The 143,621-nt window shown below is 39.2% G+C and overlaps 8 protein-coding genes and 2 long non-coding RNA genes across 19 annotated transcripts; 5 read left to right on the top strand and 5 right to left on the bottom strand.

The window, feature by feature from the left end:
• Positions 1-447: 447 nt before the first annotated feature.
• LOC122995817 (protein POF1B-like) lies at positions 448-28,958 on the bottom strand. Its single transcript, XM_044371187.1, has 12 exons — positions 28,931-28,958; positions 17,103-17,394; positions 13,244-13,277; positions 12,791-12,871; positions 11,562-11,654; positions 9,482-9,595; positions 8,243-8,395; positions 7,501-7,620; positions 6,314-6,454; positions 5,118-5,188; positions 4,288-4,402; positions 448-2,049 (listed from the first exon to the last, which is right to left on the bottom strand). Exons 1-12 carry the CDS (start codon positions 28,956-28,958, stop codon positions 2,029-2,031), a joined length of 1,263 nt encoding a protein of 420 aa, XP_044227122.1. The 3' UTR covers positions 448-2,028.
• A 2,199-nt stretch (positions 28,959-31,157) lies between these two features.
• LOC122995284 (putative monooxygenase p33MONOX) lies at positions 31,158-48,914 on the top strand. Of its 3 annotated transcripts, none has more exons than XM_044370379.1 (9): positions 31,158-31,256; positions 42,727-42,856; positions 42,989-43,054; positions 44,880-45,055; positions 45,167-45,281; positions 45,451-45,578; positions 46,259-46,362; positions 46,512-46,711; positions 48,395-48,914. In XM_044370379.1, exons 3-9 carry the CDS (start codon positions 43,030-43,032, stop codon positions 48,607-48,609), a joined length of 963 nt encoding a protein of 320 aa, XP_044226314.1. In that variant the 5' UTR covers positions 31,158-31,256; positions 42,727-42,856; positions 42,989-43,029; the 3' UTR covers positions 48,610-48,914. The 3 variants fall into 3 exon arrangements, with proteins under 3 accessions (XP_044226314.1, XP_044226315.1, XP_044226313.1); XM_044370380.1 differs by lacking the exon at positions 31,158-31,256 and adding an exon at positions 40,406-40,556 and having other exon boundaries at positions 48,398-48,914; XM_044370378.1 differs by lacking the exon at positions 31,158-31,256 and adding an exon at positions 40,407-40,556.
• A 5,602-nt stretch (positions 48,915-54,516) lies between these two features.
• On the bottom strand, positions 54,517-65,354 carry LOC122995283 (rho GTPase-activating protein 22-like). The gene is made up of 9 exons (XM_044370377.1): positions 64,960-65,354; positions 63,593-63,706; positions 62,958-63,165; positions 62,699-62,831; positions 60,908-60,981; positions 60,562-60,683; positions 59,358-59,592; positions 56,645-57,655; positions 54,517-55,684 (listed from the first exon to the last, which is right to left on the bottom strand). The coding sequence occupies exons 1-9, from the start codon at positions 65,009-65,011 to the stop codon at positions 55,420-55,422; spliced, it is 2,214 nt and encodes a 737-aa protein (XP_044226312.1). The 5' UTR covers positions 65,012-65,354; the 3' UTR covers positions 54,517-55,419.
• Positions 65,355-68,005: 2,651 nt separating this feature from the next.
• On the bottom strand, positions 68,006-74,274 carry LOC122995929. Of its 4 annotated transcripts, XR_006406890.1 has the most exons (5): positions 73,587-74,274; positions 72,896-72,990; positions 72,370-72,740; positions 70,410-70,483; positions 68,006-68,262 (listed from the first exon to the last, which is right to left on the bottom strand). It is a non-coding gene; the product is annotated as an uncharacterized LOC122995929 (long non-coding RNA). The 4 variants fall into 4 exon arrangements; XR_006406891.1 differs by lacking the exon at positions 72,896-72,990; XR_006406888.1 differs by lacking the exon at positions 72,896-72,990 and having other exon boundaries at positions 72,370-72,645.
• On the top strand, positions 72,702-88,840 carry LOC122995927 (dual specificity protein kinase CLK4-like). Of its 4 annotated transcripts, none has more exons than XM_044371337.1 (14): positions 72,702-72,872; positions 79,821-79,863; positions 80,901-81,010; positions 82,104-82,198; positions 82,897-83,071; positions 84,251-84,317; positions 84,587-84,700; positions 84,908-85,074; positions 85,877-85,971; positions 86,151-86,280; positions 86,383-86,465; positions 86,696-86,775; positions 88,072-88,162; positions 88,250-88,840. In XM_044371337.1, the coding sequence occupies exons 1-14, from the start codon at positions 72,716-72,718 to the stop codon at positions 88,382-88,384; spliced, it is 1,542 nt and encodes a 513-aa protein (XP_044227272.1). In that variant the 5' UTR covers positions 72,702-72,715; the 3' UTR covers positions 88,385-88,840. The 4 variants fall into 4 exon arrangements, 3 of the variants coding, with proteins under 3 accessions (XP_044227272.1, XP_044227271.1, XP_044227273.1); XM_044371336.1 differs by having other exon boundaries at positions 88,247-88,840; XR_006406887.1 differs by lacking the exon at positions 88,250-88,840 and having other exon boundaries at positions 86,151-86,270; positions 88,072-88,159.
• Positions 88,841-93,489: 4,649 nt separating this feature from the next.
• On the bottom strand, positions 93,490-97,346 carry LOC122995928 (glucose-dependent insulinotropic receptor). Its single transcript, XM_044371339.1, has 3 exons — positions 96,654-97,346; positions 95,481-96,025; positions 93,490-94,240 (listed from the first exon to the last, which is right to left on the bottom strand). The coding sequence occupies exons 1-3, from the start codon at positions 96,725-96,727 to the stop codon at positions 93,543-93,545; spliced, it is 1,317 nt and encodes a 438-aa protein (XP_044227274.1). The 5' UTR covers positions 96,728-97,346; the 3' UTR covers positions 93,490-93,542.
• A 1,930-nt stretch (positions 97,347-99,276) lies between these two features.
• On the top strand, positions 99,277-104,843 carry LOC122995489. The gene is made up of 3 exons (XR_006406797.1): positions 99,277-100,221; positions 101,045-101,161; positions 102,274-104,843. It is a non-coding gene; the product is annotated as an uncharacterized LOC122995489 (long non-coding RNA).
• An 865-nt stretch (positions 104,844-105,708) lies between these two features.
• slc25a14 (solute carrier family 25 member 14) lies at positions 105,709-127,214 on the top strand. 2 transcript variants are annotated; one of them, XM_044370035.1, is made up of 9 exons: positions 105,709-105,881; positions 106,512-106,613; positions 107,864-108,002; positions 110,668-110,762; positions 118,993-119,078; positions 120,345-120,440; positions 121,603-121,727; positions 121,956-122,169; positions 122,943-127,214. In XM_044370035.1, exons 2-9 carry the CDS (start codon positions 106,550-106,552, stop codon positions 122,982-122,984), a joined length of 861 nt encoding a protein of 286 aa, XP_044225970.1. In that variant the 5' UTR covers positions 105,709-105,881; positions 106,512-106,549; the 3' UTR covers positions 122,985-127,214. The 2 variants fall into 2 exon arrangements, with proteins under 2 accessions (XP_044225970.1, XP_044225969.1); XM_044370034.1 differs by lacking the exon at positions 105,709-105,881 and having other exon boundaries at positions 105,903-106,613.
• LOC122995065 lies at positions 124,700-131,737 on the bottom strand. Its single transcript, XM_044370033.1, has 2 exons — positions 130,920-131,737; positions 124,700-130,814 (listed from the first exon to the last, which is right to left on the bottom strand). The coding sequence occupies exons 1-2, from the start codon at positions 131,581-131,583 to the stop codon at positions 129,943-129,945; spliced, it is 1,536 nt and encodes a 511-aa protein (XP_044225968.1). The 5' UTR covers positions 131,584-131,737; the 3' UTR covers positions 124,700-129,942.
• Positions 131,738-134,890: 3,153 nt separating this feature from the next.
• Positions 134,891-139,053, top strand: btg4 (B-cell translocation gene 4). The gene is made up of 4 exons (XM_044370036.1): positions 134,891-135,448; positions 136,602-136,739; positions 138,041-138,323; positions 138,447-139,053. Exons 1-4 carry the CDS (start codon positions 135,276-135,278, stop codon positions 138,660-138,662), a joined length of 810 nt encoding a protein of 269 aa, XP_044225971.1. The 5' UTR covers positions 134,891-135,275; the 3' UTR covers positions 138,663-139,053.
• The last annotated feature ends 4,568 nt before the right edge of the window (positions 139,054-143,621 follow it).

Raw genomic sequence — 143,621 nt, 5'->3', positions numbered from 1 at the left:
ACACAGTTGACAGATATTACCATTTAACAGAAGTAAAGCAAACAACCCGATCAGAACATTTTTTCAAATGTTCGTTAAAACTGTATTGCAGAGGTTCTGCTCTACAGTTATACTGAAGAAAACATTAAGTGTGCCCATCTTACAAATATATATATATATATGTACACAAATATTTACATGCAGAGTAGCAATCATGGTAACACATCTCCTTCCTTATCCCCTGGGCTAGCATGGTTGTGGTGGCTTTGTGGAGAACCTCATGCTACATGCTAGGTGGTATCGGCCTTGTCAAAACTTGCATTAGTGACAACTGGAAGATGAGACGGCACTTTTTTGGTAACTTTGGCTGCACTTGGTTCCATATTAGTGCGTCATTTTCCCCCTCAGTGATCCCATAGTGGTGAAATTCGTGATGTACAAAACGTGAGCCCTCAGCAGCATGATGTGATGTTGTCAATGAGCTGATATTTACAGTAGAAAATCCACAAACTTAATTTAACATTTTAAACTTATGTTTAAAGTCACAACTGACTAACGTTTGTAGGTAGGGCTGGGTATTGAACCTCGTTACTCTTTTGGTACTGGCAAAATTTGTCCGTGACACCAAGAATCATAAACAGTCATGTACAGATAATGACAGAATTTCAGATTTATAATCTTATATATCTCATATTTTTGATATTTATTGATTTAAATCATCATTTTGCCAATTTTAAAATGTATTTTAGTTACAGAACCTATTTTGTTAAGAGAAAAAACTTTTTTCAAAGTAAGTTTTTCAAAGTAACATTTACAATGTTTATATTTCTTTTAACTTTTTTTTTTAATTCAACATTTATTGATACCTAGCACACCTACAGCGTCTAGCCGGTACGACGTCACACTGTGGTGAATTTCGTTTTCTTCACATAAACCGAAACTCAATTTCACTTTCACAGACGCATTTTGAGGATTCCCCCTTTTTTGATTTGAGGGAAGACAGCATCCCTGTGGAACCAAATGCAGACTTATTGCAACGTCTGCCAAGTAGGGATGGAACAAATAATCGATACAGCAATATAGAGCAATATAAACGCCTGTGATACTGAGCCAGACGTGTGTCCAGAATGTTTAACAGTTCTGTTTTGGCGTTGTGCCTCTTCTTTTATCTCGTCCATAAATTTCTATGAAACTGAAAGCTCTTTATCATGCAGGCAATAAATACACACATTCTGCCACTTTAGGGATTTTTTTTCCCACGTCTTCAGGCACATATGTTGTAATGTATCACAGATGATTGTCTTGCAGTATATAACAGAATCATTTTTGATTCCATCGTGAGCAATGTATCGCAGTTCCCAATCCTACTGCTGAGTATTAATACTCTATTTACTTTGTCAAAAAAAAATATGGAAATATGGAAATATTGTATGCTGTTTTGGTGACTTGGTGGAGACTTAAAACATCTTTTATAAACATTTATTTTATTATTTCTCACATGACATTTAATTCCAACTTCTGCTTGAGCAGTATGGAAAGCAACCAGTTAACGGCTAGTTTAGGACACATTACAATTAACCAAGTAAAATACTATCTGTCATGTTTGATGGCAACTGTAGGTTAATCAACCCGAATATAATAATGAGGGTGAGAAAGGAGAGGAAGTGTCTGTTCATGCCAAAATTGTTATCTCAGCTCTGATTTTTACCACAAATTGTCCGCCGTTCAGTTAAAGTCTCGCCCGGTTCAGTTGTCATGATTGCTTCATTACCGCCACCTGAATCCATCACGCAACCACCTGGCTGTAGCATCATCTGAAAATATTTGGTCTTTGATTATTGGATTTGTACCCTGTGACCAATGATTTGACCCAATTATCCCAAATTTAGGAGGGGAGAGGGGGGATTTCAACCACCACCGACCCTGGGAGCCCTGAGGATGAGGGAGGGGAGGGGAGGGGGGGGGGACAAGCATGCAGGGTGGGATAGCGGGTGACGTCTGGGTCTTCTTGTCGTTCAATCATTCCTGTCGGAGAGAAGCAGTGTGTCTTTAAGGGGTTGTAATGATTTCCTGTTTCGAAATAAACAAAACACAGGTACAGTTGTTACGTCCTTGTTCAAATAATGAGCCAATAAGCTGCAGTGAAAAAAAAAAAAAACGTGTCTGTCTGGACATTCTGCAAAATTAAAAATGGCAGGCGGACAAATGTTCAAATTTGGGACAATAAGTGTGTCGCTTAATTAGTGAAAATTATGTTCAGTCTCGGCCATTATTCCATGTTGACTGTTAATAAAGTGCTGTGATAACAAAAGGGGAATGTTAAGTTTCTGACAAAGCTACTTCCTGGTTCAAATTTCAGCTACTGTACTTATTTTTAAAAAAGGTGACTTTTGTGACTCCTAGTGGTGTTATTTTAAAAAAAAAGACCCTACATGCAGTGTTGCAAACAAAAATTCAATTAAATAATAGTTTGAAAGATGCTATAATCATGCTAAAAGAATCTACACATGCATGACTTTAGATTAGATTTGTTTGAAGTCTGACTATTTGCCCCATCAAAACCATTGTAAAGAAGTGTCTGGTAATGGTGTTACCTTGCTGTGTCTCTTAAATGAAACTGAAATATTACAACTGATAGGAATGACCACAAGTACAAAAATAAAAAAAAAACTCTAAAAATCCTAATGAGGAGCATAAATCTTCAATTTCTGTTGAACAGCCCTTGTGCTGCATTTATGACGTGTAGGAAATAAGAAAATTCTGACTCAGAAATTCCTGTTTCTCGCCTCAGAGACTTCCGAAAGTAAGATGTCAGAGTACACAAGATTAGGATACAAACAAGATACTAGTGCTACAGTACAGTTTTATCATTGCTTTTACACTCAACCTTATATTTGCAACTATCAAATCTTCACAGTATCTCGCTGTGTTATTTGCTTTTAAAGTATTTCATACATAAATAGAAAGTCTTCCACCATCAAATCCTACTTGAAGTGGATTTTCACTTTCAATTCTCATTTGTCAATGATGCAACAAACATAAAATCATCCTGTCTCGACTGTATGTTGCAATAGAGAGATGTGCATCATCCCCAATATTATACAGTTACTTATGAATAATGTGACACAAAATATGAATTTAAAGGTATTGAATTGCAAGTTTCCATCCTAGAAACGTACAGCAGTGTGTGCAACTTTTTAACCACAAGGAGGCGCCAGTTCATCTGATTACAAATCTTACTCACTAGTTACAACTAGAGCTGTGTAGACACGTAACTAAGGATGTTACTAGTACTAATCCCACTGTATTACTGGATTGTCAGCTTTTACCACCATGTAAAACTGTTTGAATGGCACAAAATCCATTCAGAAGTTCAGTGTTACAGCAGCAACAAAACCATTAGTCTGTCACTCAGGACGACATCAATACGCAGTAAAATGCGCCAAAATTTAATGTCACATTCATCTCATAATGTTGCACAAGTGCATCTTAATACGTACAGTTCAAGTGATTTACTTTTAGTTGGTTTTTTTGTTTGTTTGTTTGTTTTAAGCCATTTGAGTAAGAATGAAAGCAGAATGCACAGTTAAAGTATAAAAAACTGAAATCATTTAGTTTAATTTGATTATTGTTTATCATCTTCATGCAAAGAAATGTAGGAATATTAAAATCTTTGCAGCAGTAAGAGTGTGTGTGTGCCTGTGTGTGTGTGTATATAAATCAAATTTACACCTCAGACTGTACATGCCAGTGCTCTTGTCCAAAAAATTTACTATTGCTACTGTTTTTTGTTTTTTTGTCTTTTTCTTCAATAAAATTTCATCCTCCTTATCTGAAGTTTGTCAGAAACGCTGTTGGGAATGAGGTTTAATCAAAAATAAGTAAATAAATCATAGTATTCCGTTGTATGATGTGCTAGAAACCCCTCACTCTCACTCTGACCTCTTCATTACTTTATTATGTCGGTGTGGAATGTAGTGCGACTCGGTGAAGCTCGTCTGTTGTACCAGCTGGCTGAGAGAGAATTTAGCACAGAGCCTCTATCGCCAGCAGGTTTATCCGAATTAGTCTGTCTGTCACTGCACAAACACTAACAGCAGCAGTGCTGAATGTCTGCTGTGTCATTACAACAAACTTTAGTGATGGTGGGTCACATGACACCTGACACCAAAATCACTCAAGTGTCCCCAGTAAAGCGTTCACTCTGGTGAACTAACATATTACCACACGCGATGTTGAGCTGTACTCTGGTTATCTCCTATTCGGTCTTCTCCTTCAAAATAACCTCTGCTCCTCCTCCCTGCTGACCTGTTTGATCATCTCTCCGGTTCTCTCGATGACGATGGTCTTGGCTTCTTTCACGGGTGAGGTCACCTGGTAGTCGTCGCTCAGCAGACCGAGGATGGGGTACTGGTTCCTGTACCTACAAACACACACAGAGTCACAGTCGCTATGGTTTACTTGACATCAGGTGTATCATACATGATTATATTCTCCGCAGTAACTATGTTTACATTGTTTCATTCACTTTGTTATACAAGCAAAGGTGAAGACTTGTTTCATTATTAAATATGAGACTATTGCCATACATTTGCTGTATTAATTTTCTGTTACTCACTGATAGAGGCTTGGAAACAACAAACAACAAACAAAAGTTATGTCTCAGTGTTTCTCATCAAATTACATTGTGTGTATCCTACACTAAATTTCAACCATCAGTTAAGTATTTCATACTGGTTAAGCCTAAATGTATAGTAAGGTAGGGCTGCAACTGACCATTAATTCCATTATTATTATTGATCTGCTGATTATTTTTTGTCAATTAAAAATTTGGTCCATAAAATATCAGAAAATATTGAAAAATAGCAAACGTAACATTTTCAAATTGCTTCTGTCATCTGACAAATTAAATCAACCATCATGTAAGACAAGAACAAGCAGGAAATTCTCACATTTGAGAAGTTTGAACCTACAAGTGTTCGGAATTTTTGCTTGAAAAATTTACATCAAAATAAGATGCCGATTAATTTTCTGTCCATCAACTAATTGACCAAACATGTCAGCTCTGTAGAGATTGTTAAAAATAAAACTGTTGTTTCAAGTATCCGTGTAATTTTAAATTGTTTGCAGTGTTGTACCTCTTGGTGATGATGGTCTTGGTGACGCTCTTGGAGCTGTCGTTCCTCTCTTGCATCAGCTTTTTGATCTCCTAGGGGTCACAAGAGGTCAAAGGTCAGCGGAGTCGGCAGGATCAGAAAGTAGCAGAAACAGCAGGTACAGAACATCTCTAGTGTGAATAGTGTTTCATAAAAATGGCTATTATGGCATCTTTTGTCTGGTCAGATTCTTATTTACTCACTTTTTCATCGGGCGGTTCCAGATTTAAATCATCATTTTACTATTTTTTGACTATATTTTAGTTTGACAACATTTCACATTTGAGAACTTTGACTTCTTTTGTGGAAATAAAGGCCTCTGTAGCTGATTTTTGAACATTTTTGTAGCTGTGCCCTTTTTTAAAATCACTTTAGCCTGCAAATTATTATTTTCATTATCGATTAATCGACAATTTTCTCAATTAATTGTTTTGTCTATAAAATGTCAGAAAATTATAATTTCCCAGAGTCAAAGTTAACATCCTCATATATGTTGTTTTATCAGACCAACAGTCCAAAATCATCACATTTGAGAAGCAGAAACTAGATAATATTTGTCATTTTTGCTCAGAAAATGATTATAACGATTATTAGATTATCAATATAGTTGCCAATTAATTTTCTTTTGCTTCAACCAAAACGTGCTGCTGCAATGTGAGTGTGAGAAATTCTAACACAGGTATGCCATGCCGGCAACATGTTGTGACAAATACATTCCTAAGGTTACCAACTGACAGCTTGCTGCAGCTGATGTTGTTCAAAAACAAACAAAAAAATGTCAGAATGCTGTTTGACCTGAAAGGAGAAAACTAATGAAATAAAGACACAAGCCCAGAGGGTGAATGTGTGCATTTCTATATAAACAGTAATATAAACCACCTGGCTTGGTTTTCATGATTTATACACTTGACTTGCCGTAGTTGTGTGCGCAGCTTTCCTGGGTAATGAGGGATTATTACTAACGTTTCAGGTCTGCTCACCTGCAGTTACCTCCACATAAGAAAGACTGAAATCTGTCCAATTTGGCAGGTTTGGAAGATTTACGGAAATACTCAACAGGTTTTCACCACAGGAGGTGATGATATCAGCCAGGCAAGTCCTTACTAGACTAAACAGACGTCTCCGGTTGACTAATTAACATGAGAAACACTTTTCCAAATTAGTGTTTTGTCACAGACCTCCTCCTGTCGGGTGATGGTGGTCTGCCGCTGATCCAACATGGCGAGCAGCTCTGAGATCTTCAGCTGGAGACTCTTCTCCGAGGAGGAGGATGATGACCTCTCGGTGGTGATCTCAGTGTGGATCTTTGTAATCTGGGACTGGAGGGAGGACGGTGAGCGACGAGGGACGAAATAGCAAAAAGAGAGATTAAGTATGTATGTAAATGAAGGTATGATACATTAAATTAGTTCCACTTTATATCATGTTTCAGAAATCAGATGTTCAGTCAAGTGAATTTTGGATATATAGACCAAAAGTATGTTTCAGAGGTCTTTACAATCTGTGCAACATACTCCCTCCTTGGATAGGGAAAAACTAATTTCGAACTTTGAGAACACACACATCGCACAACTGTTCTCCAGTGCACAATACTTGTACTGAACCATTTCGTTATCTTGCTTTCATCAGAGTGTATTTTGTACCACCTTGATGAAGGCAGGATAACGAAAGGCAGGTTGGTACCACCTTTATCCGGCTCTGATGAAGGAAAGATAGCTAAAAAATCTTTGTTGAGGGAAGTAAGGCGTACTGGAGTTGTGCAACATGTTTGATGGAAAAACTTTTCTATACTTTTCTTGCTGTAATCACTTGTACTGTTCATACTGACCGTTAGAAGAACCCTTCTTTATGCACTTTCAGTGTAAGTGATGGTGGACAAAATCCTCAGTCCTTGTTTTGTGCAAAAATGTATTTAAAAGTTTATCTGAAGATAATATGAGGCTTCAGCTGTCTGAGTTAGTCAAACTCGTCGATATCAAAGTCGATATCTTCCATAGTTACAGTCTTTTAGTGCAAAATTCCCTCCTTGTGTTTTCCCTGGTGAGCAGCAGTGGAAGGATCGTAACAAAAAGATAAAGAATTTGTTCTAAAAAAGCTTTACCTTTGGATGATATCAACTTGATTTGACTGATTTGTATGGCTGAAACTTCATTTTAGCTTCAGAATTTTCAGATTTTTGCACAAACTGAGGGCTGTGGATTTTGTCCCCCATCACTTACATTAAAAGTGCATTAAGAACTAACGGTCAGACTGATCGCAGCGAAACCTGGTTCAATGACAATACGGGCACCTGACTATTGTTTTGAGACAGACTTGAAAAATTGAGAGTCTGTCCTTTTAACATCCTTTTTTTTTTTGTTCTCACCCGCAGCCTTTCTATCTCCCGGTCTTTTTCTTGTCTCATGGTGCTGAGCTGATCGTTGTACTGACGTGACAACTCCTCTGTTTTGATATGCAGAGCGGAGCTGCTGGCTTGGCCTGACTGCTGTGGGACAGAGAAGACAAAGAAGGGAAAAAAAGGAAGAGAAAGATTTAAAACAGTTGATCATCATCACATTACCTGCCTCTTAATTTTTTTATTTACATCTTCTTGTCAAGACTAAAATGTCTTTTTAATTGACTGGATCAGCGAACAATCCAAACTTTGTGTCAGGAGGCAGAAATACAAAAGTAGTTTTGGTGATAGTCCAAATCACTGTGGATGACAAGCTATTAATGCATCAATCTTTTTGAAATGTTTGGCTAAGTCTGCACATGGCAGAACAGTTGTTTTTTTTTCATATTATTGCAGGTTTGATCATCTTATTTAGCAGTCATGTGTGCTTTGATGGTAATCTTGACACGGATTGATTTATTTCACAAAGAAGAAGAAGAAAGAAGAAGAAGAAGAAGAGTTGGCATGTAAACTGAAATGTAACCACAATCACTGATCAAAGAGCTGAACAGTTTTAGCTGCCTGCACCTGAATGATTAGTATATTTGTTGATCATCTGAGTGTATGTATGTGTTGGCTCACTGTTCTGACTCCTTTCATACAATTGCATAATCGAGTGTCCGCCAGCTGGTCTCAATATTAGACTCAAACACATCAACGGGTGGTGCGCTACCTTCTGTCGCAGCATCTCGTTCTCTTTCTGCAGCACTCTGATCTGGCCCTCCAGCTCTTTGATCTTGAACTCGAGGCCCGAGTCGGTGCTTCGGCTGCTCAACAGCTGGCTCTCCAGGGAACGCTGGGCGGCGGTGGTTTCCTTCAGAGACAGCTGGACAGAGAAGACGCGTACGCACAGCAAGTCAGAAACACACACACACACACACACACCTAAACAAAGCAGCAGAGGGATTCACTGCTCTCTTCACTTAACCACTAATTTCACTAAGCTGAAAAAGCTAAATGAAGCCACTTACAAATCCCTAACTTTGAGATAAACTTATGTGTAAAGATCTGGTTTTGCTGGGAGGAGTTTAAAAAGGGCCCATTATTGATAGTTGACAATATAACCATTTTGTGTTAAAGATGTCTGAGTAAAATATTAATAAAGATGACAATAACGATGAGTAACAGTAAATTTTTCAAACAGTTATTCACTTTTAAATTGTTTTAAATAACATCAATTATGCATAAAAATAGTTAAACATGAATAAAAATGCTGCCAATACAACATTTATTGCTGTTGTTTAATGCTCTGAAATTTAGGATGTTGGATAACTACCAACATGATTGCCAATACTGATACATGATAAACAGATATTAGACAATAATATCAGCCCATTGATGTATCAGTTGGACTCCAGTGTTGATCAGAGAGAAATAAACACAAACACAATATGCACAAATATATATATGCTCCTGTAAAACATATATTTGAGTAGGTAAGTGTTTCTCACAAATACAAAAATGTCGACCAAGACAGAATATCGATGAAAAACAAGCAAAACTTTGGTCCTTGTGAGAAAAAAGGTACTAAAATACACATAATCTATGTGTAATAAACTATTATCTTCATTAATACTAGCTGGCAATTTGGTATTTTACTTATAACAGTCAATTACTTTTATGTCGCACCCTAAAGTGCTGCCAGTTTTCATCCGAAATATAGTGTCACACTTAACACAAGCACACATCTTACAACATTAAAGATTGACTTTGAATTATGTAACTGTTAGTTCAGAAACATTAAAGCCTAACTTGACTGTCATTACAGTAAATTGTTACTTAATCTTCATTAAATTTGTTATACTTAACCCCTAATACATTTAAACACACAACTACATACAGAAACACATTTATCCCTGCATTCGCTTGTTTTAAACACACCCACACCCACACACACACACGAGTATTGTACCTGGAGCTGTCTGTTGTTTTCTCTGACAGCCTCGAGGAGGCAGTCGTACTGCTGAGCCTGGTCCGCCTTAAAACTCAGATCTCTCTCCAAAGACTCCTTCTCGCTCTCCAGACGCTGTGACGGACACAGACGTGTTCACAGAGTCATATTTCAATAATAACAGTTGAAATATTCGGTTCATGTATGTTAAGTGCATATTTCCTGTCTATCCCTGTCAGATATTTCCTCTTCCTTCCCTCTCCATTGTTGTTCTTTGTGGATTTTGTCTCACATATCGGTGAAGTGGTGTGGGAATTTGTTCTTGCGTTTATGTTATTTTTATGATTCTGTCTTTATCTCTTTTTTATGTCTGATTTAGAAAAATAACCATTGTAAAATAAAATAACAATTTGTCCCATTTTGTTTGTCTCAAATGTTAATTGTTTCTGTTGAGGAATGAAGGAACACAATAAAACGGACTCCACCACAAGGCATTAACACTGGCAATAATAAGCTGTTATTATCTAGCCTGAAGCCTGTACGTGTCTGCTGTCATTTAAAGCGTTTAATTAGGACACATTAGAACTGTGAAAATCCTTTATGTGTTGTGCGCGCTGTGGGGACATTCTGTTCTCACCTGATACAATCTGGAGCTGCATGTACACGTTTTATGACCCACTGGTTGTTATGTTGTTGAATTTGGTCATTTTTGTTCAGATACAGCGAAATACAAAACAAATATATATATATATATATATATAGCAGGAGCTGCTTTCAAAATGCTTCAAGAATATCACATCTACAATTTTCTAACTCTATGTTCAAAATAGGAACTTGAAGTGAGTCTTTTTCAGTTCTGTAGGAATTTTTATAGTGATCGACTACTCAACTTATTGTTGCAACTCTAAAGATTAGAATGTAAAATACTTAAAATTAGTGCCAGCCACAACATTAAAATGCAGCGTACGTGTTCATGCATTGGTAATAATAATCCAATAATAACATAATTACAGTCTGAAAAAGGCCATTCTGCATACCAAGTATTATTTCTTGTGATACTTGATATACAATATGTCACTACACTACACTAATCCAATAATAGCATAATTACAGTAGAATTTTCCATCTCTATACTCAACATAGGAACTTGAAGTGAGTCTTTTACAGTTCTGTAGGAATTTCACTATAACTATAACAAATCAATCTTCAAGCTCTACAGATTAGAATGTAAAATACTTAAAATTAGTGCCAGCCACAACATTAAAATGCAGCGTATGTGTTCATGCATTGGTAATAATAATCCAATAATAACATAATTACAGTCTGAAAAAGGCCATTCTGCATACCAAGTATTATTTGTTGTGATACTTGAAATACAATATGTCACTACACTACACTAATCCAATAATAGCATAATTACAGTAGAATTTTCCATCTCTATATTCAACATAGGAACTTGAAGTGAGTCTTTTACAGTTCTGTAGGAATTTTTATAGTGATCGACTACTCAACTTATCGTTGCAGCTCTAAAGATTAGTATGTAAAATACTTAAAATTAGTGCCAGCCACAACATTAAAATGCAGCTTACATGTTCATGCATTGGTAATAATAATCCAATAATTACATAATTACGGTCTGCAAAAGGCCATTCTGCATACCAAGTATTATTTCTTGTAATACTTTAAATACACTATGATGAAAAATACTTATGCACTTTTTCTTAAGTACAATTTTGACTGCTTGGTTCTTACTTGTAACAGTATTTTTACATTCTGGTATTACTATTTATACTTTAAAAAAGGATCTGAATACTTCTTTCACTGCTGCTACATACACAAATCATACTATATAAATATAATATAATAAAGAGGCAGAATAATGAAGAAATGTCACTAACCAACTGTGCTTTTTTGGTTGATTGGCTGCTTGAAGCTGCTAACCTGTTTGCTCATTAGTACAAATATTTATTTTCTACCGTCACCATGGAGTCAAACTGGAGGTTCAGCTTTGTAAACTGACCTGTAAAGATGCCAATTCACCTTTCAATATTCGGATATTTAAGCTCTGTGTGTCACAGGGTGAGATGTTTTACACTCTTACCCGCAGGTCCTCAGACATGTGGAGGAGCTCCTCTCTCAGACTGCTGAAGGTAGACAGCAGCAGACGCATGCTTTTATCTGCAGTGAGACGAGTCTGACAGAAGAAAGAAAGAGGAATTAACACCAGAAAAGCACGTACAGTGACATGAAAAAAAATAGCTTGAACACACACAGTAGAGCACTCTTCAGACAAAGACATGCAGATAAAAATAGAGAATTACTTCCACTATGAGTCACCAGAGTTGGACATTTTTCAATCCTGCACGTACAGGCTTTAAACAAAGATGTTTTTTTTTACATTATGTAGAAAGTATTTAATAAGGTGTTTTTTTTTTTCTTTGATGCAAAATTTTGTCAGTCCTTTAACGTCAAATATCCTGCTGTGTTCACGTCATGTGGGAAGGTAGCTATGGGATACGTTCCCATGGTTACAGCCTGCAAACATCCTTATCAGTCAACTCAAGATAACAAAAGCTTAATTGCAAAAAATTGAAAAATTTCCTGTATATCACTTTCTTCTTCACATACTGTGGTATAGTTCTTATCACCACTATGTTTGCTCTTCAAACACGTTAAATTTTTGAGAACAATTTTTTAAAGCCATCAGAAAAATGCCAGCTTCTTTGTTGTAACTGCCAGAACAGTAAATGATCAAAAGGATAAATGTGCTGTACAGAGTGCCTTTTATCACCAAAACTGTATTTTTGAAGACAGTGTTATGTTCTGATTTCTAGTCAGATATCTAGATATCTCTCACATACTGATTTAAAAATACCTAAACTTTAAAAACAAAGCAATTAAATAATAGATAAACACACACATTGAGGGAACAGTGTAAAACAATTTGTAAAATGAAAACAACAGACATAAAATAGAACTGAATACAGCTTAACAAGAAGAGTCTTACAAACAAACAGAAAAGAAGAAACTCCTGTGTGTTGCTTGTATTGCTGTAAGTGAAGACACTGAATCTTCTTGTTTGCAAAATATTTCTTCTTCTCTTTACTTATTGGGTTTTATAGATAACCTCTTCATGATGTCAGTGTAACATAAGAAAACGAAGCTCAAGGTTTGAAAATACAAATGTACAGAGAGCAGCACACATGATGTTAGAAATTATTATGAGAATAACTGTATCAATTCAGTATTCAGATAAGTGTTTTAAACTTGCACAAAATGTAATCTACAGTAATAAAGTTTTATTTGATTGATGATTAAAAACACTCTCACCTGCAGCAGGTAGCGGATTTGTTGTTTGGTCAGTTCAGTGGTTCCTTTGGGGATCAAAGCCTCCACTTCCTCTCTCTCCACCTAAACACACACAAATGAATAATATCATACCTTCTCTCTCTTTGGATGATTTTCCATAATTAACTTTCTCTCGTTCTTGTGAGAAAGTATTCAGCCCCTAAAAACTCATAGAAAAATACTGTTCGTCTGTAAAAAATCAAACAATGTGAGAAAATATTCCAGATGTTCAATGTTTATAATGCAGCAAAGTGAAGGTTTTATATTTTTCATCCTGTTTAACATCACCTCTGATTGTTTTTATATTTCATCTCATATTCTTCATAAAATATATTTTAAAACTGATTTAACTTTAAGCTTTTGTTGTGTCTGTTTTCCACTGAGCTCGGTTCAGATTTATTCACCAGATGTGTGTGATGAAGGTTTGTTTCTCACCTTGTAGTCATTGCTGGGATCCAGCTGGTGTTTCCTGTAACACACAAAGAGGAGGAAAGACAAACAATGAGGAAAGCAGCATGATTGGAGAAAACCGAAGAAAAGAAAGTGACCGAGTGTGTGTGTGTGTTTGTTTGCAGGGTAAACACAGTGAGCGGTGAATGGGTGAATATGTGAGCATAGAAACACTGTGGGGCACTTTGGACAGGAAGAACTGGATCGCTCCTGATGGCACCTTGCATGGCAGCCTCTGCCATCAGTGTATGAGTGTGTGTGTCTGTGTGTGTGTGTGTGTGTGTGTGTGTGAGAGAGAGAGAGAGAATGGGTGAATGTCGGCATGTATTGTAAAGCGCTTTGAGTGGTCGATAAGACTAGAAAGGCGCTATATAAGTGCAGTCCATTTACCATATAGAGTGACTCACAGGTCATAAAGTCAACATGGTCAGACACTGAGACAGTGTGTGTGTGTGTGTGTGTGTGTGTCTGTCTGCATGTGTTGAGTGATTGAGATCACCGCATGACTCAACTGGGTGGTAACAAGAACAAAAAACACCTTGCTTTCATAAACTGTAACTCTGAGTTGTATCTCATTGGCTGACTCAGATCACCTGACCTGCGGTTCCGATCACCCCCCCACTGATTTCCTGTAACTACTGCACCTTCTGCAGGGTTTTCAGGTGATGTAATGAGTATCAGCAACAGTAATTGTTAACAGCCAACTGCCAAAACTGAACATACAACTTCAGATTTATCATCTTTGATTGCCTGAACTGCACTAAAGTCACGGTTTGTCTCGGTCTTCTTATTTGGAATTGCTTTTCTTTTTTTGCCAGGTTGCCATGTGTGCAAGAAATTAACGTTCCACTGTATGATTCACCACTAGACCTCCATAACGGCACCTGCTGTTATGTCTGCAGAGGAAGTGTGAGCAATGAGTAAATTGAAGGTATTATGAGGGATAACCAAGCGAAACTCACTTGGTGCATGCTCTTGTTGGAGCATGCAGTTAATGATACTAACCAAAGCTGCCAAACCCAGCGTCTATCTCCATGACGATATCCCACGACTGTTGTCTAGGACTCTACTAACCTATATAATGAGTAATTAAAGAGGTTATAAGTCTATAATTAAACCAGACTGTGAATGATGTCATCGTATAAGAGTCTGTTCTTCAGTGTTATGAGATCTGTCTGTAGGTACGAGAACATTTTGCAGCACTGAAGAAAATTCAGTTTCTAGGAGGATTAGTGCCTCATGTGTCTGAGTCAGTCTGGCTTTAGTTAAGTACTCAAAGTTAAGATATATTGTATATTTATATGCAAAGAAAATACATTTGCATGCATGAGGTTAAATTAGATACAAATCATTAACATAATGTTGGTTCAATACCAACCAGTACATACATATACTGTGTTGTAATTGCATGCAAGAAATGTTTTTAAAGTGAGTTTGTGATTATATATGATGATATATGATTATTACAGCCCGATTGATACCTGATTTTTGAAGCTGATACCAATATTGACGTCAATATTGACAAAGTGCTGGGGGCACCATGGTGACCTAATGGTTAGGGAGCATAGCACATAACCGCACCGTCCATGGCTCAACCTGCTTTGCATGTCATACCCCTCTCCCTTCCCCCCTTGTTTCCTGTCTCTACACTGTCTGTCAAATAAAGGCAAAAAGCCTGGAAAAAAAAAAATCTTTAAAAAAAAAAAAAGTTATTACATGCTCTCTGATGGAAAAACTGTAATTTTCAGTTTCTAAATGACCCAAAATATATTTTTGACATGTCTGTACTGACGTTTTGCTTCTTATCGGCTGATTTTAGCAATTTACATTAACATTATCACAAACATATCCATATTGGCATGTATATCAGGCGATAAGAAACAAATTGTCAGTACAGAAATGCCAAAAATATACTGTGTTTCATTTCATATTTAACATTTTTTAAATTTAATATTTAACAATCACATGTCAATGTTTATTTGCTGTCTGCCCACATACCTTGATATGAACATAAACAGAATATATTGTGACAATATTTTGCAAATGACTGTCGTTGCTTTAAGACAGTAGCTTCTCACATGATCATTGTGAAAAACATGGATATGGATATCAGACAGGTACAAGCAGTCATTGTTCCTCTTAATTAGAACAATTAATTAGATTTAGAAAATTATCCGCAAGTAAGAGCAAGAAAAAGAACAGTATCAGAATGACCAAGAACCCCATCTTTCTTTGTTTTTTTTTTTGACTTAGTTAAAAAAAAAAACAAAAAAAAAAACTCTATGCCTCCTCCTCCAGACTCCGACTTCTGAAAAGTGTCAAGTGAGCAAAAAAAATAATCACAGTAATTACTCTTCCTCTAAAACTCTTTCTGGCACAACAGATGCTTTAACACCTGCTTTTTATCAAGTACACAAACAGCTGCAGGACTTCTCAGCTATCTGGTGAAATCCTCTGGCGAAATCATGGTTGCACCCAACCTGACCTTAATGTTGTCAAGCGTGGACAACAAAGAATTCACTTAATACGGAAGCTTAACTCTTTTAATGTCTGCAACACTATTTTATTGACTTAAACGTTCTCATTTATTTGCTGGTTTATTGTTTTGTCTGAGAAGGTCAAGAACAACCTAAATGATATTGTTAATGTCAGCTCCAAGATTACTGGAGTCCAGCAAAGAGTCTTGTGCTCCCTCTGAGAGAAACATGTGGCCCAGGAAGCAAAAGGAATAATCAGCCAATCAGACGATGTTCTGTCCAGAGAATTCACTGTAATGCCTTCAGCCTGCCGTTATAATGCACCCCTCAGGAAAACAAGCCACTAATCTAAGTCCTTCATTCCTTCTGCTATCAGGCTGCTAAATGCCGACAGTAGTCATTTTGAATGAATGCCACATTCTCTTAAACTTGTGTGAGCCTTAACAGGTGTTTTTCATTTTTGTTAGCTTCTCATCTGGCTCCTTGCGTTAGCCTGCATTTACAGGATGACCAGAGTGTGTTGCTGAATGTTTCATTCCTTTAAACTTATGTGAATTATTTCTGTTTTGTTTTTGCTTTTCGTCTGCAGCCTGCATGTAAGGGGGGGCGACCCACAGGTGCCAGAATGTGTTTGCTGCTGCTGTTACTTGTGCCAATGTGCTGATGTGTTGTCTCTGACATGCTGCTGCTTGCTGGTGAGTTTTTTCGTGTGTGGACTGGGTAAACTGTAGAACTGAATTGCCCTTTGGTATAAATAAAGTAATCTGTCATCATGTCTGTTTGTCTGAGAGGAAAAGCAAACACATTAAACCGTAACTTCCTCTCTGATGCTGTATTACAGTGGTTGGCAACCTTTTTGGCCGGTGTCCTCTTAAACACTTTGTCATAAGTTGAATGTGTCTATCAGTTGTGATTTTCTTCTCTAAATCTCTTAGATCGTTTCATCTAAATATGTGTTGGAGGGTTGAGGAGGTAAAATATCCAGTATTTTACAAGAAAAAAGGAAAGACTAGAGAAATGTCAGAATAAAACAACATGAATTTGAATAGCAGAACATTATTTTTCTTCTTTCCCGTCTGATTTATCTCCTTGTGACACCTTAGATTTATAGACTTTGATATCACCCCTGTGATTCTGTGAACTTCACTTTACACAGTCACAATCAGTGGCAAAATGGTGCATTCACGGACAGGCCTACAGACTGGAAAAATGACTTCCATCAGCAGAAGTTAGCTTGTAAATACTGTTTCACATCCAACTATCAGGTGTCCTTTGTTTTCAGATTTGCAGCCGACCCCTCCGAAGAGATTCATCCTGCATGACATCACTAAAAAATGACCTGTAATTATGCTACATCCTACACTTACTGTCCACGGATCTTGGACACGTGCTCGGAGATGCAGGAGTGGATGTCGCAGTTCTTCCTGTAGACCTCGGCCAGCAGCTCGCCAAAGTACCGCGTGTCCAACTTTGTCAGCTGGGGAGCTTCCCTCTGCTCGGTCTTCACCTCCGTCCTGGAGATCCTCTCAATCACCGGTGGCGGGTTCTGCTGAACGACGTTGATGATCTCCACCTCCTCCACTTCCACCACCTCCTCCTCCTCTTCCTCCTCCTCCTCCTCCTCTTCCTCCTGGAGGAAGGAAAGCAGATTTTTAACAACTGTATGTTAATATGTTGTGTCTGAGTGCCGTTTTAATCATGAGAGGAGTTTGTACTCTTTGTACTATTTCCTGCCTTTTCTACAGTACGTGAGCAAAGATGTTTCAGTCAACACGTCCATTACTAACCTGTTGAAAAAGTTTAAAAAGTTCCATTTGTTTTTCAAAGTTTGAGGTCGAGATCACCCTGTCAGGTGTTCCCAGCAAATGTAAGTTGAGAAAGACTGAAAAGTTGAGAGAAAAGCATAAAAAATGCTTTATATGGACATATTAACGGATTAGATCAAACTGACTTTTATGGAGCACAAAGGAGTCAAAACTTAACCCTGTAATTTACTGTTTGCTGCGCCAAACCAGATCTTTTTTTTTTTTTAAAACAGTATTGTTGTTAATGATTTAGCTCACAGATGAACAGATGATCAAGAACATATAATATAATATGTCAATCAGGTGTCAGTGTGATGATGTGATTATTCATTATTAGTGCGTTTCTTTGCTGATTACTGCGAGAAATGAGATTACGTGCATAAAGTAATTCCCTCTTCAGCGTCCTGCCAAACAGCTGCCAACATGCATCATTCTTAGGCAGAACACCTGAGCGGCGCCTTCACTCAGTGGCCTCTTTGATGTTTTAACCATTTAAAATAATTACATAGTTGGCTGCCAAAGTAATACATATAGATCCCTGATGTCATATTTCATAATTACTAGAAAAATGTCCTTCAAACTCTCAATTATTCTAATAATGATCCCTCACAGTCACCTGGGGCCAAAGCCGTGACATGTTTAGTCTGGTTGAGCCTTAAAGGACCACATGTACATATTTTCTGATTTTCTTTCCACGTTGCATTTCCTGTCTGACAATCTTACAACAATAATGAAACCGCTGTGTTTGGGTTATCCGTCACAGATAACATCATGCGGGCTTTCACTGTTGGCACAGTTACAACATTATTATGTGCTAATTCAGTTGTAAGTGTAGATTGATTTAAGCACCTCTGCACTGCAACACAGCAAAGATGTATATTTGTTTTTGTATCATTGAAATTAATGAGATGTTATACAGCCAAAAAAACACAAAAAACATATAAAATCACTGCAATGGTACACAAACTCTAAGACATGTGAATACACCAACATAAGGGAGACATAAAATGTATAGCCTAATAGATTATAAGATAATGAGAGTATGGGGCTCTATTCTTTGTTGGATGTGGGGTAAGAGCATGTTAAATGGTACAAAAATGCTGAATCAGAGCAGACAAGTGTGTACATTGAAGGAAAGTGAAGGGAAAGGATGATTTCGTTCCTGCTTTATGTTAGAAATTTGAGGGCCAGTTAAGTTCTTCCACACACCAATCTGGAAAATTCTTCATTTTACAGGTCCCTTAATTTCATACTAATATCCTGGAGTAATTTGCAAGTATTTATATAATAATAATAATAATAATAACTAATATATTAGTCTAATAGTATGGGGTTTGACACTTAAAACTACACTCTTAAAACTAAGTATTTCCTGTCAGAAAAAAATTGTTGACGAACATGTTAAGATTTTTGGCAAATCAACAACTATGAACCCAAATATAATGAGTGGGCACTTACTAACTAAACCAAATGAACCATTTTTCTGTTTTGTCTTATAATTTGTACTAAATTGTAAATTGTGAAATGTGCTAAAAATTACCTGTTAAATACCCGCAAATTACTAAAAAAAAAATCCCAGGAAATTTGTATAAAATTAAAGGACCTGGAAAGTAAAACCTTTCTTTATGGACCTGGCTTTGTGCAAGGGGAGGGGGGGGGGGGGGTTGTCCTGTTGCAGAGGGTTTTCCCCAAACTGTTGCCACAAAACTGGAACATTATTGTTTAAAACACGATTGCAGTTTGTAGCATTAAGATGTTCGGGGCCTTGACCAAAGCAAGAAATACAGAATCTGAGGTCCCAGGATCTCCAGCTGCCCTCCTGCAAAGTCCACGCTGCACTTACACACTCCACCTCCACGTGATAGGAGCCAAACACACCCATCACCTCCTCTTATCTACATGTAGCAACAGAGTCGAGTCAAAGTGTTGTTGCATAACCTGTTATCTAACGACGTGCTGAGCTGAGCTGCAGCCTGTGTGTACTCTTCACACACAGAGAGAGAGAGCACCTTCACTCTCTACAAATACCTGTCACATTCTTTGTTTGCTGACATGACAACACTGATATTATTGATAATGTTTGTCTTGTTACTGTTTCAACCTCTTTTTTCTTCTATATTTACATGCTGTGATTCATTTTGTGACAAAGCTGGTTGTTAAGGAGGCACTTTACAAATCGTTTCTTCTCGGTCACACCCACCAGACCTCGACTGCCGTCCTGTAGCAACAAGACCATCTCGTCTCTCATCTTAAGCTTTTCAACAGAGGGAGAGAGTGCTATTATACTGATGCAAATTACTGAATGAAGTTTGGCGCTTCTTTTTTTTTTTTTGTGTGAAAGACAGGTTGGTTTGGTTTTTCAACAGGCATGTCAATCAGTTCAGGACACTCGACCTGATTTAACCCTCGAATCTCAAGGACTCAAATCTATCCAAGGGTGCAGCTGTAGCTTTATCTAACAACTGCACGAAAGCCCCGAGCCTGTACAGGCTCCTTGTCCCTACCTGTCCCACCAAATGCAGTACATCATTAGCGCTGGTGGGCAAAGTTTTGAGTATAATAATGGCTTACCAATGAGTGGTTGTGAGTCCATAATCGGATACATTAAGATTTCTGTCACATGAGAAAAAAGCAGGTGCATTTATTTTTTTACAGCATGAAAAACTTCTTCTTCTACATTCATTTCATTATAATGTTGAACAGACGTTACTGCAATAGGACGGCCTGCACAGATGTTGAACTCATGAAAGCACAGAGCTGAGAAGAGTCATTAATAAAAACTACTTTTTTGCACTGCAAAAATCTCTTTTCCCTTCAGATAAAGTTTTGACTTTGCACTTAAAATAAAAGAGCATTTATACTAAAAGACATTAGTTATAGACTGGATTAGAAAGAAAACCATAGATCTTCCTGAATGAAACAAGTTATCTGTGTAAAACTGGACACGTGAGATGTTTGTCTGTCTTGCGATTTCATTTGGTTTTTATCCAAAGAGACATCGGATATTTAAGGAAGATATGCCTTTCTCTCAAGCTGTGGCTGTGCAGAGCGGTCCAGCCAGATTCCACAGGGGCTCGAGGGAACATAAGGAACCAGAATTTCCCAGCAGGTGAAGTTTAGACTGTTGTGCCATCGGAAGGGCCACCATAAACCTGCATGGATCCCCGCTGCGCTTCAATATCATGTTCAGTTTCTGTTGACACCGGAGGTGTCGATTCCAATGTGTGGTCTCCACTCAGGGTGTAAACACTGGTGGTATTGTACGGGCTTGTATTACTGCATAGTGAGATGTTTTTATGATCTTTTGTACAGTATATCACCATTAACAGACACTTTCAATGAACGACTTAGCAAAAATGCTAAATATTTAGTCCTTGCAGCCTCTTAAATGTGAGGACTTGCTGCTTTTCTCTCTTGTGTATCATCGTAAACTAAATATCTTTCAGTTTTGGAGTGTTGGTCAGAAAAAAGTTAAAATATTCCCAGACATTTTATACTGTTTTTCACCACATAGCGTTGTTCTTTTAAAATAGTAAAGTGAGTATTATTTGGTTTTAGACTATTGCTGAGACAATATAAGACATCTGAAGACATCACTTTGGGCACTTTTCACTATTTTAAGCCATTTTTAGAAGAAGCAAATTACTTGAGAAAGTAATCAACAGATTAATTGAAATCGAGCTGCAGACCTCCCAATGATCAACAGTAAATAAAAGTATGTATTTATACAGTGAAATCACACACCTGTGGAGTTATCTTAAGCCCAGTGAGATATAGATCTGTTGTGATAAATAAAGTGACTCGTACTGTAACTCTGGTATCTGACAGCGTGAGGTTGTTTGGTTTGGTTTATGATCCCGCAGAGGTCAAAGGTCACAGCAAAGACCGGCACTTTTAGGTCTATAATTTTTGTTCTTAAACATGAAATGCAAACAACAGGGGAGCGCAGAGTGCAACGGCGAGCGTACGTATGTGATGCCTGTGATCACACGGAGGTGGGTGTGTCTCCACGCTGCAGGGCTGTGGCTGCGAGGATAATATGCTCGTCATTCCTTCAGAGAAAGAGAGAGTCGAGATGACAGACAGGACCTGAACCAGTCCGGACGCAAAACAGGTTGAGGACAATGAGCTCGTTATCACCAGACGTACCAGTTCGTACTGTGGATACCAGTTCTGACAATGAGATGGTGCTTATTATAGCAATGCTGACATTTATGACAAGTTCACATTATTAAAAATATAGGAAATATGAGTTGATGCCCCGGAGGTTTCGCAAGAACATCCTTTCAAAACAGACATTGCAGTGTATGTAATTATATAACACAATATAGTACATTAAATATCAAGGTAGTTCAAAAGTTCTGTTAATTCAATATTGCTCCAACATTGAGATATTTAAGATAGAAATACCTTGGTAGCAAAACTGTATAGCATAATCTATATCCTCGTGGATTAAGTCAAGTCAGGACAGTTTTAATAAGCCAAAAATACAAAAATCACTTTTTTTTTTCAATCTGTACAACATACTACACCCTCTATCCCTAGACTCTAGATTTTGATAAGGACAAAAACAGAACGCCCAACCCCTCCTCATAAATATAACTTTATGACCAGGAAACAGGAACACAATATTTCAAAAAGGTTTAATCGTTTTTTATCCTACTTATTATGTTTTTTTAATATAAACCGGCCTTGAATATCCACAACAAATTTCCTAACAATGGAGCCAATAGCTATCTTGTGTGACAGTTTGACCTGATGTTGGCGCTACAAGACAGACAAAGTGAAAGAGTTCATCCTCTGGAGAGCAGGAATGTGATTTGAAACCTTTCCTGTTAATCTGCTGGTTACATCTTGATATTAATTGTGTGCAAGTGGAAATTTGGGCTGAAATGTCAGGATGTAACCAAACAAAAAGAATAGTTTGAAATACTTTTACATGGATTAAAGTGTAGGTCAAATGATAAGTTTGACCTGATGGTGGTGCTAGAGGAAAAATCAAAAGGTCACCAAAATAATTTGCAGTAATCCTCAGTGGACTTTGAATTTCATGACAATCTGACCGGTTACAGTGTCCAGATATGTTGCAAACTGTTGTATGAGCAAAAACAATAACAGACTGACCTACATCACAGACATCCTCTGCTGCTTGTGTGGCAGAAATAAAGAGCTATATTCCATATTTCATAAGGAAACCTCAGAAGAGAAATCATAGAAATGTAGGAACACATTTTAAGCTCCCTGGTTTGAAAAACTGACTTGAAGGACACAGCTGTAAGGATGAAACTGTGCTTGTTTTGTTAGGCTTGGAGGTGGTGCTGGTGGTGTTCATTTTCATTTTCGGGGATCACAAAGACGCCTCCGGTCGACTCTGACGCGAGTTTAATAAGCAGGTAACCTGCAGATGCTAAATTCCAGGGATCCTCTGCAGCACCGAGCTCATACTGCTGTGTAGAATGTAGAGGATAACAACGACCGTATGATGATAGGTTAGTGGGTTAGAGTCGCAGCACAGGAGTGTGTGTGTGTGTGTGTGTGTGTGTGTGTGTTTGTCTTTGTAAGACAGACTGACCTAGAAAAGACTGAGAGCGCAGAGAGAACAGAGCAGCACTGGGTCAAAGTCTAAATTGAGTTCTAAAAACATTATTTTCCACTAAATGAGCGTCTATCTTAAAACAACAAAGATTCATTCTGGTTGCATCACTAGAAAAATAAAACTGTATATTAGAAGATAATAAAAAAACAAGTTGATTTGAGGTGGAACAAGTTGAAATAATCTTATATATATATATATGAAGAAAATAAAACTTGAGCTGAATCAATTCGTTGATTATTTAATTAATCATCAATGCAAAACTGACCAACAATACTTCTGATAGCTGACTAATCATTTAAATAACTTATGAAGCTTCTTAAATGTGAGAATTTGCTGCTTTGCTCTTGCTTTTATATAATTAAGAGTTAAATAATAAAACAATTTTAAGTTATTAACATGGGCTCCGGGCCCTTGTAAAGGATAATGAAGATTATCATCAGCTGCACCCTAAATTAGACGTTTTTACAATATATGGATTTGTTCACGTACAAATTGTTTATTTTATGCCACAATTTCCAGACTTTTGCACATAAATAAGTCCATAACTTGGTCTCTTGTCACTTGTCAGGTTTACTGGTGTAATCTGACATTAACGGATGGAAGAACTACAGCGAAACAACAAGATCTGAGTTTCATCTTCTTCTCCCTGCCTGGAGGTCAAACCTCTGTTAAACGTGATGAGACATCAGGTGTTGTTTCAGGTATATACGATCTTGTCAAATGAGCTCAAAAAGCAGCATTTTCCTGTTTCCGGCATCTCCGGGATAAAACAGCTGACTGATCTGGTTTTATTTTACTACCACAGGCTGTGAAAGGAGGATCCCAGAAGACCAGTAACCCGATATTCAAACTCAATACTTCACCACCTCACCGTGTCAGGCCCACTCACAGTGTGTGTGTGTGTGTGAATGGTGATGTAGGTCAGTGTGTGAGCCAGGCTCTCAGGACTTTGTGTAATACAAGAGGTTGCTTTTGGAGGGAGAGGAGTCACTTTACCACACAGGCTCTTTGTGTGAGTCTTTGTGCTCTCACTGCAAAACATCTCATTCTTATGAAGTCATTTTTGTGTGTGTTGCAGTCTGTCAGCGCAACACTGAACACACTGTATCTCGACATGTTTTCAAAAGTATATTTTCCAAAATTAAGTTTAATTTCATGAAACTAACATGCTGAAATCTTTCTTATTTAAAGCAAACAGACATTCATTTCTTAAATGTGAGTATTTTCTGGTTTCTTTAGTCCTCTGTGAGAGTAAACTGAATATCTTTGGGTTGAGGACTGTCGGTCGAGACAAACAACTATAACTAACTTTGTACAGAGCCAGAAATGTCCTTCATCCTTCATTCGACTGCAACCCGGAATTCAAACCAGCAACCTTTGGATCCCAAAACGCGCAGCTCAAAACCTTTTCACACCGTTCAGATCTAATGTGCGACGTCATCCTGAGCATCAATCCGCTCTCTCGCTGTTCACAGGACGACATGAAAGATGAACATCAGCTAATCAAAACCAACAGCTGTCACTGTTACAGCAGAAATCAATTCCCCAGATGAGCCTCTTCTTCATGATGTCACTATTCTTGTGTCGTTCCTGAGGTCAGCTTCTCAGCTAAACTTTCCAGGAAGTCACATCTAAAACTTGGCGTCACTTGGCAAACATCAGCTTCAAGCCTTCGCCAGTTATGTGAAAAAGTGCAGCAATGAGGAAAAGATTTGATTTTCTCCTCGATGCGGTGACGCGACATGTGATCTTGAGGCTCACCTCTGGCTGTAGCACGCAGGATGTGTTTGTAAAGACATTTTTTATTTAGAAGTTACGTAACAAAAGGAAGCTGTGACCGTCTGGCGATGTTTTCTCTCTCTGTATTGAGCAGAACCTGCTGATGAAATACCAAGCAAGCCCTTTCCAACAATCATTATAGGGACTGGATGTGATCCAGGAGTCACCATGGCAACAAAATCGAGCACTGACAAAACGTCAGTTTGGAGGGGAGGATCTGAGTGTGAGAGAACAGTGTCAGATGTGAGGCAGCAGGTTGAGGTGTTCACAAGCACAAATCATGTAAAACCTTATCTACACAGAATTTAATTCTCAATTAGTCATAATTAGCAAGCTGTCTACCTGTTGCCATGCAACGGTCATAACCGTTTTAGATTCTGCTCAATTAAGCACCAGCTAGTTCAAATACAGAAAATATGAATAACGTTATTTTGTTTTGTTTTATTTGTATTTTAACTGAAGTGATTTTGGCTGCAGCTCAGCAGTCAACCAACTCTACAACATCCTCCTTTCTCTTCTTGCGCTTTATTGTCTAAAGGAGCATTAAACTGAATTCACAAAATCCAGAAAAAATAAGGTTTGCTTAGTTACAAGTTTAAAGTGTGCAACAGTAAGTAGCAGTAGTAGAAGTGATCAGTAAGGAATGACATGCTGTACACTTCTTCTCATCTGACTCTCAGCAAGAAAGCAGAATGTCAAAGTAAATGTTACTTGAGATGAATAACTCAGTTTTATACATTCATGACACGCTTGAAGCTTTCACACACGTTGGTCACAACACTCTCTAACTTTTTTTTTTTTTTTATAGCCTTGTTCAAAACCTCTGATTTGCCATCCACATCACTGATCTGCTCAGTGGTTAAATAGGTCTGGTGTTGTGCTCGTTGACGACTGTTTCCTCAGTTAGAATAACAACTGATAGGCAGGATTATGAATGTGGACGTCAGCTTACTGTGCTGGAAACTGACAGAAAAACTGCCAGAAAAATGGCAACAAACGCGGATGAGATTAACGCTGCTGAGATGACAAATGACAATTCTGTCTGATTATCAGGCTAAACTTTCACAATCACCAAGCAAACTTAAATTAATAATCCATCAGCTGGAGACAAATTAAATGATTCCCTCCAGACATGTTTAAGACATAAAGAAAACACTTAGAATTTTCTTTTTTGTCTGAAAAAAATTCAATGCAAAAATTCAATTCCATTGAAAAATGCAGAATCTATAAATCTGCAAACATGGTTCATTTCCTGCTGGGTGTGAGCACGGAGAAACTTTCCCCAATCAGCAGATTGTTTGATGTGAAAACAACCTTCTGGTGTCAAACTCTGCACGTACATCGATCTGCACAGTGAAGCTCAAACATCCAAGCCACTTAAAAACAAGTAAAATACATTTTTGCAGCGGAGGGAGGCATTCCTCCTCAAAATCAAATCTCATCTCTGAATAGCAACGTGGGATTTATCACAAAAACTGACAGAATTTTGAATGAAACCATCATGTTACCACGGAAATCAACTCCACACAGATTGCATCATGAGGCCTTAACTTGAGAAATGTGAGTGTTTATCAGCAACAGGCTGCGGAGCAGATGGAGTACAGATGTGATAAGATAAAAACATAAAGATGTCGTGTCTTTATGAATAGCTTTATGAATCTAATTTCAAACAAGTCAGTGAGCTCAACAGTATGTGTGTCCTCATAAGAATCTTAAACAAATATCTTTACGGTTATCTGGCTGCTCGTGAGGAGCAGACAGGAGCAGTATTATCTTACTCATAATACTGTAACAAGAGAAGACAGATAAACATTTCTAAAAGGCCACAAACCAGCGCTGACGAGGTGCAAGCTGACAGTGTGAAAACACGGTTGCAGACCTGTCTGCCGGCTGCAAAACTCTGAATTTTGCTGACACCGTAAAAAAAAAGGAGGATCGAGAGGCTTTAAACTGTTGGTGTTGACAGTGAATTCTTACAGCTACCGAGTCATTTCATGACAGTGAGACATAAAAATGTTATTTATGCCCCTTTAATTAAAACTCAGTAATCATATTTGAACTGATTTTTCCAGTTTGGCTGACAAACTACTGAGGAAACGTCCTCGATAGTAAACTGTAAAAACATGACGTCTTGTTTATGGCGTTCTTGCTTCGCCACGATGTGACGCACTCCTTCGCTACCCTGTAATCTATCTGAATACTTCACACACACACACAGAGAGAGGCCTCTTAGAAAACAGCTGAGCAGAGACAAAAAAAAAAAAACAATTATCTCACTGTGGTTTTGTAATTAAAAGACCGCAGACCTCATCCGAACATGTCCGTCAACGACGTAATCACACTTGAACCTCGACCTGCTCAAGAAAAATCTAACACCTTTCACTCAGCTCGTCTAAGCTCTTCTCTCACCGGAGTATTTTTCTAAGAGCGGTATGGCTTTGACCTTTGACCTCCTCGAAGTTTATTGTTTACACCATGTCAGACATCTAGAGGGTTTTTTTTCCCCCGCTGCCTTCACAAAAGAAAGAAGCATCCGCTAAACGCTGTGTGAAATGTGTCTGAACCACAGATCGACATCCCGCCGCCTCAACGAACTTCCTCGGGTGAACGCTGCCGTCACTGAACCGTAACCGCCGACTGAACACACACACACAAAAAAAAAGCTTATAAATGTCAGAGAATGTCCTGTAATCCAAAGTAAATCTTCAAATTGCTTGTTTTGTCCAACCAACAGTCCACAACCCGAAGATATTCAGTTTTTTCTATCACACAAGACAAATGAAAGCAGCAAATTCTACTATAACTGACTTTGTACAGAGCCAGAAATGTCCTTCATCCTTCATTCGACCCGGAATTCAAACCAGCAACCTTTGGATCCCAAAACGCGTAGCTCAAAACCTTTTCGTCATCCTGAGCATCAAGCCGCTCTCTCGCTGTTCACAGGACGACATGAAAGATGAACATCAGCTAATCAAAACCAACAGCTGTCACTGTTACAGCAGAAATGATTCTGGGAGAGAAATCAATTCCCCAGATGAGCCTCTTCTTTGTGATTTCACTATTCTTGTGTCGTTCCTGAGGTCAGCTTCTCAGCTAAACTTTCCAGGAAGTCACATCTAAAACTCGGCGTCACTTGGCAAACATCAGCTTCAAGCCTTCAACAGACACGAATTATGTGAAAAAGTGCAGCAATGAGGAAAAGATTTGATTTTCTCCTCGATGCGGTGACGCGACATGTGATCTTGAGGCTCACCTCCGGCTGTAAGCACGCAGGACGTGTTTGTAAAGACATTTTTTATTTAGAAGTTACGTAACAAAAGGAAATTCACAAGACAAATGAAAGCAGCGAATTCTCACACCTGAGAGGCCAGAATTACACGTTTTTGCTTTAAAAATCGTTCATAACGGCTGTTGAACTTTACAATAGATCAGCTGCTGATCAAACAGCACTTAAGTCTGGTGTTTTCTACTGTAAAGAGTGGCCAGCTCGAATGTTGCATCTACGTGTATCTGTGGTTAAAAACGTTGAGAAAACGGACAAACAAATCACTTTTTTCTGTCTTTTACGATGTGAAAATCCACATTTTATTGCACCAGAATGAATAATCAAACCCCTCTCTGTCAGGTGATTAATATCCCAACATACACAGTCATAGCTGCAGCCTGCGCCAACCTGTAAACATCACTTTACAGCTGCAGACGGATCTGTACGGACCAATCACAGGCTGACTGACTTGCTGTGATGGCGTGTCACGGTTCATTTTGTGGTGAGGTTTTCGCTGTAGTCGACATTTTTAAAACTCGTCCTCCGACTTTTTCGTCTTTGATCTGTGGCATCCATCCCAGAGTTTCAGCAGAGAATCAGCTGAGAACAAATAATAACGCAGATCTGCTTTTTTTTTATTTCCAGGTTTGATAGAATATTTGTCTTTTTCTGTTGTCTTCAGAAACAGAGGTTCAGCTTGAGAGGTTGCAGCTAGTCAGAGCTGGTTTTGGCTTTGTTAGTTCACCACACCTTCCACTCTCACACTGATCACCGTCATTGTTAATAAGTCATGCAGTGTTGTTTTTAGCAACATATTTTTCTGTCATGGTTGTCAAAAGTCTGTAAGACTGTAAACACACACACAAAAAAAAACCTGATGGTATTCTGACGTTGTTGTGAACATTCTTTAAAGGCTGAATTGAAAAAACACAGTAGAAGAAGAAGACTGACATGGTCATTTTGGATTGTTTTATTGTGCTCGGGTAATAAAGCAACAAAAACATGAAGAATATACCTCACCCCGTCATACAGTCATGAGGAAACCATGTCATTCTTTGGCTGCCACAAGGTGTGTTGCATAACTTGAATTCCTTTGATTTAAATAAAGAAATGCTAAATCGCCATTTTGTCTTTATAATTCATATAATGACTCCCATGTTTAACCTCACGACTTTGTAAAGAGCTTGAGTAGACGACCACATGAATATGGATGAGTATTATTTATATTTTGTGTGTGTGTGTGTGTGTGTGTGTGTGTGTGTAGTTAGAGTTTTTTGCTCCCTCAGGCTGAGTGAATGTCAGTCGTTGAACAGCAGAGGTCAAAAAGTAGAGCCTCCTTGACACTTAACAGTACTTGAGCCCCACACACACACACACACACACACACACACACACACATATATATTTCAGCACTTCAAGCCCGCCGGCTCCACCAGTGGGTCTGTTTTTATTACAATCCCATTTTACAAGACGAGAAACTTGTAGAGTCTAGTCAAGAAGCTAAAATTTGTAAGCAAAGAAAACTGAGCTACAGCAGCACTGACCCTCAAAATCACTTCTGTTGCCTTAAGAAATACATAAATGACAAAAATTATGCAGAAAAACAAAGATTAGGACCAGGCTACTGCAGGAAAACACCCCTCCTCCATTCCTGTATGAAAACATGGAGGGGTGTGGTCGTCTCCTCTACAGCGAGTTTTATCTGACTTTGTTCTCACCGAACAATAAAATCATCAAACGATTTCTTCTGCCTTGTTGAGAGACGCTGATGAGCAGATTACAGACTGAGGCCTGACAACCCAAATCACTTGGAGTTGTACCTGAGAACAAGACTGAACACATACCACGAGAGCTGGAGGGAAAGCACATTAGTTACGGCGATGACTTCAGCGCACACTCTGCAGATGATGCAAGTGAGAAAGACTTGAAACTTCACAATTCACAATTACAAGTCTTTGCTCCTCATACTTTTTAAATGTTTGGATTCTCAAAAGAAGAAGGAAGAAGAAACATAACTGCAGCTTTATGACACTGGAAAGCGGCTCGCTGTATTTGCAGCCGACAATCAAATATGCAAAGCTGCGAGAAAGTGCAAACATTGTAAATTTCATTCTGCTATGCAAAATCCCTCTCAGCCAGTCCTGACCAACTTTGCATTTTGACATCCTTCCCTCCGGTCACAGATACTGGCTTCCAGAAATTAGAAGCAACTGGTTCAAATGTTCATTTATTTCATGTATCCAAATATAGCATAAACCGCCTCTCTCTCATACATGCTGGTTGCAGTTTGAACAGTTTCTTGATGGACTTTGACAAGTCCTTCCTGCAAAAACACTTTCCTCTTGTAGGACCACAAAGTGAACTGAACTGAACTATTCAACCAGTCAAGAGTCAAAAAGCTCAGATAATTAAAACAAATGTAATAAATGACACTTTTTTTAAAGTCCAAAACTGGTGACATAAATTTTAAGTCAATTATAAAGAATCAAATATTTGCTGGTTCCATCATCTCAAATGTGATCATCTGCAGCTTCTTTTCTTTGTTTTATAAGTGTTTAAAACTTAAATCGCTTTGGGGTTTTGGACCGTTGATCGGACAAAACAAGAAATCTGAAGTCGTCAACTTGAGCGACAAAAAACAGTGAAACTAGAACAGATAAATTGATAATGAAAATAATCATCAGTTGCAGCCCTAAAGTGACAATTATGCTGACAAATTATAAACTCAGGTGAATGGAGATTGCATAATTTGGGAAAACATCTACGCTATTTAAAGCATTTTCTCACCAAACACTGATGCTTTTAATGATGGGCTGCAACAGAAGAGTAAAACTTGTCATTGTGATTACTGAGTGTTAGTGGTGTAACAGAACGTAGTTGATCAGTGACCCGTACGGATCGCCTCCCCCCATGGTTTGGCAGACATGTGAACTGCGGATTAACTGCAAAAGTTAATGTCTCATCGGAGACAAAATAAATAAACTGCTGTAAAGTACAAGTCATGGACAGACAGCACGGCGCTAACAGGGATTTTGAAGAGCGACGACCAAACCATCGTCTAACGGGTCATCTGCAGGTATGTTTACATGCTGTTTAATGTGCTGCAGCTGAGCAGCTAACTAGCTGCTAACTGACGTTAGCGGAGCACTTTTCCCCTGTGAATGTTTGTTCGGTGGCTCGTTCAACAAGCTGCAGGACAAGACGTGTGTTCATGTTTGTAGGTTCCCATCAAGTCATGATGATGTGAACACAGGCTGTTGTTTCATTCACTACCATGTTTAAAGGAGGAAGGTATCAAGCCTCATATTGCACTTCAGTTTAAACAACTGAGTGTTGAATATTTTATATATTTTAAGATTTTATTTAAACGTTGGACATCTTGAATGTTGTTTATATTTAAGACCATGGGCAAAAGTTCCTCGTTTCAAGTGTTTTACAGAGTAATTGGAAAGCAAAGTTATATTTGTCTCCCTTTTTTTTTTTTTTTTTGCTGATCCGAAAAATGATCCGATCCATGACTCAAAACCGTGATATGATCCAAAACATTGAGTGTTGCATCCCTACTGAGTATGTGTAAACGCAGCAAGGACTATCTGAGGTCACGCCAAGACAAACAGCATCAAAACACCGACACAGCCGCCATAAATCAGAGAACCTCCCTATTTGGACAACAGCTATATACATGACACTGCAGGTTCAACTCAAAGGAATGCACCCACCCAGAGCTAAGAGCTCTGGGAAGCATCCAGCCACACCTCAATTTAACACCCACCCTAAACAGGTTGTCAGTATTGCGACAGTCGAACGTCCTGTGATTATGACCAAAGTGCTGTAACATAGTGAATGTGAAAGCAGGGTGTAGCCGCACACACAGAGAGCATGCATGTGGACGAGTTAGTCGCCCCTGGCTGAACTGAGAGGGTTTTTTTTTAAAAAAAGATGCTCATTATGCTACTGTACTTTCACACAGTGCCATGTTCCCATGTTGAGGCTTCAAGCTAATGGGTGTGTCGGCACAAAACCAATAGATGGACTCCACACTGCCTCTGCATTTTACCTTTTCTTTGTTTCTCAGTTCGCTCCATGTTCGATTACAAGACTATACTTCAAATGGTGAATCCTTTGGAGAGTTGGCAAAAAACCACACTGCAGCAACAACCAACACTCATCCAATCATCATCTTAAATGTCAAAAATGTGAAGTAAATGCACAGAGCAGACAGGTAAAGATAGCTCAGCTTGTACAGGAGTCCCAGTAGGCATGATGTTGTTGATTTGAAGGTCAAAAAGACGCGTTCTAAATGTTAGAAAAATGTTTAAATTTACTAGAGGCAGAAACCTACTTCTATAAGCATTTGCAGCTCAAAGGACGTCTAGACTTTTAGATCGAACCTGGACCACATTTGGTTGAAAAATGAGACGTCTACGTTACAAATAACCAGAGCTGGGTATTGAAAATCAGTATGTTTTTGGTATAAAGCTGGAGAAAAACATTTGAGTATTGAAGGTTAGTATTGCATTTCTGGCCACATTCATACTCATCTTTACTTAGAATCTGATCAGTCAGTTCCTCATTTCAGTCAAAATTTAGCCAATTTTGGATGTTTTTGTTAACATGACCTTCAACTTATGTATTGTGCCAAAAGATTTCAATGGTCCCTGCACGTTGTCATTGCTTCATCAGCATATGAATCAGGTTAGATTGTGAAATATAGTCAATTAAATGCAAATAAAACAACAGTGACGTTTAAAATACTTTTCGACCAGGTGTAGCCCAGTTTTAACCGTCCGAATGCTAAAGTAGTTTTCTACCAGTGCAAACATGTTGATGTTGACACAACTTTTTGTACCAATGTTGAAATCCTGTGGAAAGATGAGAGTCGAGGTCATAGCTGCTACCTGCCTGGTAGTCAGCTGTTTTGTTTTTTTTTTTAGAATCGATTTTTGCTTTTTTATGCTTAAAATCTCAACTTAATTTGCTTTTATTTTTCAGTTTGTGTATCGTTTCATTTGTGTTTTATTACAACAAAACACAAAGTAAAGTAGGTGACAAAATACTGAACTGAACTAAGGCGAGACTTAAAAAAAAAAGCTTTTGCTTCAGTGGGTTTCTACTTAGCGAAGGACACATACTTGTGTGGCTGCCAGACTTCTCTGGTTCACTGAGGGTTTCATGTTGAGGTAAATTAGTGGATTTGTGTGTTTGTGTGAGTGTGTGTTTGTGTGTGTGAGTGTCCTTGCCTCCTCCTCAACACTTGGCTCGGGGCTCTTGATGGGACTGGATGACTGGCTGAACACTGATGAGGACTGTCCACTGACGCTCTGAAATATCAGACAAAAACAGACAGAAAGAAGAAGAGGAGACCGTCAGACATGAACATAAAGTAATGAGTCCTCAGAGTACTACATACACACACACACACACACACACACACACACACACAGACACAGTGTACGGCATCATCTTTATCCTTTAGTAAACATTCTCATTAGAAAAATCAATCAGGTGTATCTTCACTCAGCCTTGATTCAGCAACAACTAAAGCTTTTAGTCTTTATTGTCTGGTAGAGTTAACAGATTGGAACTGTATGTGCTGACCCATTAAGCACTGGATGAAGACAAACTATTACAAATAAAGCTGATTTCAGTGTGATTCATCCTGCAGTGTGTCACGTAGGATGGACTTCTGATTCAGCTCGGTGGAAGCACCGTGAATACAGAGTCCGTTGATAAGTGCATTAGTGTATGCAAGATAAGAATGCTAATGATCCCAAGTCAGTCATGACACAATGTTGTCAAAATATGAACTCAAACTGACTGTCTGACAAACAAGTCACACAGACTCGACTCTGAATTGTGACCATAATTCAAGACTCGGCTTCTTGTGAGACTTGAACAACAAAAGTATCAAGTTTCGATCTGATTAAATCTCAGAATAACAAGAAATAAATAAGATGGCGTCAGGCAGGCCTTAAAGAGAGACTGGAATCTTAATTTGAAATCTGCTTATGAAGATTTGTGAATGACTGACTGGAGACTTGACTTGGACTTGTCCCAAAAGACTTAATAATGGCTTTGATTGCTGCAGACTCTACTTTAGATCACATTATGTACCTTTAAGCATCGTGCGGCAGCACAAAAAGACCTTGAACAACGTTACTGACTTCCAACGTTTAGATCTTTTTTTTTTACAATTCATCTCCCAGGTTCCCATTACATCATCACAACGATGTAACATTTACCTTACGAGGAAGATGGATTAACGAGATTACTGGATTGTGAGATCACGCAAGAATCCATCTTGTCAGGCTTAAAGTTATGCGCTTGTGGCCAAACCAAAAGTGGTTCGGACCATTCAGCGTCCTATGGGGAACTGCTACGGCAGCTATGGCCGCGGTTTAGGTGTGACAACAGCGAGACGTTAGCCTGTGATAGACGGTGATAGACAGATGGTTCATCCAATCACCTGCCAAGTAGTTTTTGAAAGTGTTTGTTCTTTTCCAAACAGCTTCCAAGGACGACTTCTCAGATGGTTCTGTGCATAAAAACCATCTGGCATGTCAGGTTAGCTTTACATCACCTGGCAAACCCCAACTTTAACTTGCACTAAGCTGGTATCAAGTCTTCACCACTAAAGAAAATTCTGGCATCATTGTTTAACTCTGACACTGATGAAACTTGTGCTGAGATCTAAACACGATGGAGGAGAATTTGATTTTGTTCGTGAACCTTAAAGCATTGAAAACATTAGAAAAACTTAATAGGAACCTGTCTTTCCAGAAACAGCGTCTCACTTCATTACTATAAAAAAAAAAACTTCACTGTCTACACTTGTCATTGGAAACAAAACAGCGAATAACTGTTTGTATGGCTAGATGCAACTTGTGCAAAGACAGTATGTTTTTGTGTGATCCGGGCGAATTGATCTTTTGTAAAAAAAAAGGAAGCTACACGTAGCATTTAGCCTCAAGCAAAGTACTGATTCCCGAAAGTATGAAAAGGATGTTGCTACTTGTCCTTCTGCCCTGATGTCACTCTGGAGGCATTAACAAAATCGAAAACTGAATCTGAACCAGTAACAGTCAAAATAAATTCAGATGAGGTAAATGTATCTATAGTCAACTTGCCAAGTAAAATGTCTCCAGATTTTGTACCATGAAGCAGTTCAGCAGAGAGAAACAGTCTTCTCAATGATGGGAATAATCAAAAGTACTTCTATCAATTTTCTTGTACTACCTATAAAAGCAGTACTTGATAATAATAAATAAATAAAGTGTCAGAAGGTTCCAACAGTCCAAGGTGGCGTCTTCAAGCTGTACGTTTTATTTGACCACCAAATAAAACCCAATGATATTTCATTTACAATTATATAAAACTAAACAACAAATCCTAAATATTTTAGGAGCTAGGATTAGCAAATGTTGGGAATTTTTGCTTAATTTTGTGTCACCCAATCATTAATTTCAGCACTTCAAATTACACCAACATCTCAAAAACTATTGGATGATTAATAGACATTTAAATGTGGCGTGTAGACATATGAGAGTAACACTGGTTGCCCTTAATCTACCGAGATATACAGACCTCAATAACAGATTGTACACTTGGTAAAGCATAGATAATGTAGATTATATCAATCTAATTTATCAGAGGTGATCCAGGTGAGCCAGGTGGAGGAATGTGTTAGTCTTCAAATGTAAGGGTGTGTCACCTCAGCAGAGTCAGACCAGGTGTGGCACCACCTCTCTATCAAACATGTCACGCACACTGAGCTCTGAGTGCAGCTACTCAAACAGCAGAAAGAACTTGAATTAGTAATTATCAGGATGACAAGAAGCCAAAAGGAAGGTCCAGAGGAAGCCCAGACAATATTCGGCCGCACAAAATGTATTAAATAAACTTAGGAGTTGAGGAAAGACGTATAAAGAACATATATTTTAATCAAAGCAAATTAAAGGAAGCAGAAGAGGAAGATGTGGGAGAGCAGATATTATTCAAAAAAGGTCTTGGGTTCATAGGGAGGGAAGGGCAAGGCATTCAGGAAGTGATCATTTATGCAAGCGGGGAAGCGTTTTCTGCTGAGATATGAGCAGGTGCAGGAGAAGACTGCTGCCTCCTTAAAGTAATCTATGAGGAAGAGGAGTTAGACAAACCAGAGCTGAGGCCAAGTACGCTAAAAGGTGACAAACTCTGAGGCCTGCAGCACAGTTTGTACTGAGGAGCAGAACCGTGCAGATACAAAACCACCTTGAGACTGATTGTAACGCTGGAACTATTGGTCGATTAATCAATTAGTCAATCGGAAAAGGGCAGGATTGACAACCCTAGAGAAGTCATTCAGTCGTTTTGTGTTAACACAAACAACACAACAACACAGTCATGACTTAAATCAGGAAGTAGCTGATCAATGAATACGCAAACAAGCCACAGAATCTGACCAGGCATTTGATTCCAACACGACAAGTAAATTTCAGTCAATACCCAAGAAGTGTTGAGGTACGATACCCAGCCATAACTATGGATACCACTTGTGTTTTCCTCTTTGGAAAGACTGCTTTTAGGGCCTTTTTAGCCTTCAACAAAGACTGAATTCAAAGTGGGAAAGTTGCTATCATGTGAGTCTAAACAACTAGGCTACCAGGAAGACCCTTGATTCTGTTTTTCTATATCTTTAAAAGTGTAATCAGCAAATAACAGGTCCGATTTTAAAGATGCGTTACACCCAGTTTCTCAAAAAAACTACTATTAACTACTAAAAACTATATCAGGGGATTGTTCCTAATATTAAGTGTAATATGTCCTCTTGCATGATTTTTAAATGAACTTTTTTCCTTGATCTAGTTAAAAGGTTTGTTCTTCATAGTTAGTGTAACATCACTACAACATATTCATCTGTTTATTTCTGATCATAGACTGTGAAAATTCAAACCACAGTGTCAGAAATAATAAGTTGATGCCATATGGGCGACATATTTACACTGTTAATATTCTCCTGGTGGCTGCAAAGGGCCTCATACAGTTTACACCCTGCAGTAAGTGACACTTGTTGTGATGGACAAACTAATGAATTACATCCTTTAACCCCCCCAAATGTGATCTGTAACTGAAAAGAAAAGTGTGCACTGAGAACTGAAGCTACTGATGGATGGTGACATTTTAATAGAGTCCAAAAACTCCCAGGAAGAAAGTGAAATCTGGACTCATTCTTATATTTATTCATGTGCTCTTATCTCTGACAAATACCAGAGAAGAAGACTACAGAGCAGCACAGAGGTGACGTTTCAAACTCCCACTAAACTCTGTCCACTGCTTAGAGTCTAAGCAGCTCAGCTTTAGATGCTTATGAGTCCATGTTGATGCAGTTTACAAGTGTCTGAACACTGACAAAGGACTTCAAATACTAAACAACCAACATCTTCAGTACAAGCTCTCTTCTCATCAATTTAAATGTTCATGAATAACAACATAAAACTGTAAAGAACTATACTACTGTTATATTTACAGCTCCTCCTCCCTCTGTCACAAGTCAAATATTTGACTTACACCTGCAGAAGTCTGTGTTTGTTTATTGTAGAGCTGCAACAATTAGTCGATTAATCAGTTATTAAATTAATCACCAATGAATAATCAATTAATCGCTTCTCAAACGTGAATTGTATCTGAATATCTTTAGGTTGTGGACAAAACAGAACATTTGAAGACGTCACCTTGGGCTTCGACATTTTTCACCATTCTCTGACATTTTATGGACCGAACAACTAATCGATTAACCGATAATGAAAACAACCGCTAGTCGCAGCCCTCGTTTATTTCACATACTTCGTTTTTACTACGTTTTTATGCTTTAACTTAACACAAGAAGGAAACATTGAGAGGGATACACTGAGAGAATATGTATCAGTTATGGTAGTAATAAAGGTGGTTTACAGGTGGTTGGTTACTGGTGTGCACAGAGCAATATTAATATTAATAAACCAACTGGAATGTAGTTTGATGGGTTACGCATTCCTTATGCTCCTAGTGTTATTTAAATATCACTGATTGTCTCCAAAGTTTAAACTTTTGCACTGTCCAAATAATATGAGGTCTGACATAGCAAGTTATAATGTCGATAGAGTATTCAGAGGTTTGCTTTTTCATAATAATAACACTCATTTTAAGCAGAAAACAGGCTGAAACATGGTGCTCACCTCCACCGCGCTCTGCTGCTGGTAGAGCATGTCGGACTCCTGGCTGCTGACGCTCAGGTGTTGCAGACCCTGCACGTAAACCGGGGAAACCATCTGCTGCATCATCGGCTGTTGTATGTAAGGCTGCTGCATCAGGACGTAGGACTGCTGCTGCATCGGCACCAGGTATCGCACCGTCTCGTAGGAGCCGTTCATCCCGTACGGCAGCGTTGACACCGGGCTGGCCGAGATCACCGTGTTGCTCACCGGCTCCGGAGAGGCGACTTTCACCGTCCGGTAGCTCGTCGTGGTTTTCTGCCTTGTGTGGAGAGACATTTTGATAGTTCGGTGTTGGCGGATCAGCTCAGACCCCCCTCCAACAAAAAAAGTTTCTGAAAGCGGAGAAGTCGCTGCGGAACAAAAACGCGCAGATTCTCAGGTTGTAAAGAGATTGTGAAGCGGTGACGGAACCGAGAGCTGAACCGCCCAGTTTAACTTCCTCCTCTGTTGGCCAGACTACCAGAGAGGAAAGTCCGGTTGGTGGAGTGCTACCAAGGAAGGGAAAACCAAGCCGGTGAGGGAGGTGCTCGATCTGCTCTGTATGCAAATACTGTGCATCAGGAGGTGGGAGGGCTCAGAGAAAAAGCTGGAGCAGTTTACACCGAGTGCCTCTGTCAGTGTGTGTCTGACATTTACCTGTAAATATTCAGGTGTCTTTTAATAAAACTGTGTGTGGATTTCCATTGTCAGGATTTGCTGTAAGAGTATTAAAGGACGAGTTCACAGTTTTTCAAGTCTGTCTTAAAACAATAGTCCTGTTCATACTGACCATTAGAAGATCCCTTCATTATGTACTTACAATGTAAGTGATGGGGGGAGTCTAAATCCACAGTCCTCCTTCTGTGCAGAAATGTATTTAAAAGTTTATCTGAAGCTAATATGAAGCTTCAGCCGTCCAAATGAGTCAAATCAAGTAGATATCTTTCAACAGAATACAGTGGAAGAAGGAAGCGCTGCATGGTTCTGATGGCTCACAGGACAAATAATAAGATCTAGAAAGTCTTGCTTGATATTTGTCCTCAAGTGTTGCAGACCATGGGAAAAAAACTAGGCCTAAATGGATATATATATACTGTGAGAGACTTTTTTTTCATGGTTGTCTGCACCACTAAATGACAAATATCAAGCAAGACTTCCTGATTTTTTTAAAAAGATATCTTTCAATGTTACAGTGTTTTTAGTGCCAAAGTTCCTCTTTTTGTTACTATACTTCCACTGCGGCCCAACAAGGAAATACAAAGAGGGAATTATATGCTAAAAAGACTGTAAATGTGTCAGATATCCACTTGATATGACTAACTCAGACTGTTGAAGCCTCATATAAGCTTCAGATAAACTTTTAAGTGACTGTGTGGACACACTGTGGATTTTGGCCTCCATCACTTACATTGAAAGTGCATTTGAAGGGGATCTTTGAACAGCCAGTATGAACAGGAGGAATGATTACAGCGAGGAAAACCTCTTTCACTGTTCATATGGACACTTGACTGTTGTTTTAAGACAGGCTTGAAAAATTGTGAACTTGTCCTTTAAGAATACCTGCGTGGAAAATACAGTAGGTCAATTAAAGGCAAAGAAGAATCTGAGTCAGCCACTGGGCGGAGACAAACAGCTACCAATAATATGGATACACATCACCTGTTGTTGTTTGGAGCGCAGTATTAAAGAATAGGATATAGTCTAATGGTCTGTCAGGTAACCATATAAACACTGAAACAGGTTTTACTCATCTTAAAACATATCTGGAGGGGATGTTTAAGTTCATTCTACATATTCTTATTCATATATTTGACTGCAGTGTTGCAATGTGACACATTCTGTTTACATATTTCTTTATCCTAGTAGATCTTTACTTATGATATGTGCATTTTTTGTTTTTATTTCATACTTGCTTTAGCATGTAAACGTTTCTTTCCCATGCCAATAAAACCCTTTGCATTGAATGAAATTGCAGCGTGGAAACTCTCGCGATATGCAGCGAGATCAGGCCACGCAACGCACCATTCCATCGAGGAAGGAAGACCGTATTATTTATCGGATACAATAATGGCTGCTACCCAACAACTCGGTTGTTTTCTGCGCTGTCCCCTCGACATTGGAAGGTCACGGATGTTTCTATCGTCGCTTTGAAGCCGTCATTCCCGCCGGTGAGAGAAAATAAATCAGACTAACGGTGTTAGTCGCCAGCTGTTTGGCATCTTATTGTCCTTCAGGCGCCACAGGTTCCGCTATCTCTCTCTCGGGCGGACCGTACCGGCTGCCACCAAACTGCGCTTAAAAAACGGTATAATTTAACGACGTAACGCTTCTCTGTTGACATTTATAAATGTTAAAACGCGACTTCTGCCATTTTGAAAATGTGTAGCAGCCATTCTTCAATTCGGGATGAGTTAAATACACCAAGCAGCATCTGTTTCAGTAAAATAATACCTTTTTAAAAACTGTCTCCTCTGTGATTCATCTACCGCCGAAACGCTCAGCTGCTGAATTTTAGGAAATCATTTTGCTAGGTGAATCAAATATTTGCTGTATTTAATGAGATCGTATGAATCACAAAGGCCAGGATTAATATTTTCCAGCATTGTACCTGCTTTTTACAGATGGCAAAATGCCAGATGTGTGAATGGGCTATTGTGTGTAATTATATGGCCCATACGAGGCCGTGGCCTCCATCGTGGATGATGCTGTCAGTTCACATTCGTCGTCTGCCGTAATTTTGTTTTACTTCGTGACATGATTACACTAAACGATGTTAATTAAACCTACTAACTAGGTAAACTATATGGTAATATTAATGTCGCAGCTTGTTTAGGTCACCGTAGTCCAAAAAACACCTGTCATCTGTTTCAAAATACAAACCTCATCTCTTCATGCATCCGGTCACATACAGACAGACGGGTGACAAATTTAAAAAAAAAAAGCAACATAAACTGTCTTAGTAAAATGTTTCAATGCACCTTGGCATTGATTCAACAAGTTGATTCATCACTCAGAACAACTTTGTATAGATTTGCAGTGACCCTTCCCTCTAAAGGGACAAGTGGACCCAAACCATGTCAGCAAAATCCCCCCCACAGCATAACAGAGCCACCAGACCCCCTCACTGCAGGGGTCAAGCATTCAGACCTGTATGGTTCTCTTGGTGAACACCAATATGGTGAAGTATGACTCATCTGACTATATCACTTTTCTCCATATGTCTGCAGACCAGTGCCTGTGGTTTTTGAACCGCTGAACTCTCAAATGTGCATTCATCCTTGTGATGAGGGGTGTGTGTGCACCGCCGGCCTACTATAATATCTCTCTATGTAATTGTTGGCAGACTGTTCTTGCTGACACAGTCTGATCCCGTCCTGCGTTGACATTCTCAGTCACCTGAGGAAGAGTTGCTCCTGTGTTATTTCCTTACATATCGAGCATCACGGCTGTCGACCATCATTTCCAGATGTCACTTTAGTCACCGCTCCTCTTGAAACACCAGCTAGTTGATCAGTCTTTGTGACTGAAGCTCCTGCCATCCGTTGCACCAACAATGAACCCTCTTTCAAAGTCACTTAAATCTGATTGGATGTTAATTGCTTAATTGTACCATACAGTGCACCTGTGTTTCTCTACTCATGTATTCAGGTTTTTCCTTTAATTTGTCACCTGTCTATATGTTACTATTCAGCCACACTGATGCGTATCTCATAAATCTGGGTGTCTGTACAATTCCTATATTTCTGTATGTTGAAAGAAGCTGTGAAACTGTGCTTGCTCCATCTTTCCCACCAGACCAAATGTAAGCTTTTATTCAGAGGTAAGCCTCTGCTCTGTCAGCGACACAGCGCCCCTGCTGTTGCGGTTATGTAATCCAGTTTGTCTGCCGTCATCCTCTGGAATAATCCTGCAGTCATCTGCCGGTCATAACAGAGGGTGATGTGTCTTTATCGCCCGTCTCCGTTAGATGTTTTTTATCTCTTTATTGTTAATAATGTCCCCTTCTCACCGTGTTTGAATGCTTTCTTTTCAGCATTTTCATTTGTAGAAATTACCTAAAAGGAGACCTGTAGTTACACGTCTTAAACCCTGCCAGTCCAACATTACGAATGCATACAAGACTGTTTAAACTAACATTTACTTTCATTACAGATGAAATTTAACTACTCTGTGTTTCACAGGTTGTCTACTGTTATATAATTTTGCTAAAAGACAGGAAGTCAAAAGAGAAAGTGAAAGCGTCTGCTCTCTGAAGTCAGTATAACAAAGAACCTGCCTCCAAATTAAAAGGATGAGATTGTCTTACTGCTGTTCTTTTGACTTCTGCTGTCTCCTTAGTTGCTTCCCTGGCCTGGCTGCTTACCCACAATGCATTGCCAGAGGGTTTTGTGTATCATAGACAGACCGATGTAACCATCACCACCGCCGCTTCACCAACCAGTCCGCTCCACAGCAACACAGCAGAAAGGTATGAGGCCTGTTCACTACTTTAACACGGCTGTTGTAACGGGAGGGACGGAGATAAGAAAGAAAGGAGCAGGATGAGGAAACGTGTTTCCTCTGTATGTATATCTAATGATGATCTTTGTTTTTTTTCCAGGTCCTATCCCGGTTGATCTTGTTCTTTATCTTACTGACATCATGTCTGGCCCAGGTGACTTACCAGGTGAGTATTTTCTTGCACGAGTCCACAAACTGTGTCGCACTTTTGGTCTGTGGCTGTTTTTATTGTTTTGGCTACGCCTACTTACTGTTATAGTGCACAGTTATAATTTATTTACAACAACGTAGGGCTGCAACTAATGATTATTTTCATTATTGGTAAATCTGTTATTTTCTTGATTAATCGATTACTTGTTTGGTCCATAAAATGTCAAAAAATGGTGAAAAATGTCGATCACTGTTTCCCAAAACCCAAAATGACGTCCTCAAATGTCTTTTTTTGTCCTGATTAAACAGTCTGTAACTCAAAGAAATTCAGTTTACTGTCATAGAAGACTAAAGAAAGCAGAAAATATTCACATTTGAGAAGCTGGAATCAGAGAATTTTGACTTTTTTTCTTTAAAAAAGTGACTCAAAACAATGATTCAATTATAAAAAATAGTTGGAGATTAATTCAATAGTTGGACACTAATTGATTAATTGACTAATCGTTGCAGCTCTACAGCAGTGTGCTTCAACTGTGTGACGATAGGTTCTTTTACTTTTATAATATGACGACGCCTGCAGACACAAAGCCACGTTCATAAAGAAATGGTTTGGTGTGGAGGAACTGGACTGGCCTGCACAGAACTCTGACCTCAACACCAACCCGTCACCTTCGGGATGAATTATTCCCGTGATTGTGGAATAAGATCTTTAACAGTCACGTGTGAGTGTGATGTTCACGTGTCCACATACTTTTGGCCAAGTAGTGTGTGATCCGATGGCTGAATATTCAAAATGACGCCTAATCTCTCCGTTCTTCCACTTTCTGAGAAATTGATTATTTTTTTTTTACCTTGCTCCCATATCTTTGCACTAAAAGCAGATTTACAGTATGATTTATGTGGCTCAAGCATTCTGTTTTCAACTATGGTTGTAAAACCCTGACAGACTGTGAAAACCTCAGTCGCTTCACACTTCAAACAGGACGACACAGATTGTTTTGTCTCTGATGTCAGACGCATCTGTGTGGATCAGAATCTCACACAGTGAGTCACACAGAAGCTGATAATGAATATCTCTGAACAAGAACAAAGAGATCAGTCCCATGTTTAGAGGAATACAGCATGAAATCTGAGCTCCCGGCATTTTTCCTCAGTTGTAGTTGTTTATGTTTACATCCCTGTTTTTAGTCATATCCTGGTATTTGATGAAGTTTGCATGAAACGAAACAACCTGGTCGTTCATATCTCTGTACAAGATTTTGACATCATCCATGTTTCTGAAACGAGGATGTGATGTTAACATTCACAAACACAGAAACAAGATACTTAAAAAAAACTAGCGTGCATGTCAGCATACTCCATGACTAATTAGACATCATGGAGGTGAAGGTCATGTTGGGAAAATTACAGGTAAAGCAGTTAATGACTGTCGATTGCAATTTGTAAATGGTAACCCGTTACAGCATATTCATTCCTTTAAGACACATATTTAAAGTGAAGAGCTGGCAATATTTCAGATTTTTCTTACTGTCTACAGCTCCCGTTGATAGTTTTTGTACAATGATGGAGCTCTATGGCACAGAGGAGTAAAATATATTAGGCCTTGAATACACAGAATACTTGTTAGTAGGATTCTTTTTTAATTGTTTGGTCTTTTCATGGAGTTTCTTGCACAAATATTTACTGGAAAAAGGCTCATCAAAAAGTCATCATTCTGCTCCGTCTCCTTCATTGAAAACTACATAATATATTAACGTGAGGACAGCTGAGAGTAAAACGCTGCCAGGAACAGGAAGCGAAGAGAAAGCTGTTGTTTAGTCAGTTGTCGATTGTGTCCGCAGCCTTAGAAGCTTCCGGGATGGGCGGGATGAGGCTTCCCATCGGGATGACCCGACGGGCGCTCAGCTACGACGACAACCTGGAAGCCCCCATGTCCACGCCCCCCCATGACATCAACATCAACAACCTGTGGAGACGACCAGTCGTACCGGAGAGGAAGTTCTCACACCTGGCCGAGGTGAGAAACGACCTCCGCGACACATCCACAGTGCCTGCTTTGTCATCAGGAGGAGGAGTGTAATGCGGTGTGTAGATTATATTAATGACGATGATGTTTCTTCCCCACCAGGAGGATGAGAGCGGTGCAGTGAGTCAGTCTACAGTGCCAGACAACGCCCCCTCCAGGTCACCAGGTGTAGTGAAAGCCAAGGCCTCATCCATCATCATGAACTCGCTCATCACCAGTAAGATGCATCCCACGATAACAATCCCGATAGGAGATGTGAATTGATATATTTGATTTATTCTCACACTAGCATATGGGAAGATACAGCACTCTGGAGTTGTGTAATGTCACAGTAGTCACTTAAAACATTTGATTTAAAGCTTTCGTCTCTGTCTTGCGTTTTTCAGAACAGACTCACGATAGTATGTACAAGTTTGAGCAGAAGGCGGGGTTAACCGACGCCAGCTACACGCCCCACAAAGGCCTGACCGCTGAGGACACACGACACCTTCACCGCATGCCCGAATCCTTCCAGGTAAGCTACACACACCGGTCGACGAAACATGACCCAGGAACATTAATGAACAGATTAATGTGTTTGGATAATTATCAGACACCAGAACACTGCACAGCGAGTTATAATACTAAGAGACAGGATTTTCCAATCTGGAAATATTTCTCATGACAACAATCATTTGTCGTTGCAGCTCTATGAACATGGCCTTAGTCTTGAAAATGTCAGCCCCATATTTGAGAAGAGCAATGCCCATTATGGCCACTAGGTGTCATGGTCAGGAGCGAGATTAGTAAAAACCACACGTTATCCTCTGGATTAGGCCTGCGAGTAATGATTATTTTCTCAATTAATCATTTAGTCTGTGCATGTTAAAAAATTTGTGAAACAGTCACGATCAAAAGCCCGGAGTTATGTCTTCAATTTGCTTGTTTTGTCTGACTGACGATCCAAAATGTTAAGATATAGAAATTCACTGTCATATATGATGAAGAAAAAGAGCAAATCCTCTCATATGAATCTAGGAAAATAGCTGGAAAATATTCATCATTGTAGCTTTAAAATAAAAAATTTGCAGGTTTAGGTCCATAAAAGTAAAAACTGCCTCCACAAACATCTTTGATTTTTGATTGTTTTTTTTTTTTTGAGGAAACACTGTGTCCACTGAAACACATGAGCCTTTTTTTGTTGTTGTTGTTTAGAAAATGCAGATCCAGAGCATGGAGGCCAAAGAAGAGCGGCAGAATTCCTCCGCCCAGTCTACCCCATCCAACACACCACACAGCTCCCCGAAACAAAAGCGCAGGTACACACCAACACACACACACACACACACACACACACACACACACACACATCTCCACTGTGTTTTAAACATCCCGTGCTTCAAATTCAAAGTCTACCCTGCTAAGAAAATCTATCATTTGTTCCACTTTACACTCTATTTTTGTGTAGGAGCTGGTTCAACAGTACGGGGTCAGAGGTCAGCATGAGCTCCTCCAACAGCAGCGTGGACATGGGAGCAGCAGACATGGCGGCAGCAGCAGGAGGAGGAGGAGTCGTCGGAGGTGTGGTCGAACGGTGGGGCGTGTTTGGGCCGCGCCCGTTCGTCCAGAAATCGGCCTCAGACCTGGGATCCGACAACACAACCGGAGGTAAACGGCATCGCCTCACTATAAAAGTGAAAATATATATCGCGTGTGAACAAAGCAGCTGAAAGGCGCTGCTCTTCTCGCGCGTTAAGATTCACGCTGGTGTTAAGATATTTAAAGATTTGGGTCATCGGTCGTCGACAGGATTCTCGTGGTAAATACAGCGAACACAAACAGGGGTGAACTACCTTCTGTTTGTACAAGCATAAACAGAAACTCGATGGAACTTGATGTGGAGGTTTTTTGAATGACCTTCAGACTGTCAGTAAACACCGGCCGACGCAGCTGGAACCTCTGTCTGTTATTGGCTTCTGAAAACAGTGAAGCCCAGTTTTTTTTTTTTTTTGGCGTCCTGGTGATATAAAACTTTGAAAGACCGGTTTAAATCCAGATCACTGGCAGCTGCTGAGCAACAACGTTGAGATTTTCATGTGGAATAATTCAGTCTGTTTGGAAACTATTAAAATCTTTTTGCCAGGATGACTTTAGGTAGGTAAAACGTTTGAGTGGAGTTAAGTGAAGTAATAACTTTTCACAGATGTTTTACTGTTGTTTCACTCAGGCGTTTATCTTTCAACCCAGAAAAAAAAGGCTTTTAGTCGTTTTCAACAAACCAAAGAACCGCTTCTCATGTGCAATGTGGTAAAATCACAGCAGGTTGTAAGACTGTCTTATGGACGTTTACATGTATGAAATTAATGGTATTTCAATGACACTTAAAATAGAAGCTGCTGCAGGATTGATTTGTCGTTATGACTCATGTATTTTATTATCCTCTATGTCACAAAACGCTGGAGAAGACACACAAGCTTGGATTCACTTCACCACAGATAATTAGAGGCACAAATACAGCAAATACCCTCTCTTGGGTTAATATGACAGTCCTTACTGATGGGTCACACTGCATGTTAAATTGTCAGGACATTAAACTTAGAACTTAATGTTCTCCTGATTAAACCCGACCAAACCACCAAACCATACATTTCCTGATCCTGTAAACCGATTCTTAGGATTTGGAATTTAGTTTCAATATCAAAATATACTTTATTTGTCCCCACGGACTCTGCGCTGCAGGTCCACAATGAATTAACAAATAAAAAGCACAGAGCAACAACACAAGCATTAAGACCACATAAAAACCACCACGCATAGTAAAGATAAACGTTAAACCAGCAGCATAAAAAGCAGGAAACATAAAGCCAATGGCAGTAAACATAGAACCTGCAGCACAAGTCGTACTCCACATCATTTGTGTAAATCTACATCTGGACCGTTATCATGTTACGTCTGTTTTATTCATATACTGTAGCTCAAGATCACAAGTTTGTCTCTGAGGGCTTTACAAAGTGTAAAATCTAATCTCCTTAGATCTTTGGTTTGGATAAGGAAGGGAGGATCGTTCTTCCAGGAAGAACAGACAGACTAGACAGAAGTAGTCGTAGCAAAATAACAATATGGAGAAACAGCTGGAGCCCAAGTTAAAATGTTAAATAGATACAAAGGAAAGTGTGTTAAGTATAATATTTACTTAAATAAAACAGATCAACAGTGGAGGTAAAACATAATAGCTGCAGTCAGAAATCTGATATGAATAAACAACTTGCAAGCTGGTTTTGTAATTTTCACTTTTTCTTTTTTTTTCTGGTCAAAACATGAGAATTTATTTCCCTTTTTCTCTTTTCCCAGCAGGCTTTGCGCTGCAGGCGTACCGCGGCGCCCAGAAGCCATCCCCTATAGAGGTAATGAAGTCACAGGCCACGCGGCTGACCGACAACCCCGCCGCTCAGAAGGTGTCCCCGCCCAAAATGGAGATTCCCACAGTGGACGGTCGGAGGCAGGGAGCGCGACCACACAAGCTCAAACCCAGAGACATGAACATCCTGACGCCCTCCGGCTTCTAGGAGGTCACACGACATCATCGACGTCAAAGCTGCCGACGCTGAAGGTCACATGAAATGAAAACCTCGGTTGTTACCGTCTGTTCCTGTAACTGGGATGAGAATTCAATCCAGTCGTGCGATTCAGATTTATCACAACTTGGGTCTTATTTTCATAGTTTTGTCCATCATTCATGTCAGTAATAATAACACTGCGCTCAAGTTAATTACTGACTGATCGGGGATAACGGCAACATTCCTAAAAAAGAAGTTTGGGAAAGGTTGTAAACAATCTCCACAGGTTAAACAAACTTACCTGCAAGAGAAAATGAAGGAAAACAGTGAAATTATTACCCAAACTGACTGTAAACATTCATGACGGTTTAACGTTGATGGATTATAGGAACTGGAAACTAGAATCAAAGATGGCGCCTATTCACTTGAATGAAAATTGCTCGCCTGCTGCATGAGCCAAAAAAAACGTTTCTAGCTTGCGTGTTGCGCTGCTGACAGAGTATCCGCTGTAGTGTTTTTCACCACGTCCACCACGTGTTCCCACTCGGCCCATAGACTTTACATTGGGATGACATCACAAACTTTAAAATCGATTTTCTAGGCTCTAGGAAAGTTTTATAAATTTTATAAGACAGAGCAATAATTGAGTTTGTTTGCAGTTGGAGGTGTTCCTGTCGACAGTTTAATAATGGAGGTCTATGGGGGGAAAAATGCTGGGGGGGGGGGGGGGGGTGAGCTCAGGTGAGCTAACTTTCAGTTTTTACCACCGAACAAAGAGTTTTAGCTAATCTGGCTGAACTGTAGCCTGTATGTTGTTTCTTACCCCGTCAAACTTTGTGGATTAATGTTACCGTATTCTCAAATTACTTTCATGTCCAAAGCCGCAAAAATAAAACCCAAGTTGTAATATACTTTAAGCTAACTGTCGCTAGCAGCAGCGACATGCGTCATAGCTTTGAGTTTGGATGTCGGTTAGCTACAACATCACTCATTGCTGACAAAGGTTCTCACCTTAACACACCGTCACATGCGGACATGTGTCACATCGAGAGAAGCAGAAATTACAATCTCAAAGTCATTTCGTGGGACCTTCAGCAGCAGCTCCAACATTCAGATAACCACCATCACCACGGAAACAATCTCCAATAAGAAAAATTTCCCATCTGAAGCATTTACTGTGTTGCTTGGCTGTAAAATCAAATTCTTGACATTTCTCTTATCCTGTACACTACTAGCACCGCACACGGGCTCAGGCCGACACATTCAGCATGAATTAACCCCTGAGTCTAGATAACATGGAGGGCTACTGACATTGATTGATTTTAAGAACATTGTACTGCCTGAGGTGAAGTTGATGGTGATCCTGGTTGACAAAGAATCCCCATGTGAATGCACTTTATCCCCACCGTTCCCACCCCAGACACTAGCTTCCCGTTATCCAACCCTTCCCGTGTTTAACAGCCCCTCTCCGGATGCAAAAGATACGAGAAAACTTTCCTCCGCTTCAGTCTCGATCATCTCTTTACATTCCCGTCTGTCTCTAAAGAATATTTCATTCGTCTTCTTTAAAAGGGACATTTCAATAAGCAGGGTGAGAAGAAAGAGTCTTAACAATTCATCAAGTGATGTTTAATATGAATCAACGCGACAGAACAAAACTTAAAATTGTAAAAAAGAAAAAATTGTCTCAGGAAATGTTGTCAGTCTCCTGCTCACTGAAATGCTCCATGTATTTGTTTTATGTTAGATGTCTTATTTAGATGTTTTAATGTATAGATGAAGGTTTTTTTTATCTGCTACTGTAACAACAGATTTTGTTCCTTTTGGGGGGGGGTGGGCGGTAGAAATGCAGGCCTGGTGTGTGTGAGTGTGTATGTGTGTGTGTGTGTGTGTGTGTGTGTGTGTGTGTTTGAGTGTGTGTGAAGAAATGTTAAAATCAGAACCACATGTGACCAAGACTCACACATTGACACGTTGCAGCATGTCAGGGGGTTTTCTGAGCACTGGTTTCTATCAAAATAGAAAAATATGAAGAACGGAAAAGATGAAGAAGAGGGAGAATTTAGTCTGTTATTGTGTTTTTTTTTGTGTTTTTTTTTTTTTAAATCAGCAGTCAAATATGAAGAATTCCTGTTTTTCTTTAGTTTTGGTGCTTAACAACATCCTACAGAAACCTTGTGTCACTGATAAAAGGCGAATTAGCTTTTCACAGATACACTTTTGCATTTTGACAATAAATAGAGATGAACTTTCAGTCGTCACAATGCAAAGAAACATTCTGCACCCCTAAAGAAAAGACGTCACCTTACAGTAACCCAGGAAATAACAGGAAATACAGGGTTTCATTTAAACTGCAGCGAGTTTTCTGTATTGTGACAGTGGTGTCAGACGTTTCTACAGCGTACACATGGTTTCTGTAAGGTGTGTGAAGCTCTATGACCTGTCTGATTATCGTTATTATTATTATTATTATTGCACTTTTATTATTAAATGGAAACAGTCTTCGTCAGTAAAAAGATATAACATGTACTCAGTGGAAAGGTTTGTCTATATATGGAGTGAAAGTCATTTGCCATCTGTAACTCTGCTGTGGTGTTAATCAGGTGCTCAGTTCCTCTTCATTCCTTTTCAGCAGCTGTAAATATTAAACGATGACTGTTTCTGTTTTATAGTTTGTGTTCACAAGTGCTCTGTGTTCAAATTTGTCACGCTGTTCCCTAAATCTCCCCCCTGACTGAATCTACTCTGTATGTTGATGTGACTCTGTAGTACAGACTGACTGAATTATGTTTCTCATTTGTCTGTTCAATGTTTTTTTTGTCCAGTTGATGATTTAGAGATGTTTAGCTTGATTTATATGGTCTCTGGTTTATTTTTCTTTGCCAAAAACAGTTTGAGAATAAATGTTATATTCTCATCACAAAACAAGAATCAGTATTTCATTATTTCTAGTGTGACAAAAGTGTTTTTTTACAACATATTTTGAATGGCATTGGGAGTTTATTGCCACACAAATCTGTTGATCTGTAGTAATTAATGTCAACCTCTAGAGAGCCTCAGTTCTCCATCTAATAACGTCTTTTTCTTGCAATCATGGTAAAAGGCAGTTTAGGAATAAAAAACAAAATTAAGTTCATCTTAAAGGAGTAAATGTTTTTGGTTGTGTGTAAATAAACTCATTATTTTTCACAATTAACAATATATAATGTCTTTAAGGGATCTGATTGGCTGATATTGGCTTGTCAGTCCTCTGACATCAGCCAGAGAGGAGCATCATGTCAGTCCAATCTTCCAAATCTTAACAGAATTTGGAGGACAAACAAAATTGGAAAATCAGTCCAGCAGACCTTGAAGGACAGCTTCACAATTTTTCCAAGTCTATCCTAAAACAATTATCAGTCCTACTCCTCATACTGGCCTTTAAGAGGTCCCTTCATTAATACACTTCCAGTGGAAGGGGACAAAATCAACAACCCTGCTTCTGTGCTAAAATCTATTTAAAGGTTTGAGGCTTCAGCCATCCAAAGTTAATAATTTTAGTGCCAAATTCTTCCACTGCAGCTGAACGGAGGCACAACCACACTTCCCTGCTGACCTGGATCCCTCACAGTTCACATGTAGAGCAATCCAGTCTACGGAAGGCGCCATATCCACCCCTCTCCACCTCACACTGACTCATCTGGAAAACACAGGAACACCAATGCCAGGATCCTGTTGATCAATTTCAGCTTAGCATTTAACACAATCTTGCCACAACAGCTGGTGGAGAAGCTGAGGCTGGATGCTGGATGTGGACACTGGCAACTGGATCCTGGATTTCCTGACGCAGAGACAACAGACAGTACATCTGAATCCGCCATGGTGGTGGCACAGGATCACCTCAAGGCTGCGTACTGAGCCGCTTATTGTTCACGCTGCTGACACATGATTGTTTTGCAGAATTTAACAACAACTACGTTATAAAGTTTGCTGATTATACCGCAGTCGTAGACTTCATCAGCAATGGAGATGAGTCAGCTTACGGAGGTCAGGTGGAGCAGCTGACAGCTTGGTGCAAAACTCATAATCTTGCCCTCAACACTGACAAAACCGAAGAGATGATCATTGACTTCAGGAAGGGAAACCCCAACCACCATCCTCCACTGACTATCAGTGGTTCTGTGGTGGAGAGAATGGCGGCTTCATCTGATGGATGATATGACCTCCAGTCATAACACCACAGCTGTCATCAAGAAGGTCCGACCTCCACCTCCTCCGTAGTGGAAGAAAGACACAGACTGAACAGGGAAGTGAGAACTGCAGAAGAAATCATTGGTGCCTTGCTGCCATCTTTGCTGGGCATATACGACCAACGGTGTGTCCGCAGAGCATCCAGCATAATCAATGTTCCCTTTCACCTCTCCCACAGCCTGTTTTCCCTCATGCAGTCAGGAAGAAGGTGCAGAAGCATTCATTCAAGGACCACAAGGCTACTAAATACAGTTTTCCTGAGGCAATCAGACTTTTAAACCTTAACATGATCATTCTGGATCACAATTTTCACTGGTCAGTATAACTTCTTCATTGACTTTTTTAGCTACTATATTTATTGACTCTTGCACTGCCTTGTATTTATTTTTGTCTGGTGTTTTTAAGGGAAACATTGTTTGGGTTTTTATGTATGATAGTGCATAAAAATGACCATTAAAGGAAATCTTAATCAAAGAGGGAAGATATCCACTTTATTTGACTCACTCGAATGGCTGAAGCCTTGAATTAACTTTGCCTAAACTTTTAAATACATTATTGCTAAAAACAAGGACTGGATTTTGTCTCGCATCACTTACATTGTGAGCACATTTTTAGGGGATCTTCTAATGGTCAGTATTAACAGAAGCAGCGAGCAAAAAACAGCATTCATATCGGCACCTGACTATTTTAAGACAGACTTAAACACAAATGTTGTGAATCTGTCTTTTAATAATTACCAATAAAAGCTGTTAAAGGTTGATAGTCAACGTGCCTGGCTACTTGACACTGACACTGAAAAAAGATGCACTAATTAAATAATCTGTAGAAAGAGGAGTGTGAGTTTATTTTCAGGTAAGAGTTTTATTGGAAAGGCATCTTCATGCAAAGTGAACAGAACAAGGCTTCTGGTATCTTTATGCTTGAGACAGTCATTGTGCACGTTTAGTCTTTGTGACGACTGGCACTCAAACTGTAAAAAAAAGCACATTCTTACCTTGCTTCTGTCAGAGTGCAGTTTCAGTCTGTTGGAATTCCTGCACAGCAAGGCCGTCTAGTTCCTTAAACACAATCATCATGTATAGCATCCAGTCAATATCTTATTATTATAGAGAAAACCCGTCTGATAGCACGTCGGATAACATCCGGTTGATTGACAAATCTTTCGCAGATTGCTCCGAAACTCATCTGATTCGTGTACATTCTGTGCATCAAGTTGATTTTTATTGATAATTATTTTATTTCCCACAAGTTTCCCACAAGTCTCTCCAACAGGACATGGCGCGTCAGTAATTCCTAGTGACGCTGCTCAGTATTGAGCTCTGAAACAAAGAAACACGGATGTTGAGATTTTCCAAACCCGTCCATGTGCAGCAGCTTATGTTAGCTGTCCACTTATTGTATTATTTACTTCTTTTCAGTAGCAAATGTTACATCACTTGCTGCAGAAAACATGTAAAAAGCCTTGTAGTGTTTACAGTGTCTGCTGCCATGTTAATGAGATCTCAGGAAAATGAATCAGACACCTCACTGCAGAGAAAAAGCCTTCTGCTGACTATATGGCTTTTGATACGATTTGCCCGACCAAGACAAGTTTTTGATGCTTGAGTCTTCAAGGAATTCACACTTGTAGTATAGTATTTTATTTATTCATTTATTTTATTTGTAAGGGACCATGTATAGTGTTAAACATAAATGTTACCATTTGATGTACTGTACCAGAGTTAGCTTATAGCTAATTTTAATCTGCAATCCCCACAGTAATAGTAACTTCTGTAGTTCTAGCGTTTCTGGGATGTGTCTTGACAGTTTTCAAACAAGTTTCAAATTTATCGTAGCCAAAAAACAAGATGCACTTGTACTTGGGGCTCCTCAGAGACGAGTCTGAGATGGGAGATTAGCAATATCCAATGTGGGTCAGGAAAGGAAGGAGGAAGAAGACAATGGCTTAGAAGAAGGCAGAGATAGGCACAGGTGTTCCACATGTATGGACACAAGAGATGGAACTGAAGCTTAGTGAACTTTGGCGTGAGATCAGTGAGCTTCTAGCATCTGGTGTTTGCTCCATCCGTAGATCTGTCGAACTGAAATAATCTTGTTATCAGTACATCTTGTCTGAGATCAACTGTGTAGTTTGTGAACAGAAATGTCTGGGACAGAAATATCTTACTGAAAATATTTGATATATTGAAAGTCTTGTAGTCTGCATTTGCTTTCAGTTTCCAGTACTCCACTAGATCTTTGTTGTTCAAGTACCGTCCAAATTGGAGGTTGGTTTCTTAAAGGCTCATGTAGAGTAACACCTCACTTGGGCCTCCTTGAGAGACATAGTATGGTGACTGGTTGGATAAAGCAGAAGACACAAAAAGTGTCCAGCAGTTGCTCCAATCAACCAATCCAACAGGCCCCCGGGACATTCATTTCACGGGTGACGAAGCTAGCCAACATCGCAAACTGCTGCTCACCAAATTTTCTTGACGTGAAATTTCTTAGTTTAACTGTCTGGTTATCCACCAATCTCTTTCTTCTCTTTCATTAAGCTCTGACCAACAAACCTTTCACTATTCATGCAATTTAAATTTCTTTTCCTCTTCAGAGGCTCTGTAAGACGCGCTCTCTCCTACTCCCTCCTCCTTCTCCTTCGTCCCCCTCTCCTCTTTTTCTGATCTCTCCATACATCTGGAAGAACATCTCCATCTCTCTCTGAAGTGTGGTGTTTCGGCGATCTGCGTCAGCTTTGGCTCGCTCCATGTTGCGGATCTTGATCTCGGCGACGCTCTGGCTGCGCCTGTGTTGCTCCAGACTGACCCGCAGTACTGCAACCTGCCGCTCGAGGACGTCGTTACAACGCTCCAACCTGCAACACATGCGCACGTAAATAGAACTAGGCTTTAAACAAACACTAGCTACATGTTGCACTTGTGAAACGTGAATATTTATTGATGTTTTAAGTGTATCCATGTTTTGTTGGCTTGTATTTGGCTATTATTAATGGCATGAGAATAGATTCTGATAGATACTGGCATGTAACTGGTTTCAGACACTACCAACACCAAATTACTGTATGTGACTATATTTTTGGTTAGTTCTCACCTCTAGAAGTTAGGATGTACCTTTAGTAAACTTTTGTCAGTATAACCAGTTTAGGCACACATTTATGGTCAAACACAAGGCAAATTAATTGTTTAATTAAGTGTCTCAGTGTATTTTCTGTATGCTTTTCCCCATTTGCCCCACAAGTAAGATCATTCTTAATTACTGCCAACTGTTTTCCACAGGATATCATAGTTTGTCTCCATATTACAGTATTTTCTTTTGCCTGGACAGCTGTGCCCACATACTTTTGTTTACTTTTGGTCTGGGGGGGGTTTGTGGTTTGGCCAATGCTGCTTAGTTCATGAGGGGAAATTATACTAACACGCACAATATTTGAGACATTAGTGTGCTTCCAATTTTGCAACATCAGTTTGGCACAAGACCATTCCTGCTGACACAGGCCGAGTCTTATCGCCCAACATCAGCAGCCGACCTCACTAATAATCTTGTGGCTAATTGGGGGCAAATCCCTGCAGTCAGGTTCCAAAATATTGTTAAAAGCTTTCACAGAGGAGTGGAGGCTGTTATAGAGGCAGATATGGGTGTAACATCAGACTTTCACACTTTTAGTAGTTTATGATCTTCTTAGACAGTACACTACAGAGGCAGCTGGATACCAGGTGGAACAAAGGCCAGTGACTAAACAAGGCGGATCCCTTCATTTATAACCCTAAGTATCAAGTTCAACAAGTTCAAAGTCAAAGGACAGATTCTGTCTCACCTGTGTATTCTGGCCTGGTACTCAGCCTTCTGCTGGGCCATCTGCTGCCGCAGCTCAGCCAGGAGTGAGTGAGCGTCCTCGGGCTGTGACTGAGGTTCAGGGCCCTGGAGGTCTGGAGGACCAGAGGGGAGGAACACCTCCGAGCTACCTGTACTGAGAGGGCTGTTACTGAGCACAGAACAGGAGGCTGGAGAGTTATAGAGGTGGGCGTCATCACCATCATCACCACCAACATCATCATCATCATCATCATCATTATTATCGTCATCGTCATGACTGGCATTGTCGTCATCATCATGATCGTCATTATCACTGTTTTCATCTTCTACTACCCGACCTGAAGGTAACCTTGTCGGTCTCTTTGGTGACACGTCAGGACTAACCCCGCCCACAGCATCACTGCTCTCGTCCAATGGGAAAACCTCGCAGGAGGACCATGAAGAGGAGGAGTCTGCTGTGTGCCTGCCATCCTCTAGCTCCACCTCCTCTTCACAAGTTCTAATATGGCTGACTGCAACGTTTTCAAAATCTCCACCAGTGCCTTTCTCCATCCTCTGACACAGAGATATAGAGACTCTGTCCAGGTTGTCGTAGACAGACGGGGTGCTGTCCTCTTGAGCCTCACTGCTGCCTCCACTGGCTGCTTCTGGCACTGCACTCTCTGCAGCCTCTGCAGCACCAGAGCTCCAGAAACTAACCCCTGCCTCTTCCAGGCCTGGCCAGGCCTCTGTCCAACCTGTGAGCATCGATCTGGACTTGGAGCTGTCTGGCAGTGGGTCCTGTGGCTGGAGATTGGTTGTAGAGGTTTGAACATTTGCAGGGGATGATCCTTGACCAGCGTGGTGCTGGTGGTAATCTATGTTTTGTCTGTCAGCGTGGTGCTGAAGGGGCTGACTAGTAGAGGGTAGAGGGTAGAAACAGTTTTCAGGGTGAGAGGAGGTGTAGCGGTGTCCGAGAAGTCTCTTCTGACCTGAAGACAAGTCTGATTTGGCAGCAGCAGAGGAGATAAAGCTACAGAAAACAAGGAAAGGGAGGTTAGACTACTTAGAGGTTAGACCACTACAACAGTATGTAGTAAAAGCTTTAATGAGTTGTTGAGGATGGACAAATGTATATAGAAGGTTGGGAAGGAGGAGACTCAGTACTGAGGATGCATCTCAGGCCACGTGACCTGAGCCTCAGACAGTAACAGAAGGAAGAGATGGAGGATATATGAACTGGGATAAACAGAATGTTTATGAAAGCAGAACAACAGAGAGATTGAGAGGAAGAATGACAGGATTAATGGTTGTGAAGAAGGAGGGGAAGATGGAGGGATGAAGCGGGAAGATAAATGGACAAAGGAAAAGGAGTGAGGGTGAGTCCGTATATATCTTTTTGACATCTACTTAGTGAACAAAGAAGCAGCTGGTTGTGATAATTTCATGCCTCCAGTATAAGTGGTCTCGTCTCTAATGTTGTCCTGATAAGTATTACCAGTTAAATTTCTTATATTTTTCCATTCGATCTACCAAATATTGTCCTTCTGATTTTCCATGCTGTAATTTAATATTGTTTGTATTTCAGTTTACTCTCTTTTATCTCTTTTGAAAATAGGTTTTTCCTTTTCCGAATTGAGGATCTAACGATATACGGTGTTCTGTGTCAGTGGTTCCCAAACTTTTCTGTCTGATGTTCCCCGAGAGCCTGCTCACATCAACTCAAGTTCCCCTTCATCAACACCACCTGTCATGTTCCAAATGTATTCATTTGAACTGAGTTTAAACAGAACATTATTTAACTATTAATTATATTAAAGTGGATCTTGGTTTGGTTAGGTTAGCGTTTTTTATCCTTGGAGTGGCAGAAGCTGGACGTTTGAACCATTTAATCATTACTTTTAAGTCTCCCTCCACTCAAAAATATGTTTTTTTTTCTTGTTCCTTCAGTTGGATGTTTGAGCTTCACTGTGCAGAACGATGTATGTGCAGAGTTTGACACTGGAAGCCTGTTTTCAGGACTTTTCAGTGACGTAGGAGACATCCTGTGTCCAACATTTTCATATTCCTAGATACTGGAAGATTTAATGAGGGAGAAGGCGCAGATGCCATTTTAAGGATTTTAATGTGGTAATCATACATTTTTTGTGGAAACACACATTATTGTTCCAAATAGAATATTTTCATATGTCTTAATACATGTCTGGAGGGGATCTTTAAGTTAATTATTTCAACTGTTTATCCACATACTTTTAACTAGTTTAACCATTTATCTGTTTCTTTTTACCATTTCAACCATTCATTACTTTAAATTTTTCAAAGTAATGGATACTGGAATGAAATGAAATTGAAATTTAGCCAACTATTTTAACATATCCATTACTAATATTTTTCATGCTTGTGGTGTTCAGATGTTATAGCTATATGGACGTAATGTTCATTAAGTCAAATCAAATGTTTTATTTGATCAAATCCCCAATCTTTCCATGTATACCCTGGCACCTGCAGTAGTGATTTTGGGCTATAGGAATAAAAATGACATGATTCAACTAACACAAGTGAGAAACTCAAGGCCCCAGACTGTTACTTTTGGCAAATGACATCATCCCTTCATTCATCAGCGCTCATTTTGTTTGTGAGAACTGACAAGACTCCCAGAGCACCCATATGTAAGTCTGTGAGATGTTTGTATGAGACGTTGTGAGTGAAGTTTTGTTGAAGCGTGTTTGTTGTACCCGGGGTTGTGTCCATCTGCAGCGGGCTGTCCTGGCTCTTGGGAGCGCTCTGTGATGAGAGGCAGAGACAGCTGGCGGAGGCAGGGAGACGGGTGGAGATGAGCCTGCCTCAGAGCACTTGGTGATGCATGTGAACCTCCAGGAGGACGGGCAGAGATGGATGGAGGGATCTTGGAGAACAGAGACTCGTGCTCTCTGATCAGCTCCAACATCAACACCTGGACCAGTGCTGCACCTGGGACACATACAGACACAGATAAATTAAAGGGGACGTATCGTGCACATTTCAAGGTCTATATTTATACTCCACAGCTCAACTGGAATATCTTTGCATGATTTACAGTTAGAAAAACTACTCATTTATCTTGTAGTGATCCATTATGCAGCCCCTCAGTTCAGCCTCTGTCTGAAACAGGCTGAAAAAGGCAGTTTTAGCTCCTGTCTCTTTAAGGCCCCCCTCCAACATCACACCAGTATGATAGTATGATTTGTCCCCTTTAAGATATTTGTCAAAGAACCCTTTTGGTTCTTTCAGGTTCACACAAAACATAAACATAGTGTCACAAGCAGAAAACACCACAGCAAAGTGTAATCTCTTTTGAGTATCAAACACCTGTGAAAGCGTCTTGAAATAAGGGCTTTAAAACGTTTGCAGCTCGTCGTCATGAAGGCTGGAGAGTGTAGTCAGCTTCGATTTACAGTAGTTAAAAAAAAATCCACTTTTACACTTCCCATCATATGGTCAATATCTTCCAAACACTCAAGTTTTTCCCATAATATGGCTAAGTACACTACTTCTGTCTCAAATCTCACTTATGAGAGCTTATAAGTAAGCAACAATGTTGTTTTCAGCCTGTTAAAACATCCTGCACGTAATATTGTTTAAATGAGAATTTAAATGACATTAAATTAATTAAATTAATCAATTTTAATAAATAATATTAAATAATAATGTTTTAATAATTTTAATTTAATTTAAGTAAATAAGTAAATTTAACTTAATTTAGTAAAGACATAAATTAATGCCACTGTGTATAATGTTTTAGGTTTTGTTTTTGTTTGTCGAAACATGAATTCAATTCCTAAATGACCCCTTACCAACAGGTGACATCACAGATGCTACACTCATTTCTTCAAGATAAATTTGAGGAGGAAAATAAATCATTCATATGGTGCCACAGGCGTGTTCACTTTATCTGTTTACCTCCCATGATGCTTTGTGGATCTTCAGCTTTGGCTCGGAGGATGTTTGGCCCGAACACGGTGGCCAGGTTCTGCCCACTCATCTTGTTACTGCTGGAGTAACTCTGGACTTCATTTAGAAACCTGCGCGTACACACACACACACGCACACACACACACACACACGAATTCTGCAGTGAATTTATTATAAGTCAAACTGGTGGTGCGTTTCCATTCCTACGTTAAGTGGATAAAATACATGGTGCAGGATGCAGCTGCTAGGTTGGTGTTTTACATCCAACCTTTTAAATAACTACTTGGATGGAAACATGATTACTGACAGTCAGTCTAAATAACGATGGGCTTACTGGCAGATGAAGTTGAGCAGGTTGAAATTTGCAACCGGCAACTCATGAAGAAGATTCCTCAACTCCCCCAAACCCTGAGAGAAGAAGAGAGGAAGAATAAGAGGATGAGAGGACAGAAGGGGAAAGAAAAGTAAGGAAGAAATGAGGAAAGATATAATGTAAAAAGGAAAAAGGGACATTTTGTCTTCCTTTACTGGTGAAGACACGCTAAATGGTACATGCCCCTAGTCATGATTTAAAGGTACCTTGTTGGGTTTTTGACTGCTAGTGGCGTCATAGAGCAATGTTTTATGAGAGTTTGTCTTGTGCACGTACACAAGGATAAACATGCACAAGCAAAAACCTTCATGCTGTTCCACTGATTGATGGTTGTTGGTAGTAATGCACCAACAGTGGTCATAAACCAGAAGACAATGAACACAGCCCGGATGGCAAAATTGCTGTGGCCCATATCTGGCCCACACTCGTCACTTTCATGTGGCCCACATACCGCGTGAAATGATGGTACTTTGGTGGTCCGCTCCTGTTTGCCAGATCCAGGCCACAAACAAACCATGGCAATGCCACGTGTAAACCAAAAACTAAACAAATAAACCAGATCTGGCCCATATCTGGACCACATTTCATTCTTATTCTGACCCTGATCTGGCCCACGTTCCATATCCTCATTTGGGCCACATACCGCGTGGAATGATGGCACTTGGGCTGTCCGCCCCTGTTTGCCAGATCTGGGCCACAAGCAAACCATAGCAATGCCACATGTAAACCAAATGCGGGCCAGATGAGGATATGAAACGTGGGCCCGATCAGGGTCAGAATAAAAATGAACTGTGGTCCAGATGTGGGCCAGATGTGGTTTATTTATTTAGTTTTTGGTTTACTTGTGGCATTGCTATGGTTTGCTTGTGGCCCGGATCTGGCAAACAGGAGTGCCATCATTCCATGCGGTATGTGGGCCACATGAAAGTGTCGGGTGTGGGCTGGATATGGGCCATAACAATTTTGCTATCTGGGCTGTGTCGTATATTTGCTCATATGTGGGCCATTTCAGGCTCACATTCAGATAAGCCAATACCAATTGTGCCTCATCTTTACCTAAAGTGGCCCGATAATGTTCAGCAATATTTGGGCCATATTTACTATTTCAAATGTGGGCCACATTAGGCTCACACTATGACAGCTAGTGCTGGCTGTGCCATATATTTGCCAAAACTAGCCCAGATTGTTGTAAAATATTTGGGCCATATGCGCCATATCATATGCGGGCCACTTCCAGATTAGCCAGTGCTTACTGTATCGTATATTTGCCAGAACGGGCCCAGATATGTTTAAGATAACTAGGCCACATTTGCTGCACCATATGTGGGCCACTTTTGGTTTACACCCATATTAACTATTGTCGACTGTGCCAGATCTTTGCCAAAGGTGGCCCACATTTGTTTTGTGATATTTGGGCCATATTCACTATGTATCACATGGACGACTTTAGGGTCACATCCAGTTTACACATTGCCAAATGCACCGCACCTTTGCCAAAAATGGCCCACATTTGTTTTGTGATATTTGGGCCATATTTGTTATTTTACAGGTAAGCCACTTCAGGCTCAAGAAGGCCAGCAGTGCGGTATCATTGCCTGAAGTGGCCCACTTCCGTATGCTATCTGGGAGACGATGTAAAATTGGATGTAGTTTTAAAGTAGATAAGATTTAATAATTAATAATAAGAGAAAAGTCCATGGGGTAACTTTAACTGATGAATAGTTTAACAGCTTGGTGTATAACTGCAGTTACCAGCAATCGGTCACTAGTCAGCTTCTGACTGCAGATCAAGAAGTCCTGGTAGCGCTTGTATGGAACCAGAGGCTCCGGCAGCTGTCGAAGGTAGAGCTTCAGCAGTGACGCCACCGTGTGGACGTCTGTACTACTGCAGGCAAAACACAGAGCAAGACAACTTTATTCACAAAACCCTTTGAAGAACGTGATCAAAAACAGTACAGTTCTCTATCAGCCACACACACAGACAAACAAATACCACCTTGGTTCATTGTACCTGTCAAACGAGGGCCTCTCCCCGGCATCAAAAGCCTCCTGCAGCTCTTTGACCAGACTGGCCTGTCCCGACTGGCGAAACAAGCCCACCTCATGCAGACCACGTTCCCTGATGAAGGTCACACACTGCTCCACCACCAGAGGAACCAAACGCACCCCGTAACGCCGCTCATACAGCACCGTCTCCTCCAGACGCTGACCAAAAACCCCTGCAAGGGAGGAAGATATTCATGAGATTCCTCCCTGGATCCAAGGTCCACCTCGATCCATCAGAAACAAGATGATTGGTCAGGTAAGGTTTTTAAAAACCTTTGACACTGGTAAGATAAAAAAAACAGAGTCATGATCTGAGATTGCTTTGGACAATTTTCATTTAACATTTTTGCCACTAGAGGGCAGAAGAACTCCAAAATAAACTGACAGACACACAAACCTGACATATTATCACCATATAATATAGTTATGACTAAGTTGTTGGTGAATAGTTTCCTATCTACATACAAGCAGACACAGAGCAACATTCACATTCATTAGGATGCTTGTGTGAGTTGTGCAAATTCAGGGATAAAGACACTGCTGGGAAACACACTTTTTTGCAAAAGTGTCTAAAAACAACGTGTGTGTGTGTGTGTGTACCTGTGAAAGGGATCCAGACTCCCTTATTGAGGCTCTTCAGCCACTCGTCTCCCTGACCGGCGCTGTTAGAAAGGAAGAAATACGAGCCCGGACTGGCCAACACGTCCCTGTTCCCTGCAGACACACGCACACGGCTGCTTTTAAGTCTTTTTTTTTGGGAGCAGGTCCAAGTCAAGTCTTAAGTCTTTATAACCAAAATGCAAGTACATCATGCTGACCATTACAGTAACACAAGGCTAATGTAGTTTTAGTAGATTGGGTTTTTTTTCTCTAGACCTGAATCAAGTCTTTTTAATGTATTTGATGACTACAAAAATGATTACTATGGCAGAGGAAAAAAGAACTTGGGCAGCCTTTAATAGTGCACACAGACCATTATTTCAACACTGTGACACATTGAATTTATATTCATTTTTCATCTGCCACCACTATGGTTAAGATTTGGAATTGGTTTAGGCACAAAAAAATAATTTGAGAAAAAAAATCATGTTCAGGTTTAAAGGAAACATCATTAACTATCGACAGCAGTCTCCCTTGTCCAAGTCACATACTCTGACCCATCCATCCACCCCAACCTCCTCCATAAGAGGTTTTGTGATGCTATAATAATGTAACGCTACTCCAAACATTTTACAGAGGACAGTGTCATATTTTATTAGTAAATAGTGAATGAGTAAGATTCGAGTGTAATATAACGTAGTGTCTCAGGACATTTTCCAAAAAGAAAGAAGACAATTACAGACTAAAAAGATAATAACAATTAAAAACAAACAAGAAAAAGATGTTTTTATTGCTTATTTTCAGGAGCTGCTGTAAATAAGGAACAAAAATCAGAATAAGGAAACAAATATATAGTTATTTCCCACCTCCCCCCTGGAATATTAATCCTGTCTGAATGGAGTTTAAGAAATTTAAACCACGACTGAAGTGACTCAACAAATAACAAAAAATGAACAAGCTGCATGTCAGATATAGTATATTAATCCCAACTATCAGCTACCAACAACACACACACACACACACACACACACACACACACACTGTCCCCCATCCCATCTCTCTATCTTTGTCTTATGGTGCTTTGACTCGTTAACACACTTTCCTCTCTTCTCCCTCAATGTCCCATTATATTCCGCTGTCTCTCATCTTCAAAGTCACATCAAACACACACATGGACACATGTATGAAGCATGCGTGCACACACACACGCACGCACACACACACACTGTCACGTCAAGACCCTGAGTCAGCATTTAACAGATGTCACTCAAGGGTAACACACACAAACATACAGCTAGAGTTCAGGGGCTTAACAAGTAATATGTTGATGGTTTGTGCGTGTGCATGTGTGTGTGTGTGTGTCTCACCTTTGTGGCCTGTACTGTCATGTTTCCAGGACTTGAAGCAGCTGAGTCCCATGCTGCAGCGCTCCAGCTCCGGTCGCTACGGTATTAGTTGTAGATGCTCAGTGCAAATAACACAAAGCGAAGTAAAAATTTTCTGCAGACTTCTGAAAGTTTAGAAGGTGAGACATTTATGGTGCATAAAAAAACGCATGACTTCTGATTAAAATGTTTTTTTTTTGGTCATGCATCAGTCAGAAGAGTCCCAGTTTTCTCCTTGCAGTTCTTGGTTGTTGGGAATAGCTTAAAAAAAAAAAGATTAGAGATATAGACTCTTAAATAGAAGTTCCTGGTGGATATTGTACTTAAGATATTGTAGATGAAAAATCATCGATTGAGCGGATTCTGAAAAAGAACCATTAGTGGGTATTTAAACTTTAAAGAAAGGTTCCAGCTGGTTATAAACATCTAAAGACAAGTTCCTGATAGATACTGAAGATGTTACATTCAAAAAAATATGTTAAGGTGCCTTAAAGACAACATCATGTCGGCAGTTCTGCCTTAAAAAGAGGCTTCCATGTAGAACCTTACAGAGAGGGTCCAGGTGGATATAATGCCTGAAAGAGAGAATCTTGGTAAGTATTTTACTCTTTCAAGAAGCATCTGAAGGATATTAAGGAGTTCCAGCAGGAAAAGGGGGGGAAAGAGAAGTACCAGGAGTATATTTAACTTTAAATAGAGGTTCCTTGTTGATGTTAAACCTTGCAGAAAAGTTCCTGGTGGGTATGCAAACTCTAAGTTGGCCTACATGGACATACAGTAGAGCCTTGAGAGAGATTATGGTAAAAATACCTTGTTGGTGTCCTGTCATAAAAAGAGGTTCCACTTTTTTAGAGATTTCTTGTGGATCTGGGGCCTTCTGGAGAGATTTTAGCCTCAAAAGGAGGTGTATCTGCTGGGTATTGAGCCCTAGAGAAAGATCTTTGGACACAGGATAACATATTCAGGAGCAGTTCCTGGCGGACAGATTTTTAATGAGATGTTCCCGGGTGATGTACAGCCCTCAAAAGTGGTCCCCTGTGGAAATGCACTATAAAGAGAGATTCAGGGTTGAGTCACAGATAAAGAAAGGTCCCAGGATGTTGCAACTGTGCAACCAAACTATTATTCTTCAGACTATTCTTAGAGCATTTTTTCCCTGCGCTACTTCAGAATTTCCACTGGCCTTGCATGCACAGACAGTTTCCTTTGATCAACTTACTAAACAAAGCCAACATTTCAAAGTATGAAATATTTCCAGCCTCCTCTTCACAAGAGCCATCTCTCCAGAGTCACATAAAATACATGAATGTCCCACTGGTTTCTGAATTATTCCTGGCAGAAAGTCCAAAAAGTTTTTATAACCTGTGAGAAAATGATTGCAGCATACGTGGGTGGTGTTTCGTAGGAACTTAGAGGAAGCAAAAAACAAGTGTATGCTTCAAAATGTTCCATGTCGCTCGTGGTAGAAACTTCTTCATATCGGAGGCGCTGGTTCCTCTTTGTATTAGAACTTCTTCTTCTTCTTTTAAACATCTACCACAAATAATTTAAGATAATTTGGAGTGCATTTGTCCATTTCCAGAACTCCATGTACACCCAGTTTTAGTTTGTACCTTGTAATTTGTTGAGTTTCATGGCGAGTGTACTTGTACTCAAAGATGTCTCCAGCTTGCTAAACCACCAAGAGTGAGATGTCTGACTTTGCTTCCTATCTTTGGCAGAAGACATCACTGTCTGAGACACAGGATCAACATTATTTCACCTGTCTCTGTCTCTTTATTTCTCTTTCTTATGTCATATTTTTCTCTCAGCAGCTGACAAAAACTTAAACCATCCTGAAGGATTGTTTCACTCTTTTTCTTGTCTCTTCCACCGGCCGGCGAGTCAAACTACTCCATCGTCCATAAGGAAACAGACGGTCCCTCCTTCTTTGTCTCCCTCTCTATGTCATTTGCTTTATTAGCTCTTTAACTGGACATCCCGCTCCATTCCCAGAACACAGTCTACACATGTGAATGTCTTCATCATCATCCCTGTCCCTCTTCTTAATCTCCTCCTTTGCTCCGTCCCTTTTTCCTTTCAGTCTGTCCCTCCCGATGTCCCTCGCTTTGTCCCCGTCTAGCTCGTCCTTCTGTCTCATTCCCACTATCCTCACTCCTTCTCTCTCTCTCTCTCTCTCTCTCTCTCCATTTCCCAGCAGTGTGTGTGCCCCCTTGTTGCCCCCCTCCCCATTTACCTCATCAATAACCATGCTGTGTGTGCGTGTGTGTGTGTGTGTGTGTGAAGGCTGTGCATTAGGAAAATTGGTTCTCTGCGACGCTGCAGCGCTGTTTTACTAAAGTAATCACAGCTGATGGTGAGGGAGAGAGAGAGAGACAGAGTGGAAGAGAAAGAGAGAGAGAGATGATCTGGCTCAAATTCTGCTGCTGCTGAAGTATGGTCTGCTGCAGCACACACACACACACACACACACACACACACACACACATATACATATACATACAGAAACACACGGTCACCATGATTCAAGTGGACATAAAAGTGAGAGAGGCTGGTCGGCCCAGTCAACTTTTGAACTCAATTAAAGTATGAGGAACCTCCCTCTCTCTCTGTGAGTGTCTCTCCAAACCCAATGAGCCTTATTGGCCCAAAGTATAATACAGCAGACAGTACAGTATGTTGATAAAGCTTTGTAACTAATCGATATAAGCTATCAAATATTAGCAGCTGTTCTGCCTACAAGTTAAAATACACACCTGCACACCTCCCATCCAGCACTGATGTTGGGTGATAAGGCCTGGCTCGCAGTCCGGGTTCCAGTTCGTCCTAAAGGTGTCGAATGGGGTTGAGGTCAGGGCTCTGTGCAGGTCACTCAAGTTCTCAAACACCAAACTGGGAAAAATATTTCTTTAAGTCAAGTCAAGTCAGATTTTATTTGTATAGCCCAATATTACAAATCACAAATTTGCCTCAGGGGGCTTTACGGTCTGTACAGCAATACAACATCTTCTATCCTTAGACCCTCGATTCAGATGAGGAAAAACTCCTCCAAAAAAAAAAAAAAAACTTTAACAAGGAAAAACAGGAAGTGCAACAGAGAAGGGATCCCTCCTCCAGGATAGAAAGACATGCAATAGATTTTGTGTGTATAGAATAGACCAAGAATCTCTTGGAGGACGAAGATCCAGATCCAAAATCTCTGAAAATTGCACCGTCGGCCAAGGGAAGGAGAACGGTCCCAGGAGGGCCACTGGTCCAGCATAGGGCCATCAACCTAGTTTTGGGCTTCATGGAGAGAATAGACTAGATTATATTTTTGTTGACATTTCTTTATTCAGAAATTGTACAAATCTCTGCTTGGTTTCCAAGTATCACCCAGATACCATAGTCCTTTGAATTTTGGAGTAATTTTTCTTCTACATAAACTGGTCTGGATCGCAACCAATGACATTGTTCTTTTTCATCTTTGAAATAAGAAAATGAAAAGATGAACAACTGAACATGACTCAATAGATAATGTTTTACACTATGTTCACCTGTCAGCCAGTCCAACAAGTGTTTTCTGATCTGACACAACGTTGAGTAGGGTGTCATCATTTGTCAGTGCTCTCTTAAGTTTGGTTAAGTTTAGGCAAATTACACTAGTTGGTTAAACCTAAGGAAAGATTGTGGTCAAGATTTGTCACCTTAAAGGTGCCACAGATGACATTCAGCTCCACTAGATGGCACACTAGAGCAACAGCATCTCACAACAAAACAAATGTGAGTATCGATTACTCAATAAAGTTGGGGGGGGGAGGTATCTGAACACGCAGCTCATGAAAATTAGGCAGTGCTGCTCAAATATAGATCAAGATTCTGTTACTGCATTTCCTATTTCTCACCTCAGCATATTTTAGTGTACTGTTTAGCTGTAATATGAGAAACTTTGTGACCCAGCTGCCTTTTAGATGACTGTCGCGAGGACGACAGGGAGGGACTCACATGCGCTAACATGAACGTTCACATTCAATAACATGCACGAACAGCTGGACCGGCTATCAAAACAAAGAACAGAGAAGCTCAGATAACAACAACCACAGAGGGAGTGTGACTTTATTCTCTGCTCAGGACGCCATTACTTCACTATATCTTAACATAGCAAATAGTTGACATCTAGTGGGGCTGAATGTCGTATCTTGCACCTTTAACAAAGTTGAACTACTTCTACCTTTGCGTCTGACACTCTGCATTCATTATTTGTGTTTCCAGCGGAGATCTTTGGTAGGTTAAAAAAAAAATGTTTGAAAGGTTTGACGCAAGCAAACAATGCTGTTGCTTTTCAGGTGAGAACAGTCTCGTCTTTCAGTCAGACAGCTTGACAGACAGACAGACTCGAAACCCAATAGATATTAATGCCATACTGTATTTCTACCTGTCTGTGTCTGATTGACTGAACTCCAATCACAGCTGAGAGCTTTCACATCTGTCTGTCAATACAACTGGCATTGGACTGCATACTCTTCATTACAAAGTGCTGCGTGTGTGTGTGCTGTGTGTGTGTGTGTGTATGTGTGTGTGTGCGTGCATGTGTGTGTGCTCTCCACTAAATGAAATGTGTCACCTCCTCTCCTCTTCACTTTGACTGCATGTCTGTAATGAATCACACTCATGGAAATATTGCTAACCAGGAGCAGTCAGCCTCTCTCTCTTTCTCTCAAGAAAAAATGACCTGTATCTACATCTTGTAGAGATAAACAGTCTAATAGCAGCACCCTCAAGTGATCATACAGAAGAATTACAATTTGAATCACTTTAATAAACTGTCCAGTAACAACGGAAAACCTCACACAAAATAGAGACTTTTCATTACCTGGCATAACCTGTTAATACGAGTTAATTCAGTACATACACTAAATGATCCACCAGCAACCTCCAAGATTTAAGAATTATGTTTAAATGACTTTTTATGTGTTTTCTTCCTGAATTTTCTGATTTTATTGCACTGAAATATCAGCTCTGATTTCCATAGTTGCTCATAAATTGCTGCTATAAAGAGATGATGACCCTTGACTGATGAAACTGCCATCACTATTTCATGAGGAGGAAATAAAAGCGACTTGCATAATGCTTAAAAACCACTGGATATACAGTAAATGACATTGTTATTTGTTAAAATAAGCTCTAACAGAAGCTGAGAATATTGAGGAAAACATCATAATTGTGAGCTTTATGACCAAAGTATGATGAAACTATAAGAATGAGTATTAAATCAGAAATATAAAAAATGTCATCTGTGATTATTTATTTTGACGAATCATTTATTTATTTTTCAGAGGAGAAGAGCACTCGTGCTTGTGGTGGGGTCAGTGTCTAGTTTCAGAATGTGAACTATGCTAGTTGTAAAAGGTGAGGATATTTTTATTTTTTATGATAAGGAAGGAAATACAAACCCGTTGCAGTGGTTGATGTGGATCAAAGCCACAGTAAAAATCCCATCTGTCACCTTTCAGGTCCTCGCACGAAACTGCATTCAAACATTTTGCTGTTTAAAAAAGGCTTAATTGATAAAACTGATAGGGGACATGCACAGTGTAAGTTAAAGCTGTTTTTCTTTTTAAACTGTATGCTAAATTTATAGAAAGATTTTGGTGAAAGTTAAATGAAATTTACATTTTTCGAGAGAAAAAACATAAAATGCAATATTTTGGCTTGTTGTTCTTTGCATTTCAAACTGTTTTGCTCAAAATTATTTGGAATGTATGTCCCTTTTAAACATGAATATCAAATATTACCGATTGAGAAAAGAAAAATCTGATTTTACTCATCTCAGTCAGGTGAGCAAAAACTGATGAGTCAAGTTAACAAGACTGGATTTAATATGTAAACTTAACTGGTTAATTTGGTTAAATAAGGAAGATATTAAATATGCATCACGTTGTGTAGTACAGTGACTCAAGTTAAGTCAACAAACTTTAAACTTTGGCAGCTGATGACAAAATGTGGATCTGTGAGGCTGGCTGCCTGCCTGTCTGCCAGATCCAATGTGGTATAAAATTCAGCCTTGGTGTTGTGATGTTAAATTTAGATTGGTTCTCCTGATTAAGCCCAGGTTGTAAAACTAAAGTTAGTTTGTTTGGATGTTTTATAGTGAAAACATGATCTCTAGATGTAGACACTATGTATCTTAAAAGGAAGCCAGGCTGTTGAGCTTGTTTGTTTTTAACAATTTCTTTAAGATTTAAAACACTAAATGAACAAAATGGCTTCATGGACACCACTAACAGTCAGAATCATGATCTAGATTAGTTTAAACTAGTTTTTGTGGTCTGTGAAGCAGATTGAAAGCATATACACAGAAAAACAATGGGCCTAGAATGGAGCTCTGAGGAACACCTCAGGTCATGTCTGTTGAGAAAAGTGAAGAATTTGCTCTCAGAGTAGGTGCCATTGCAGGAAAAATTGAAATTTAAGACTAAGATTGACTTTCCATTTCTACCAGGTAGCTGTTTTTACCAAACATGCTCTGATAAACCCACTGTATGCTACCTGGTCACCACAAAATGGCAGACAAAGTTAGCAACTAGCTGTTGAAGAAAGTGGAAGCAGCTAAAAAGCCACAACCAATCCAAAGCTAAAAGGACAGTGAATACTGGGGCTTGTATTTGTTGCCTACTACATTTGTAAGAAGGTAAGTGTTTTCTATAATAACTAAAGGTGATAATATATCAGGATTGTAAATCTATGAGCTCCTGACCCCTTGCAACCAGTGATAAATGAATGCAACTTTAAAGAACAAGGCTGGCATTATTTTATCTTATTTCAATTCCCCTAAAAAAACATATCTAGCAATGAATTAATCTTAAAAATCATTTGTATCAATGCACTTTCAGCCTACTATACTTTATTTCTTATGCTATAAAAGCCCCATGTTGTCCAAAAACTATACATGTATGCATTTCCAGGTGTACCTGTGGTCCCTGGTGGTCTAACATGCAGACATGGTCTCACAACATCCCCAATTTGATTGGGGCTAGGGATCTTTGCTGCATGTCATTCACTCTGGTCTCTTCTGCCAGTCATAGGCAAAATGCTAAAAAAAATAAATACTTGTTACATTTGGGTGGCATATTCAGTAATTGCAATTATTGTGGTGAGTATAGTTTAGTCGTCTCAGCTAGTCACACTACTGTAGCTACAAAGTGTAAATATGAAGAATAAAACTTGGGTTCAGCATAAAAAGATCAAGATAAAGATAAGAAATCCTCTGATGTTACACTACATCGTCACTGTCTGTCGAATCTCAAGTGAAAAACAACATTGCAACAAACAACTTTTCAATGTCTTTAAAACAGCAGTAATGTGCATGGACCTACAGTTGTTTACCCGGGTCTTATGTAACACTGCGTTTACATGTGTCCATTAATCCATTATGAATTACAGGTTGCACGTGTATTCAGTGTCCTGTTCCATTCATGGAGTACATCACACATCTCCTGCATCACCTGCTGGAGGAAAGATCCAGATCGGACACAGTACACTATGTTTTCTCCTGTGGGATGAAAGAGGAGCCCCTGTTGGGTCAGGCCAGGGGTCGAGGCTGGAGCAGCTCGCCGTGTCCCTTTTCATTGCAGCTGGCTGAGGGTTTTACGGCCTTGAAGTACGCAGGAATGTCCACGTCTTGGTTTTCTGAGGGACATAATATTTTATTGCACCAAGGACACCATTTCTGTCTCTCCTTGTTTGGCAGCTATGCGGTATGGCAACAAGTGTTTACATTCCCCCTGGGGGAGGCAGGGACAAGGAAGAAGAAGAGGAGGGTAAGTTACTCAAACAGACCAGCAGGAGCCCAAACAGCACTGAGCGAAGGGGAGAGGAGCAGCAGAAGACATTACACCTTTCAATAACAAAGACTGGTAAGCGGAAAAATCACTCTCACCTCATACAGCAACAAATCTTAAGTCAAATAAATGCAGGATTCTCTCTAGGTGACTTTGAATCCACAGGGGTTTGACTACTATAAGCTTTTGAAAGCTGAAAAGAAAGAGATATGTTTTAAGTACAGTTACCAGTAATTGATTTTTGCCATTATTCAAAACCTTTATTGGACCACTATCATGCAAAAATAAATAAAATCAATTAAGCATATATTTTCAGTTGCTTTCAATACTCTCAAACCCATAAGGATGGAAAAATTGCAATTATACCCCAAAATAACACAACTGAAACCAAAATTAAATCTAGCTCTAATAATAATAACTTTATTTTAATAAGTGCTTATTCCGATCACAAAAGAATTCCATTTTCTAAAGTTTGTTCCTAAAGTTTGCAATTACAAACAAATATAGTTGGGTCTTTTTCACCCATGACATTTAACACAGCTGCCAGCAATAAAAGCTACCTGTATTATGGCCCCATGCTTTCACCCAGGACTGATTCAGTATTCTCAGTATGCTGCACGAATGCACACACTGCACTCTACAGTTTGTAGTGTGGTTATTAGACATAGAGCTCATGGTTAGGACTCTGTGAGCTGCTCAGTTTGCAGAGCTCTGACCATTGTTAGTTTGCATCTAAATTAATTTTCAGCCATATCAGATTAACTACAGCTGATAGAGTTGAATAATCACCTTCAATGAAAGCCATCACTTGCTCATCTCAAGCTTCTGGATTGTAGATTATTAGATCATGTCACATTCAAATTAGCAAAAGAATGGAGTTAAAACTTTAAGCATTTTATTTTAGGTCTTAGACAGGGCCAGAGGACTGCACCGCTCTGGTCTATATATCCATGCCCCTGCTGAGTTATTTTTATCTCCTGTGGGGACAAAACTTTATCCCCTTCATAGTGATTTATGATGCTTCACCCATAGACCATATAAAATATCTAAAATAAAAATAGGCTATTAAAAAAAATCTAAGTAAAGCACTTCAACATGAGAGCAGTCATTAGTGCAACCAACAATAAAATCAGAAACGGACTTTCACTGTCAGCGCTCGCGTGACAATAGAGATGACACCGCGTTTAGGCTACGTGGTGACGCAGTAAATCGACCACACGTCGCCTCCTTGTCTGCTGAGAGATTTGCAGAGATGCGGGAAAACGAGGGGCGACGCTCCGCGGATGATAAAGCATAAAAAGAAGCCAGAAGTCTGTCATCGAAGCAGACTGTTTTCTTTGACTTTTCTGACAAGACTAAGGCAACTAGCCTATTTATTTTTATGATGACAGCACGTCGTGCTATTGCATGTTATGATTTCAGTATTGAAGTTTGCCGCGCATAGAGCTGAATTAAACAGTGACTTGAAAGATATATGGAGGACCGAAAATGCCAAAATCAAAAATAAATAAATAAATAAATGACTCAATAAATAAATTAATATGCTATTAAATGCACCAAAAATGATATAAAAAATGGCATAAATTAATATTCCTGTTTTAATTTGCTTCTGTATTTATTTATGTTTGCATAAATGTTCACCCTATTTATTTACTTGCCCATTTAATTTTCCATTTTACTCATTAATTTATTCATTTTTAAATTTATTTATGTATTTATTTCAGTATTATTTTCCCTTTGCATTTCCCTCCTATTTATTTTTCTGTATTTTCTATTTACATTTATTTATGCATTTTTATGCAAATGAGGTGGGTGTCATTCGTGGGGTCAACTTTTTGCCTATTGGTTGATCACATTAGGGTGCATCAACTATATACGCTGCTAGTCTGCTATTTCCTAACTGTATGTTCAGTGGGTGTCTGGTGTTGAGTAATAGGAAACATTAACTGTTTGAGTCAAGCATTGAGGCTGTATTATGTGTAGCTTGGAAAACAGCGATATGGGCCACTGAATTTGATTAATTTACTGTTTATCTGACCGCAAAAGAGACAAGAATTAACACAACACACTGACTCTCTCTCTCACTTGCTCTTCTATCTCTTCTCTCTCTTCTATACCGTCTCCTGCTCCTGCTGGAGATAAATTAAGGGAAAGCAGCTATTAGTTGTTGTAGAGGTGAGGCAGCCATCTGGCAGCTCATGGATCCTGATTTGCCTTTTTCTTTCTTCCTTGTCCTTGAGCCACACTGCTGTATGCTGGCCACAGGGCACCAAAAGACGGGTAGACATGTTGCTACCCGCTCCCAGCACTGACACTGCACCGGGCTGCCCTGTGAGTCTTTTTATTTTTGGACAGTCTAATGTGATCAACCAATGCACAAAAAGTTGATCTCATGACCCCCCTTATTAGTATATAATAATATAATATTATTATAATATAATAAAGCAGAAATGCATAAAGAAATGTAAAAAGAAAGTATATAAATATATAAGTTTGGGGAAATAAATAGGGGGAAAATGCAAAGGGGAAATAATACTGAAATAAAAGCATAAATAAATAAATACATTTGTAATGTTTACCATGTTCACTATCTTAGTTTAGTGTATTAGCATGCTAACATTTACTAATTAGCACCAAAAGTTGATCAGCTGATGCTGATGGGAATATCTTGCCAGTATTTGGTCATAAACCAAAGTATTTGAGATATTAAAGTTTTGACCAGATGATGGTGCTAGATGAAAAGTTACGGGACCACCAAAGTCATTACAATTCATCCTTTGAGAAACATGAACGTCTGTACCAAATTTCATGGCAATGCATTCAATAGCTGTCTAGATATTTCACTCAAAACCATAAATGTGAACCTCATGATGGTGCCTGAGGAAAAGTCATGGGACCACCAAAATCATCAGGATACTGATTGTCTGAGAAACATGAATGTTTGTACAAAACTTTGTGCCTGTCTATCAATTAGATGTTGAGATATTTCACTGGATAAGTGGGACATTTGACCTGCTGGTAAACAAAATAACAAAAAACTTGATGTATATAGCACCTTCTGTACATAAAAGACAGGGGATCATTAAAGTCATAATGATTCATCTTCTGGGGACATAAAATTACCATGTCTGAACAAAATTTCTTAGCAATCCATCCAATAGTTGTTGAGATATTCAGTGTGGACCAGGGACAGACTGACATTGACACTGACTCTAGAGCCACGCCACAACCCTGGCTAAAAATACTGATCTGCAATTACTCACAATTACTTAAGGGGACAAGAATTGATGAGTTGATCCCTGAGGGACATGATGAGCTCATTTACCAAACCAGTAAAAAATATTTTACTTAATAACAACTGCAACCACTGAAGAAAATCATCAGTGACGCCGTTGGTCACTGCAGTTGAAATGGGGCCCCTAACTCTGGCATATCGAGCTGTATGCGGAGTGAAACCCTCCACACTCCCGGCAGTGGTTTGTGAGCAGTGTAGTGAGTGGCGGAGGATCTTAAGTGAGTGACAACGGTCCTGCACGTTGTTAGCAGGAGTGAGTCATCCTCAGCGCTGATTTATAGTTGATCAGAGACAGCTGAGCAGTATGGCACAGAAAGGCAGAGCCATTCCTGAGAGAGGGTGGAAGAAAACGCCACTCTGGAATGACTATCCCTCCTTCGCATTGTTGGCTATAAAAAGAAAAGACCCTCGGCATCTCATAGGCCAGTCAACCAAACAGAAATATTTCAATATACATTGGAGCACAGTAAAAAACACAAAAAATGTAAGCATAAAAGAGTTTTTTTTCTTGGGAAAACATTTTGAAATATTAATTTGAGAGGCAAATTCTTGCTAAAATGTGCCCAAATGATAGTATTTATGTTGTAGGTGGCACTGACTTTTAATATTTGCTGCAAAGTTTATAAGACATAGTGATAGTCTAATGTAGATATACAACAGGAGTGGAGGAGGAGGTGTTGAAAAGATGAATAAGAAATAACTCTGAGGGAGAGAGAGACCCCTGCTGTGAGTGGCATGTCTGCTATTTGTGGAAGAGGGACGGGGAGGGAGAGAGAGGTTTTCCTTGCATGAGGGTATGGTACAGTAGAGGCACTGACAAGTGTGATGGCCAAGGCCCAATGAATGCAACGGATCCGCATGCCATCGCGCTTGCTGCAGAAAACTGTTAGGTTGTAGACATGCAGTTGTCAAGATGTCAATCAGCCCAGGAAAATCTGATTCAGCCTCTTGAATTAAAATACACAGTTTACAGGATAAGGCTCGTGATATACTTTATTTTTCTTTTTGTCAAGAAATTCCATGGAAAGAACAAAACTAACAATTTCCTGTGTAGCCAAAGTTTGATATAGCCTTTTCCCCTGGGCCTTAGAGCTCCATTATTGTCCAAAAACTATTAAAACACATCAATTAGTCACACTGTTGCACTGGGTGACATGTTCCTTCATCACCATGAATACACACACTTGTTTATTTTGAGTTAATCCCACATATATCATCCTGCTGCCAGAAATACTTACTAAAGCTCCAAATGCTGAGAATAATCCCCCCAAAATGCAGTTTACTACAGTGTGTCTGAGATTTGTCTAAAACTCCAGTGCCCAGCTGTTTTTAGGAAATTGTTGGGATTTTTAAAAAAGATTTATGTCTTGGAAAGTCAGAAAGTATTGAGAGATGTACTGATGCATTGTTGGCTTTAGTCTTTTCATGGGATTTGTTGACAGCAATAAAAGTACAGGATGACCCCAGCCTTAACCTTTAATATGAGACGAGGTAGATCATAATGTACAGTATGCAGTCCAAGCACTGTATTTTCAACCTGTGAACTCTGCAAGCCTATCATGCACAATAAACCACAAAATTCCAATTTATTTTACCCCTGCTATTTCCCAATAGCCTTGAACCTACATGTGATGTGCATAAAATTAATAAATTATGTACTAACGGCAACTACCACAGCTTGAGGCTGAAGCCGATGTGGAAGTACCTTAAAGTGCCACCGACTGCTGCTAGATGCTCCAACTGACTCTCATTGAAAAAGCGTCAACTTCTCTCTAGAAATACTAAGTTGACCATTTTTTTCAACGAGTCATTATAGTCTCAATCTCTAATTATTGCTCCATTAATGAGATTTGAAGACTTAGCTTTAAAGTCTGCAGTGTGGGCATTGATTGATTGCTCACCAGCTGCTCTCAACAGTTGGACTACTATCGCAATGTTTCGGTCATTTTAATGTGTTAAAAGAATTTCTACGTAATGACCATTAAACAATAGAGACCAGAGCCAAAGTATCAAAATTTAACAGAATTTATTTTCTTGTACAAGAAGGAGCGTTTCGCAGTGCAACACGCAGGTTGAAGTTACAAAGAAAAAGGCTCCCAGTGGAGCACTTATAACAGGGTTTTATACAACTTAAGTTACATTTCTTTTCTTAATCTATCAAAATACAGACTTATAGATAACGTCATGTCTGTTTTCAGTTCTCCTGTCCAGGAGCCATCCTGCCCAACTGACCCCCAGATGACATGCCTCACTCTGTCTCCAACGAATTTTAATTTCTACATCTTCCTCTTTACAAATATAATGCTGAACTTCCTTTAACCTCAGCTGATGAGTCTGCTGATGTTGCAGAGTTTCAGTACAAGACAGGAACAATTCATTATGATCTAGATAAAATAGTAACACTCATACACAGTGTAATCATCATTTTTATAACATAATGTTACTTGATTAAGATACCTGCCTTGTTAGCACAATTTAGCTAAAGTAGCTAACATTAGCCCAAGTGCAAGTTGCAGCTCAGTGTTCCCCGGAAGCTAGCGTTAGCTTTGCTCCGAGGTAGCAGGGCGTGTTTCCATGTTCTGGCTCTAAATGGCACTGACCATAAGCTGCTTCTGCTTTTGGGCTTCAAACTGACTCCATTGCAAACCGATGGGTGACGTCACACCTCGCTATGTCCATTGTGCGCAACCGATGCATTAATTTCTCCCTGGGACTAACGGAACTCTTCGATTTGACTAACACAGGTATCAGGAGCTTGCTAGCCTGTGAGTAAACCATAGCAAAGTCTTCCAGTACGAGATGAGTAGTGGGTCAGAAGTGCCTTAATGTATTGACTGACAGCTGTGAGCTTCTATCCCTGACTTTGGCCTTGTCTGATTGGCTAAAAGGATGAGGTTCACGTAAAAACTTGAGAAGAGAATATCTCTGTACTGCCGCCAGACTGTTCAAAGAGCCTGAGTCACAGAAGCATTTGACAACCTGAAGATATGCTTTGAAGCATATTTCAAGTAAAAGGTATAAGAAAAAACGTACATACTGTACCTTTAATGCTATTATTCTCAATGTTTTTCTTTAGACTTGGTGAAAGAAATTCATCAAGTCACATGCATTAATCAACAACAAAACAACAAAGTCAAAATCAAGCAAAGTTAAACCTTTTTAAAACCTCATCCATTCACTTCTATGCAACATGTTCTATTCATATAATTGTCCGTTGTGTATATCATAGCTCTATTCTTGTTTCTATTCCATTTTACTCTGACAGACCCCATGACTGCTCTAATAACCTAATTTCCCCACAGGGACCATTATGGTTTCATGTTATCTTCTCACCTCTCTGGAAGCTGCCCTGCTGGCTGTGGGGTCGTAACTAAGACTTCTCCAAAAGGCCAGGGAAAGCCCTGGAGATAGGGGCGCCAATAGTTTGTAGGTTGGAGTGGTCTAACACTATGTATAGCTTTGAAAACAGAGAAGACGGCATCAGGGCTTGAAGAGACAGGGAAACCTTTGCCCCAGGGGCTGTGGAGGGAGCAGGCTTTGAATACCAGGCAGAGCTCAGCGAAGAGTTAAGAGCTGTGAAGTTCCAGCTTCCTGTGCAAACGTGACATTTCAGTGGAATTTATTTTGGCCCAGATTAAACATTGTGCCTTGACAAAATGTGTCCAGAAGGAAGAGAATAGAAAGGTAACAGAGGAAGACGCTGAAGATTTTTTGACCTTTTCTTTTAGGAACCCATTCTTCATTAAGGTGCAGCAACAGATCTCAGATCTTGTAAGTTATAACGCTCCCTCCTAATCATTTTGTAACCACTTTACTTGTGCCAGTATAGGACAATGTTAATCTATTTGTTTTAACAGACTGCACTTACAAGAGATGACAATAATAATGGTCAGTCACCAGTTTGTTCAGTCGTCTTTGTCTGGAGTGAAATATCTATCGGATGGATTCTCATGAAATAAGTTGATAAATGATGATTTGTCAATTTCCTGACTTTTCTTCTAACACCACCACCAGGTCAAAATTTACACTTATAAAATGCTTCATAACAAGATAAACAAAAAACCGTTTTCCTAATGAAACATGCAGTTGTTATTACTAGCATGATGTGTACAGTTTGCATACTAATGCTATGTCAACATGCCAACAGTTAGCATACTGAAGGGAATTCTGTCATTAGCTACAAACATGCTACACTTACATACAACAACAACAAATGAATGAATAATGAATGAATATTTTTTTTCTGGTCATTTGACCCATCTCATATGGGATTAATCAGACACAGTAATCATCAGCAAACAAATATTCTTATATGTTTACCCATCCTAAAACACAACTGGCAAGTTTAAACATACAGCCTGCATCCCAAAAGATCTCACAGGAGGATTTACATAAATACAGTGCATACACACAGCCTCATTCAAATGCAAATGACTGTAAAGATAAACAAAACAGAGTCTAAAAAAACATATATGCACCAATTTACATCATAATTCAATTTAATTCTATTCTGTTCAATTTAATGCAAAAGTTAAGTGCACACATTAGCATTAGCATATTAACATGCTAAATGTTACATGCTATATTTAAGTATGCTAATCTAATGTTACCAAAGCTCATCTGTACTTATCTTAATGCTAAAGTACAAAGATAGTACAGCAGTCAAGTCTGACAATGCAGAGCTGCAGAAGATAAACCAATCTGATCTGACTTTTTCTCTGGCATGAAAGGCTGAACTGTTTTGCCCTTCTAGTTATAAGGACCTCACATGAGTCTCATCTGTGTGTTTCTCCTTCTTACCCATCTAGCTATCGCCAGATCTACCAGAGGCTGGATTACAGGTTGCAAAGTGAGGCTACACAAAGTGTGGAAAACAGCACTATGGGCAGGAACGACGACAACTTGGGTCCCTGGATAGGTATCTCCACATAAATGTTGATCATTTATGTCACGTTCATCATGTGTAGTCCAGCTCACACTGAAGTCAGTAGGTGGACTCATGGGCACTCTAACAAGATGCTAGCCCTGTTCTGGACTGTCTCATCATCTGCGTGGGAGTCAGTCCTGGATGGTTTCCATAGAACAGCTCAAGGAAGCATCCAAGCACAGCTCTTTAGCGGAGGATGGTTTGCCAAACCAACCAGTTTTCTTCATCCTTGAAGTCTTTTCTCTTGTAAAACCAAAAAATACTTCCCATAAGATATAATTACTGACTTTGTTTGTTTTTGAACAAGGCAAAGAATACGCTTCACTCAAACTTTAGACAAGCCAAACAAAGATGAGATGTATGATTTATTGGAAGTGTTTCCAGACAATGTTTTTTATTTTTCCAAGAGAAAAGACTTTAAGAATGAGAACTAAGTGGTTTGTTTGTCAAATTTTCGTCTGGTTAACCGCCCCACCTCCATTAACGAGCAGCTCACAAACTCTTCCCAAAGCTTTTCTATGGGAACCATCCACATCTGTCTCACAAGCAGCGGGTAAAAAAGTCCTGAATGGGGCTAACAAGACACACGAGGAGGGAGATAGTTTTCCCTCTAGAAGTGAAAGATACATTTTTTTTTTCACTTGAAAATAACCTCTTGTTAATGCCTTAATTGTTCCCCATATCAGCTAATTACTGTACAACATTCAAGGCTGAAGGTTAAAAGGAAGCTATGGAAACAGTGTATGTATTATTTTACAGCCAAAAAATTGGATATTGGCCAGTGCCTAATGGGTTGGGTTGAATAAAAGTTTGTTTAATTTTTACTCTTACTGAAGTTAATAACATAAGCTCTTAAGAAAAGTATAATACCTAAAAGTGTATTTGAATATTTAATGATCACATCATTTTTTTCTTTATTGTGCAAAAGATTTCAGCTTCAGCTATTGATGCTCTGAGTAGGACTAGTGTCCATTCAGTTTTTTTTTTTTAATGTTTGTGTGAGTTTTTCATTGTTTTTTTGTGTGTGTTTTGTTTCTCTAACATGTGGAGTGTTTATTGTAACTGCTTCTCTTTCTGCTGGTAGATGGTGATGACGCCAAATCAGACCTGCACACTGGCAGAAAGACTCAAAGCTTCAACCAGTGCAACCCCCACACCTTCTCAGAGATTGGTAACTCTGTACGTTAATCTTCCTCCTGTCAACATTTTGGTTGGACCTTTTGAATTTATTTATTAATGCATGTATTAATTTTGCATTTCTTGCAATTCAGGATGATCTAAAATAGCAATTTAGTCTTGTTGCCTATTTACCCACTACTAGCACCTCCTATAAACCAATCCAGGTTGAAGGCAGAAGTCATTTTAAACCTACACAATAATCCTGAAATATATAAAAGGATTTCACTTTTTAACTACTTTTGCAAAGTTTTTGCAAAGAAATATGATCAGGATCCTTTAGAACCTGTAACATGTCTTTGAAATACCATTCTTCATTAGCTGCCTGAACAATATATAGTAAAAAAAAAATCTAAATCAACAAGCCTCTCCTCTGTTAATGCTACTAGAGCATGAGACACAAACAAAACAGGGAACTGCTTATCAAAACCACAAGTGGTCAAAAACTACACAGAGCACCTTTAAGTTCAAACTGTCCTCCACTGGAATCAAGTCAGTCCTGTTTTTCAGATTTAAATGTCTGTAATGATCAACTCCTGCATGTGATAAACCAACTAACATGTTTCAAATTGTCTTTCTCTTGTATTTTCTTGTCCATATGTCGGATTGTCGACCTGTGTGTCTCTTTGGGCTACGTACCACCAACGCGAACGTGCTTGACACCTTTATCGCTTCATCTTCCATTTGTCGCATATCTTCAGCACTCAACCCAACCTGATGACAACTTACTCCAACTTGAAACCGCTTGCCATGATGACAATACTGTCAACGAGGATGATAACGGAGTAGAAGAGAGTTACAGGGGGAAAACCTGTGAGGATGATGATGAAGAGGGCCACCTGGTCTATCATGTCGGCCTCGTGCTGAAAGAAAGATGTACGTGACTGCTACCTCTGTCTTTAGTGTCTTCTCTGTCCTTGTCATAGCTTTGATGTTTCTAACATCATGAAGGTCACTGTGCATTCACACCACCAGCAATGCCAGAAATTATTTTTGAAGTGAGCATATGAAAAATATCAAGACAGCACTGCATAATACATAATCTATACATATTATGTATTTGTAACATCCATGTCATAGCTTTTCTTCAATGCACATACTGGCAGTGCAGAGCCATATAAGGATGTAGTAAAAAGATAACAAAGCCTACCAGAGGAATATATAAAGTAAATAGAGAAGAAATAATAATATAAAATTAAATTGATTATTGGTGCAGTAAAGTTGGTTGGAGGTGAAGTTTGGAGCGACGTTTTACTCACATCCATCAGCATTTATCTCACACTTTTGTAAATAACAGTAAATAACTTCTCATTCAAGCTGACAGGTAAAGCTCCAGCTGGTGTTGGATCAGTATCATTGAGGTTGCTGGTGGTGTGAACACAGAGCTTGCATTTACACCTGGTTGAAATCTTATGACAGTGTGAGCCACAGAACCTCCAGATGTGTTCTGAATTTGAAGGTAAATGTCTCTACACATCGGTCCCCAAATCTCCACACCTTCACTATCAACCGTGCAGTGTCAGTTGTTATCAGACTCTGCTGAGCCCTCATCTTCCCTCCACATCTGGCCTCAAAAAGACAAAAACTAATGCAGTTTCAGACTTGCATTTCATCAAAAACTGCAGCCTCTTCTATGATTTCTGTGACACACAGTGGGGATCCTGACACAGGAAATAAGTCAAGGTCGTCTGGTGAATAAGTTCAGTGTTTGCCGCAGAAAAATGTGACATCATTTGGAAACGGGGTGCCTGTTAACACCATTAAACCACCGACTGTTCAGTGCACAATGGATCATGGTATACGAAAAAATGAAACAACTGTGACTGCATTTCCGACAACACATGAGGACGTCAACATGTTATCGGTCTCAAAATCAAGACTCTGAAGAATGCAGTCATTGAATTAAGATGCAGTATATTTTCATGTACTTCCTGCTTATTTTTTTGGCCTATTTTTGCAATTATCTCTTATTTTTTATATTGACAATTGCATTACCCTCTTAAGACATTCTGCTTACATTTCTGACCCTAATAAATGTCTGTCTGTCCTTCCCAGATGAGGTGGTATCTACACTGGGAACAGGAGCCTTTGGAAACGTGGTGGAGTGTATTGATAGAGACAAGTAAGCATACATGCTGATCCATCATTGACCCTCTAACTATTGAATGGTTTTACTGCTTGGATTTAATCTTCTTCAAACAGATCCAGAAATTTTTAAGGTTTCCATCCATCATGGCAACATCAAGAGTTATTAGCCAACAGCCAGAAACCAGAAACCATTTAATCATCATGCAAACTAAATGCACAATAATTCATCTTTGTGGCATTAATGAAGGAAATGTTCTTGTCTTTATCTGTGCGTCTGTGTGCACCTGTCTGTATGTTCAACAGAGCTGAGCATGTGGCCGTGAAGATTGTAAGGAACATCGACTGTTTCCGTGAAGTTGCAAAGTCTGAGATCGCAGTGCTGGAGGAGATCAACAGCCTGGATGACAACAACAGATTGTGAGTATAGCTGCAGCAGAGCAGCAGAGCAAATCCTGGAGGGCTAATTCATCCTCTAAAAGCATTAAATGTGACCTTTCATGCCCTTAATTTATTGGTAAGGAAAGCTTATCATACATAATCATTTCCCTCATTTTAATTCTGCAGCTTTTCTGTTATTTAGATGTCTTGCCTCATGTTTATAGATCAGTTCTTCTCTCTCGCCAGCGCCTGTGTCAGGATGCTGGACTGGTTCGACCACGAAGGTCACATCTGCATCGTGTTCGAGCTGCTGGGTCTCAGCACCTTCGAGTTCCTCCGACAGAACGACTTCCTGCCGTTCAGCGTGGAACAGATCAGACACATGGCCTTCCAGATCTTCAGAGCTGTCTGCTGTGAGTCGAGTGTCTGCTGCACCACGGCGGACAAAATATTCCACAGTTCACAGCAGAAATATCCAAATACACACAAGTGCTGAAACAAGTGGTTGAATAATCAATCAGTTGATTAACTGAATATTAACTATAATTTCGATAAACAATTAAAGATATAATCCTTAAGATTTTAGTGCTGGTTGAATTGGCAACACCAACTACATTTTCTGAAATACAACAGAAGAGCAACTGATCTATCTGTTTACAGTGCAACCAAACAAATTAGCATTGTAGGTAGGAATTTGAATCCAGGGCGGGAATGTCGGACTCTGCCACTAATGATAAAAACTACTATATAGAAAGTTAATTGCAAAACGTAAATACAATATACATGTTGATAAAAGTCAAGGATTATAACTCAAATAGGTTTTGTCAAACCTATTAAAACCTTTTCTTTGTTTTAGCTAATTCTGGATACAAAATGAATACTTACTTTGATCATTTGATCAATCAGTAGTGAAAACAATTATCGGTCATTCAGGTGGAGACAGAAATCCCACAGACAAATATTTTGCAACCTGGAAACATTAAACTCAAACTATCTGCAAAGAGCGAGGAAGGTAAATGAGATAAGTGTAAAACAACAAGGTTATAATTTCACCATCTCTCTTATACAAATTGCAGCATTGTGAGGAAAACCTGCTAACTGTGTGCTGTTCATCTCACTTGGTGCTTAATACTGAACGGCACAAAACCAAGACTACATGGAGCAATATGTCATCACACTTACAGTGGACTGTTTGTGTTTTTGTGTTTTTCACAGTCCTGCATCGTAACAAGCTGACCCACACAGACCTGAAACCAGAAAACATCCTGTTTGTCTGCTCTGACTGTGACCTGGAGTTCAACAGCGAGACGGTAAAAGCGGCCAGAATGATTTTTTTTTTTTTTGTTCTAGAGGTTTGTACTGACACAAAATACCAACTAAAATATCAAAATGTCATGCTGTCATTTCAAGGTCGTGCAAATAGTGAAGGGTGTTTAGCAATGTGTGTGTGTACGGTATATACATATATATGTGTGTGTGTGTGTGTCAGAATTGTGAGGAGAGGAAACTGAGGAGTCTGGATGTGAAGGTGGTGGATTTTGGCACCGCCACATTTGACCACGAACACCATGAATCCCTGGTGTCGACACGCCACTACCGAGCTCCAGAGGTCATACTGGGTACACACACACTCATGCACACGCACACACACATAGAACTTCTAAATCGGACCAGTTTACCGTGACATTAATACATGTTTTTATTTTTAACCGTGTGCTCAGATCTGGGTTGGAACCAGTCGTGTGATGTTTGGAGCTTGGCCTGTGTTCTCATGGAGTACTACCTCGGACAGACACTCTTTCCGGTACACAATCACTCACACAAACAAACTCACAAAGACACGTGCAAAGACTCTCACTGAATATACTATGTCAGTAGTCCCTAATATTGATCATCAAAAGTCCAGAGATTGAAAGATAATTTTATTTCATCTTGGTTCTTATTTTCGTAGGTGTACAAGAGCACAAAAACACACACATACAAACACTAAGGAACAGTAATAAGTGCTGCTGCCTTGTCTGTCTATTGTTTCAGACCCACGACAGTAAAGAACATCTAGCCATGATGGAGAAAATCCTGGGGCCGATCCCCCCCCACCTGCTGAAACAAACCAGGTAAGAACAAGACCTAAGCCTCTTATTGCTCATTGATTTTGTTCTCTGGCTGCACAGACTGTACGGTTGGTTCTCACAGCACTTGTTATTTATTTATTTTCTAACATATACATCCACCCATCTACTGTATTTACAAAATTGCTTCATCTGGTCAGCATCAAGGTAAGCAAAAGGATGAGCAGAGCAGTCACACTTTTACATAGAAGCATCCCCCTGGATAAACAGTCTGAGTGCACACAAACACACAGAGTGCATTATCACATTTGTTTACAAAAAATGAAAGACATTAGATAAGTTTCATCAAAATGTACAACAAATTTTAACCTAATTTTTTTTTTAGGTTATTTTAACCACAAAATTGGCAAAAGAAAATGTTTATGCATGTATTCATCCACTACTGTTATGCAAATATTAGGAGTTGGTCGTTTTCCAGCCGGGTGCCATTAAACCATTTCGGGGAAAGAGGGCGCAACAACATGATGTAATTAAAAGAGCACTTGAACCTAAAACAGTGAAAAGCTTTACTTGTGCAGCCTTAGCAATCTTATGTACTCTGGTGAGTCATGGTGTCCATCAGTATCCATGGTGATAGATGTGTCTTGCTTATATCAAGAGTGGTAAGATCCACAGGTTAAAGGGGACATATCGTGCACATTTCTGGGTCTGTATTTATATTCTGTGGCTCTACTGGAATATCTTTGTATGATTTACAGTTAAAAAAAACTCCTTATTTATCTTAAACTGGCTCTTTATGCAGCCCCTCAGTTCAGCCTCTGTCTGAAACAGGCCATTTGAGCTCCTGTCTCTTTAAGGCCCCCCTCCTGATGAGCCCACTCTGTTCTGATTGGTTAGCTTCCAGCTCTGGAGGCTAGCACAGTAGTAGTTGGATTTCACTTCTTTTTCTCTCAAAAGTCAGCTTCTCAAATACATCTGTACATGTTTGAGCCAAAATCAGATCAGTATGAGAGTGGACAACGAGACCACAGAACGGATGGCCGTCGACGTCAGTCCAATGGGAACATCAGTGCGATGGAAAAGTAGAAGTTACATTGAAAGTCATGGTTTTTGACTTCCAGGGAGCATTTTTACATATATTCAGCCCAATTTTTGGAACTTTGACCATATTTAACATAGATAGAAAATAACAAACAAGGCATGATATATCCCCTTTAATGTCCTCTCCACAGCTGTGAGTGTGACTCGATGCGGAGTGCTGGTGGAAAGAAAGAAAAAGTCTGACTTACCTGCAACAAACTACTGTATAATTTATGTGTATGTACTTTATTGTGTTTGTAGAAAGCAGCACTACGTGCACAATGAGCATCTGGACTGGGACGAGCAGAGCTCCTCTGCTGATTATATCAGGGAACATTGTAAACCTCTGAAGGTAAACAGCATTCATATCAGCCAGCCGCTGTTGTGTGGTGGAGGTGCCGCCAGCATGAGGTAACAGTAACTTTCGGTCTCTCAGCAGTACATGCAGAGGAAGAGTGAGGAAGAGAGGCAGCTGTTTGACCTGCTCAGCTGCATGTTGGAGTACGACGTCTGCAGACGGATCACCCTGGAGGAGGCGTTGTGGCACCCATTCTTCAGCTCGCTGAGGACGTAGAAGCAGCAGTGCAGCTAGCACTAGCTCAAACACACACACACACACACACACACACACACACACACACATACACACACAAAACATCTACCTCAGCCTGTAGTTTCAGTGTCATCATTACTTAACTTTTTATAGTTCTGAGTGAAAAACGTTCAGTTTAATTTACAGTAATAACAGTTTTGGAGAGCATTCCTGTTTATTTGAGATACATTTTTTTGTCATCCCATCATGATCCAACAATCCACATTTCATTGTAAAAAGTCAAGTGTAAGTTAGAGCAATTCTGTGTTTTCCTTTATTGATTGTAATGAATATTTGCAATTTGTTGATACATTGTTTGTGTTTTGGTGTGTCTCAATTCTGTTTTATTAAAATTCAATGACTGTTTTACTTCTGCTTTCACACCATCAAAGGTGAGTTGTCAAAAATTGTGTGAAAGTAAAGGTATTAATGCATTCACATGAATCCTTTTTAATGTTTGTATGTCAGCTAAATGCCTCAAAAATGCAAAAAAAAAAAAAAAAAAGTTTATCACAACCTTATTATTAATTTACTCATTTTGGCCATTATTTCTATTGCTCATGATAACAATATACTCACCAAAGACTTTAGATCTAGGAACATGGCAACATTATTTTAACAGTCAAAAACAGGCAAGAAACAAGAGCAGCCAGTCAGCTGATCAACCAGGTAGTCAGGTTGCATACAAGGTCACATTTTAATTATGGGTTCAGGGAGGGGGACCCAAATGCACATTACCAGGATTTAAATAAGCGAACAACTTTGAAAGGACAAAGGCAGGAAGGTAAATCAGACACATTTAACAACTACAATCCTGCCTGTGACCAGTAACCAGGCTGGTGTATCCTGTAGAGCTAATGGGGCACTGAGAAGCAGGATCAGATGACTGGGCAAAGAGAAGGAAACTCTGAGATGTGCACTTTAATACTGGTTTATTAAGCTCTCACTCACTCTCGGGGGAGTCCCAGTCGGCATGTTTAGTGACATCCCTGCTCTCTGAAAACACAAGTGGACGTGGTGTATGGTGCTGCGTAATATCAAGGACAGAGGGGAAATAAAGGAAGTCTGCGCACACAAGCATGTCAAAGTTAAGTCGTACTGAACTGAATAAACAAGGTCACGCAGACCAGCAGCAATGATGCAAAAAAGTGCAGCACTGAGAAAAGTGTTCATGCTCCCAGAGCGTCATTCAACTAGATGGATATTTTTTTTGTTTTTGTATCGATCCTATATGGATTCTATAGTATTAATACTCAAAACAAAACCTCTGTCTGCAGTATTGATACCTTGAGGACAGATCCGATCACACTGTCTGATTTCTTTTAGCGATGTCCCTTCGTTCCAGATCTCAGCAATGACTTTGGTGGAACACAACTGTATTATTATTGATAGAAATGACAACTACAAAACTACAAAACTAAGACCAAGGTTCTATGTTGTCCCAACCTAACCTAGATATCGTGACGTGTCCTTTTTACAAAACAAAAAAAACAACCTGCTAAAAGCTGACATGTAACAGCATGACACGACACAAGACAAACCCTCCAAAGGTAAATTAGCCCTATTACAAGCTCAGCTGATTAGACTTTATGTAGACACTGTAGTCTATCACACTAAAGTAAACATTAGTTATCTAACCTTACCTAGAAATCATCTACATCAGCTGCTCTAACTGCTTTGTTGATACACGCAGCTGACACGTAAAGTGAACGATACTTATCAAGATTCGAGCAGGCGGGGAAGTTTCCATGACTGAATAGTTATTCAACTATAAAATATTACGTGTGCAATCGCAGCCCCTCAGATAAACAGCAGGCTCCTCTGCTATCTGGGAAACATCAGTTTAAAGCTACTAAATCACATGGACGTAATAAAGCAGTATAAAACAAAGCGGCTCTGAGCGCCAAAGCACGCAATTTATGTATAATGTCATGGGTTCCTCTCTGTCTCATGACCTTTGCTGCATGTTATCTATGGTCTGTCCTGCCTGTTTTATTTGGCACATCATCACAAATCTAAGGCCGAAAAACAGTGATTTTTAGGGAAAAGTTGGGACTTAAATTCTGGGAAAGAAAATATTCTATTTTTCTGATGGTAAATGTGGAAATCGATGCGGCCGACATGAAAGCACTGTTAGATTTGGTCTCTGTGAGGTCATGGTCTCGTTTAGCGATTAGGTGCAGAAGCATTTGACCCCTCAAAAAATGACAATGCTTCATATTTTAACCATGACACAGCAATTCAACTGAGCTGCTCTTGGACAGTAAAACTTAACCTATTTTTCAATATTTACATTTTACATTTTATTAGTTATTTCTATACGTATGTCTGTTTTTTGGGGGGTTGCCTTTTCCACAATTTTTTCTTTTATTAATGGACACACCAAAACAAATTACTGTCAACCATTAATTCAACAATTGAATTTCTGCTGTAGTTTCTTGAGTAAGACGCTGGCCCAGTCACAGTTCACGTTCTGAATGCTCAGAGGCTCTAATTAACACCACCTGGGTGGCTCATGACCCAGTTCACATGATGGAGACACTGTCCTCCCAAGGGCCATTGCAATTATGCGGTATGTGTCTTAGCCATTACTCTAATTTTTAACCCAAACCATGTTTACTTAACCTTACGCAAGTTTTTGTATCTAAACCTAAACAAACTATAACTATAACTGTGTAAGATCAGAAAATGTTAGATTAGAAAACGTTTCTATGTGTCATTATGAACAGCGATTACAAACAATGCATTTTGTTAGTGACGGAAGGTAGCGATGGTAGAAATTCCTGTGTTTACAAATTGCGAGCATTCATGTCATTGGAAAATTCATGACATCTGTATGGCTGAGGAACTGGTCGTGTGAAGGATTAAATAATGTATTGAGTCGTAATTGGTACTTGGATGTTGATGTTAATGATATTGATACAACAAAAGCTCCACATGCTGTATGTGTATTTGCGGCAGTAAAGAAAAGGTACATATTTCATAAGTACTTTAATTAACTGGGAATGTTTATTCCCATTTTAAGTGTGAAATATTATTGTAGTTTAATTAAATCAGATGAAAACTTTTTTGTAAGTCATCATCACATCATCACAGCAGGACTAACAACAACACAGAGATTGTTGGTAGGCTAAACATGTTCTTGTCAGTTTCATCAGTCAGCGCTTGTAATTTTTTTTTTTCTTTTTTTTTCTTTTCCTCTCATGTCATCCCTGTTTACATTACAACATTACAGCCCATTAATGTGGGTTTTCCCTCAGGATAAACACAGGCAGTGTCTTCTGCAAGTCTCTGGGGACGGCAGACAGTGTGTATAAAGTGCTCAAAAAGTCAGTGAGAGTCCCTCGTGCACCCTCTGATTCCACAGCAGGAGAGGCCTGAACTCTCATGGGCTGACAAAGTCTATGAAACTGGACCGTTGAACTCTTTCCTTCCTCCTGCTGCCACTGACCTTTGACCCCTCTGGTTTCACAGGGAACTACAATGGAGCAAATCCCTAAGTTATCCTGTGGTGCTATAACTTAAATGAGTCTCCCTTATGTGTTCTGAAAGGAAGATTCTTGTTTAACAAAACTTGGAAATTATTTTTCTAGCTCGCTAGAGGCTAGTTTGGTTAAAACATGTTTATTTGTTTCACTTTTCATGTCCTGTCTGACTTATTTTTAGCAATAATGCTACATTCCCTGATCCCATCAAGTACTTTTGTGCATACAACATTATCATAACTAATTACATGCTCACTGTGACAGTGCTAACATGCTCATGTTTAGCAGGTATAATGTTGGACACCATCTTGGTTTAGCATGTTAGCAAGCTATCATTTGCTAATTTACAAGAAACACAAAGTACATCTGAGTTTGCTGGGAATGGGACGAACCAAAATGTTGAGAGGATCACCAATGTGAGCACAAATCATCATGTTAGATACATAAATGTGAGTACCAAGTTTCATTTATGCACAATCCATCTAATAGTTGTGGAGACATTTCGCTCAAAACCACAAATGTCCACATGTTGGCACTAGAGGAAAAGACTGTGAATCACCAAGTCAGCAGAATTCATTGTCTGGGAACCATGAGTACACAACATTTCAACCTATCTAATAGTTGTTGAGATATTTCCGTCTGGACCAAAGCTGTAGATCAACCAACCTTGCCATCCAAAGAGACGTGCTGCCAGTGAGAAGACGCAACAAACCACGTTTTTGTCTTAAGAGCCTCATGATGTTTGATCAAAATTTTCACTATCAACATATTTTGCAGATACATTAGTACTAAGCACACAATTGGCCAAAAACTTAAGTAAAGGGAGAAAAGTTTTGACTTTAAAACTTTATTAACAGCTCAACATGTATCAGGCCTAAAGAAATCAGTTCAAATCAGACTGAGGTCCATGTAGTCCTGTAGAGGACACAATGATTCTGCTGCATGTGTGATGAAGTGAGAAAAGCATAGAATTATCTATAGGATGTATACCCAGGGTACTGTTGTAATGTTACTATTGAAAGTAATACTTGTTATATGTTTAACAGTAATATTTTTATTTTAGATCCAGACATTTATTCTTTAAGCTTCTCTGGAGCATCAATCAAGGTCCTCTTTCCCAAAAAAGATCTTAAAAACGGGTCCCAGGATAGTTAGGTCTGCTCTGGGCAGATGTAAAGGTAAAACACTCTCTACTCTTAACTCCAGTATTTAAAAATAAATATTTAAAGAGGTAGTCAAATACATGAATCAGTTTAAAGCAAAAGTTAAAGCTAATTCACACACCTGTTCAGGTCTTATTTAGAATTAGTTCTTATGTATAACTTTTTTTTTTTTTTATTTTCAAACAGAGAAATTCACCCTTTGAAGGGGAAAAAGACACATAGCACAAGGCCTCATGGGAACTGCAATTGCTGACTGTTAATAAAATAACTGTTTTATTTTGGTTAAAATTTTGACAGGAACATGTTTTAGCTTTTCAGAAAGACTCATGATGGCGGAAGAGTGGAGAGTAGAACAAATTACTCTTAAGTTTGTCTGTTTCTTGGTTATTACTCTGCAGCTACAGTACCAAAACATCTAGAATATCACACTGATAATACCTTTTGTCTATCTAAGTGTCTGTTCCTACTGTTTCTCTGGTTTCCTCGTTTCTTTCATAAGCTGGTCGTGACAGACAGTGGCTGAGTGTGAGCCTCTTGATTGCAGGTAACAGTAACTGGAGGCAACAGTGAAGGGTTCAGGGCATCTCCAACTGAAACACAAGCTTGAGTCTGCACAGGTGGCTGCGGGTTACATACTTCTGTTACACCTGATGATCCAGTAACCAAGAACCTGGCTGTACAGCAGGAAAACATGGCTACCAGCTGCAGCCGCACCTCTCTCTGCCAAAAGGCGTACACCAGAGGGTTGATCAGTGAGTTGGACAGGCCCAGCAGCCACAGATAATTCTCCAACACCGCAATGAGTTTGCACATTTTACACAGAAGCTGCACAATGCACACCACAAAGAAGGGACACCAGAGGACCAGGAAGCAGCCCACAAGCACGGCCACTGTCCTCAGGGCCTTGACATGGCTCCAGTAACGGCTCCTCAGCTGCTGATTCTGGTGATGATGCTGGTAATGTTGATGGTCGTGGTTGTCAGCCGTCCTGGAGCCTGCTTGTCTAATTTGGCAGATCTGCTTCTGGTGGCTGCAGGCAATCTTCAGGATGTCCAGGTAGATGTAGACAAACACGGAGAGCACAGGGAAGAAGCATATGCTGAATAAGATGATGATGCCTGCGTGGTCAATGACGGAGAAGAAGGCACATAAGCCGCTGTAGTCCTCAGTCTGCAGCTGGCGCACCATGACTGAGGAACAGAGAACGTTGGTTATTTCCTATATGACAATACTGCTACATACAATCAGAAAAGAGAACAGTCTTCGAAGTCCATTTAAGGGGGCGTATCATGCACATTTCCAGGTCTATATTTTTATTCTGGGGACTGGAATATCTTTGCATGATTTACAATTTAAAAAAGAAAAAAAACAACAGTATAGGTCTAAAACTCAGGCTGGCAAAAACAACTTATAGTTAGATTTACGCCATCTAGCGGGCATAGTAATTATGACACAGGGAAGTGACAGTTCAGATGACGTCAGTATGAGGGGACTTGATAAGATGATTTTTGTCTTCTCAGGAGGAGGTGGGTTGGGTGGATGGCTATAGATAGATTTGGACTTTGCTGCAGGAGACCACCGTTCACTTCCTGTTTCCAACCACGAGCATCTTCTTTTTAAAAAAAAAAAAGTAACCTTGTGGTGTTTACTGTTGCCATGATGACAAAGGCTGTGTAACTTTAAGGAAATATAAGCCATGTTTCAAGTGATCATTTTAACCCAACCATGATCTTTCCCTAACCCTAAACCCTAAAACTTAACCACAACGTTGTCACATCATAAAACATAATTACTTTTTAACAGTGATTTGTAACAGTTTTGGGAAACCAGAGTGCATTACTACAGCCGCTAGATGTCGTAAATGTATACTATCGTTTTTTTATGAGGATGTGTTGGGTGAGCCCTATCTGATTGGCCAGCTTCAGGAAGCTACCCCTCAGCAGACACCTGCTGGCTCCGGAGGCTACGTAAACAAACGATAGTAGTCGGAATTCACATCTTTTTCTCGTTCTTTACTCTAAATGTCAACTTCTGAAATACATCTGTACATGTTCAGTTCACGTACATGAGACAAAGTCCGATCCAAAATATGCAAGTGGACAACATGGAACAACCTTTGAAACAAAGACGGACGGCCATTTGTGGGAATGCCTGAACAATCTGACATCATCACAAGGAGGAAGTAGGCTCAAACAAAGTGTTCAGAGCAGGCTGAAGCCCTGGTTTTTGACCATGTTTAACATAGACACCTGAGGTTGTAACAGTATATAAATGACAGAAAATCACAAAAAGCATGATATAGTATGTCCCCTTTAAAGAATAGGTCCTGGTTTTTTTTCAGGTCTGACTGCTGTATGTGGAAATCTTTGTCACTCTACCGATTCCTACTTTCTATATAGACCCTGAAGTTGATTTTTTTTTAAGTCTCACCTGGCAAGAATCCCATAATGAGGGAGCAGACCCATAGAGCCACAAGGGACCCGAATGCTGTCCCCTTTCCAGACAGTTGGGAGTACCGCAGGGGCATCTTGATGGCAACGTAGCGGTCAAGTGAGATCAGAAACATGGACAGGATGGATGCTGTGCAGGGTGATGTCACAAAGGCCATTCGCATCAAACAGCGGGTCTTTCCCTGAGCAGGAGATGTAGCGTTTGTAGGGCGATCTTCAATATTATTATTTCTGATATTATTGATATTATTGCTGTTGTCATTGAAGTCCTCTGTGGCCAGGCCAGTGATGGCCACACCCACCAGGGCATCGGCCAGCGCCAAGTTGAGGACAAAGCACCAGCTCTGGCTGCTCTTCTTGAGGAGTAGCTTAAGTAGAGCAGCTGCCACCAGCAGGTTGGTGGAGATGATGAGGCAGGAGGCGATGCTCAGGATCACACCCATCACTCGAGGCTTCACGTCGCTTTGGGTTGTCGGCTCGTTAGAGTTCATGCTGTCAGGAGTCATGCTAACAGGAGGCTCAGTGCTCACATGTGCAGTCAAATATGACATGTTAATAACAAAAAATCCAAATAAAATTCACAAAGCTTGTGTGCAGCAGGGGTGGGCAGACGTTTCTGCAATCAAAATCCGTGTTTTATCCATTACAGCTGTTGTCCATCATAACACAAAATATGACACTTGCAGTTAATCCCCATTAGAAAAAATAGAAACTTGCACAGATGAAACTTTAAGAAAAGTAGGCCTGTGAAAAATATAAAAATAAAAATATTTATTGATATCCAATAGCTAAATGTGTAACTGCACTAAAGTAGCATAAATTTAAAGTGTCATACTGGTCTGATTACCAGAGGATGAGGAATCTTATCAGCCAACACTGTCCATGTGGTTGTTCTCTGTTATGTTAATCCAGTGTCTCGTAATGACTCCACGCCGACTGATGTCAAAGTTTCAAAACATGAATCTGTTTCTAAAACATCCATTCAATCTCACAGCTCTCCTCAGCGTCCTTAAAAGCCACTCAACAAATGCAGAAAGCCAGAAAAACTCACAGCATTATCAGTACGTCTTGCTTGTCCCCTCCCCTCTGTCACACACACACACACACACACACACACACACACACACACACGAAGATACAAATGCATACATACCCTTCCACTGCTGCTGTTGTTGCCTCGCTTGGATTGACTCTTGTCCCATCTGTGTGCCTGTGGCTCTCATCCATCCAAGCGTTGAGATCTCTGTTTTTATAATAACTTTACTGTATTTCCAATTCTTAATTATATATTTAAAAACTCAGTCTCTGTAATATGGAGTACCAAACCTTACATAATTAGTAGAGTAAATAAATAAATGTAAATAAATGAAATTAGTATAGAATAAATTAATGAATTAACATCTAAATGGCCTTTTTCCTGGAAGACCTGTCGACATGTTTCAGTAGGAACAGCACAGGTGTAAGGAATCAAATTTGTGATGGCTGAATCCCATTTTGCTGCTTCAGTTTCAGGGTCCTGGCATTGTGATAGCTGGATCACTATCACACTGTCATGACTTACTGGGACACATTAATTGAACGGAGCCATTGTCAATGTTATTTGTAATACTTGTGCTTTTCCTACTATAACAAATCAAAATGTCTGCTGTGATTTTTTTTTGTAAGCAAATTGAACACAGAAACATAGCTTGTGAGGCTTTGCTTGACACCCAAAGAATTTACAGCCCTCTCCATAATGTACGTTTATATTCACATTTAAAGTAAGTGTACATCTAACTGCATTTAAATTGCATACATAGATATGCATATCAAAGAAAGAAACTGCCAACAACATTTTCATCTTCGTTTAGAGCAAAATCACACACAGGTAAATAAATACTATATAGTACTAAAAAATAACGTAAAAAGATAAAACAAATAATGTGAAATTAATGGATTGACTTACTTCTAAACTTGTTTGGTTATTTTATTGATTCATACATTCATTTTTTTTTTTTTTTAATCTGTCAGATTTTGTTCTCCAAGGCAGGCAAAACACAGTATGTTATATTATTCAGAGTGCATTCAAGCAAGCAGTGTGCTCTGCAGGTTGCAGCTTTACTGTAGATGAGTGTCCAGCAGTGCATGAAGACAGTAGAGCTGAGCAGAGATCCATGAAGTGTGTTCTGACCCTTTACGGATCATTGTTTAGAAATGTCCAGGGGCTCCCAGACTTTTACATGTTCAGAATCAACATACTCTCCATTTTCCTGGGGAGCCCCTGTAGACCTCTTGACCCCTGGCTTTGAGTTCTTTAAGTACTGTACTGCTCATTAGTAGTGGACGGAAATGGCTCATTCAGTACAATACACAAGCAGCTAAAACAGCGTGTGTGTGTGTGTGTGTGTCTGTGTGTTTGTGTGCTGTACAGAGCTGGATGGGCTCTAAGTAAACTCTAACCCTGCTGGCTGCAGTCCTGCCCTGAGAGTCCCCAGGAGAGACATCTGGCCTGATGGGACCATTTTCCACTAGGATTCACACGCACAAATAGATCTGGCTAATGATGCTTTCTCGCTGCACACAGTCAAAACATCATCTGGCATCTCACCAGCTTCCCAAACTGTAGCGAGCTGTCTCCAAGAAAAGTACAAAAAAAAAAATCATCTGGTTAATGATTAGCCTTGATAGCATGTATGGCAGTGACCTATACTGTGCAGTTCTTTTTTGTCAATCATGTCTCAAGAAAACAGAATTTTACTTTTGCTTCATAAGTCATTGTATTTCCAGCTATAAGTCTAAAAGGATCAACTTGTGTGTAACTGAAATATCTCAACAACTACTAAATGGATAACAATAAAATTTGCGGTGCCCAGAGGATGAAACCTAATGACTTTGGTGATCCTCTTACCTTTTCTCTAGTACCACCAGCGAGCCAAAGTTTCAATTTATTCAGTTAAGTAGCTTTCTTACATTGATTGGCACAAAGTTTTGTATGGACATTCATAGTTCCCAGACAATAAATTCCAATGACTTGGGTGATCTCCCAAGTTCTGAAATATCTTCAACTACTAAATAGATTGCCATTAAATTCAGTACAGAGATACATGGTCCCCTCAGGACAAATTGTAAAAACTTTGTTGATCCTCTGACTTTGTGAGGTCAAAATTTAAATTTGCCTTTACTTTTGTTTACGGATAAATATTTGCAAAACTAATGACAATGTCATTAGCCTCAGTTGTAGCCTACTTTGTGTTTAGTGCTAATTAACAAATGTTAGCATGCTAAGACCGTAGGCTGTATTTAAAGATTGACTTGGATGTGTGAAGTCACCCATTGGTTTGCACTGGAGCCAGTTTGAAGACCAGAGTTGCAGTTTATGGTTGGCAATATCCTTTCGGTTTGGAGCCAGGACTTTCCATGTAAGGAGTGTGGCAGTTGCCTTTCACGCTCTGGAAACATGCCCCCGCTACCTCGGACCCAAGCTTACACTAGTTCATTGGGAACACCAAGCAGTGCACACTTGAGCTAACGTTAGCTACTTTAGCTAAATTGTGCTAACAGGGCAGGCATCAAGTAACATTAAAGTTACTGAAATATTGCAACAGTAGTCCAACTCAGTGTGAATCCTGGAGACAGGGAGAGTAGTAGTAGAATGAACCAATTATCAATCAACACCCACACTGCAGACCTCAAAGCTACTATAAGTCTTATTAACAGAGCAACAATTTCCAAAATGACCACCAGCAGACTTATTAGAGGGCCTGAATTTAGAGATTGAGAGCTTAATGAGTTGTTAACTAAAATGATTGACTTAAGATTTCTAGAGAGCGATTGAGGCTTTTAGAAAGGGAGTCAGCTGGAGCCAGCATCTAGCAGCTGTCGGTGGCATTACACTTTAAGGTACTTCCACAATGGCTACAGCCTCAAGCTGTTCTTAAGCCATAAGACACTAAACTTAGATGGTGAACCACCTGGTTGACATTATTTGCAAAATATCCCCCAATGTTAACATTGTTAGCACGCTGTAGCATTTAGCATTTAACTCAAAGCACTGCTGTTCCTAAGTAGGCCTACAGGCTAACAGAGCAGCATGTGGCTGTAGATTCTTAGTCTTGTTAGACTGTCATTAAATCAGTATTTGATTCTATAAGCCACTGAGAAGAAAATATGTCAGGAGTTAAATATAACTTGACTTAAGTTTGAAAAAAAAAATCCAAAGAGAAAAAAAAAACTGGTCTGTGTTAGCTCAGCCAGTCTGAGTGTTTTCACACCTTGCTATTCAGTCACACACACCATCAAACTTCAACACTACAGTCCCAGCCGGCCCAGAACAGTTTCATCACATTTTATATGAGTCCACAGCAACCTGAGAGGAAAGATCCTCTTTTTATCACCTCTCAACCCCCCTCCCCTCCCGACAAACCAAAATAGCTCCAACAGACACACAATGAAGGAATGTTATTCACCACTGCTAGACCTTTCAGGACCTTTCAAAACAAAGTGTGGGTCAGCAGTAATTGTGCCCAGTGCCCAGCAGCACCCAGGGAGCCCAGATCCTGTTTACACCTCTGCCAACACCATCCTCCAACCGCTGTGACGGCTTCTTGTAACTCCACTTGGGCCTGGGATCTGTTTTGAAGGAACTGCTGGGGGTTTTTTAACAGAAGCGAGGAGGTTTCAAGATTGGAATCTGACAGGAGAAAAAGTACCTCTGGAGATTAAAACTGGGCAGGATTGTTAAGGTGATGATGATGATGATATGTGAGTGATGTTTTCAGGGTAACGTGTGGCCTTCAACAGGAGCTGCTGTTTTCCATTGTTGTTACACACCACTGTGCAGCAGAGTTTGAGTTGTGTCAGAGGTCTGAGCGTTGTCATTATTTAGTGACTCATGATGCAGCATCTCATATTTAATTCTTAAACCTCTTTGCTCCAATTTATTTTTCACACAGACGACAGATGTAAAAGCTAAATTGTTCCATAAACTTGTAAGTCTGATGATGTGATCACAATATAATTTAACATGAATGATGAACAGAATTTCATTTTTTTTTTATTTTCTTGTTGGTATTTTCAGTTAATACAGTACATCTTTTTTGCCAGTTAAAAACAAATATCAGCCTTATTGTTATTAATAGACTGCTGGATAATATTTCAAGTTTTTAGCACTTTGTTCTTCTATTTAAATCTTTTCCGAGGAAGAAAAAAACTCTTCCAGGCCCTCATCAATCTTTCCTTCTAGCCTTTGCTCTACCCGAATCATTTAAAAAGGCAAACAGAGTAAAGAAATGTTTTTAAACTCATAGTATTAGACAGTATTAGTTAAATGTATTAGTCCTTCAGAAACTTTGACTACTTTAGGCCAAGATCTTGAAGTAAAATGCCAGAAGTGAAAAATAAGACTCCGAGAAAGAGTGTTATCATTGTCTGTGTGTCAGCCACAGTCTCTACTGAACAAAAAGCAAAAAGTATTCTTAACTAGAGTTGTGCATTTACACCAGTGTACATGTCCTGCTCATGTACGGTCTGTTGCAGACAATGTGAAACTGATTGTGTTTCTTTCAGACTGAAGATGTCTTTAAAGAGACGGCTGCTGTCTATGTTGTTGTGCTGTGTTTACTGTGTGGCCTCGCTCTTCTGCCTTCACCCAAACCGCGCCAACTGCTTCTCTGTCGGCGCTCGGTGAGTCTCTAGACACTTGTCATATTTTTCTTTATGAAAATAAGAGTTTTTGTAGATTAGGTATGTAGTAATCAATTAATTGAACAACACAGTAGCAGGCATGTTTGGGAATTTGTTTCCCAAATTCAACATTTCCTGCCCTCTGGTGTCCTCTCATGTTGCCTCACATGTTCTGTTGTACTTGAACACATAGCAAAGACTATAATGACCAGTTCACCATTTATGTAGATGTTTGGATATTAGGATATTATTTTCATATTTTGATACTGTTCATGTGCAGTAATAAGCTGTGATTCAAAAAGAGCAAAAAATGTGATCAGCTGGTTAAAGATGATCATGGTTTTGTTCAGAGTGAAGTTAAAAGTGGAACAAAAAAGATCTTTGGCTGTGTAACATGTAAAATATGTTTTTTGGCTTAAATTGAAAGACTTTAATGGATATGAAGAATGTCAATAAACCATCATACCCAGACTACATGATCTCCGCCCTTCCTTGGAGTTGTGAGATATTAACAAGAGAATTACTAGATATTTGAATTATGGTCCATTTGACTGGCAACCAAAGTTGATTTAATATTGATTTTGCCCCTACGGTCTGTGTGAGAAGCAACAAATCAGTAGCCTGTGTTCTTAATCAAAAATAGTTGCAGAGAGACAAACAAAACAAAGTAATCGATCATCTTCACTCCACTCTGAAAGGGTTGTCATCTGCTCAGAATACCAAATAATGCTTTGAAATGGCATTGCCAACCGGTAGTCTTTTACTTAAGGCCATGGACAGCTATGCAGATGACTGTATTTGGAAGAAGTAGCTGCAAGCATGCAAGCTTGGTTTTGGTAGTTTTGACACAAAAATAGCTAAATATGAGCAGTAATTATTTTAGACTCAGTAGCAGATATTTAGACTTGTCAAACACAGCATACATAATGATTTGTGTATGCTGGCTCACTGATAAAGTTGTCCTTCTGGCCTCTTCTTCAGCATTTTTCCTTTTACGTCTTTCTTTATCTTTCCATTAAGTCATTCTTTTCCCCACCATGCTTCCTCCATTTCTCTCTCTATCCACCACTCACTGTTCATCCCCTACTCCCAATTGTTCTCCCTTCCCACAGGAATCTGGTGTCGGTCATCCAGCAGCTTTACCAGCGTGTCATTCGGCTGCTGCGTACCACTCTGTGATCCGCAGCGCTCCCTGTGTTTGAACCAATAACCCTGGACCTGTGCTGCCACCGTGGCCGCTGTGGCTGCTGTAAAGAATGCCATCCAGCAGTGCATTATCAGCTAAAAGGTGTCACTCCACTTTTGGACTGTGGGGTTTCTATCAACTCAGTATTATCTGAATTGAGCTCCACCCACCCTGCTGTGTTCACTACTGCAATTCTCTGACTATATTTTAGATGAGGGGGAGAAGTGAATCTAAATTTTTTGTTGTTTTTTTTACTGATTCATGTTGATCAAAATTGTGGATATTTGCTGTGTAAGATGTGAGTGAGGTGGATGGGACATCAGCAGTCTTCATTTGAATGCTTTTTCATGTTTCACATGTTTCAAACTGTTTTTACAACAACAACAGAAGCCTAAAGCTCTCAGAAATAGGCTTGTTACCAAGAGGTTGCTGGTTAACATTCCTGAAGTGGCAGGGAGAGGAGGAACAAATCCTCTTCCCTCCAATAACAACCACCACAGAGTTATTCCTGAGGAGCGGTTTTGTGGCTTGTTTGGCGCAGAGTGAAGCTTGAAATATGCATTTGAGAGATCTTCACAGGTCCAAAATTTGTGGAAACCTATATACCCAACCCGAGATGTATAAATGAAGCAAGTAAAGTAAGGGACCACATTCGAAAGTGACTTCAGGACGGTCAGAACAGGTCCAAAATTGACCCGAGAATAGTAAGATCTGATCAGACAGACTCAAAAAGAGAGAGAACACCAACGCAGGCAGCAGCATGATGCTAATTAACAAGTAGCCACAGTCAACAGAGCAGCAATGTGTGCCATTTTTTTCAGAAACAACACATTATCAGAACTGATAGGAAGTCTGCGTTGATCCACTATCAGACATATTGACACAAGACCTGTGGCGAGTCAACAAAACCCTACCCAGACCCAATTAGACTGACTATAAAGTGGACCCACCTTGGTTAATAGAAACCAAGAGCACCTGTGAAGACCTCTACTTAAGTATACAAACACCATGACAGCATTTGGCTTGTGCTTTTCAAATACCTGGCACAGTTGTACATGATCAACATGCACCTTTACTTCCCTGTGATGGTGAAAGAGCAAGAAACATGCAAATTTACCATGGTAGGGAAAGGAGGAAACATGATCATCAGACAAGACAGCTTGGCCTTATTGTTGCTATGATACCCTTCACTGCTGTTGTTTGTGTGAAACTTGCATTATGTTAAGAATTTCCGGTGTCACATTTCTGAAGGCAACAATGTGTGAATTCATCTTAGCATAGCTTGACGCATCCTTGATTGTGTGTCTATGTATGATTGTACTGGGATTAAAAGGCAGTGGGTTGCCAAAATTCCAATAATGCAGCAACAAGCTGCAGGAGAATAAGCTGATAATTGACTTTTGACAGCTGCAGTAGTAATGTGTTGTGTAAGTCAGTGAGGTGATAATGCAAAGGGAATCATGGGGAGACCTCACCAACTAATAGAGATTTTAGGCAATAGCTGACACTACTAGCCTAATTCTATAGTATATACACTCAGCTTTACGGCTGTGTAACTGCCTGCGTAACAAGCCCTCACTTATAAATATAACAAACTAAGTCAACACATCTGAAAGTTTTGCGTTTTGCTGATCTGGGGACACATTGGCAGGAAGAAGACACATCAGCAGCACTTTTTTTTAAAGTTTATGCAACTAAAACTACTTTTTTAAGGAGTTGGTTGACATTTTTTCACTTAATTATAGTGGTGGCATGCCGATAGTATTGTTTCAGTTTTATTTATGCAGGTTTTGAGATATTTATGAGATTTGTGCCTCTACACTAAAGTCAATTGAATTTTGTTTGTGTGGCTCATTGAAAATTTACATTTAAAGAATTCAGCAGCAAAATGTGTACAATTTCAATGAAAGCTGTTCATTTTGAAGTCACAGATGTTGCCTGTCAGGAAAACAAAAATGGGTCGTTTTAAGCCTTTTGAATGAAAAATATGGTGTTTTGTTTTGGTAAGGACAGTCTCCCATCTGTTGCCTTGGTGTCAAAAAAGATGAGCGATGCAGGAAAAATCCATTTTTAGGTAGGAGGTCACCTGAAAGCTGAAAAGCTGTTGGTTTCAATTAGAATTTCTGTTTGTTAAATTGAGAAAGAGGACATAAGTCAGACTGAGAAAGATAAGTATAAAAAAAAATTACTACAGTACATCTTAATTGAAAAAATGCAATTGCTACCTTTTGGTTTAGAGATGAGAATATGAATGTGTAACCATACCCAGAGAAATAACTTCCCCACTTTGGAGACGAAGATTAAAAAAAAAAAAAAAAAAAAAAAAAAGAATTTTTCAAGGTGTTTGCTTAAATAAAAAATTTAAGTTTAGAAAATATCCTGTGACTATTGAACAGTTGTGATTGGTGTGTTTAAACACTGGGCTACGACAGCTGTCCATTGAGGTGATATGATTGATGAGAAGTCCTATTTCGCGCTGCAATTAGTCCCTACACAATATGTAATAATAATTCATTATTAAAAACAATAATTAACTTCAATAAAACAAATCACTTTTCTTAAAAAGCTTGTGTCATTTTTCATTTTTACACTCCATCTATCTATCTATCTATCTATCTATCTATCTATCTATATATATATATATAGATAAATGATCTTTTGGTTAAAATGAATACTGGTGGTGGTTGTGTTGCTGAATTTAGTTTATATCATTATGATATGACACATGGGGTATAAGTAATGTTAGCCAAAGCACTTTCAAACTGAGCCAATGCAAGTTAAAGGAAACATATGGTATTTTACTGGAAAACATAAAACTGTATTTGCTTTTACACACCCATTTTTAGGTAAACTTAAAACTACTGCAGTCTAATGCTGCATCCTGGCAATAAACCATGCTTTCATGAAGGTTATAGCCTCACATTGATTTACAGTAAATGGGGTGGACAAAATATTATTTACACCTCTCGGTATAACACAATACTCTTCAAAAGTAGCACAAACTACAGCCTAAAAATGACTGTAAAGTTCAGTCAACACCTCCATAAAACTAAACTGAACATTATACTTTCATGAAGACAGCAGCTTGTATTGCAGGGCTGCAATGTTGGAGTGAAAAGTATTTTCAAACAGGACATTGCTGATATGTCCAACACAAACTAAGTTACAATTTTTAACAAAGATATTTTTCATATTTCTTTGATTCTAAAAGTGATCTTTAGTTTAGATTTTAAATTAGATTTTTTAATACATTTGATTTAATCGTAATTACTGTTTTTACATAAATTAGTCCCATTTAAGGACACGTGACCTTGCACTGAAAAATAGAGTTCGTCAAAGGGGTTTTATTTTGAAAGTACTAACGGAAATCCTGTTCTTTATCATCTCTGTAGTACTTGACATTAGCTGAAATGGGGAGCTAACAGCGGGCGACAACTTTTCTGCCTGCATTTTATTAAAGTCGAGCGACGTACATGTGTAAAGTCATGGAAAATCAAGTGAAGTAGAAAGTTGCGGATTTTATCGACACCACAGGTGCGTGACCTTTCGGTTATATGTGTCGGAAACTAGTTGCTAAGCAGTAACCTCGCTAACGAGCAGGCTAGTCGTTTCCAGAAGTGGTAGGTGACCAACCGTTAGCCTAGCACGAGCCATCTGCTTCGAGCTAACCGTTGGAAACAGTTGGGTGGGACGGACATCTCTGTAGTTAACACGATTAAAATGCATGATTTTCTGATTTTCATATAACATTTTAAATGCTATATCTTGAAGAGTATGGTGTACTTATGTCGAATTCTAAGTAGCATCTTGGTCAAGTGTCTGAGTAGCTTTTACGATATTAAATAACTTCATTCAATTCTCGTGACACTGTTGCTGTAAACACTCATGGTTTGCCCTTCCCGGCACACGAGCCAATTGAATCGCTGAATCATTTGATTGACATAACTCTCATCCAATAGCAACTCCGCAACAAATATGATGGCTCTCTCGGCGGTGTTCGACACTGCGGGCGTCTCTTTCCGGCGCAGTACGCTGGGATGCTGATGCTGAGGACCCTAGCTGATCTGTAGCATCATTGCATCTCAATGTTTCTCGACATGTTGTTTTGTCTGAGATTGCAGCACTGTGTTGACCTCTGTCTGTGCGGCCTACTGTTGTTTTTAGCGGGGCTGCAGCAGGTGGAAGCAGCCGCCGCCGCTGAGATGTCCAACTTGAACTGGAAGCCGTTCATCTACGGAGGGATGGCCTCGATTGTCGCAGAATTCGGTACGTGATGCACCACAACATGCAGACCTTAACCGTCACGTATACTGTACTAGACGCTGATATGACATGACAATATATGTTTTCATAGAAATGGCCTTTTAAATTCCCAGAATTTGCAGCTTTAGGGATATTTTCCTCCATTGTCTGCTGAGAGATGATAGCACTGGGTTTAAAAGGGCCATTGTGCATCCAGCTGAAATAGAAGAGCTCTTTGGTGCAAATTGCAACTGCAACTGTAGGTGTACCCAATTCACGAAATTTGAGTTTAGTCAGATTTTTGGCACACATTGTCACTGCTTACTTTGTAATTTGTATAATACACAATGGTCTGCTAGTTTTCATATTATTTATTAACTTGGCAGTTAGTCGCAGTTTATACCTCTCACATAGTATCATCACATTAGAGTAATTAGAGTGTAAAATTACATTTATGTAGGTCATCTGCTACATGATAAGAAAAATTTAACCCATTTCTCAAGTTAATAATAATTATAATATTTACTTTATCTGTATTGCACCTTTCATACAAAAAATGCAGCTCAGAGTGCTTTACAACAAAAGAAATTGCATGCACCTAGTGCTTCACATCAAAAAAAGACAAAATAACGAACATAAAATATCTAAATATACATAACATGGAAAATAAAACCTATTTGACAATATTCATAAACATAAAATAAAATAAGTGAAAATATGATAACCAGAATGCGTATTATAAGCGAAAACTCTGAACGATTTTGCCATGTGTACACAATCTGTAAATTGGCGCCTCTGGTCTCTGAAGTCATAACCTTAACAGAACCTCCCTTTTCCCAACGGACACAGACTCACCACCGGTCTCGATTAACTTAATTAAATTAAGTTGTGACTCTTTTTTCCTAATCGACAGCATGAGCCAAAATGATTTGGTGTTGTTTTTGATATTATGTTGAATTTTTTTCTTGTGTTGTACACGATCAGGGAAGGAAATATGCCAGTTCTGGTACGTGAATAGGAAACTTGGGAAATTATAAAACTATTGTATCATACTATATGACTCGAATACAATGATCATACATAAGAGACAAAAACTGGGGCTACCTGACAGTATGAATTTGTCTGTATTCTTAGTATACCTGCAAAATATCCTCCTCTACTCCCCAATCATTGTCATCTCTTAACATTTATTTGACTCTACTGCCTTAATTTTCTTCTTCTTTTTCTTCTTCTCAATGTTATTGTTATTATATCATTATATTTTCAATCCTCAGGGACATTCCCCATCGACCTGACTAAGACACGGCTACAGGTCCAGGGTCAGTCCCAGTATACAGAGGTGCGCTACAGAGGCATGTTCCACGCCCTCTTCAGAATTGGCAAGGAGGAGGGCATCCGGGCACTCTACTCTGGGTATGGAACTGACTTTTTTTAGGCTCTGGACACACAACGTTATGTTCTATGTATACCCACGATTTGGACACCACAACAGATTTTACCAAGATCTTACCAAGTGCATGCTAGTTTGGAGCAGCCACAGTAGACAGATGTTTTTGTGACTTTCGGTGTCCATGTTCACAACCATTGTGACAATCTTAAATTCATCTAAAAATTACCGTCACACAGATTTAGCGGGGTTGTCAAAGCGCATTTAAACAAGACAAACATGAAGTCTTATCCCATTGGGAAGGTGTTGTTGACCCTGTTGCTATTACACTTTATTTCAATTGTATTGGTTAATCAAGTAAAATCCCAGCATGCTACTTTTTAATCATTCTGAATTTTCACAGAAAACCACTCCATAATCACAAAAATATTAAAGTGTGATTCACTGAAAATATAAAAATAATGATATGTGTGGTGCCTTTATTTGTGTGGCAATGATTTTGAGTTTTCTATCTGTTTAATGCTAAGTGGAGGTGAATTACTTTTGTAATTACTGAAATATTGCTGTTTTGGTAGATCCACATAAACAGATACACCGATCAGCCACAACATTAAAACCACCTGCCTAACATTGTGTAGGTCTCTCTTGTGCCGCCAAAACAGCTCTGACCCGTCATGGCAGGACTCCAAAAGACCTCTGAAGGTGTCCTCTGGTATCTGGTACCAAGACGTTAGCAGCAGATCCTTTAAGTCCTGTAAGTTGTGAAGTGGGGCCTGCATGAATCGGACTTGTTTTTCCAGCATATCCCATAGATGCTCGATCGGATTGAAATCTGGGGACTTTGGAGGCCAAGGTACCACCTTGAACTCTTTATGTTCCTCAAACCATTTCTGAACAATTTTTGCAGTGTGGTAGGGTTTATTATCCTTCTGAAAGAGACTACTGCCATCAGGGAATACGGTTGCCATGAAGAAGGGGTGTACTTGGTTCACAACAATGTTTAGGTAGGTGGTACGTGTCAAAGTAACATCCACATGAATGTCAGGACCCAAGGTTTCCCAGCAGAACATTGCCCAGAGAATCACACTGCCTCGAACCTGGCCGCTCGCATGATGTAAAAGAAAACGCGTTTTGTAAAACCAGGCAACCTTCTTCCATTGCTCCATGGTCCAGTTCTGATGCGCACGTTCCCATTGTAGGCGCTTTCGGCAGTGGACAGGGGTCAGCATGGGTACTCTGACCAGTCTGCGGCTATGCAGCCCCATATGCAACAAGCTGCGATGCACTGTGTGTTCTGACACGTGTCTGTCATAGCCAGTGTTGTTTTTCCTTGGACCACTTTTGGTAGGTACTGACCACTGCATACTGGGAACACCCCACAAGACTTGCCGTTTTGAAAATGAGCCACTTATCTAGCCATCACAATTTGGCCCTTGTCAAAGTTGTTCAGATTCTTATACCTGCCCATTTTTCCTGCTTCAACACATCAACTTCAGGAACTGACTGTTCCCTTGCTGCCTGATATATCTCACCCTTTGACAGGTGCCACTGTAACAAGATAATCAGTGTTTTTCATTTCCCCTGTGGTTTTGATGTTGTGGCTGATCCGTGTACACAGTTGTGGGTCTTATATCAATTAATGCTGTTCAGTTGGTGTGCATTTTTGGTGGGGTTACATAAACAGAGGCTGTGATATAGCATTAATTGCATAATGGTGTTAAATCATTCAGTCAACATGGGTCGTCCCTGCACAATCTATTCTGTAGCAATTTACCAGATAACCCCTGCCTCTGTTTAACACACATCTGCTAAAGAACACCTTAGTTACAGAAAAGAGGGCAGGGGGTTCTTGGAAAATGCTGTAGGATTCCTCAGAATTTAAACACTAGGACTGACTCTTAGTTCCAGGAAGTGTGAATACAGTCCCGGATCTCTTTGTCGTGCCTTTCCATGGGGAAAGCTTTCTGTCTTACTCAATGTGCCGCTAAGAAAATCTATTTACTTTTCTTTGCAACACAATTGTGAATATGCTCCATGCTGATGGAATGGAGACAGCTTGTGCTCAATTCAATATGCAGTAATATGCTTTGCACACAGAGCTGTTACACTTTGTGGGTGGTTGAAGTGTGATATGGATGAAGCCAGCTGAAGCTTTGAAAGAAGCCCAGTGAGACAGGAAATTTATTCCATTTTGAAACAGGGTAAGAGGGAGCTTCTCTTTGATTTTTAAGCAGTGGCTGTGATCCAAGTTTCAATATTCATTAAGATTCATCTCTGCTTTTAGGCAATATACAGTAAGACTGGTTTTCATACTAGTCAATAAGACTGATTTTGACTCATTTTGCTAATATGCATCCTAAGTGAGGGAAAGTAAATACACAGTTAAAGGACAAGTGTGTAAGATTTAGTGGCATCTAGTGGTGAGGTTGCAGATTGCAACCAACTGAATACCCCTCCCCCTCCACTTCCAAGCATGCAGGAAAACCTATGTAGATATAAAGGGCTGATTCTAAGGTAACGAAAACACAATGATTCTTATTTTCATGGGATTATACACTAATTAAAACATATTTAGAAATATTATATTCCATTTCTGCCAAGTCCGTTCCACTGGATGCCGCTAAATCTTACACACTGGTCCTTTAACTCCCAGCGTAAAGATTAATAAATATATTTCACCTCTCCTTCCAGGATTTCTCCTGCCCTGTTGAGACAAGCTTCTTATGGGACAATCAAGATAGGAACCTACAATTCTCTGAAGAGGCTGTTTGTCAGTCGCCCAGAAGGTGGGTGTCACTATTTCTGCCTCTGAGATCCTATCTTCTACTTCTCTGCTCTGTCATTTACACTCTTTTATCATCAGAGTCTTAAATTCAAGCCTGCATACAGGGAAAGAGACTAGCCTCACAATTCACTGGATTCAGTTCATTAGTGTCACAGAAGCTAGCCGAAAGCATTTCGACAACAAGATATTAGTCTGGAAAAACAGTCACAATTTGTTGAGCTCTTCAGCTGGAAGCCAGGCCAAACAAAGATCAATGGGAAATGGTATGAATGACACTGGCATCATGCAGGCTGTATATTAAATTTAGATATTTGCATTGGAGGTCTGACCGGCTAAAGGCTGATGCAATCTCCTGCAAAGTAAGTTTGGTCTGTAAGCACTGATGATGACGCTAACTCGACCAAAACCATAGTAAGCCCTCTAGGACCACAGTGAGAGAATCTCTTTACAAGCAGCTTCCCTTTAGAGTAAAAAAATAACCTTAAACTGCCGAAAAGCTGAAAGCCACAGCAAAAGAGTTTGTCAGTACGAGCACCTAAGGTATTTGATCAAATTTACATTCTAGCCAGTTAACTGATGCAATTATCCAGAGTGAAGCGTAATGAGAGATATTTCTTACAAGTAGCCAATACTGCAGTGTTGAAAGTTCAGAGCCTTTGATTGACGGCTCTAAAGTGCACTGAAGGTGGGAGTTAAGAACACACTGACAGAGGGACTGATTTGATAAGCTTCCAAAGGAATTAATGAAATCCACACGCAAATAAAAGAATTATTTTAAAAATTAATGGCTGTATTGGTATGAAAGTTTAGATAATTATACATGTTACATTATATACATACATAATATGGCTTCATGGAATAAAAATATTATTTTACATTTTATCCTTGAGCACTGTTGCGAATAGAAACAAGTTTGTAGCTACAGACTGACACTCAACAGGCCTCGAGCACAACGCAAGCTGAAGCCAACTTACTGTGTGTTTCTGGCTTAATTATTTTAATTGGGTATATCGTATTTTTATGCTCCAGATTTGTCATATCCAAGCAAATTCAAGCATTTAGGAGAACAAACCAACTCACCTGAATTCATATATTTACTAGTTTTACCGTGTATTGAGGAAAAATTTCTAAAAGAAATTCGGACATTACAAGGTAGAATTTATTGTCTCCATGTACAATACTCAGTCTACAGGGGGATGAAATTGGGTTCCTTCAGTGCAACAGAGTAACAATAAGAACAGATACAGTAAAGAACTGCAAAAAATAGACAAGCAAAGTGCAAATAGCATTAAATCAAATGCAATTGATGAAAAGTGCCGTCACAAATCTAAGGATGTAATGTATCTTACTAAACAATTTATATATGTGTGTATATATATATATATATGTATATATATATATATATATATATATATAATATATAAAATTTAAAAACAACCTTAATGTAGTTTCTCAGATGTTTCAGCAAATCTTTGTTAGTATGTTTTTCTAAACTTTAAAAGTCTCCTTGGCAGGTGAACAAAAAAGTTTATTTCTAACCCTGCTCATATTACACTCTTCCTCTTCAGTCTCATTCTGGCGGTTTCTCATTCCTTTTCCTTCCGTCTGGGCTGTAATCATCGTTGGTGCCTTAAACAGCACAAACCCCTTACAGACCCTCTCTCCTCTTTGTTTATGTTGGAGCACTTTGCTTGCATGTCTGGGGTTTTGGTGTCACTCAGTGGGTGGTTGCTTGCATGTCTGGTTGGATGAAAAGGAGTTAAATACCCTGTGTCATAATTGTACTCAAGTATGAAGTGTTTGGGCTTGACTGCAATTGTGGTGAATTCAGAAATGTAGAAACGTAGAATTTGCCTTTTGAAATTAATATAGTCACATAAACTAATTGCACTTAATTTTATCTGTGAAACATTATCAGAATCAGTAAATAATGTGATATAAATGCACAAACACATGACGTGTATGGCAGTTTACCCTGGTGATATTGGTGTTGTGACATTTCTGCTTACCAACAAATCAGAATTGCAACGGTTAGTTCATTAATTGATTAGTAGATCGACAGAAAATTAATCAGCAACTATTTTGATAATCAATTTTTTTTAACAAATATGCCAAAAGTTTGCCAGTTTGAAGTTTCTCATATCTGAAGATTTCATGATTTTCTTTGTCATACATGATAGTAAACTGAATATATTTAAACTGTTGTTTGGACAAAAATAAGACATTTAAAGACTTTTTTTCTGACAATTTATACACAAACACAAAAATTGGTTTAAGGGGATGTATTATGCTTTCCCTTATTTTCAGACATATATAATGTCAAAATGTCAGATGTTCATGTTAAAAGTAGCCAATGTGTCAAATAACGAGGTAAGCGTATGTAGAAGTAATCCCTGTGCGCAAAAAGCACCAGCTTCAGACTGCTCTGAACTCTTAAGTTTCCAACGGTTTTTTCTACTCTCAGTCCGAGCTGCCGTCAGCTTGTGACAGATTTCTTTATACGGATATCTGCTACATGCACAGTGTGCACAGAAGGTGGCGGTAATGCATCCTGTCAGCCGAGGTGTTTCCTATCTGTGGAGCCGAATTTAGCAGCTCCTTGTTTCTCCCTGACGATCCCTCCGCAGGCTCCACTTAAGTCAAGCTGCCTGTCAGACCCGCTGCTTCTTCCCACTTTAACCTGGCTGGCTGTGCTTCCCTCCGGCCATACTGCAGCTAATGCTCTGCTAGCCTCTCAGCTAACGTTAGCCCCGGCTCTCTGTGTGGATCCAACCAGAGCACTGAGCCCCGGTTTGTTATTCAGGTTAAAGTGGGAAGAAGCAGCGGGTCTGACAGGCAGCTTGAGTGAAGTGAAGTCTGTGGAGTAAGCACCAGGACCGTCAGAGTCCGTGGAGGGAAGCACAGTCAGGGGGCGACAAATCCGCCTCTCTTAATCGGCAGAAATGGCCAATGCCAATGCTTTTATCGGCCGATAGCGATGACGTGCCGATAATATCGTGCATCCCTAGTTTGCATTGGCAGTAAAGTCACACAACTCTGATACGTAAAGCTAGCCCATCAGAACAGAGTGGGCTCATCGTGATGGGGGGCCTTAAAGGACAGGAGCTAAAACGAGAAACTGTGTATATTTAAGGGCTGCATAAAGGGCCAGTATAAGATACAGTACAGTGCAAAAGTTTTAGGCACTTAAAATAAAGTGAGAATGCTTACAAAATATTGCTATAAATTGTTTTAATTTATCAATTAACTTCTTACAAAGTTGAATAAACAGCAGAAACCTAAATGAAATCAATATTTGCTGTGAGCAGCTTTGCCTTTAGCAACAGTTCTCCTTGGTTCACTTTAACACAGTTTTCATGGTAACTTGCAGGTAGGTTGTTGTAACCATCCTGGAGAAAGAATGTTCTTCTGTGGATTTATTATTTAGGCCGTCTCAGGTGCTTCTTCATGCAATCCCAGATTGACTCCATGATGTTGAGATCAGGGCTCTGTGGGGGCCAAACCATACCATCTGTTGCAGGACTCATCATTCTTCTTGTTGCTGAAAATAGTTCTTTATGACTCTAGCTGTATGCTTGGGGTCATTGTCATGTCATGAATAAATTTAGGACTGATCAGACACCTCCCTGATGGTATTGCATAATGGATAAGAATCTAAACATCTAGGGTGCCTAAAACTTTTGCACAGTACTCTAAATAAGGAGTTTTTTTTTAACTGTGAATCATGCAAAGCTACTCTAGTGGAGTCCAAAAATAAAAATAGAGCTAAAATGAGCATAATAGGTCCTCTTTAATCAAGAAAAATAATCAGCAGATGGATTGATAATTGATCAATTGATAATGAAAGATTTGTTAGCTTCAACCCTACCACAAATATATTTCCTTACACAGCAGTAATACTGAACTGTACCTTTAGTCGTATGGGTGTACACCCCCAACACCCCCTCCAAAAAAGGTTGGATATATTTGGACAATCTGTGTCGACCCTCCTGGAAGCAGAGTGAGTGTGTTAACCTGCCGGCACTAATTTGCAAACTAAATAAGAGGCAAAGAGCTTCCAGGAAGGAAGCAAGTAAGGATGGAAGGGACAGAAAAGCAGGGAAGAGTGGACAGGAAGAGTGAGAGAGTTGCTACGTTCACACTGTAACTGTAAGTTCCATGTTTTCCCCCTCCTATCTGACATAGGTAGGATATTTTTATTAACAAGCATTACATTTTATATTTTTTACTGACATGGATATAAATGAATCAAACACCATTTCAGAAGCAAACAACCAGCATGATTGATATTCAGGGAGATGTCTCAAATCAGTCAAGATGTATAGGCATGTTGCATAACTGAAATATGTGCAAAAGTATCCTTTGTAGAGATTAATTGATAAGTGGAGAAAATTAATTGGCAGCTACTCATAATCCATTTATACTTTTTATGCAATAATGCTAAACATTCTCTGGTTTCAGCGTCTCAAATGTGAGGGTTTTCTGCTTTACTTTGCCATGTATCATTGCAAATTGAATATCCTTGGGTTTAGGACTGTTGGTCTAAATGATACCATACAACAACAAAATGATCAATCGTGAAAGTAATCAATAGACTAATTGGCAATGGAAGTAATTGTTGCAGTCCTAAATTAGAGCAGTTAATTGTTGATAATTACCATGTGGTGTTTTGTTTCCATGAATAAGTAGTAGCTATGTTTCTGTGTTGTAAATCACACAACCTTTGTGTGTATACAACATGCACCATAGGGCCAAAACAACTGTCAGGCTGAAGAGGAGACAGGAAAACCTCACATACACCACATTTGAAAAAGAAAAAACATACTGAACATACTGAAAGGTTAAGTAGACAGAAATAAACTTGTTGGCATTGGAGACAGAAATGCAAAAATCCTGAAAATGGATCAGTCTTTGTTGTCAGGCACTCAGAGAGAGCCACTTTAGTTATCAGCGAAATGGGTTTGCGCTACATTTATCAGTGATTGGCTGGCGCCAGCATCTTTCTGTAGCTCACAGAAAATTTGTGGCCTCAGACTCTCTCTCTCTTCCTCTATTCCCTCTCTGTCTGCTTTTTTATTTGACATTTCTCTTTTCCATTGACTGGTTCCTTCTTTATCTGGCATTAACCTTCATGACCTCTACTCTGAGTTCTTTTTTTTCTTCTTTCTTTACCAGCTCGCTTTTTCCTCTTCTCCCTCCCTTCTTTACCTCTGCTTCTCTCAGGATTTAATGGTCAATTAGTGTGCACAAGATATTTATTATAGAATAAAAGGTAGGAAAACAGAATGAAAGATCGGAGTTGTATTTTCTACTTCTGACATTTATGAGGACTATTCTTAAAGGAAAAGGTTTTTTTCTAAAGGAATAGTTCAGTATTTTGGAAAATATGCATATTTGCTTGAGATGGGACAATTGATAGGAATCTCATTTCTGTGTGTTAAATACAGAGCTGGAGCTGGGATGTGGTTAGCCTAGCTTAGCATAAAGGCTAGAAGCAAAGGAAAACAAGTAGCCTGGTTCTGTCCAAACTGAAAAATATTGCTACCAACACTTCTAAGGTTGTCTTAATTCCATATGTCTTGTTTATTTAACCTTTACATATTCAATAAAGAGTTATAAAATCAACAACTTCTGATTTTAGGAGAGCTGAATGTTGAATCTCCAGTATTTATTTTAGAAACAACAGTTCACCCATCCACCTAGTACATCTGTGCAGCATCTCCACCTACAGTGCAAGTTGCCAGATACAACAGTGAGAACAGGTTTTGCTTTTGGCACCTTCACTGTGATGACAGGACTTAGGGATGTGGTGCATAGTCAGCATGCCTGGGTGTTATTTCCCAAGACTTACAGCACGCTACTCCCCCTAAAACCACAAATTGCTGTTTTTTACATTTTTCGTTCTCTATGGAGATGCAACACAGTAATAGAGCTGAAACTATTTTGACAATCGATTAATTATTTTAGCCAGTTTTTAAAGCACAAAACTCTAAACATTTGCTGGTTTCAGCCTAAGAAACGTGTGGATTTGATACTTTTTTTGTTGTACATTTAGTAAACTGAATATCTTTTCTTAATTTCTGACATTTTATAGACAAAACAATTAATCGAGAAAATAATCAGCAGATTAATCAATAATGAAAAAAATGTGGTACCTCACTATCATACACTATGGTAGCATCATCATTTCACTTCCAAAGTGAGTTCAGTTAAAATTGAAACAAAAACATACAATTTACAAATTTTGGAAATACACAAAAATACTTAATTTTGCGAATACCCCCATTTATTCATCCTTTACTATTTATTGATGTAATTGTACAGTACATGTCAAATGAGACCATCTAATTATTTGCTGCTACATTAGTATTATCTTAATCTGAGTATGTAGTTGTAGTCTGTTTGTACTACAGTCATGAACTGTAAAATTTGTATTAAACTCTGATTATATTGGCAGCACAAGTTCTGAACAATACATTAAGTTTTCTTCTGCATCTACAGTAATAAATCAACTTTTTCAAATGTGTCAGCACCAATGAACCAGGGCAAATTTGTTGTTCATTCAGTGTACTTTCTTAATTATAATAAATCTCAATGCGAGGAGAAAATGGAGGGTTGGAGGGAAGGGAGCAGGGAGGGAGGCTAAAGAGGGAATGTTGAGTTTTAGTTACTGAGGCCTGACTTCACTTTTTCAATGTGTGAGTGTGTGTGTCTTTTTTTTTTTTTGCCAAAATGCAAAGCACTTTTTTCCTGTTAATTGTTTGCCTTTCCACTCTGCATGCCCTCTTCCACAATGGTGCCACTGTGTTTTGAATGCTTGTTTTGATGCAGGCTTGGGTTTTCCCTGTGGTTGTGGTGGGATTCGAATGCCCGTTCTTCTGCCCAAAATATGAGCGGCGCGAGGACTGCCACACTAACTGTTGGTCAGATTGATCAAGGATCACTGTAACTATTGTTCTAAACACAATCCATTATTATTTTGTCTCCTCTTTCTTCTTCTTACTCCACTCTAGACACCACACTGGGTTACTACTAATGCGATCCACCACTTGCTAACACTGACAAACTCCAAGGCTAATTGCTAACAATGGCACTGTACAGAACGTGCAGTCTCTCCAACAGCAATGTCAAATAAATCTCAGTGTTTGTTTTGATCTGCTTGGAGTGCCAGGCAGGTGGGGTTTGACTTATCGTGAGAAATAGACGAGTGCGAGAACATTTCGACTGTTTCTAGTTCCAGCAAGTGTAGCTTTGTGGTCAACTACTTACGTTGATGTATAGTTAACCCCATTCCCCCACTTTCCAAGTAAGTTTAAGCAAATATGGCACAAATTAGACATTATGATTTCTTGGTGATACCTAATCAACAGAAATCTTTTCTGAAAAGTTGATTTACACTTGTTTGTAAGATGCCTTTTTGTCTTTTCTAACTTTCTCTTATCGTTAGTATGTTCATAGCTCATAGCGTTCTTAATCAGAAGTTTTATCTCTTAACGTGTTATTTTCAACACACTCTAGTTCGTGTCTAGTTTGGGTCAGAGCAGACTGTGTTTTTAAAAAATGATCTCATTATATTTGTTCTAAATAAAAAGATCCAAAAAGTATATATCTGCCAAGACCAAATATTTGGTAAAGTGAAACTACGGGCAGACCTGTATTAGACTAGATTAGAAAGGGTTTTTAAAGATTCTTACCTGTGTGTAGTTACAAGTGCAGAACATGTTGAGTCCTGTTCTTGTAATTCAGAAGCTCTGTAATTACAGTGTAATTACACTGTAATTTACACTGTAATTACACTGTAATTTACACTGTAATCACACTGTAATTTACAGTGAGCCTTTTATTACAAAATAAATGTTTAGGTGAGGCTTTCTTTGCTATTTCTAGTCATTAGCAAGAAGATAAGAAACCATTTTTAATCACATTATAAAGTAGCTTACAGCCCTCCAGAAACATCAGGTCTGTTGCCTTTATCAAGTATTGTATTGAATAATGACACAAATGTTTTGTCCCAAACAAGATCAACTAGTGTATTCAAATTGACACAATTTCAAAAAGTGGAGAGCATGCATGATTAACGTTATGATTTATGGGAATAACATACATCCCTCTAGACATCTATACATTGTAAAGTATAGGCTGTTCTTTATGGCATTGCATTTGTGTGTTTTTGTTTGCTTTTTGTTGCAAGTGTTAATTAACAGCATTTCTCGTCTCTTTCCTGCTGACAGACGAGACCATGGTCATCAACGTCTTCTGCGGCGTCGTGTCTGGAGTCCTGTCCTCCTCCCTGGCCAATCCCACAGATGTCCTCAAGGTGATTCTTAATGCCAGAGGACTTGGCTAAGATTAAAGCAGTGCTTAGTTAGTGCTTATTGAAATAGTGGAAATACACCAGCCTTGTTAGCCACCACCAATATGTTCCTACTTGAACAAAGTAGTAATTCAAAAGTCTAAAACATGCACTGAAATTTCATATTCTCTTCTGATTTTAACAATTATTTGAATTCTTAAATTATTTTTCAGTAATTTCTTACTCTAAAGGCTTAACGTTTCCCTGATTGTCATTACCACAGAACATGTGCTGTGGGGCTAGAATAATAATTCAACTTTTTGTTTATTGTTCAGTGTAAATGGTTGGATTTACATTAAGATTGTGTTGAAATAATCAATCAATTAACAGAAAAATACTCATTGATTATCTTGGTAATCAATTCATTATTTCAAGTCATTTATCAAGTAAGAATAAAGAACATTTGCTGATCTTCTCAAACATGAAGACTGTTGGCAATTTTAAGACCTAGTTTTGGCTCTGGTAACTTGTAACGGACAATTCATATAATTTATCAGTTAAACAAATGATTAGTTAATTAATAAAAAAATAAAAAGAATATAAAAGTTAGTTCCTGCCTTAATTTATACTCCACTAGGTGATTGGCAGTTTAATGATCGAACCCTGTCGATGACACTGATAAGATATCTGATGTAACTAAGCTACAGCATAGAGCCAAGAAAATAATATCAGGCTTCATATAGCAACACTAATCAGATCTACACTTACTTGCACCGGATGATTTACCCATCTCAACATTAACAGTAGAGTCACAGGATAACCACTCTGATTTAAATGGCCTATCAGCATTGAAATGATTTGTGTAGATATCCCATATTAAATAATCACATGTCTTAATGATACTTTGACTGAAGCACTGTGTTGGGAATTAGAGGAGAAAATGTTTTATTTGACCAGGTTTTTTGTTTGTGATAGAAAAATCTGTACCTTGCTTTGTGTACCATGTATGGTTATATATTAGACGGCAGGGTCTCACGGGTAACAGCAGGACAAAGTCATATGGATGTTATGTGGAAGGGAGAGCTCTGTAAAGCTTTGTCTAGGTCTGGTGAGAATCTGTTAACAACTAAAGGTGCCTCCCAAGGCCGTCAATAACAGAATTCTCCACATAGACTCTGCACACTCTCCGTGTCTGTAACGTGATCTGTTTGAATTAAAGAGACGCTTGACTTCAACCAACCTCAGTCTATTGATAATTTATCTATCAGTTTGTATGTCTCTTTGTTTCAGATCAGAATGCAGGCGCAGGGCAGTCTGCTCCAAGGCAGCATGATGTCCAACTTCATCAACATCTACCAGACAGAGGGCACCAGAGGGCTGTGGAGAGTGAGTGCTGGATTACTGTGTATAGGGATGTGTATGTATGTGCATTAGCCACAGTATGTAGTAAGATTAAGATATTAAAAGTTCCTTTAAGTGCAGCGTACTACAACCATCTCTACCGATAAAGCAGCAAAACCAAACTATGGACAAGTATTTTCCTGGTGTAAACAGTCACGGCAGTGTCACCAGAGACCGTATACAGTCATTACAGGGAAGCACACAGGATGATTAATTATTAAAGAATCAAGGAAAGGTCAGTGCTCATGACATTTGATTATTTGATTATGATAATTGATTAAAGGCCACTGGCCCTAATTTTATTTTTAATTTTAAGGACGTTTGAGACTCCATTGTTCCCAGACCAAATCATAAGTTGAATCATTGCCAAAGCATAAAGGTCGTTAATGACGTCATTGTGGGAGGAGCCTACAAGGACGACTTAGCGACAATGGTAGAAAATTTTCTGAATTTGGTTAAGAACGAGGTAGAGCGTAGAAATAGGTTATGAGAGGTACATCAGATGATGTTTTGTGGTTTTGCGTTAGGTTTTTCATCCCGGGATTGAAGCCTCGGTTTGCTTTGTGTTGCACGTGATACACAGTAAACCAGTTCACTTTGAACTCTGCCAGTTTCAAGTGTATCTCTTTGAGTCTGAACTTTAATTGAATTTCGAGACTTGTATGTTGTGGGAGACCTGAAGATCTATTGGCCCATCTGACGATTTTCCACCACTAAACCAAGCAGATCTTTAAGGGATACTCCAACATTTTGTGTACTTACGTTTGTTTGATGTCTTTCCAAGAGTAATGCATTCAGTACACAGATTAGTGCAGGACGTGTTTGATCTAGCTTAGCTTGAATCAAAGGGAAACAAAGGCACCAACTGCTCCAAAGTTGTCTCATTTACATGTCTTATCTTTTTATCTAGTATAGGGCTGCAACTAAGGCTCATTTTCATTATCGATTCATGTACCTGTGATTTTCTCTTTATGTATTTTGTGTATAAAATGTCAATCGATTATTCGACTAATAGATTAATCGACTAGTAATTGCAGCTCTAATCTAGTTATATGAGTTTGTTGCATGTCAAATCGAATCTGTCCACTGAGTTGTACTGTAATAGTGTTAAAATGAGACTTATTTTCCTCATCCTCCTCTTCCTCAGGGTGTCATTCCCACAGCACAGCGAGCAGCCATTGTCGTCGGGGTAGAACTTCCTGTCTATGACATAACGAAGAAGCACCTCCTTCGCTCTGGCGTTATGGGAGACACCATTTTGACACATTTCATGTAAGTTTATTTATTCTTAAACTCTCTTTTCAAGTCAGGGGTGGTGATCCTTTATGATCACATTTCCTAAAACACTTTCAGGACCCTACTTTAGAAATTAACGCTGGTCTCTATAGTTTCTGAGTGTGTTTCACTCCAAATTCAAAAGGCTCATGTTTGAATTTGGAGTGAAACTCCTCAGCTTCGGACTCGTCCGTTAATCTCCTTCCATGTCGGATGTGTTTACAGTTCAAGTTTCACGTGTGGCTTGGCGGGGGCGCTGGCTTCCAACCCCGTAGATGTGGTTCGAACCCGTATGATGAACCAGCGAGTTTTGTCAGGAGGCCCCTTGTACAAAGGAACACTGGACGGCGTGATGCAGACGTGGAAGAACGAGGGCTTCTTCGCTCTCTATAAGGGATTCTGGCCTAACTGGCTGCGACTGGGGCCTTGGAACATCATTGTATCCTTTAATATGTACAGGACTCCTTCACAGGTGGGGAAAAACACGGAAATCAGATTTCTGATCATTTCTAGGTCTCGGAAAGATTCAGGAATTCTGGAAAGAAACTTGAATAGGATTTTAAATGTTTGATCCAGATATTTTTGTCTTTTCTCTATTGTTATCCATAACATGTGGAAGTCAAATAATACTAATAATAGTGCTCATAATCAGCTATTTCTTTGTGAGCTCTTTGTGAAATAGAACATGAATATACACATTATTAGCATCAAAGTGTTGCTTGATCTGCTGTCATTCACTGGAATTTGATTTCCCCACATGGGTCCATGTAACACTGATGATGCAAGATGACAGTCATCAAAACTGTCCAATCAGTGAGTTACCCGTCTGTATAACTTCATGTTTACTCCTCTTGCTCTGTTTTGTAAAAAGTGTGTGAACTCAAATTGGACCAAGACTAAAAGGCAACAATGTATCATTTTTTCCTTTTGAACCAGAACAAATGAACCGAACTACAGGTTTGAAAACACTCATAGAATAATTTGGACCTGGCCTGACTTCTGTGTATCCCTGTTAATCTAAAACCACATATTTAAAAGTAAAATGAAGGTGAACGCTCTGAAAATGTGCGTCAGCTTATAAAACTGTGCACACATTTATGTTAAGCCCCGTAGGAAAGGCATCTGCTTATATCTCAGAGCCTGTTGATCCGACGAGCAGCTACCACCTGTTCTTAAATTAATCATGAAATTTTTCCTTAACACAATTCTCAGTTCTTCATCACCTTCGAGCAGCTGAAGAAGCTCCCGTTTTAACGCGGAGCGAGGAAGCGGGACTGCACCGATCTGCCAGACTGTGTCGGGCATAAGTGGGGTGTGAAGCACGGCAGCACCTGGAGTTTTGGCACCAGTATATTCACACTCCCTACCATACCCTACCATACCAATGATACAATACAGTATCAGTCACCTGCCCATGCTTATCCAAATCTTTTTTTTTTTTTTTTTTGCAACGTGTTTTATTTATGGTCACTGATTCTGTTCAACCACCTTTGACTCTCCCCAGGCAGCTAAATGTTTGGTTGTAGCAGAAAACTGGAAGTTTGGATGAATTAGGTTTATGTCCTTTAGCAGGTGTGACAGGTGGAGTTTTCCACTGTGAATTGAATGAGTGGAATCTGAACTTAAAAGATAAACAGAGAAGAGAAGAAACTTGTGATTGTATTATCAGGATTCCTACACAGATCTGGAAAAACATGGGGGAAAATTATTTATTAATAGGGCTGGAAAAATATAAATGGAAAAGCTGTTTTTTTTGTGTGTGGGAACCCTGTCTTTTAAGCACATAGACATTGCATGAAAAGTGTCGGAAAAGCTATTACTGTAGATTTAACTGTTGAATGTTGAGGCTGTTACAGGTAGTTAATGTGCAGAGATAAGACTGGACAAGAATAATGCTCAACAGCACTCCACATGAATTATTGAAAATAATATTCAGCGATATGTTGTGATCTTTGGTTTAGTAAAGTGTCAAAAAAAAAAAAAAGGTGCCACAAAGCCTCTGAAATTTTACAAAACAGTTTCAATCTCAAAGTGGGTCAGTTGCCAGAAAATCATTCAACACATGAAGTTTCTGTATAAATTTACAACTGAAGAAAAAATAGTGAAGAAAAAAATGTTTTTCCTTTTTTTAAATTTATTTATCATTTGTTAGGATCAGATATGATCCACTGAAGTTTTACTTGAAACAACCAGAGATCAGAACCAAAGCCTCTTAATAAGAGAGCGGAGACACAACCAAAACCAAAATATTCAATCCAGATCAATAAATCCTAACGACGGTGTTTTTTTTGGTTTATTTTTCCTGTTTTGTTTGCCTCCAGTCTGCTGCAGCATTAGGAAATAGAGTAAAGAGACTACATGATGTAAATGGCTGTACAGACTCATTCACACATAGAGGTGGATGTACTATTTTATCGCAGGCATGTCCGGCTCTACGTATGATGCCTTGTTCCGCTATTTTTAATGTTGTGCACCTGGTTTGAGGTCAAGTCATGGCATGAATAGAAAACAGGCAGCTGGTGTGGATAAAAAGAGGGAAAAGTGGGCCAAAATGTGTTTCTACCAAACTTGGTTTTGTTTGCAGCTTCTTTTAGTCCTTATAAATATTGATTTTTACAGGAGAAAATCTTCTCTGGAAAGTATTTGAAAGTTGGTGAAAATACATGACCTGTTTGAGACTGAGAGCAACAAATTGATATTGCTGAATCATAACTCCACCCATGTAAAAACAAACAAACAAACAAACAAAAACAGACTGAATGCATTTGTTATCTTTAATTCATGGGAATCTGTAAATGATATCTCGGCAGTAATCTTTAGAAATTCTAGGAATTATTTACAAATATTTATTTTCCCTTGTTTGACTTGCACAGTACAGTAGTACAGCTTCTTTTATGTCAAATATTTTATTTTTCATTTATAGTACTTTAGATTTGTTTTACAAGTTGAAGATATACTTTTTTTTTTGTCAACACCACTTTTTTTTTTTTTTAGGCAGTTGGCCAAAACTTTTCCATCCTTGATCAGATGGATATCCCAAAATGATCTTGAGAAGAGGAGTCTCTCCTCTGTTGTAATGATGCAAACGTGCTGGATTCTATAACTGATATCCATTATAGATATTTTATGATGTATAGCTTGAACAGCACTGACAACCTGCACTTCTACGTACACTGCTGTAGGCAACGTTTCTGTCTTGGCTCACCTTTAAGGGTCATATTTCATCCATACTTGTGTACAATCCCCTGCTACTCGCTACATTCCCCCATAGTGCTTTCACATACATGTAGGTATATTTTTGTGATTTTGCGAATGAAAGTTTTTCCCTCTGGCTTCCTCGTGCTTTTGATGAAAAACACACGTATGGTGTCCTTTTGCCTTGAAATGAATCAGTGGTCATTGCAGCTGCAGAAATCTCACAAATGGCCTTTTATTCCATTGATCCTGCCGAATCCAAAATTAAACCCATAATCTGTCCTAATATAAACGCTATCTCTAATATCCAAGTTGAAAAGGCGAGTAAAATGTGTATTTCCAAGTTATTTTTTTCTTCTCCTTGAGCTAGAACTTTAGTTTCTTCAATCTTTGCATTTTTAAGTGTACTTCATTTTAACATTTTCAGCGTGAATGTGCAGAATATACTCAAAACACAGTTAGAATTCAGTGTGCGCTTTGAGTCGAGCTGGTTTTAGAGGTCATTTTAGGTTTTGAGTGTGTGTTGGACTCCTGTTGTTGGAACATGTGTGTGTGTGTGTGTCTGGCGTTCCCGGTGTGCTTCTGCCTTTTTTTTTTTTTTTAATGAGCTTTGTGTGAAGATATTTGAACACAGCCCCTGGAGTCCTGGGAGAGATGCACTGTTACAGCCTTATATTAATAATCTGTGATAATGTTGCACCTCTGCCGATACCGATGCCTCATTACCATACCGAGTGTGAGATATATTTTTCTTTAGTTAAAGTCTACAGGTTGTGATACAGTTCTCGGGTTCATATTTCAGTTACATTTCAGTTACCTCAGCAGTCGTGCGTTCCTGAGCCATTTAAACTATCTGCTGACAGTGATGCGCAGTACTTGTGTACAGAAAAGCATCGCAATATCAACCACTGTGATACACAATTCATCTTTTAACACATTTACCTTCCTCTGAACTGTGCACCAAGGGATTCTGATCAGTTTTTTTTTTTTTTTTTTTTTTTTTTTTGGAGTTTAAGCTTGTCGACCACAGATCGTCAGCAAAGAGTCCGCTGAGTTTCAAGTGATTTGATCACAATCTGAGTGTCGTGGGGTTAATTTTAGGAATATGTCCCCGGCTCAGGCTGAGGTCAGAGGTCAGATGGAGCTTAATTTTAGAATTTTTGGAAGAAAACAGATTTTAGTGTTGGTTTTAGTTTTGAAGTGATCAGTCGACAAAAATAATCCACCGATAACATTCTCTGGTTCCAGCTTCTCACTTATCTGTGATTCATATCATAGGAAATTGAACATCTTCGAGTTTATAATGTTACGTATGTCCGACAAAACAAACACTCGTCTTTGGGCTCTGGGAAATTCTGATAGGGCGTTTTCTGACATTTTATAGATAAATTATTGATTGATTTTATCCAAAAATCCACACAGGATCCACATTAGGATGGAGGTTATTGAACATTTAGTTTTTGTCTGACTACTTGTTCGTCAACACCGTGTTGACGTGTTACAGTAGTATCACAACATGTTTTAAAGGAATAAAAAGTGAGATACACAGATTTTTTTTTTATACTAACCAACCAACTTTGTGCGCTCGTTTGCACATTGTAGTGAATGTAATCGCTGTCGTGATACTCGGCCTGGTAAATGATGATAAGACTTCTGTCATGTTTATATTTATGGAAACATTTCAAGTGTACAACAAAGTTAAGGCAGGAAGATCAGCACAGGAAGTGGCAGCAGCACATTTTTTTTAAGGTGTCTGGTCACCCAAATTATTTACCTCTAATGCTATTTTTAGTTATTTTGGTAAACTGACCCTTTAAAGTACTGAAAAATCATGTTCATGGAATTATGATCAATCATGTTCTTTAGAAGAAAGTGTTGTTTTCAGCTGCTCCTCTGCAAAGACATGTCTGTTCACATCATAGCGTGGTGTCTCCCATTTCTGTTTAATGTTACATGAACTGTCCAGCCTTTTTTAAAAACGTCCAAAAGATTTCTGTTTCTGCTCGTCACTGATCGTCCCGTAGTTCAACTTTGATTTGTTTGACTTTGACTGTGACTGTGTTTGTGTTGTAAAAGTTTTCATGCCGGCAAAATGATTTTAGAACCATATTTGGGATTTGTTCATGTTTTTAAGCTTATGCAAAGTTTTATCTATTTTCTAATTATCTGAATTATTTCATGTTGACCTGTTTTGACTTTAGAATGATTCACCTACAGTATTTATTTGACTCTGTTCAGTGAACCAGAATGCGCTTTGGCTGATGCTGCTTTCCATTGCTGCTTGAATTGGGGAAAAAAAACGAAAAAAAATACCCAAACATTTCATGCTCATGCTTGCATGCTTTTTTTTTTTTTTTTTTTGTAAACAGTAGTAAGTTTGTGTTTTCATTTGAACTGTTACCAAGTGCTCTGAGTAAGCTACATTAAAACAACTCCACTTATTTGCCTGGTAATTAATTCCCTTCACCAGCATTTTATGTTCATGATGAACAACTTGAGCTCCGTTAATGAAACACACGGTCGTGTGTGTGAACAGCAGGCAGCAGAAAACAATCTGAAATAAAGGGAAATGTTTATGAAAACTTAAAATTATAAACTTAACATTTATTTATGTGGCTACAGTTTCTGAAACGGTATCTTGGCGAACAACAGCCGACTGTGGTGATTTGTCGTCACTGTGAGGAAACGCTGCACAGAATTACTGGGTGGTCAAATAAACTGTCGTCCCACTAAAGCTACAGATTCTAGTTTTTGATTCTGTGTGGATTAAACAAACATTCGTCAGGTTTAGAGGTGTTTGTTAGCATATTTTTAAACTTTGGACAGAATCAGGCTAGCTGTTTCCCCCTACTTGCAGTCATTATGCTAAGCTAAGCTAACAAGCAGCTGGTTGTAGGTTCATACTTAATGCACAGACAGGAAAGTGAAATTGATTTTCTCATCTGACTCTTTGCAAATAAGTGTTTCCTAAAATGTCTGAACTGTTCCTGTAATGATTTTGACTTTAATACCTGCATTTCCTCCATTTTGCAAGAAGGAACCTGTAGCCTAATTTCAGCAGAAACTTGAGAGTTTAAATTAGTTTTGTCTTCATCCCTTCTCGTTAATTTTCCTGAGTCACACTCCAGCTGTGTGTAAAAATGCATCGGCAGCTAAATAAAAATCTTAACTAAAGATCCACTTACTAGCTTTTTCTGGAGCTACAGCATCTTACTGTCTTCATCAGCGGAGGGAGTTTGCTCAGTTGCATGGAACTTCAGTCAGGTGATAACAGGTGTCCTGTCTTAAGAGTAAACTGAGAGCTGCAACATTTAGTTGATAAGTTGATTGATATAATTAACGACTAGTTTGGTCATTTTTAAGCAAAATATACCAAATATTTGATGGTTCCAGGTTCTCAAATGTACTCAAATGTAAGAATAAGTTGCATTTCTGAGTTTTCCATTACAGTGAAGTATATATTTTGGGGTTTTGGACTGTTAGTTGGACAGAACACAACACTTTAAGATGTTAACAATTAATCAGTTAATCAAGAAAATAATCAGCACAGTAATCGATAAGATCTTGAGGTGTTGAATAGTTTGTAAGTGCTGAGTCCTTGTTTGAAAATTCTATGCAACTGAGGAACTAAATTTGCTGATGAAGACTGAGATTCAGTTGAAAGCTCCAACAACAGCTTTTGACCTTGAATTAAGATTATTTTGTCAAAGTTGTGGCTTTGACTAGTAGTTTTAACACCACTAGTCTGAATCAAAGAGCGTCACAGTGTTTCATGAACTCTGACTCATGTTATCCTCACACTCCAAAAAATAAATAGATCTTTTGTGACTGTGTAGTGCTTCATGAGAGCTTGTGTTTGATAGAAAGAACATAAAATAGTTCCCTCCTGACGACCCCAAAGAACCACTGCAATTTTTTTTTCTTTTTTACCATTTTGTGCCATGTGAGTGTTTTTTTCTTTTTTTAAAGGTTCCCTCTTAAAACCTTTCATTCAATGGACTTTACGGTATATTGTTGGTTTTATTTTCAAATGTTCTTATATTGCTTTACCTCAAAAGGAGTTTAAAATTGGTCTGATTTTTCACAATCCAAACTCACTTTCCCTACAGACATGCAGTCTGTTTTTTATCCTAGCTAAAGCACCTTTCCCCTTTCTCATGTTGAACAAAACAAAAACACTGTTACATTGATTAAATTAAGATATTCGTGATTAGTTAACTATTGGATTTTGGTGGGTTAGCATCATTTGTCCCGATCAAACAGCCTGAAAACCTGCAGGGAACTTTCTTGAGATATTTTATTGGTTTAATTCTTCATTAAAATGCCAAATGTACAGTGCACCCTCTACTAAACTGATGTAGGTTTCTAAAGAAAGAGTTGAGAGGTCTTGTGTCCCACCTCTATTTAAATGCTGTCTGAGGCATCAGTCAAAATGTTTCAGATTTTAAAATACTTTGTGGAAATTGTTATTAACTGACAAATCTGCAGTCTGACAGGAGATGAAAATCTATAAATATTTTTGTAAATTTTCTCTTCACTTCCACTGATCATTTGCACTTTGGTGTCCGTTCAGCTTGTATTATTGCTGTCTATAACCTTTTTCGCTTGTTCACTCGATGAATTTCTATGGGAAGTTTTAAGTGGAGAGTACTTTTTTATTTTTTTCTTTGACAGACTGGGTTTGGCTTTATATACTGTTGTAAATTCAACGTACACTCAAATAAAATATATCCCGTGATTGTTTCTGTATCTGTTTCTTTCTTATTGCTTGCTCAGTTAAATTGTCGCCTTTATTTTACAGGTGCCCTCTTTTTATGTTGATTTCCTGATTTTGCAGGTATTTAACAGTTATTTTTAGAGAAAGGGTGGTGCAATTTGCAAGAAATGATAAGAAAAAATGGAAAAAAGTGTTAAGTTGGTTTAGTTGTTACAGTATGTCTGTCAATATGTTGACAGGGTAGAAAAAGGTAGAAGCAAGGTGGGAAAAATGACAAAAAAAATGTTTGTATTTTTAAATCTAAGCATTCAGAGCAGGTTGAAGGTTCTTAGCTAGCATGAGGCTGGTATTGCCATCATTCTGTTTGTCTCCTTCTGGGGGCAAAGAGTTGGACATACAGGCCCTGAAGGGTTTCACAATAGCTCCGCCCAAACAAGAGAAGAACCTGACAATGGCACTTTTCTTCTTTTCATTGTTCGGAGAGGGCACAATCAGGTGATCCCTCAGGGTTGTGGTAACAAAATCGTCAGTGGTGGGATCCTGTGACGTCATGGCTTGCAGAAGCACCTCTGCAGAGCCAAAATGCTGACACAGGTCCTTGAACACAGCCTTGTAGATCTTCTCAACACTCTGAGGGTTGGAGCTCACAGCAATTTCATTGGCATGGATTTTTCCCAATGCCTTATCTTTCAGATTCTGGATGACCCTATTAAAAACCGCCTGGGGCAGTGATGTCCGGGCCCTCTTTGTAGTACACAATAGCAACTCAACAAGCACCAGGATGAGCAGCTGGTGCTTTGTGTCATCATATGTCACTGGTTGAAGACTACCAGTGTCAGAAGAAACAGCTATTGCATCTGTGGATCCATCAACCTGATCTTCATGCAGTGAGGCCGGACTAATAGAACTCTCTGCAGGAGTTGGTTGAGAAGTTGCTGTTTTTTGACAGACTGGTCCACTGTCGACAGTTTCAGCTGATTCCTGGCTGAACGAGTCCTCAGATTGGTCATCATCTGAGTCCTGTGTATCTGTTTGGTAAGATCTCTGCTCTGTATCAGTCGTTAGCTCACTGTCATCGTCATATGTTGAAATATCTGCATGATTCCCACTGCGTTCGGAGACATCAGTGCTGTCAGTGGACACCCAGTCATCTGAGTCCTCACACCAGGATCCTACAATTGGACGCACACATTTAGGAATCTCCGTCATTATATCCATGACTTCTTTGTTTGAAGTACAATAGGTGATTACGCAGTTTTCCTGCTCTATGACCATACGCAGCAGCCTTTTTTTCCCATTGTCACGTATGGCTGGAATGGTGTTGGGCCTTTCCAAGTCTGTGGACAACGGTGTGCACTGGCAGCTCTGTTGGTACATGCATCTTAGCATCTGAGTGACTAAAGCAATCATGGTATGAAGAGTTGTGTAACAGATGCAATTACAATCAAAAGTCTTGGGTTGCAGAGACCAATTGAAGAGGTCCATTACCACAGCTATCTGAGAGTTTATCCCTCTCGTCACCTCTCTTGCGACTAGCTGGATGAACTTGTCTAAGCTCTCACAGTGAACACTTGTAGGTAAGCTTAAACCACTGCAGACACACTGTGGGAGGATGTTTTTCAGGTTAGCGAGGACATCACTCTCATCTACACCAAAGAAACAATGTCGAGGGTACAGATACTGTTGTAACCGGAGGGATTTCCTGTGCCAGTCTGATATGACGGGCTTAATAGCCTTCAGGATAAACGAGGAAGTCAAATTAACAATGTGCTGACACATGTCCACCATCAAATTCGTGCTGTCGATGTTGAGGTTGCCAGATTCCACCGCGCTCCAATGCCTTTTCAACAAACCTCTTATATACGGGCTAATCCATACGTCGCATCCCTTGAATGAAGGGAATTTCACAAAAGCAGTCAGTAAGAGTTGCGATGGATCCATGATAGTTGCAGGCTTCCTCTTAGTTTGTGACGTTTGTTGTCCGCTGTCCAATACAGAAACGTAAACACATCAGGTTTAAGTTCATGCAGTATTGCTTTTGGTTTGTTGGGATAAAGTTCTAAAGCTGTCCATTCTAGAATGGTTACTAGATATCGTTCTATTGTGACATCATCAAGAGTCTCTAAATTACTTATTTATTTATGCATTTATTGGGACCATGTATAGTGTTAAACATAAATGTTACCATTTGATGTGCTGCTTACAGCTCATTTTCATCTGCAGTCCCTTACACTTAAAATGTAATAACAGCACAACAACAAACGGTACAAAGCAAAAAACACACAGGACACATAATACAAAATGCAAAGCTACATACAAAGCAATAGCACATCACATACACACACAATGTCAACTAGAAATTAACAATGTAAACTTGTCAAATTAAAAAAGCAAGATTATTTGTGTTTCATGAGAAGACCATGAGATTAAATTTAGAGTCAGTGGTTACAGAGCTAAGTAGTTTTTAGCAGATTTTTTTAATTGGGTTTTGAACGTACTGATGGAACTGCAGCTCTTCATATCATCATTCCACTGAGTTGTGGCTTTCACAGAGAAAGCTGACTGCCCAAATGCAGTGTGACAAAATGGTCTGGTACAATCTTGTATAGAGGATATTCTGGAGGATCTAATAGAACTTACTGAGCGATTGTACAGTTGTATAGTGGAGGAAGGGGCCAAACCATTTAAAATTTTATAAACTAGCCAATTCTCAAAGCTCAGTAAATTGTATTTCTCCAGTAAACTACAGTGATGGAAATGCATTGGCTTTTGTAGGCCTACATGCTTGTCTGCAACCTTTACATGTGATATTGCAATTATAATCCTATGATAGCCACTGTGTGCTTAAAATAGCTGCTGAAGTCGGGGTGAGGTCCATGCTGTCATTCTCTTGACATGATATCCTTGTAAAAAGCCACAGACAGCTGAGTGAGCCTCGAGAAGAGCAGGACGGCTTTCTGGGAGGAAAACACTTTTGTCCTTGCAGGAAGGAAACAAATGTTAAATAAAGTTATTGTAGAGAGCAATATGACCACATCTTATTTCTGTCTGTTTAACTATATTTATTTTCAAAAAGGTTAATTTCACAATGTCATGAGTAAGAAAAGCAATTGTCTGGCTGCTTATATGATGCAGGACTCATCAAATACATACATGTGCATATTTGAGCCAAAATGTGAACTGAAATATATGAGTGTACAGTGTGTAATACACACAGAACCAAAGCAACAAAGGCTACAGAACAGACAGCTGTTTATGGGCATGCATGAACAAACTGATGCCAGTTCGATGGGGAAGTAGAGGTAACTATGCAAATGGAGTGGTAGAGCGGGTTGACGCCCTGGTTTATGACTTGCAGGAAGCATTTTTACATTCGTTCACCTCAAGTTTTGGAACTTTGACCATGTTTAACATAGACATGTTTAACATAGACATCCAACATCATAACAGTATATAAAAAGCATGATATGCCCCCTTCAAACTTTAAAGATTTAAAATCATGACAATCCCAAGGTGGCGCCATGCAGACAGTAGCCTGTTGCAGCGGCTCCCGTCTATACGCATTTCATTTGTTTGTTTGAGTAATTAAGGCTGGATCTGTCCTTGGATGCTCCCTGGACACCTTGGACATGGTGAGTGAGTCCCTGCAGCAATCAGACTCTACAACAGATGTCATCACTGTTTACAGTGGTCACAACCATATCATATCCGATATGAATCATATTTCCTCACATTGAACCACCCAAGCCCTGGTCCTGTGCTGATATACTCTTGCACTTATCATCTTTTACATATTGTTACTTTGAAGCAGTTATATCTCTTACACTTTTGGCTGCTATTTGTTTGTGGTTTGTGTACATTGTCTATATAGACATTCATATGTTGTGCTCTTATGTTGTGTATGTTGTCTGATTCTTATTTGTGGTTTGCTGCTGCTATGCCAAAGTTTCAACTTATCTTATAACAATATTAACTCTGACAGGAGTTCATTTACATAAAACAATGTTGACACAGTGTGTTCACACAAACTATTTATTGACAGAGCGTTTAATCACTGATTGCACTCAAACCTAAACCTAAATTAAGTCAGAAATGTAACCTGTTTTTTAGTAATTTTGGATGAACCGACTCTTTTATATCTTCTCTTAATCTGGCCAATGCAAATCTACAGTCTGCTTTTGATACATTTCAGATCTCTCTCATCAAATATTAAGCTTGTTTTTAATTCTGGCAAAACTAAATGTATGCTATTGTCAAGGTCACCTAAGAGTATCCAGCCTACTGCTCATATCCAAACCCTTCAGGGTTCGGAAATTGAAACTGTTGAATGTTATAAATACTTGGGACTGGATACCAAACTCACTTTTAAGACCCAAACAAAGTCAAAGCACCATTGTACAATCCACAATTCTCTCTGCCCTTGATGATGGTAATATTGTATATATGCATATTTCACCCTCCACCTTAAAGCGTCTTGACTCTGTGTATCACGGTGTGCTGCGCTCCATCACAGGCGATACATTTCTCACCATTGCATCTTATACGAAAAGGTGAGATGGTCCTTCTCAACAAACAGAAGGGAACAGCAGTGTATGTTTATTTATAAGAGTCTACTGCAAAAACTGCTGTTACATTACATTTAAATATAGAACTTACAATGTCAGGTCACAGAACATCTTAACATCCTCTTGTTTACACTGAACTTGGAAAAAGTAGGTTCAAATATTACATGCTGCATACAAATGGAATGAGCTCCAAAAAATATTAAGTTACATTCTCTTATTTCATTTAAACATTTTAAAAGCTTGTACTTATGTATTTGCAATCACACTTGTAACAGCTTTTCTTAATTGTGAAAACTGTATAATGTGAGTCTGTGAATTATATGTGTGTCTGTCTATGCTTTAACTGTATGTTTTTTTGTTGTTTTTTTGTACACTTGTACACTCTTGAAAAATGAGACTACCTGTTTAAACAAAGGATTAAATAAAACAAAATAAAGATATTTCCTTCTCTGGGACTCACTGTTCATCGCTGAAGTGCTGCAGAAAGTGGGGCAGTGACTATTTGGTTTTCCAAGCCAATAGTTATTTTTATTTTGTCATAAGCGTGTACTCTGACAGGGGATTCAACCTTCTCATGTTTGAACACACACACACACACACAAACAGAGAGAGAGAGAGAGAGTCATTAAGTCAACCAGCTTCAGGTGTGTTAGCTTGTCACACAGCTGAACTTTGGTTTTATCAAACCACATGAGAGACTGCGGAGGGAATGACTCTTTTAGTATCTGATGTATGTGAGGTTTCCACCACTGAGCGAGCTGCTGCTTCATATACAGATTTAGATATATGTAGATGTATATATGTGTGTTGTTATTTATTGGTGTAGCAGCGTTATAAATCAAAGCTGAGTTCTGTCTGGAGCTCCAGCAGCAAATATGTTTGCTTGAGTTGTTCTGGCTTCCAGTCTGTCTCGTTATTAGTTTTATTTGTTACTTTTCTAAAGCGGTAGGATCATCCTGCACATGTTTTATATTCTCTGAAGGGGTTTTTAACAGTACAGGCTTAAAGTTGCTGGATTTGGTCAGGTTCATTGAGCCAGAGGTCAGAAAGTGTGTGTGTATTGTAGCCATGAAGGAGGAGATTGCTGCTGCTGTGTTCTTTGTGGCTCGGCTGGTGAAGAGATACGGCTGTCTGGATAATGACGGCAGGGAGCGTTTTGCTGCTGCCCTCACATCCGTTTTGTTCGAGAAGTACAAGAACCACTGGCACCCGAACGCACCCACCAAGGGGCAGGCCTACAGGTTGGTGAAACATTTTAGAAAATGTGATTTATTGCTTTTTGTTCGATTTGTGATTGATATAACGAGAAATTAGAGCTAACCTGTTGAACTCTGGAAGGAGGAAATGACACATCCTTCCTCTGTCAACAAAAAAAGTTGAATCTTAGGCCATAAAACAAACTCTTGCTCAACTCAAAACACTCAGGAGTTTTGCCAATACAGCCCAACTTGGTCTGGTACGACCACTTAGCCTCATGTTAGCAAACTTTATGACAATTCTCTAATCATGTTTAGCCATATTTTACTATTCACTATTACAGTCACTCTATTATGGATGTGTAAACATCATTTTGTGTCATAAGTCACAGCTTTAGGCAAGTTATTTTTGCATCTATAAAACACGACCCATTGCATTGTGGGATTGTTAGCAGAAAGTAGCAATGGATGCTACTTTTTTTTTTTTTTTTTGTTCCATTGAAGGGAAGTTTTGAGGGCTCTGTATTATATAAATGTAGACACTTAGAAATCACAGCTGTAATTCTGTTTTAAAGGAATGATTGTGGAGAATTCTGTTTTTTGTGATTCTATTCATTACTCTGATGTTTCTTCTTCTTCCTCTGGACAATTGATCAAAGATCATTTGATATTTCCATCTGCAAAGACTTCTTTTTACAGCTGCTATTTTGCCATGCTCCATAATTGAAAAGAGGCTGAAAATACACAGAATTAACAGTCAGCGAGAATGAAATGCAGCCATAAAGCATGCTGGGTGGGTAAGGTGTGGGACGCTTCACTGTGACCAACTCTTGTTGAAATGACTGCATTTTTTCAAATATTCCTTATCTATGGATGTACTTTTGCTCTAATTTTCCCCGATTTTGAAGTATTTGTCTTAAAGATTTTCTCCATTACAATACAAGTGAATGAAATTTCGTTCATGGTGCCCACAGAAGTAAAAACTACATTTTAAAATGGGACTATAACTTCTGAAAGAAATAGTATTCCTCTTACAAATGAAAAGTTGAATATACAAGCAATAAAACACACCATTTGTACAATTCAGTACACTTGGGTTATGTCTTTTTTATCTGGTGGCTACTATAAGCAAATTTAGCTGTGTTTTTAATCACTGTGAACATACAAATGAGATTTCGGAGTCACTGCTGTGTTTCAGGTGTCTGCGTATGAACCGTGTGCGGCTGCAGGACCCGGTGTTACAGCAGGCCTGCGAGCGGAGCGGGGTGCAGTACGACGACCTGGGGTTGCCCCAGGAGCTGACAGTGTGGGTCGACCCAGGAGAGGTGTCCTGCAGGTCAGTTTATCTCAGCGGGATCAAGACTTCAGTTCAGAAGCCACCTAAAAACTGTAGCTTCTGCCCTCGACAGAACTGCTGCTTTGTTTCAGTTTGTACGCTTTTAAAATCCCTAATCAATTTAGGATTAGTAAAACCACAACTTGAGGTTTTTACATTTCTCTGTGTATAGATTAAACAAATGAGATACACCAGATTACAAAGTTTTAAAGGACCAGTGTGTAAGATTTTAGGAGGATCTATTGGCAGAAATGGAATAATATAATCATAAGCATGTTTTAATTAGTGTATAATCACCTGAAAATAAGAATTGTTGTGTATTCGTTACCTTAGAATGAGCCCTTTATATCTACATAGGGAGCGGATCCTCTTCCACGGAGCCCGCCATGTTTCTACAGTAGCCCAGAACAGACAAACCAAACACTGGCACTAGAGAGGGCCTCATATTTTTTGTGAATTTCACGGCCACCGTAGGTTCTTACATGCTTGGAGGGGTATTCAGTTGGTTGCAACCTCACAGCTAGATGACACTAAATCTACACACTGGTCCTTTTTAAAGGTACTGGTAAATGAGTTTATTAAACCTTGGAGAGAACCAGGCTAGATGTTTCCTCCTGCCTTCAGTCTTAATGCGAAGCTAATCACCTGCTGGCAACAGCTTCATATTGAGTGTACATACATTAGAATGGTATCAATCTTATCTAACTCTCTGTAAAAGAGTGACTATTTCCCAACATATGGAACCATTCCTCTACAATTGACTCAAAGAACTTATGTTGAATGAATGAAACACATGTTTGGTCAGAGATTCGGGTGTGTTACACTAATGTATCCTTGAGCCGCTAGCCTCAAGCAAACATGAGTCAGTTACAGAAGTCTGGTAATCTCATTTCTTTCTAACTCCACACCCCCAGATTTTTCTTTTTTTTTTTTTTTTTTTAATTTTCAAACTTGTAGCCTTCAATCCCAACCAACATTTTCATACCTGTGCAGCTGGCCCTGAAGCCACTAAAAACTTTTCTGACTACTTTTTTTGTAACAATCATTAGTACTGCTCCACAGGACCAAACAGCCTTTCATGTGTAATCAGTGCAGTTCCTTTTTAAGCCCCTTTCAGATACAGAAAAGCATTTGCTTGCTTCGTCTGTTGAAGGTAATGACTTCCTGGAGACATAATGTCTGTTATGTCAATGTTTCATAAGACAGGACCATTAGTGGAGCCAGACTGGTACAAAATATGTTAAAGTTTGTTGTGTTTTTCTTAACCGAAGTTTCTTTTTCTTTCCTTTCCCTCCTTGCAGATACGGTGAACACAGCTCTCCGTTCTGCGTCTCGGTGGTGGACAGTTGTCGACGCGGAGACGGGGAATTTTCCCGCCGCATCCATGACGCCGTGGAGCGGGCCGGCCTTGACGTTCAATCAGGAAGCTCTTCAGACGAGGAGGAGGTAGCGGACAACAGCATGAGCAGCAGCAGCAGCAGCAGCATCAATAATCTATCTGCTCTCTGCCCTGCTCCAGTTCCGCCCAGCAACCCTGAACCCAAAACCATCCCAACTGTCAGCAACCCCAACAGTGTCTACCGGGTAGGTTGGAAAGCTGAAAAGGGGGCTGGTAGTTCTTGAATTTGAAACTTTGACTCTGCTGTGTTCTCAAAGTCTCTTCTATCACTGTCCTCTAACGTTTTACTCCTCCCCCCCCGTCCTCAGTTCAGTGAGTTTGCTCCAGGCGCCCCTCACACCTGGCTAACTTACCCGAAGCGGAAGCCCTTTGCTGGGGATGCTCTCCCACCTCACGCTCCTCCCCCTGGAGGTCCGACCTCGCAGTTCTGCAGCCAGAAAGGCTTCAAGTCCTATCGAGCCACCTTCACCTTCACCGGGCCTCGTGTGGACAAGTACCACTGGGTCAGCAAATCCCGATCCTAGAGCGAGCCGCGCCTTCAACCTAGAACCAGAATCAGGTTACTGCTCAGGACGAGACCAGAGACTGCAGCCATGGAAAAAAAAAAAAAGTTTCAGGACAGTTTATGTATCTTTAAAGGATAACAGTTTATAATTCGTACATGGTTTAAAGTAATAATGATTTAAAGTATTGCTGTTTAAGCATGTTTTTAAAATTTTGAAATATTCATGTTTTAAATCAAGTCTTTATAAACGTGTTTTTAAACTAAAAGTAACTTTGAATAAAGTAACATTGAACTGTCATTGAAAAGAAATAAATGTCTGTGTCAGCTGTGTCTTTACAACACTTTCTCAGGAGCCTGAATTATTTCTAGAGCTATAATTACATAAATAAAGTAATGAATATTGAAATGTATTTGTTTACATTCAGTTTGTTTGACTATTTGTGTGACTATCTGCTTTGCACAAAGCAGAAACTTATCAAATGTTTAAATTGCACAGATATATACATGTCAGTTCAAGTGAAACTACATGTGATGAAATGGTTTTGATTTACAGTTCATAAGTCCAGCACCTCTTCTCATTGGCTCAGGCGCAGCCATCATACATAGCCTAGTGTCCTACTTTGGAAACGGCAGGACGGGATATCAGACCCGCTGCACTGATGGACTCCACTATGGATTTGCATTCATGGCCATAAGGGAATGGTACTGAACTCCTTTTAATATTGATTGTGAAGTCATACACTGAATCTCACTGCTGGCCACGCTTTAAGCAATGCTTCACAGCTCAACATGCAGTTTCCCGCATCTAAAGTGCCAACAGGTTGGTAAACGCCAGTAAATAGTCGGTTCCATCAAGTGGGATGAACTAAATTAGCTGCCAGCAAGCATTTACGCTATTTGAAAGTAAATTACTCATTAACCCTCCTGTTGTCCTCGGGTTAATTTTGACCCGGGAAGACAACAGATGTCATTATGTACTGTCATCAAAAAAATTGAAATGGTTTCAAAACAGTATCCTGACTAAGAAATTATGAATTATTTTAATTATGGTTGAGATCAGAGGAAAATGTGTCGATGGATTATGGCAGACTGGTATATGTAAAAGTTTAGTCAGGATACTAATGATAACACCTGTTATCCTCCCGGGTCAAAATTGACCCGAGGACAACAGGAGGGTTAAAACAGCCAATGTGGCGTGAGTTGCTTCCTCCCACTCATCTTTGTCCTTTTAAAATCGGCAGGTTGAGCTCGAGCTAAATGCAAACAAACATCCTCGTGGATACTTGGAAAGGAAAAAAGACTCTTCACACACTTCAGCCTGTAGATGTCCTCAAATCCTCTCCATTTCACCTGGGAACCACCCCCACCCCCTTACCTTGAGAGGCAGCTGGATTCACGAGATCACGACGTCATGAGATCACTCAAGAATCCATCTTCTCAGGCATCAAGTTATTGCGCTTGTGTCCAATCAGCGTCCTATGAGGATTCTCACGTGATCCATAGACAAACTTCATAAAAGACACAACTGTAAAACTATTAACAGGACACCTCGAATAGCACCAGAAGTCAAATATTACCCTATGTTTTTAGACTTTTTAGACAATTAAGACTTAATATTTGTAGAACTTTCCCAAAGTCTACAGAAGCCTTCTTGGAGTCCAGTTCTCTCAAAACACTGAAAATTTAGAAGACCCTCCTGAACAGGAATCGATGTCAGACTTAATAACGGAGTAGTAACAAAGTGGTAAAATGACTCTTGATTACTTATTCAGAGTTTCTGGCCTCTGTTCATGCTTTTTTGTGCTTTTATGTTTTGCTTTTTTTGTTGAACGAAATCAAACATGCACTTAAATGTACTCTGAATACAGCTCTGTCTGATAGCTGGTGTGGCTGGGCGGCTGTGTGCGGTGGTGGTTGTACTGGTAGTGTAGTTAGTGATTGGTGCGTAGGACAATCAGCTAACAACACTGCCTACACAGCAACCCCAGTCACCATCGGAAATGAGAAACATATTTAACATGACAACACTGAGACAATCTGTAGAGGTGTTATGTAAAATATAAACATTTAACTTTCAAATAAAAGGATCACTTCGAGGAAACTATAAAATTATGAATTCAGGTGTTCACTGAAACTGATGCAATGAGAATAAAATGCTAATCACTTAAGACATTGTTACAGTTTTGAAAAACATGTAACCACATTATATACAATATCAATATCATCACATTTTTTTCCATAAGGACAGCCACAAAAGTTAATAAAACTATAAATACTGACAAAAATAAGAACAACAGAAACAACAACCAAAAAAACAACAAAACCAAGTTTAAGTAACTTACCAAATACTCATTACAGAATATGTTGAGTGAGGGGAAAAAAAAATCTATCTGATTAATATTTGCTGAGTTGAAATTGTCTCTTTTTCACAATCATGTTGTTTCACACTTAGAATAGGCCACATTTGTCTTTTAACAAGTTAAAATAGCTAGTAAAGACTGATTAGCAAACATTAATCAGGTGATATTAGTCAGAAATAATAGGAAACAATCAAATGACTCAAGAGTTTACCACTGATTGAGGCAGCCATGTTCCAATCTATTAATTTTAGATGATTATTCCTGTTTTTTACTTCCTCATTTTGATCTCTGTGAAGCTAAAATCACATCGAAAAGAAAGCAAGGAGGCAGAGACTCTGATTGGCTGTTAATGACGGGTTTGTTGTCCAAACATCGGTTGAGTTTCGAGGCCACTTGATGATCACGTTGCACACAATATGACCGCAGGCTGAAAGCTCTGTCCGCAGCAGTATGATTTGGATAAACAAACCTTGAAAAATGTTTGTTTTCAACCAAACAGCAGCAATGTTGAGAGTGAAGCACTGTTGCTGTATTGTATAAAATGTGTGGATGAGTGAGTGCTGTGTTCCCTACCTGTGGTCGCTGCAGTCCTCACCGCTCTGTTTGCAAGTGACCACTGCTGGAGAAACACAACCGTCTCCACAGCTACACTAACTACACTTTACTGTGTTTGTATGTGTGTGTGTGTGTGTCCATTGCCTCAGGTCATGCCTCAACTTGTCCCTGGCAGGCAGGTATAGTGGATGTTGCCAGGGTGAAGCGGTCAGTGGCAGAAGTAAACACTCACCCTGAGGAGGATTTGCTAGTTTCTCTCTGTTTCCTGTGACCGGAGGACTTTCATATGTTTTAACTACATTTATAAATTTCACATTACTCGGTGCATCCTCATCTCTGTCTCAAACCACGACGGCTCCGTGGAACCCACGTCTTTTATTGTACTTAAGTTTTAGATATACCTTTACGAGAGACACATGATAACAGACAGTGACAAAATAACCGTCAAAATCGCACGGAGGCTGAGATATTCTGACTTTTAGTAAGTTTAGCCCCAATATTATTTTCTTAAACTTAAGTAAGATTAAAGAGTAAGTAGACTGATCTTTATGTGTAAAATTGGTGGATGGCCCCTTTAAGATGTCTTGGTGCTTTTATACTTTGGTCCTGAGAGAAACTAAACTAAATAAATCTGCATTTCGGATGTCAAAATTGAAATTTAAACTTCAAGCTTTTTTACTGGAGGTCAGCATTTTAAACCCACAGCCACAGTTTCTTTTCTTTTCTTTTCTTTTTTTGACATTTACTACACAACTCCATGAGTTTAATGCATTGGAGGTCTGAATAAATACCTTTTGCTATCTAATCATTGAGTACCCCATTTACACCTGGCATTAACATGTGTTTTCTCTTATCTAGATACAGATGTTAACGCCAGGTGTAAATGTCTCGTGGTGTAAATGGCTAGATCAGGATACACAAACAGACTAATGGTATGTTTTAATATCTTATTGATTTATCTTGTTTTGTGTTGCACAACAAGAATATAAATAATATATAAAATAATGGAAAGTCTAGAGAAATGTAATTTACAATAAAGCTTTTTGGTTCACTTCATGCAAATTGAACTGGGAACGCCTCGGCTACATGGTGACTCAACAACAGGACACCCCATTTGTGGCTTCCATCTTTGCTTGGAATAGGAAGTAGAGTCGCAAATTGGGAAACAAATTTAAAATCTTTTTTTTTTTTTTAGTGCAGCTGACTGGCTGACTCAGAAGAGTTTTTGAGGATTCTGGAAAAACTTTAACATGATTTTTTGAACGTAGTCAAAAATGTATTTTTCAGAAAGCTCTGAGACTTGAATGTAATATTGCTACATGAGAGGGCCAACAATGGGAGTAGGTGTGTGTCCAAATCCTTCAATCTATGGACCACAACCATTTGTACAACCAGTAGGCCTATATTTAAATTTGGCTACTTTTAAGCCAAACAAATAAAGAAAAAAAATACAAAATAAAGAAGTGAGTTTTTGGATGGTTTTGGAGACAATCTTCATCTGCTGCTCTACAGTCTGATGGACCCTCATATTGTCCAGTATGACACTGTAATAAAGTTGGTCAGCTGTTGTCCCATCTTACATTTACACATTCAGCACTTCTGTTAATTATTCTTAATTATTCTTCTGTTAATTATTCTGCAAACCAGGTTTTCTATGTAATAATTGTAGGAAAAGTAAACTGAGCTGCGTGAAAAGAATCATTCAAAGTTAATCGGTGTATGTTAAAGCACAATTTTTCAAGTCTGTCTTAAAACAACAGTCAGAGACCCAAATGAATATTGAAACATGTTTTTATTTCTGTAATTATTCCTCCTGTTATTGATCTGACCATTAGAAGATCCCTCTATAATGCACTTATAATGTAAGTGATGGAGGCCAAAATCCACAGTCCTGTGCAAAAACGTATTTAAAATCCGTACAAATGAGTCAAATCAAGTAGATATCTTTAAACGTTACAGTCTTTCTAGTGCCAAAGTCCTTCTTTTTGTTGCTATACTACTACTTTGTTTGTGCTGTGTCAGCTCATTCACTGATTGCAGATGTACAAAGCTTTTGACTCTAG

Source organism: Thunnus albacares, chromosome 13 (assembly GCF_914725855.1).
Source record: "Thunnus albacares chromosome 13, fThuAlb1.1, whole genome shotgun sequence".
NCBI classification, from domain to species: Eukaryota; Metazoa; Chordata; class Actinopteri; order Scombriformes; family Scombridae; genus Thunnus; species Thunnus albacares.
This window is presented reverse-complemented; position numbering and strand designations above follow the sequence as displayed.

Excerpts from the sequence above, each read along its gene's own strand:
- LOC122995284 (XM_044370379.1), top strand. The coding sequence starts at position 43,030 with ATGTCTGGCCCAGGTGACTTACCAG. Across the intron at positions 43,055-44,879 it reads TGGCCCAGGTGACTTACCAG|CCTTAGAAGCTTCCGGGATG; the intron begins GTGAGTATTTTC and ends TTGTGTCCGCAG. Across the intron at positions 45,282-45,450 it reads CATGAACTCGCTCATCACCA|AACAGACTCACGATAGTATG; the intron begins GTAAGATGCATC and ends TGCGTTTTTCAG.
- LOC122995928 (XM_044371339.1), bottom strand. The coding sequence starts at position 96,727 with ATGGATGAGAGCCACAGGCACACAGATGGGACAAGAGTCAATCCAAGC. Across the intron at positions 96,026-96,653 it reads ACAACAGCAGCAGTGGAAGG|CACTGAGCCTCCTGTTAGCA; the intron begins GTATGTATGCAT and ends TGCACATGTGAG. Across the intron at positions 94,241-95,480 it reads CATTATGGGATTCTTGCCAG|TCATGGTGCGCCAGCTGCAG; the intron begins GTGAGACTTAAA and ends TCTGTTCCTCAG.
- LOC122995927 (XM_044371336.1), top strand. The coding sequence starts at position 72,716 with ATGGCAACAAGTGTTTACATTCCCCCTGGGGGAGGCAGGGACAAGGAA. Across the intron at positions 84,318-84,586 it reads GAGTGTATTGATAGAGACAA|AGCTGAGCATGTGGCCGTGA; the intron begins GTAAGCATACAT and ends TATGTTCAACAG. Across the intron at positions 88,163-88,246 it reads AACATTGTAAACCTCTGAAG|CAGTACATGCAGAGGAAGAG; the intron begins GTAAACAGCATT and ends TCGGTCTCTCAG.
- slc25a14 (XM_044370034.1), top strand. The coding sequence starts at position 106,433 with ATGTTTCTCGACATGTTGTTTTGTCTGAGATTGCAGCACTGTGTTGAC. Across the intron at positions 106,614-107,863 it reads CTCGATTGTCGCAGAATTCG|GGACATTCCCCATCGACCTG; the intron begins GTACGTGATGCA and ends TTCAATCCTCAG. Across the intron at positions 119,079-120,344 it reads ATCCCACAGATGTCCTCAAG|ATCAGAATGCAGGCGCAGGG; the intron begins GTGATTCTTAAT and ends TCTTTGTTTCAG.
- btg4 (XM_044370036.1), top strand. The coding sequence starts at position 135,276 with ATGAAGGAGGAGATTGCTGCTGCTGTGTTCTTTGTGGCTCGGCTGGTG. Across the intron at positions 135,449-136,601 it reads ACCAAGGGGCAGGCCTACAG|GTGTCTGCGTATGAACCGTG; the intron begins GTTGGTGAAACA and ends GCTGTGTTTCAG. Across the intron at positions 138,324-138,446 it reads ACCCCAACAGTGTCTACCGG|TTCAGTGAGTTTGCTCCAGG; the intron begins GTAGGTTGGAAA and ends CCCCGTCCTCAG.
- LOC122995065 (XM_044370033.1), bottom strand. The coding sequence starts at position 131,583 with ATGGATCCATCGCAACTCTTACTGACTGCTTTTGTGAAATTCCCTTCA. Across the intron at positions 130,815-130,919 it reads TGGGAAAAAAAGGCTGCTGC|GATCCTGGTGTGAGGACTCA; the intron begins GTATGGTCATAG and ends GTCCAATTGTAG.
- LOC122995283 (XM_044370377.1), bottom strand. The coding sequence starts at position 65,011 with ATGGGACTCAGCTGCTTCAAGTCCTGGAAACATGACAGTACAGGCCAC. Across the intron at positions 59,593-60,561 it reads TCCACAAAGCATCATGGGAG|GTGCAGCACTGGTCCAGGTG; the intron begins GTAAACAGATAA and ends TATGTGTCCCAG. Across the intron at positions 55,685-56,644 it reads TACCAGGCCAGAATACACAG|GTTGGAGCGTTGTAACGACG; the intron begins GTGAGACAGAAT and ends CATGTGTTGCAG.
- LOC122995817 (XM_044371187.1), bottom strand. The coding sequence starts at position 28,958 with ATGACGGTGATCAGTGTGAGAGTGGAAG. Across the intron at positions 17,395-28,930 it reads GATCAGTGTGAGAGTGGAAG|TTGTTAAAAATCTGCTTTCC; the intron begins GTGTGGTGAACT and ends ATTAACATACAG. Across the intron at positions 11,655-12,790 it reads AAATCCGCTACCTGCTGCAG|ACTCGTCTCACTGCAGATAA; the intron begins GTGAGAGTGTTT and ends TTCTTCTGTCAG.